This window comes from Manis pentadactyla, chromosome 5, assembly GCF_030020395.1.
Source record: "Manis pentadactyla isolate mManPen7 chromosome 5, mManPen7.hap1, whole genome shotgun sequence".
In the NCBI taxonomy this organism is placed as follows: Eukaryota; Metazoa; Chordata; class Mammalia; order Pholidota; family Manidae; genus Manis; species Manis pentadactyla.
Genome location: NC_080023.1, coordinates 62089099 through 62233277, shown reverse-complemented (window position 1 = coordinate 62233277; position 144179 = coordinate 62089099). Strand labels below are relative to the sequence as shown.

Below are 144179 nucleotides of genomic sequence, written 5' to 3'. Positions count from 1 at the left end.
TACCAAAACCAGGCAAAGACCCCACCAAAAAAAGAAAACTACAGACCAATATCCCTGATGAACTTAGACGCAAAAATACTCAACAAAATATTAGCAAACTGAATTCAAAAATACATCAAAAGGATCATACACCATGACCAACTGGGATTCATCCCAGGGATGCAAGGATGGTACAACATTCGAAAATCCATCAACATCATCCACCACATCAACAAAAAGAAGGACAAAAACCACATGATCATCTCCATAGATGTTGAAAAAGCATTTGACAAAATTCAACATCCATTCATGATAAAAACTCTCAGCAAAATGGGCATAGAGGGCAAGTACCTCAACATAATAAAGGCCATATGTGATAAACCCACAGCTAAACATCATACTGAACAGCGAGAAGCTGAAAGCTTTTCCTCTGAGATCGGGAACAAGACAGGGATGCCCACTCTCCCCACTGTTATTCAACAGAGTACTGGAGGTCCTAGCCACGGCAATCAGACAAAACAAAGAAATACAAGGAATCCAGATTGGTAAAGAAGAAGTCAAACTGTCACTATTTGCAGATGACATGATATTGCACCTAAAAAACCCTAAAGACTCCACTCCAAAACTACCAGAACTAATATCGGAATTCAGAAAAGTTGCAGGATACAAAATTAATACACAGAAATCTGTGGCTTTCCTATACACTAACAATGAACTAATAGAAAGAGAAATCAGGAAAACAATTCCATTCACAACAGCATCAAAAAAAAAATACCTAGGAATAAACCTAACCAAGGAAGTGAAACACCTATACCCTGAAAACTACAAGACACTCTTAAGAGAAATTAAAGAGGACATTAACAAATGGAAACTCATCCCATGCTCCTGGCTAGGAAGAATTAATATCGTCAAAATGGCCATCCTGTCCAAAGCAATATACAGATTCGTTGCAATCCCTATCAGATTACCAGCAGCATTCTTCCACAAACTGGAACAAATAGTTCAAAAATTCATATGGAACCACCAAAGACCCCGAATAGCCAAAGCAATCCTGAGAAGGAAGAATAAAGTGGGGGGGAACTCACTCCCCAACTTCAAGCTCTACTACAAAGCCACAGTAATCAAGACAATTTGGTACTGGCACAAGAACAGAGCAATAGACCAGTGGGACAGAATAGAGACTCCAAACATTAATCCAAACATATATGGCCAATTAATATACGATAAAGGAACCATGGACATACAATGGGGAAATGACAGTCTCTTCTACAGATGGTGCTGGCAAAACTGGACAGCTACATGTGAGAGAATGAAACTGGATCACTGTCTAACCCCATACACAAAAGTAAACTCCAAATGGATCAAAGACCTGAATGTATGTCATGAAACCATAAAACTCTTAGAAAAAAACATAGGCAAAAATCTCATGGACATAAACATGAGTGACTTCTGCATGAACATATCTCCTGGGCAAGGGAAACAGAAGCAAAAATGAACAAGTGGGATTATATCAAGCTAAAAAGCTTCTGTACAGCAAAGGACAACATCAATAGAACAAAAAGGTATCCTACAATATGGGAGAAGATATTCATAAATGACAGATCCAATAAAGGGTTGACATCCAAAATATATAAAGAGCTCACACACCTCAACAAACAAAAAGCAAATAATCCAATTAAAAAATGGGCAGAGGAGCTGAATAGACCATTCTCTAAAGAAGAAATTCAGATGGCCAACAGACACATGAAAAGATGCTCCACATCGCTAGTTATCAGAGAAAGGCAAATTAAAACCACAATGAGATATCACCTCACACCAATAAGGATCGCCATCATCAAAAAGAAAAACAACAACAAATGTTGGCGAGGTTGTGGAGAAAGGGGAACCCTCCTACACTGCTGGTGGGAATGTAAATTAGTTCAACCATTGTGGAAAGCAGTATGGAGGTTCCTCCAAATGCTCAAAATAGAAATACCATTTGACCCAGGAATTCCACTTCTAGGAATTTACCCTAAGAATGCAGCACTCCAGTTTGAAAAAGACAGATGCACTCCTATGTTTATCGCTGCACTGTTTACAATAGCCAAGATATGGAAGCAACCTAAATGTCCATCAGTAGATGAATGGATAAAGAAGATGTGGTACATATACACAATGGAATATTATTCAGCCATAAGAAGAAAACAAATCCTACCATTTGCAACAACATGGATGGAGCTAGAAGGTATTATGCTCAGTGAAATAAGCCAAGCGGAGAAGGACAAGTACCAAATGATTTCACTCATATGTGGAGTATAAAAACAAAGGAAAACTGAAGGAACAAAACAGCAGCAGAATCACAGAACCCAAGAATGGACTAACAGTTACCAAAGGGAAAGGGACTGGGGAGGATGGGTGGGAAGGGAGGGATAAGGGTGGTGAAAAAGAAAGGGGGCATTACAATGAGCATGTATAGTGGGGGGGGCACGGGGAGGGCTGTGCAACACAGAGAAGACAAGTACTGATTTTACAGCATCTTACTACGCTGATGGACAGTGACTGTGAAGGGGTATGTGGGGGGGGACTTGGTAAGGGGGGAGTGTAGTAAACATAACGTTCTTCATGTAATTGTAGATTAAGGATACCAAAATCTAAAAAAATTGATTAAGAGGGAAAAAAAAATGAAGACAAGAACATTCCTATCTTCTCACAGAAGTGATAAAATGAAAAATCACCTCTTACTGTAGTGATGAAATGAAAAATCATGACCCATAAAGTGAATAACTGTAAGATATTCTTGTTCATGCATTACCTTTACATATTAAAATGGATTCAAAAAATACTATTGAGGCATTCTCATTTTAAAACTGTATCTAGGACTTCGACTTGAGAATTAAGTTGACATTTTTATTTTGCAGGAGGTGAAAGATGAGAATCAAAGTTCCACTTCAAAAAATTCTTTGTATATGCAATGAAGTTCTGTTTTTCAAGAAACAGTTCATGTTTTGGAAAGTGAAACCTATTTCACTCTTATTGAAGAAAAGGGGCAGAGGGAAATTCCATAACTCGGAAGCCACAGTAGATACAAATAATACCTTTGATTCTGCAACATGGGACTTCCCCAAGGAAAAAAGAGCAGGCTTTGCTGAATCAGCTGTAATGTTATCCAATCAGAGTTAGAGAGGGAAAGTGGCTTTGCAAATAAATACTGCATCCTAGTACCACGTTTTCTGAGACACTTCTCAACTGCTTAGACTTTTTGAGCATACTGCAGAGGAACCTCCAGTGGCAGCACCATGAACCCAAGTACTCCTCTTATTTTCTGCCTTATCTTTCTGACTCTAAGTGGAACTCAAGGTAAGGAGCACAAAGAGATAATTTGTAAGGTCAGAAATAGGGCTGGGTATAAATTCTATAAATACAGGAACAGTGTATTTGCAACCACTGTTTTAGGCCTGCCTGTCAATGAAGCGTAAATGAATAGAGATTCCCTCTGCTTGCAGAGTGTAGTCAGAGAAGCAAATGGAATAAAAGAGAGGAGGAGGTGGATAGGAGCAGAAAAGGAAGGGAAAGAGGGAGGATAGACAGAAAATCTGAGGGAATGAGGAGAGGATGACACAGATCCCTCTTTAATTCAGCTTAATAAACCATACAAACTGGGCTCAAGGGTATGATCTTGAAATAAACAAGTTGCAAATCCATTCTCTCAGATAATCAACTAATCATTCAGAGCTGTGTTATAATGGTATCATTCCTTCTCAGACTGAGTAGCTTTGTGATGACATGGGGATACTACCATGTCACATTAAATGCCTAGCATTATCCCCACCCCATGCACCTGTCTCTTTTCCCACAGGAGTACCTCTCTCTAGAACAATGCGCTGTACCTGCATCATGATTAGTGATCGACCTGTTAATCCAAGGTCCTTAGAAAAACTTGAAATGATTCCTGCAAGTCAATCTTGTCCACATGTTGAAATCATGTAAGTAAAATCCCTCTGTCACCTCCTGGTTGTAATCATATATTAAATAAGTGATGATGATCAGAAAAGATCTGTAAAAGGTGTGAAGGGCTTGTGATGATTCTGAGACTTCTGTATGGCAAAGGAAACATCTAGAGTGAAACTTAAACATCTGACTTAAAAACTGTACATTTATCAGCCCAACATTGTTTTAATTATTTTCACTCCTATTTATTTCTATAGTGCCACAATGAAAAAGAAAGGGGAGAAAAGATGTCTGAACCCAGAGTCTAAGACCATCAAGAATTTAGTGAAAGCAATTAGCAAGGAAAGGTAAGTTTACAGTTCTTGCAGAAGAAGTGCTCTTTAAGAAATGTCAATCTTGAAAAGTTAGAAATATTTGCAGTTTGGGTTTTCCTGTGGGATCCTTGGCTCAAAAGGATGTTACCACCATGCCTTTCTCTGCCTCCATTATTTATATACTGAGATGTCATCTTGTATGGTATCAAAAGTTACTGACTACCTGTTCAGAAATGTCAATAAAGCACTTGAACCTTCAGGCAGAGCTATAACCATCTAAACAAAGCTACTTAATTTCCCCCGAGCATTTCCTGACCTTCAAAACAATTATTGTGCAGCAATAGGAAAGCTCACCGTCAACTTCATCTGAGGACTTGGGGTTATTTGCGATCTCCATGTATTTCAAAGAGAACCCAGAATGAAGTCAGAGTTGAAAGTGTCATACTTTTAAAGCCCCTTTCTCTTCTTACAGGTCTAAAAGATCTCAAACACAGAGAGAAGCGTAATCACTGCACTACTGATTAGGACGGACCAGAGAGAGGCTACCTCTGCCATCATTTCCCTACATGCAGTATACGTCAAGCCCTCATTGTCCCCGGATTGAAGTTCTCAAAGGTGACCAAGCACAGTCACCAAATCGGCTGCTACTCCTCCTGCAGGAAGTGTATGGCTCCTCCTCCTGAGCCGTCCCTGTAACTGTGCCACGGCACCATGCAATTAGCTATGCCCAGGGGCTATGGTCTGCGGGCATGTGCCAAGTCCTCGCCCTGCTCACCTCTCCTATTAAGAGATCTTTCCACCTCTGGGCTTAGCAGAGTTGTTAGAATCTCAAATAACTAAAAGGCATGCAATCAAAACAACAATACAATCTGCTTTTTTAAGAAAGGTATTTTACTCTGTGGGCCTCTACTTCCATCTTCCCAAGGGGCCCATATTTTTCCAGTGGTTGTATGTACATAACTCCAAATACATTTTAAAACGCTAGAAATGTCAGAAAATGTATGTGAAAACAGTACTATTTAATGAAAAATTTATACAAAGTAGGATTCTTAAATGTATATATTTCTTATTTTGTTGTCAGTGTTTTACAATAATGTGTGTAATTAAGTGCTGCATGCAAATGGGCAGTAAGAGAAAATTTTAAATTTACATATATGTTTTACATGTTACATAAGATAAATATGCTGAATGTTTTTCAAAATAAAAATAATGTGCTCTCTTGACAATATTAAGAAAGATTATTTAAATGTTTAGAGACCAAAAAGTAATAAAATAATTATAACTAATATGAAGTGTCCAGTGGGTCATTTAACTGGGACATTTGTTACAAAAAAAGCTGAGTGGAGAATCTATAGCCTGAAGAAAGTTGGGATGGGCAGAGAACATGCAAGTTTGGGAATCACCATATCCCTTCCAACTGTAGTCTCCTGGAAGGCCCACCATGAAAAAGTCCTTCAGGACTTTGTGGCAAAACTGAGCTTGTCTAAGCTTCAAACCCTTATAGCTAACTTTCATAAGAAATCTCCACCTGGATATTCCATAGGAACATGAACTCCAAAATAAATTAATCCTCCTCTCCCAAGAAATACAGGTCTATTTCTTGTCCTCTATTTTATGTCTTACTTTAATAACATCACCATCCACTCAGTTCCCCAAACCAGAAATTTGGGAGTAATTCTATATCCTTCTTCTCCCTCACCTCCCATATCACCTTCCACAGTCACAAGGAAGATACCTGTGATCCATTTAGTTGGCAAAGGCCAACTATATACCAGTAGGTATACAGAATATACAAAGAACTCCTATGAGTAAAAAAGGAAAAGACAAGGCAACTAGCTGAAAAATGGGAATCAGAAATGAGCAGGAATATCACAGAAAAAAAGCACAGGCCCTTAACATACAAAAAGAATGTTCAACTTCATTAGTAATCATGGACATGCACCCTCAAGTTATTATGGGATATCATTTCACACCACTAGACTGGCAAAAATTTTACACTGGATAATGCCAAGTGTCAGGAAGAATGTGGAGCAATGAATAATGCCCCTCCGCTGCTGGAAAATAGCTATGGCTACTTTGAAAATCAGTTTGGTATTATCTTCTAAAATTTAACATGCATACTAGATATCCTAGCAATTCTACTTATCTATTCTTGCACAGGACATATATGAAATAATACTATTGCAGTATTGTTTTAAGAGCAAAACTTTGGACACAATCTAAATGCCCATAAATAAAATGGATAAGTAAATTAGTATATGTTAATTCAGTGGAATATTATACAGCACTGGAAATATATGAAGTTTAACTATATACATCTCAAAACAAATTTTGCACAAAAGCAGCATGTCATAGGAAAGCCCATGCAGCGTGATTCCATTTATTATCGTTTTAAGACAAAGCAAACTTAACATTGTATTTAAGAATAAAGACATATATGATGAAAACAAAAAACAAAAAAGGAATGACTTCCCAAAAAACTGAGGATGGTGATTACTTCAGGAGGTGAAGAGGGAATGGAATCCCAGAGGGGCTTCTAGACTATGGTAACAAACTATTTCTGACCTTGGTAGTGGGTACATGAGAATTTGCTCTTTAATCTGTACCTACACATTTTAATTGTTTAAACAAATGCTCTATTTTTAAAAAAGCAAAACAAACTAGCACAGAAACAACTCCAGAGTACTACCAATTGTGAGAATATCAAGCAAATTCACAGAGTAAAATGGAAGAGTAAGAGAGCTAGCACTGGGAATGTAATGTGCAGTGACTACATGGTGACTATAGTTAATGACACCTTAGTATATATTTGAAACTTGCTTGGAGAGTAGATCTTAAAAGTTCTCATAAGAAAAAAACATTTGTAACTGTATGGTAACAGGTATTAACTAGACTTATTGTGGTGATCATTTCACAATATGTACAAATATCAAATCATGTTGTACACCTAAAATTAATAAAATGTTATATGTCAACTATACCTAAACAGGAAAAACTGGAAAAAATAAAAATAAAAATCCAGTGCAATAACCAAAACAAAAAGGAAAGAGAGAGAGAGGGAGGGAGGGGAGAGCACTATCACATTCTGGGACACAACAAAGGAATACAGCACCTGACCATCACTGTGGGAGTCTTAACTGGATCACAGCAAAACTGTGAAGTGCCCTCTCATGATTTTTCCTTCTGATTCTCAAAATCTATACAAAAGGTCACCTATGTTATTCTCAACTGTGAGTCAGCTAATTTTCAGGAAGATGTTAACCAACAGAGATTTAAATTTTGCTTTCTGTTCAGATTATAAAAATGACTATATTGTGAGTTTATAATTTACTATCAATAGCAGAGATAAAGATAAATACATTTGAAATGGGAAGCTCCATGGACTAATAAAAACCTCGATGTACAAAGAAAACAGAGAAAACCAGGGAAGCTTTTCCTGGGAAAGCGATGCCAATCTGTAATTTGAAAGATGCATATGTATCTGATAGGTAGTACAAGAAAATCGAATTAAGTAAAAAAAAAGAGCACATATGAAGACAGAGGTGTGAGACAACATGGTATGTTCAATCTGGAAGAATCTAAGTATAAAGTCAGAGGTATGGGTATTGTAGGAAATGATGCTGGAGAGAGAGGAATTAGATCATGAAAGCCTTTCAGTAGGTATTCCATCAACATCATTACAAATTTATAAGTTATACACATGTATACAACATACACAAAAAATTATGTTTAAGATTGCTTGACTGTGCTATAGTAACAAAGCCCCCAAAATATTAAAGACCTAACACCGTGATAGTTCATCTCTTGATCACACAAAGCCCCTGTAAGCTGACGAGGCCTCTGTGCTAACTCAGGAACATAGTGTCTCTCTCTTTCTCAATCAAGGGTTGCCATGACAGCAAAGAGAAGGACAGAAGCATCATATAGGATCTTAAATGCTGCAGTCACATTACCCTTAGTTAAGGAAGAAGTACTGCCTTACTTAATTGCAACAAGAGATAGGAAACTATAAGGGAAGGTGTACTTGTCTCTGCTGCACATAGAAAAAAATTTTACTGAGATTTTTTTTTAAGTATAATTCAAACCAGAAAACAAGGTTTATACAGAAATCTAGCTCAGAAAGAGAAGTTCAGTCAGATTATTTGTAAAATAGGTTTGTCTTCTTAGGAGAGTTAGATCAGAGGTGAAGAATTCCTTTTCTGGGTAGAAAGTTCTCTGTGTTCAATATAAATATAATGTGATGTACACAGTGAACAAATGGACACATCTGCTGTAGTATGGTCATGTTACAACCTCAAGGGGAGAACCTCTTTTTTTGGGAAAATATATGATCCACAATTATGAGTATGTTGTAACCTGAGCTAAGAACACTGTCCTACAAAGCAGGGAGAAGAGAAAATGGAAAAAATGATTGCAATTTTCTCTCTTAACCTTCCTTGTTGGACCATACTTGGTTAATTTGCTATCCCATATCTAGAGCTTGATAATTGACTAACACCGTTCTTCCTCCATTCAGGGGATGGCTAAGAATCTCAACAGGGCAGTAAAAATATAATAACTACTCTGATTATTCTGAACAAGTCATTAAAGCCTGCCTAGGCCTCAAAGTAGAAACATCAATCTTTCAGAGATGTTGCTAAGAAAAATAACTGTCAAGAGTTAAATACTATCTCTAGGTAATAGGATTATAAATAACTTTATTTCTTTATGCTTTTATTTCCCAAAATTTCTACGAAGAATATGATTACTGTTTTTAATCAGAAGGAAAAAAACTTTAAGCAAGTGGAAGGCAATGTTCAAAGATACTAAATTGAAAGTGTTACTCTTAAAGGGCTAGGATTTATAATCTCAGTGACCTCCATGAAATTACTCATGTCTGAGAACTATCTGAGCTGAAATAAGAGTCACTTACATACCAGACTTCTTTCTCCATGCCAGGCTAAACTTACTGGCTTGTATTAAAAATTACTGGATACAATTCGGGTGGCCAGTTGTGTTTGTCATTATTATTCTCCCTGCTTACCTTCTTAGAGAAGGCTTTCCTCACCAATCTATTGAAAATAGCACTGTCCCTCTTGATCAGTTTACCCTCCTTTACAGCCTTTATCACTATCTGTAAATATATATATATATATATATATAAAATTTTCTCTTCTTACAAACTTCTATGAGAGCAGAGACTACACCTGTTGTATGCCACAAGAGTAGTAAGCACACAGTAATGCTCAATAAATACTTGTTGACTGAATGAATAAATTAGTTACTGACATTTGCCACAGCTAGAATCACTTGGAAACTGGTACTTCCTTCAAGGACAGGACAACTTTCCAAAGACCTTAAATAGTTCTTAAACCTTAGGAGAAAGCAAACTTGAAAATAAAGAGAATTTACTAGTTTTGAGAATCAGCAGAAGGGCACAGAAGGAATAGTAACCTTCTCCCATTACAATAGCCAGTACAGGTACTGGAAACTTTTTCACTAGTCTAGAAGAGCCCCAATGTGGGAAGAGAATTAAGATTTTTTTAAGCAGGGGCTTATATGACTTTCAAAACCAAATGTTTCAAAATGAGATTTAAAGTTTCATAGCAGCAACATCTGTTAAGAGGAGGGGAAATCCATACCCCCCTCCCACACACACAGGGTTTCATTCTGAAAGACCCTTCTTTCAAAACAAAAAATAACTTGTTTTATTTTCACTTGTAATAGCGACAAGCATGTTGTTTATATATTATGCAACATTTTCCCAGGACTCTCAAATCTAATTAAAGCCAGAAGAGCATGGCCATCTCATTTACTAGGCTCAGATGCAAGAGAGAAACTCCCTCAGCTAACTTTAGAATGGGGAAGGGGAGAAAAAAGAAAAAGTAGAAGTTGAAAAAAGTTCAACATCAGTTTGAGCTTAAAGAGAGTTAAAGAGTCTTTGCACATGCATGTATCTAGAGGTATTATGCTCAGTGAAATAAGCCAGGCAGAGAAAGGCAAATACCATATGATTTCACTTATTTGTGTAATATAAAAACAAAGCAAAACCTAAGGTTCAAAACATCAGTAGACTCATACACATTGAGAAGTGACTAGTGGTTATCATGGGGGAGGGGTTGGGGCAGGTAGGTGGGAAGGGTGAAGGGGATAAAAGGGCACAAAAATTCTCAATCATAATATAAGCTGGTCACTGGGATAGTAGCACAGGATGGAGAATATAGCCAATGATTCTGTAACATCTTCCTATGTTGACAGATAATAACTACACTAGTGGGGGTGAGGATTTAATACTATGGGTAACTGTTGAACAACTGAGCTGTATACTTGAAACCAATATAAGATTGTATATCAACTATACTTCAATTTAAAAAAAGAATCTTTGCAACGCCATCATTTCCAGAGCAGATTTTTATCCTGGGATGTATGGTTTTTAGGGCTCAACAACTTCTCTACAAATACAAGCAAAATGTATAAATGTACATATATCCATAGCTTTTACCAAATTCTCACAGAATTCTATAACCTCCAAATGGTTTAAAAACCATGAATCTGTTCTAATTCATCACAGACCTAGAAAAGACCATATCAGTTTGCAAGCATTCACTGCAGGCCATAGGGACACCTATACTATGTACCCCATGTCTGGGTAATATTACACGCAAATGTCACTGGAAATACTTGGGTAGTTTGGGGATTTAAGAAATCTGACTTCAAAGAACTCTAAAGACACTAGTAGTTCACATTTGCAAGGCAGTCCTAGAATTTCCAAGACTATCTGGACTACTTCATTAACCATAATAACATATTTTTTTAAACCTCTAGAACCACCGAGGCACAAACTTGCTCTATTGCTAGAAATTAAAGACCTCCTTTAAATTATTATATGAGATGAAAGGGAAAATTTTCTAGAATATTCTCTATTCAATCAAATTCAACTTAGTAAATATTTACTGCACACCTACTATCTTCAAGATCCAACGGGACAAACAAAGATAACCAAGACATTATGCCTGACCTCAAAATTATTATACTCAAGCTAAGGAAACAAAGCCCATATATAAACCAAATGTCAACAACAAAAGGTAGGAAATACTAATATTCAGATAAGTGATATTTATAAGTAATGCTGATCAAAAAGAAATATATTATGTTGATGGTGATTAATGTCTTAGATATAGTTAGTAGACATATAATGTGTCAAATCAGATGAGCATGCAAATATCACTAAAAGACCGTAGAGCTACAAACAAGGTACATTTTTTAGATAAAATTAAAGAATGCTTATATTCCTGCAATCATGAGAGTGAGATGAACAGAGATTGGTAAATGGAATAAAGGATAAAACTGAGACTACACCATGATTTGTCACTCTATATTGTGTAGGTTATAGGACTTCTCATCTTGTTAATGATGTTTTATTAAGAAAAATCCACACAGAAATGAACTTAACCATAGAAGAGGCAGAACAACAGATGGTCTAGCTAGCTTGCCTTGTAAATTGTTCTGAAGAGGAGTTTGGAGGCTTTTGTGCAACGAACAACACACTGAAATTGTTAAGAGTTTACTTGTGCATACATCAGTTCATTCAGGCAGCCCCAAATAAAAGTAGTTAGGAACACTCCACCAACGGGAGCTTGGGGAGTTTTTATAGAGACGTGGAAGTAAAAGAAGTTAATTATTTGACTGAGTACAGTTTAAGCAGCTGCCTTATTTGGGAAAGCCTACTTGGCTATTTATGATTGGTTGTTCTTAAGTTTCATTTTCTCAGATTCAAGTACACTGACTCTGGCTTAGGTTTAGTTTGCTTGCATAGGCCACTAAGGCATTAGAGCTGCTTCAGTCTAATGGCCTCCTTGTTTTATTATTTTAATAATCCATAAAGGAATCTTCAACTACAGTTATAAGGAATTATACTAATTATATACGCTAATGAATTTTAGGTCTTGCAGAGCAGTTATATTTCCTGATGACTGGTAATCAGTATAAAGAAATGAAATGTTTGTTGATGCTCATCATTACCCAGTAGGATTGCTAATGGAAGTGGATTAAAAGAGTCAACATTACAAATGCTAAAATAAGTGTAAGAGTCAATGAGGAAAGGGAGAGATGACCGATGGCTATATTATACACAAGGAAGGAAGAGTTGACAAAATGAAGCATAATTTGAAGTGATGGTTTGTTCAAAGTAATTAAAGTCTAAATGAAATTCTTATTGAGAAGTATGCACAAATTCAGCTGGGCCAGGAAGCACAAATCACAAAATTAGTACGTAGACATACACCATCTACATATACATATGTTTCTGTAAACAGCTAAACATATCACTGGGACTAAAACAATTATTTAGCTTGGAGAGAAAGAATGGATTGAAATAGAAAATACCAGAAACATTAAAATTTTAAGTAATAGGTAATCATATATTTAAGTATCCTTTATGTTTTTTGGAATATAAAAATAAAAACTAATTAAATTGGAATTATATATGTATTTTGGAAAACAGAAGTATGAGAAAGATAACGTCATGCCTATACTAGCTAAATCACAAAATGAAAATTTATAATCAAAGTAACAACAAATGAATTATCACAACTGAACATGAATAACCACAAAGCCTAATGAACAAATACCACAATACCAGAGGAGAAAAGGAAGAAAGAACATATCCACAATAGCAGACAACATAACATGACTTGGAAATGTTGAAGCACAATTTTCAAGTGGGAGCACTACCATAATTTCTCCCAGAAGTACACTGAGTCTTGAAGTGAGTGAAAACGTAGTTTGAAATGCACATTTATTTTGTAGTTTGAAAAATAAAACAGTAACTATTATTTTTGTAATGAATACTATGAAAAATAAAATTTATACAAGCCTCTTGGCTGATGGGAATTCACAGTAGAATGAAAATATTTTTTACTAAGCCTTTTTATTAATGCTAAATATTAATATTTGCTTGCTACAAACATAATAGATACCTTTTGTTTCAAGGGAAGTATATGTTTTACTTTAAAATCAAGTTTGATTTCTGTGGTGCTACAGTACAGTACAAAAGGGGCTCTTAGTGCCAAAAGCTAAGTAAAGGAAGAAGAGGAGGAAAAGAAAAGGAGAGGAAGGATACAGGGAGAAGGAGATGGAGGAGAAAGGAGGAGCTGCTGCTGCCTAGGCTATACTCCCGGAGAGAAAGGGAACAGAGGAGGCTTCAGGGGCCACGTAACAGCCTGGGCTATACTGCTGGAGAAAGTGGCCACATGGAGGAAGTCTGTGATGCCATTTTGGATGTCCAGCCCAGTCAAGTCCTCAGATGACTCCAGCCCAGCCATTAAATCTTACTACAGCTGGGGAAAAATCACTATTTAACAAACTTTGGTGGGAGAGTAAGATATTAATTTGGAGATCAAATGACTTAAATTCACACATTATGCAATATTAGTTAATCAACTATGTTTGAAACAATCAACTATAATAATCCACATATCACAAAACTAAACAGACGTCAGTATTATATAAAATGAAAACTTCCAAACAATCAAAAGCTAAAAATTAAGATAAAAGAAGGCAGTGAGTTTAATGATATTAAATTAGGTGAGGATGTAGGGTCAGTGAATTCACTTGGTGGAAGCATAAATGGTACAACTTCTTAAGTTGAAAGCATATGCACACTATGAACAAGCACTTCCACTCCTTGTGACACACAGCACAGATGTGCATAAATGTGTGCACCAAAAGCTATGCACAAGAACATTCATAACAGCAATATTCATTTTAGGCCAAAATGGGAAACAATCAAAATGTCCATCAACAGAGTAAGTCATACAACAGAATACTTCAAAGCAATTAAAGTGAACAAATCACTCCTCCATACATGACTCACAAATACAATATTTAGTTAAAAGAATGAGACACTAAATAGGACATGCTATATATATATGACATTATATAGCTCAAAAACAAGGCAAATTAATCTTTGATTCAAGTTTCCTTTGGGGAAGAAGGAAAGGGTGTGTCATGCCACTGATACTTGGTGAAAATTCACTAAGCCATACTGGTGCACTTTTCTATACATACACATATTTTTCCCTTATATATCGGTTGTATTAGCGAGGACAGTCACAACAAAATATGGCAAACTGAGTGACTTAAATAACAGAAATTAATTTTCTCACAATCCTGGAGACTAGAAGACCAAGATCAAGGAGTAGGCAGGCTTGGTTTGCTCTGAGACCTCTCTGGCTTCTCTCTGGGTCTTCACTTTATCTTCTCTGTACACGTCTATGTCCTGATCTCTTCTTGAGAACACCAGTGGTAATGGACCAGGGCCCACCCTCATGTTCTCATTTTAACTTAATTGCCTCTTTCAAGACCCTGTCTCTAAGCAGTCACATTCTGAGGTACTGGAAGTTAGAACTTCAACATGTGAATTTGGGGGACACATAATTCAGCCAATAACATGTTTATACTTCAATAAAATTTATTTAAGAAATGAAGGAAACAAATTATAGGAAAAGCAGATATTTTAACTAACAATGAATTAGAGTTTCCTATTCAAAATATGCAAGTTGATTTACATGTAAAAGTCAATAATTCTAATAAGTGATCTTGTAAAGGCAGAAGATGCAGATATTAAGCCAACACAAACTAAAAGGTCAATAAGTAAGGAAATGAAATAAACACTAATCTCAGATGCCAGGTTTCACAAATTATATAAACAAAAGTAAATACAAATTACAGTAGGATTAGGAAGGTAGTATCTACATACTGATGAGGGCATTACAAAATTACTCTTTCTGGCAAGTAATCTGTCAAATGTTACAAAAGACACAAAAATGAACTTTTGTCTCTTTACTTCCAAAGGAGGAAAATATCCAAAAAGTGTAAAATCTTTGAAAAAGTAGTAAGAGCATTTGTTGTATTACTATAAAAGCACAAACAACTCCAATGCCCAGCCCTCAGAGGAGCGACAGACTACAAATATAAAGAACCATTTTTTAAATACATAAACTATGTAGATACAAGGAAATGTTTACATCAAATAAGATTAATTTTAAGCTGTTCTGTTATAAAGGTCAGATATAGAGATAGGTGTACATGTGTGTATGTGTTTGTGAATCTCATGTCATTCCCTTTATTAAATCCTTCAATGTCTTCTCATCACAGAGATGTAAAGGCCCTTCATCCTCTGGTTCCTGCTACATTTCTAGCTTCATTTCTCTCCACTCCCCTATTATCATTCTACCCCTTATCCGTGACAAAATTCTTGCGGTTAACAAAATTTGGCATACTTTCTCTTGCCTCCTGCTGAAAATGCCTCTCAATCCCACCTTCTTCTGCTAACAAAATCCAAGCAACCATCCCTTCCAGACTTCACTCAGACGCATTTGAGCCCATCAGCCAGAGCTGTGACCTTCTCTGTGCCTCCAATGATTGTGCACTGTCCTTTATCATACACTTCTTCTATAGTTAACTGCTAACTTTCATGTAGCTTTCCTCCACTGAACTGTGACCTCTCTGAGGGCAGAGATTACTGTTTGTATGGGTGTTGAGTCCAGGATCATCATCATAAAGGCTTGATGAATGAAATAAATGAATAATAAACAGTAAAGGAAAGGTTTTAAGAACATGGGGTTTTTTTTCTTATAAAGTTGTTTAGATAACCAATTTTAATGTAAATCACTGTAAGTAAATATGGATTTTTAAACAAAAATATTTTCTCTCTTTTCAGAATAATTTTTCTTAGAGATAATTTCCTTCTTAATGACTAGTTACATGTCATCAGACTATAAGCTGACTTGTCAAAAGTCACAGAGAAAAAAATGTTGTGTTACTGCCAGCATTTAGCCACAGCTGTCCTTTTTAATGGTGTCCGGACTTACCCCCTCAGGATAGTTTATTCACAGATTTAATCCAGTCCTTAAGCTTTTCATAAAAAAATATAAACCAGGAGGCTGGATGTTAAGATCAGTAATGGAAGAACTGTGCCTTCTGCTTTGTTACCTGAGATGCAAACAGGACATAAAACCCCACAACTACCATTTGCTTGCAGATAGCTTACAGTACTATAATATTTTGGAATGAAGAATGACTCCTTGCATGAGTAGAAAGGAGGAAAAAAGAAAATCAGAATGCTCAGTAGGGACTTCTGAGACTTTCAAGAAATAAATGCTTTTCAAGTCAGCATCCTTCAATACTAGCGATAGCTGCTGAGGAGAGAGGGAAAGTCCACACTCCGCCACATTCAAACAGGCTGGGGGTTTCACTATGAGAGAAAACTTCCCCTTTCACAAGTGAAAAGGAAGACTCTTATTTTCACTGTGACACAGTCATGCTGTGCACATAATTAAGCAGATCACACTGGCTCCATAACCAAAAAGATGGAAGAGGAAGGCGGGGGAGCACAGGGGAAAACAGAATCCTGCTCTGCAAGGCTCTCAGGGTTACATCAGCATTTGGTTCCTTGAGGAACTGGAACTGGAATTTTTTGAAGCAAAACAGGTTATAAACTCTGTCCTGGGAGTTATCTGTTGATTTCAACATTGCTGATAATCCTTGGCTCCTTTCCCAGGATTGTGAGAAATGCCTATGATAGCCTCTCACCAGGTTTCTGTTTCTCCTAAAAGCCCTGTCCAGCCATAAACACCACTTTGTGGGATTTTCTCTGTCCTTCTGCCCAGTCATAAGTTTTTTTTCTCACAGTTTTCAAGAAAACTTCCAAACGGAGGACTGGAAACAGGAGCCTGCACAGGCCTAGGTGGGAGAGCAGCGGCCCCTGCCTTAACCTCTACAATCCCAACCTGCCCTGAGGTGCTTCACACACGCAGCTGGGCTTACGAGGAGCCCTCCCCTGTGCTCGTTACCAGAGAAAATCAGACCCGTCTGGATAATGACTACGATCCACCTTCAGTGCCTCCTAACCGACCCCCCACACCTCCTTTCTCTCGTCCAAAAGGCCTTGGTGCATGGACCACAGCCCATGGTCAAAGGATGCTCCTAGGCCTCGCCTCCTGGCCTCCGCCCTGGTGACCAGGCCCTTCGGAGGCCACTGTTCTCTCCGGCCTCAACCCAAGCCTTGCGTGGAAACTGCAGACCCGGCCTCCCCCAAAGGCGGCCTCTGGGTCAGGAGTCTGGGACACGGATAGGGTCCCGAGAAGAGAGACCCCAAGAGGCACAACCACTACCCTACCTCAGTACGGTTCTCCAGCGGGATCGCGCAGGCAGCTTGGGCGCCCGGCAGCGGCACGAAATGCGGCTGGAGTCTCTCCACTGAAAGTTCTGGAAGCTGGCTGGCCGGGCATGCGCAGTGCTGGCACCTCAGCCCTCAAGGAGGTCGCCTGGTCGACCCCTGGTGGAGCCACGCAGCGCTTCGCCAGGGCAGCGCTCAACGGGGCTGGGGCCTTCCCTTACTCCCTCCCTCCACGCATGCATTTACTGAACACCTACTGTGCGCAGATCTGGACCCTCACAAGCCTTTAAAATGTTCACCATGACATTGCAGATAAACCTAACACTGCAAGGAGAGCATATAGTGGGAGATCTGACCATGTCTGGGGATCAGGGAAATCTTCCCAGGGGAAATGCCAAACTGGATATTTAAGCTGGGTAAGATTACAAGACAGTGGGTATGAGATGGAGCTGGCACAGCATTCCAGGAAGAGAAACAGCATGAATAAAAACAGTGCGATGGGAAAGAGCACTGTGCGTTTGAGGAACTGAAAAACAGTGTTAGGGCAGAGAATGCCAGAAGAAGCTGGAAAGATGAGAAAGGACAGGCAATGCTGGGCCTTAGACTGTATCCTCAAAATTTTCCATCTAGCTAAGAGCCAGAAAGAATGGGCACTAGTTTTATGGTGCTTTGCAGTTGACAATGTATTGTTGCCACTATTTTAACAACCTGTGAAATCTGTAAGTTTTCTCAGCTGAGGGAACTGAGGCTTGCAGAAGTATTTTGCACGCGATCATTAAGTAGCAAAGCTGGGACCTGAACCCAAGTCACCACAAGTTTTCTTCAAAAAGAATTCTGTAATGTTGTATTTAGCATTAATAATTTATCTAGAAACCAGTCCAAAATGGGCACCATGCAACAGAAAATGCTCACCTTTTCTGCACGCATTCTCATTTGGGTGGGCGTTGGAGGAGACTACCCTCAAAGGGACAAAAATTGGTTCTTGGGAGGGGCTAAAAAACATCTTCAATATTACAATGATTAGTGGCCCACCAAAGTCCAACCCAACCCAACAAAATCTTACTTCTCAATACTTAATTCTTCTCTTTAGGAAGAAATTTATCTCAGGAGCAGCAGTAACAATACAGAAAGGTTGAACATTGTTCTACAGTAATGGAGCCTCCAAATTTTAGTGAATCAACTAGAATAAAGATCCCATTTCTTAACTTCTCTGTAGCTAGGTGTGGGATATGAGTAAGTTCTGACCTGTGGTAAGTGATGGAAAGTGATCAGTGCAAATTGCAGGATGGGTGTAAAATTAGGGAATTGTCCTTTTTTCTCTCTTCCCTTCATTCTGTATTTGGAAAGTAGACATGGTGCCAGGCCCCCCTGGGCCATATACAGGAGGGCAGCTACCTAGACATGGTGATAAAACAACAAGATAGGAGGAACCTGGGAGACCTCATGGAGAAGAAACACCATACAAGCCCTAACCCACCTGCCTCTCTCAGGGAGAAATACACTTGTATCTTACTTAACCTCTATTAATTTGGGTCTCCATTACATGCAACCAATCCCTTACTCTTTTTTTATTTTATTATTGTGGTAAAAAGCACATAACATCAAATTCACAATCTTAACCATTTCTAAATGTACAGTCAATAGTATTAAGTATATTCACAGTGTTGTACAACAGATCTCTAGAACTTTTTCATCTTGCAGCACTGAAACTCTATACCCAGTAAAGACTAATTTCACCTCACCCTTTCCTCCAGGAGTACCTTTCAACTTGCTGTTTCTAAGATTTGATTTAAGATGCTTCATTTGAATATTTGTCCTTCTGTGACTGGCTTATTTCAATGTAATATCCTCAAGGTTCATCCATGTTGTAGCATGTGACAAAAGTTGGTTCTGTTGTACAATGTGAATATACTTAATACTATTGACTGTACATTTAGAAATGGTTAAGATTGTAAATTTGATGCTATGTGCTTTTTACCATCTTCTTTTTTAAGACTACATAGTATTCTACTGTATGTAGATACTACATTTTCTGTGTCCATTTATCTGTCAATGGACATTTGGCTTGCTTTACCTCTTAGCTACTGTGAATAATGCTATGATGAACATGAGAGTGCAAAACCTCTTCAAGATCCTACTTTGAATTCTTTTGGATATATTCCCAGAGATGGGACTGCTAGATCATATGATATGATAATTCTTTTTTTAATTTTTGGAGGAAAATCCATATTGTTTTCCATAATGGCTGCATCATTTTCCATTACCACCAGCAATGCACAAGGGTTCCAACTTCTCCACATCCTCACCAACAATTGTTATTTTCTGTTTAGTGGCATCCTGATGGGTATGAGGTGATATTGTAGTTTTGATTTGCATTTGCCTAATGATTAGGCATCTTTTCATGGGTTTATTGGCTGTATACCTTCTTTAGAGAAATGTCTATTTAGGTCTTTGCCCATTTTTTAATCAGATTATTTGGGTTTTGTTTTGTTTTGTTGCTGTTGTGTTGTAGAAGTTTCTTACATATTTTGGATATTAACTCCTTATCAGATATATGATTTGCAACTATTTTCTCCCATTCCATAATTTGCTTTTTCACTCTGTGGGTTGCTCTTTGATGCATAAAAGTTTTCAATTTGATGTACTCCCATTTGTCTATTTTCAGCTGATCCTTTATATTAGTCTAACCATTAAAAAATATAATCTATAGCAGTGATGACATAAAAAACAGAATGGGCTTACCACAGTCAAAAACTATCTCATCCCTGAAGAAATTAAGCTGCTTTCCAATTTATTTTGATTTTTTAACATTGTTGGGTAGGCAATATAAGAAAGATAAATGTAGCCATATATTATAAAGAAGGATATTCTATAAGTAGTAAGGACATTTTAAATTTTATGTGGACTTTAATATTTCCCATCTGGAAACCACATCTCCAGCCCTTGTTGTATGATCATATTATATTCATATACAGTACATAACCTGTTCTTCTCTCAGAAGAGTAGCAATAAGTGTGCTGAAAAGGCTGCTAGTGTTGCTGGTTTCACATCCCTTACTATAAACCACCCATTTATGTGAAATGGAAATAAAACATGCAGAAAGAAATTCCCTTGGATCTGAGAGTAGGGTTTCCCCCAGCACAATTAAGTCTGTGGTCAGTTTAGCTTATCAGCTAACACCAGCCAATCAGAGTTTAGGGGGGAAATGGATTTCCTAAATAAATACAATTCCTAAGAGCATGTTCTCTAAAGAATCTCAAGCTTGAAATCCAATACATGAGTTAACTCAGTAGAACCATTCCACCACCATGAAGAAAAGTGGTATTCCTCTCCTTTTGGGTGTCATCTTCCTGACTCTGATTGGAGTTCAAGGTAAGGGGTTCTGAGTTATATTAAGTTATTAAAGTCAGAGATGTGAATTGCTATAAAAGCCTCCTCATTTGTCCAATAAAGGTGATTGTTTTGCATGCAGCAGAAAGTGATGTGAGTCATTCATAAAAGCTTCTTGATGATGTAGGCAGTTATCCGAACTTCCTATCTTGGACCTGCCAAATAAAACAGAAGTCTTCTCAGTCTGGGTGTATGAATTCCTGGCATATAATAAGTATTCAATAAATGCTTATTGAACTGGGTGATAATGAGATGACAGAGTCGGTCACCTAAATTATTTTGTCACCCTGATTTCATTCTAAGTATGTCTGTGGTTAACCAATTAAGGATCCAGTCATCAGAGAGGCTGTCCCAGGCCTGTTTACTAACTACCTTTGTAACCTTGGGGAAATTAATGAACTTTTCTAGACTTCAGTTTTCCTCAACTACAAGATGGGAATTTTATAGTCAAACTTTTTCTACCGACCACACAATGCATATAGTAAGCACTAAGTAAATATATGTTGAATGAATTAAATAATTAAGGAATGAAGACAGTGTACTTTAAACAGTTTTCAGAAGTTTAAAGCACTACTGAAAAGCAAGCAAGTGGGGAGGCTGAGGATGGTTGTGATGATTGGTTATTATAAGCAGAGCTTTCTATCCAATCCAACAACTCCCTTCCACTAGGATCAGATAATAAATGGCTTTGGGAGTAGTTTACGAAACTGCAGTCCATATAACACACATAAATTAGGTATCTAGGTGTCAGGCCTGCCTCGGGCATTTATTAAATTTTGTGAAAATCTCTTTTCCTAAGGTTGTTAAGATATGGTGATTAAGAGCAATGGACTCAGAGAGACCTGAGCTGAAATCCTGTACTGGCTCTCTAAAAGCTGAATGGATGACTTTGTTCTTTACATGTACATAACTTCCCTGAACCTGAGCTTTTTTATAAAATGGAGATAAAACCTACTTCAGAAATTTGTCATAATAATTAACAGACACTCAGTAAATGATAGTGATAATCATGACTAAGTCAAATATGTCATTTTGATGGACCACCTAAATTGAGACATTTCCCTAAACCAACGTGTTGTATCCTTTTTCTTTCCCTTAGGAGCCCTAATAAGGAGGAACAGACGGTGTTTCTGCATCAACACCAGCCAAGGGATGATCCACTTAAAATCCTTGAAGGAACTTAAACAATTTGCCCCAAGCCCTTCTTGTGAGAAAACTGAAATCATGTAAGTAAAAACTCATCTAACTTGCATGCACCATACTGGCAAGAAAATTAAATTTAGCATAAATATTACCCTTGGAATACTTGGCCATACAGACACTTAAAATTCAGATGGTTGCTCCTCCATAAATCTGGTCTACTTTCTTTTCTTCTGAAAAAACAAGGAACTTCTGGTAGAGATTAGGAGCAAGGATGCTATGTCTCTAATACATGTTCATTGTAGAAAATGATTAATGCAGATAAACCAAAAGAAGAAAATAAAAATCCTTTCTAATCCTTCCACTGCTGACAAAAACTTGGCATTTGTCTTCCAAATCTCTCATTCACTTTATGTGTGCATATATAGATACAAAATATATATACACATATTTATATACATTATATATGTATATATACAAAAATAAAATCATCCACTACATACTGTTTTGTAATCTGCCTTTTCATTAACATTGTACCATGAACATTTCCATGTGTCAGTAAATCTTCTGTTATGTCATTTTTTCTAATAAAGTCATTTTTAATGGCCAAATTGTATTCCTTCATATGAATGCATCATAATCTATATGACCAATGGATAAGTATAAGTTATTTCCAAATTTTTGCTATTGAAATCAAACTGTTATTGTGACAATACTGTCTCTTTAATTCTTTCCCATTAATAATACCTTTCTAAATTAGAATTATTAGGTTAAAGGATATGCATATTTTAAGCCTTTTGTAACCTAAATTGAGGATTATATATAGAATGACTACTCGGATTCTCAGATTATAGAGAGAAATTTAAAAAAAATTTTTTAATTATTCATGGAGAGTCTGCTGTAAGTATTTTAAAAAGTTCAACCACTCTGTTAATCTTGTCTTCAGAAAACATTTTATTATATTTTAGGCAGTTTCATTAGAAATTTAGCAAAATTCATGCTGATTTTCACTGTTCCTGCAAAAAAAAAGTAGGTTTGTTGACAAGGTTTCTATTTTGCTTCTGTGCTTATACAGAAATAGCTATTTCCAGCACAACAGAACCATTATTATCTTTAGCTATAAGTTTCTTCCATTGCATATGCCTGGTGGATGTTTTAAAATTCACTATTATGTGCTATCCTAGAGATTTATCTAAGTCCCCTCACTCCCTTGGAAAATGAGAAGGCGGGAAAAAGCCTGGAAGTCTCAGATGCTTATTGTTGAGGGCACAGAAACATTCTAATTGGGGAAATGAATTGTGGGGGTAAAGTGAAATATTTAAATTATTAAAAATTAAAAGAAAAATCTTGTTGCTATTTCCTTGGCAGTGCTACAATGAAGAATGGGATTCAAACATGTCTAAACCCAGATTCAGCAGATGTGAAAAAATTGATTAAAGAATGGGAGAAACAGGTTGGTGTAAAGGAGAAACAAAATTTTCTTTCTTTTAGAAATTGATTTTGAACGACAAAGAATCTATGTAATTCCTTTCAGGATACATTCTTCATTCATATGACTATGCTCCTATTTTGTTCCTAGAATGGTGTCATCACCTTGAGGTATAATTGTATTCCTGCCTATAATATCACCTGTCTGTCTCCCCCACTACAATATGTGTTCCATGAGGGTAGGGAGTTGTTTTTCTCATTCAGTATGATAAATATATATTTCATTGAATAGTGGATACTGAGGATAGAAGAGTAATAAGACATGGTTCTTTCTGGCTGTAGCAAATATATGAACAATTAGAGTACAATATGAGAAATATAAAGATTTGTACAAGAACCTTGCAGATTATAAAGAACTAGTAATTAATTGCTAGAGATGGGAGCAGGGAGCAAGTGTGAAGGAAGACTTTCCTATCAGGTGACACTTGATCTGGGTCTTGAAGAACAAGTGGCTCACCAGGAGGAGGGCAGCATGGAAAGAAGCGGCACCACAAGAGAGTTGGTGGTGGTCAGGCAGCCTTAGGTAACGTGGCTGAAATTTTTGTGGACAAAATGAAGGTGCTGAGGTAGAAAAGTAGACCAGGACAAAGCAGGAGTAATCCTCTGTGACCTGCTAAGAAGTTAAGTTTGAAGAGGGCCACAGAATACATAGCTGGAAGCTTGGTGTCTGCAGTCTGACGGACTAATGGTTAAGCCACATCCTAGCCATGCGACTCCAGGTAAGTCGCCCTCTCCAAGCCTCAGTCTCCTCATATGTGAAAAGTAGATGGTAATGGTACCAACCTCGGTAGGTTGTAGAGGGGCAGGTGGGTCATAAGCAAGGTTGGAGTGAGGGTAGGAAGAGGCCAGGAGAACTGACAAAAGAAGAACAGTTGGAGTTGGGGAAGAGAGAACCACAGGCAGCCCCTTGGAGAGGGAAGCATCTTTAAACTGAACAGTTTTGCAGATAAAGAAAGACCACAGCCTCAAGAGTCCAACTACAATATAAGGAAGGAAAAACGGTAAGGTAAAAAAACTTTACCCTTTTTTTTCCTCTCCTCACAGGTCAGCCAAAAGAAAAAGCAGAGGAAATGGAAAAAATCTCAAAAAAACAGGAAGGTTCTGAAGGTTAAAAAAGCTCGACATCCTCACCAGAAGAAGACTGCATAAATGACTACTTTACTAACAAGTATTTTGTGTTTAAAAGATTCTTCTTAATTATACTGAAATAATTCCAAAAAGGGATGGCATCTTAATACATAAGCTTATTCATTTGATAGAAAATTTAAAGCATTATTGTGAAATTGTAATTAAGGCTAGAAAGTTGCTTTTAAAATCCAAATGTTGAGAATTGTTAGAGGCTATAGTTTGTCTTTGCTCTTCCACCTCCAACCAACTGAATTTCATCATGCTTAAGATCATGATCTCAGTAACCTCACAGCCACATCCCAAACACAGCAGCTGCATGGGAGAGCAGCCCGAGGCTTCCCAGGCAGGCCACACGGCAGCATCCAGAGAGCATTCCTAGGTGCCTATCAGCAAGCCACAGCCTGTCAACATGCTGATAAGCCAGGCAGCTTGGAATCGAGCTGGACCTCACCAAGCTGCCATGGGTGTCAGCATCTGTGTTTGAATTAGCCAACAGCCTCGCATACAGCGATTCTGAGAGACCCATGCTGGTTGTCTCCAGGGACTACCACTGGTGAACACTAGCCCTTGGCTTTCAGAACCTTCTCTCTGGCTTTTGAGGCTGTGTGACCCCATCTTGTCTGCCCAGGCTGACCACTTTATTTCTTACTGTTCCCCTTTGCTTCAGTTAAGCCGGTTCCTCACCATCCCATCGAATTCAGTGCCTGCCTCCTCTGCTATCCAGGTCATGCTATTGCTCACCTGGGTCTACACCTTTCTCAGTCTTTCCCCAGCATCCCACAGGAATGCCTTCTTCTCCCCACTTATCCTCACTCAGTTCAGGCCAAGGCTCACTTTTCTCCTGCCTCTAAAAAAAAACCTTCAGGACACTTGGATCATCTTAAAACTCCTGTTTCACTTGTGTTCCGTACAACACGGGTGAGCATTTAATTATTTTCTAAGTATTTTTTTCATGTTTATTTTCTCTTCACCTAGATTATCACTCCTTGAGAGCAGAGGCTACAGTTTATTTTCCTCAATTTGCCTTCATGCCTAAAATACTGTGGACCTAGGTTTTGAATAATTTCTTAATTGCAATTGCAGGTAAGAGGGCAACCAAACCATCTCCTCCAAGCCAGAGCTAGCTGCTTATTGGCAGCTGAGTATTGTCTAGCCCCTGGTAGCTCTTACTTGGTATCTTCAGACCTCAGTCCCTGCAGGGACCGGGGCTGATGCAACATCCTTGTCTTACTATGACATGACGTTAACTTGGCCTTTCCAACAAATAGGAAGGAAATGTTTAAAACACTGTGGATATTCTGAACTGTTATCATAAAGTATACAAGACACCTAGCATCACAGAATCCAAAAGGGAAGGAGCTTTAGAGATCAACCAGTGCTAAGCTTCCCTGACCCAATACAAAACTTTCTTCAGTACCATTCCTGACGAGCCTTAGTTTTCTATGATCTGACAAGAAAGCCACCAAAATCTGTTTTTAGACTCATTTTAGGTAAATAGGCAGCTCCTTGTCTGTTTGTAAAGTATTGTGATTATCCATTACCAAACCAGGCCTCATGATGAAGAAAGGGTATTAAGATACCAAGAGATAGGCAGCAAATCATTGTAGTAGAGGTATGCTTGGTGCCTAGTGATCCTCTGCAGGTGTGTAGGGGAGGATGTCCTTGGCCTGAGTTTAAACTTACACATTCTTTCCCAGATTTTGTCACTTCTTACACTGCACCCCAGTGGTGAGCCCACCCAAACAGCATCTTATCCAATCATGAAGCTCTTTAGCTCCTTACACGTAACTCCCCTGAAAAATCTAAATGTTCCATCATTGGAGAGTCTGTGACCCAGTTACCAGTCATGTCACAGGTAAAGTGGACAGTGCATAACAACCAAAGACCACATGTTTTGACTCAGTAGTGATGACATATATATGTTTATATACATATACAGGATAATCATTGATCACTGATATACACACATGTACTCTCTAAGCAAGTAATTAAGTTCAAAGCAGTACTGGCATATATACTTTGTACTTTGAAAGTTTCTTTGTTAAAAGACAGTGGTTTCAATAAATGGACCATTGCAGAAAACAAATCTTGATGTTTTGATATCTTAAACATGCACCTTAACTGTATGCTTAACAGAAATTCCTACATGTCCTTATTCATTTGCTTTTATCTCAGGGTGTAATTGAAATAAAGATATGGAAGCCCTTTAAAGGGCTTTTTGGGGACATAAGACATGACAATAATACCTTATGACAACCAGTGACTTATAAGAATTATGTGGGATACAATTTATTTTCTAATGCTGAAAGGTAATGTTATACACCTAGGAAACCAAAAACATCCTCTTTTTGTATCTTGAAAGTATGTATGTTTAGATATTATAAAGCCTCAAGCAGTCACAGAGGAGACCTAAACATAGGATACGTTATTTAAGAGTCCAGGAAAATTGGGCTGGAGGGATTATGCAGTGTAGAGTCTCTAAGTTAAGGATGAGAGTGGACGGAGAATATCAACCTTGTACATCTGAGGTACACTTGAGAGGCCAGACAGGTGTGATATTTGGGCAGGGCGCAGCTGCTGACGGTGGACATGACTACCCAAAAGGACCTTAAACTGAGAGACAGCAGGGTGCTGCAGAAAGAGATAAGACTCTGTATTCTGAGATATCTGGAGTAGGATCAGAAGCCCACCGCTTGTAAACTGTGTGGCCTTAGGATAGTACTCAATCTTTCCTGTGTACCAGTTTCCTCATTCAGGACTGTTGTGAGGAACAGGCCCAGCATAGATCTTGGTGCATAGAAAGTACTCAGAGTCAGTCCCAACCTTCCCTGACCACTTTACAAAAGGTATTCCGCACCTCATACACAAAGAGATGTTTCCAGGACTGAAAAAGTGAAACCAAAAGCCTGTCTGACCAGTTCTTTTACCTACATTTTTATACTCATAATCCAAGCCATCATTGTCGCTTTTCTAGACTACTTAATGGCCTCTTATTTTCCCTGCTGCCTTTTTTAGTCAGCTTTTCTCTTGCTTCCTTAACATTCATGACAGCCAGAATGATCCTTTTTCAAAGTATAACTCACAGAATGCTACTACCATGCTTAAAATCCTGTAATTTAGAATTAAGTCAAACAGACCAGAGCCTTCCAAGCCCACCATGAGTTGGGCTCCACCTGCTTCTCTAACCATGCTCCCTCCACCCTCTGCCTCAGTTACTGAGCCTCAGCTCCCCTTCATTCTGTCTCTTGAGCACACTGTGTTCGTTTCCTTCTCAGGGCCTTTGCATATGCTGTTCTGTTCTCTATTGTGCTGTTTGTGTAGCATCAACTAGATTAAGCTGGGAACTCCACTTGCCAGAATCCTCCTCCCTGTGTGGCTCTAGGTTAGAGCTAGCTAAAGAGGTACTTGTGTGAGATTTGGAGGGCAGACCTGAGGAATGGCCATCACTCTGGATTAGATATGATGACAGACACAGGGGCATCTGGAGGATCCCAGTTTGCCCTTGCTTTCCTCCATGATCACCTCATCTTCATGACGGCTCACTTTGTGACCAACAATGGTCCCAGGCCTTCCATCAGGTACTTGGAAGTAGACCCACAGAGGCAACAGTTACAAAGACTCAACAGCTTCCCACAGGCATCTAACAGACTCAATTTGACTGCCAGACAGGCTTGGTTTCTTGGATTTTCTCACACGCTCTAATGTGTCTAACTGTAATTAACAGTGCTTCTGTAGGACTGGTCAGTGAATTTTCTCCAATCCCTGCAGTATCCTTCCAGACTTTTACTTCCTGAGATCCTCCCTCAACTGTGTAAGATGATTCCTGTAGTAACTGTTGGTGTTAAAGTAAACTGGTGCAACTGTTGTGGAAAGCAACTCAAGAAACTAAAAATAGAAATGCCATTTGACCCAGTAATTTCACTATAGGAATTTACCAGAAGAAAACAAAATCCCTGATTCAAAAAGACATATGCACCCCTATATTTATCACTGCACTATTTGCAATAGCTATGATATGGAAGCAACCTAAGTGGACATCAATAGATGGATGGGTAAAGAAGAGGTGGTACATATACACAATGGAATATTATTCAGTCATAAAAAGAAAAATCCTCCCATTTGCAACAGCATGGATAGATCTAGAGGGTATTATGCTCAATGAAATAAGCCAGATGGAAAAAGACAAATACCATATGATTTCACTTATTTGTGGAGTATAAAAACAAAGCAAAACAGAAGGAACAAAATAGCAGTAAACTCATAGACACCAAGAAGGGACTAGTGGTTACCAAAGGGGAGGGTTTGAGAGGGGATGGAGGGCGAAAGGGAAGAGGCATAATAATTTGCAATCACAATATAAGTTGGTCACAGAGATGGTAGTACAGCATGAAGAATTAGTTAATGATTCTGTAACATCTTACTATGTTGATAGAGGGGATAAGGATTTCATAATCTGGGTAACTGTTGAACCACTGTGTTGTATATTTGAAATCAACATAAGATTGTATATCAACGATACTTTAATAAAATACACACATATATATATAGTGTATCGGGGAGAGATGATTCCTGTAGTGAATCTTGTGTTCCCATAATGTTCAGAGTGGCTCTGCTTCCCTAACTGGCATATCCGTGCCTGAAGCAACTTCTTTGCATGGCTGGTCCTGCCTGATCCTGAGTTTCAGCTTCGATGTCTCTTCACAGACTGTCTTCCCCTTATCACTCTTAGTGAAATAGCCATCCTCACCCCAGACACTCTGCGTTGTAGTGCTTCCCAAAGTGGGGTGTGTGCACCCTATGGGATGGATTAAATGAGAGTATTTGTAACAAATTCTTGTTTAAAGAAATAAGAAAGAACTGAAGATTTACTATAAATCTGAGCCCAGCAATTGATCCTGGCAGCTTTACTCAATGCACACATTGGGTGGTGATTTGTCTCATGCTGATCTCCTGCCAGAAGAGTGAGACTTCCACCAGCCCTCCCTCAGCCAGTCCCCTCCTGCATGCTGCAGCCATGGATTGCCACTTCTGTGGGCACAGTCCTCTTTAGCTGACTCTAAACTAGAACCTGGATTATGAGACTAATAAGATAGAGTGCTAACTAAGCCAGCCTTGACAAAATGAGCAAATGCCTCTACAGAGTCCTACTGAGAAATTCATATAGAAGATAGTACTAATAATGCAAACATAAACTAACAAAAAAATAAAGCATACACACAGGGGAGGTCTGTCCTAGTTTTCAGCTAAAAAGGCTGCATGATTTTAAAAATATGATGACTATAGTCTCTTTCATTCTCTCTTATCACAATCAGAAAAATCAATGAAACTTCATCACAATGTGAAATTATCTTTTTAAAACATTTATGTAGTTATTGCCTGTCCCCCACCTCACCACAAATATTAAGTTTCTTGACTGCAGAAAACTTTGTCCTCTTCCCCACTGCATCTTAGCACTGCCTAGATGAGAAGAGCAGTACCTAGCACTTAACAAGCATTTAAAATATGTATTTTTCAGTTGGTTGACATATGCTTCATCCTAAATTTTCTTCCAGGCCTTTTCCAAGTCAATCTCAACTATTACCACAGTCAACTGAACTTGCCATGCTCATTTATGCTCTTGTTTATCTGCTCTCCTTAAACCACCTCCCTGCCCCAATCTATCTGCCTTCCACTTACACATGACTTAAGTCTTGATCTTCCATGACTCCATCCCAGAATACTCCCAGTCACACTGAAATTTTCCCCCGTGACTGCCCTGTCACAAAGTGACTTCATAAAGAATTGTTCTCTGAGTAAAAATTAAAAATTTTTTGATATGCCAGAAAGCAGTTTGTATCTGCATAAAGTTTAAATATTAGAGAAATTGGTAAAGAAGTCAAGATGAATATTTAATCCATAAACTACTTTTGAATTTTAATGCCAGTGACCTCTTCATCGGTTAATTGGAAGAAAACTATTTGACGTTTCCTTATGCCTCCTGGTAAATGGAAAGTTGCTTTCTTATTAGAAAGAAAGATAAAGAGATTGCAATCACAGGGGGTTTATAATAGTGTCACTTTCTTTTTCAGCCTGTATAGAGAAAAGATGACATTAAGTGAGAAGAAAAAACAAGGAACCTTCCTTACTAATAAGGAGTGAATTTGTTCCTAGATAGTCACGGGCCAAGAGATCAGTTGGCATATTTTGATACCAAGTTGGTTTAAAGTTCCCAGGAGAGTTTTCCACTGTACATTTTAAAGAAGTAAGTAAATCACAAATGAGCAATCAAATCTAAGTCTGTGAATAAGATTTTGAACTGGGCCAAATTAATAAAAGATTAGAGGGAAGGATGTCAAATCATACATACTTTTTGCTTTCTTTAAATGTTTGCTATCCAAATACAAAAATCTCATCCTCTAAATATAGTATTTCATTATACTATTTCAAGTTGATTGTTTTCCTAAACAATTTTTGCTTTAAAAATTCTGCACCTCTAGGGATGGAGGCCTTGGCTCTGCCTTCTGTATAGAGTACAGGACCAGGTAGGCCCAGCCACCCATTGGCTTTCTTTCACCATCAGAGTAAACAATCTGACCTTCCTCCTAAAGGAGGAACTTAAGTATCAAAATTTGTAAGTGTGACTGGACAAATGTTAAACCATATAACACAGGAAAAGAGTTTTGTTACTTAAAAAGAGAAATGTCAGCAATCACTTCTACAATATTAAAAGCAGCAGAATTTACCTCAAGGCAGATAGACATCTCTCATTTGGAGCCTTTGATTAGGGCCAGACTGGCATACGAGGTTCTATGGAATGGAAGTTAAAGCAAAAGTGAACTACATTTCTCTGAATAAGAAGGAAACAGGAATTATCCCTGGCAGCTAAGGAGAGTGCTGGGATTCCAGAACAGCAAAAAGAAAGGCAGTAGAGGGAGACGGGAGGACAGATTGTAAAAATGACAGCGGGCTGGAGTAAAGATAAAGAAGACCAATGAGAAATTCCCTGTTGTGGGATGACCAGTTTTAAAACACTGCTGTGTAACTTTCAGTTTTAAATGCAAGCCTGGACAACTGGAGAATCTCACCTTCAGGCAGAGGAATGGAGCAATGTGGGAAATCCCTCAACTTTGCTTGGTAATGCATTTGATAGGAAATAAAGAAAGAATGAAACTTTATCTTTTTGAGTCTTCTAATTTCCATCAACTTGTTATCAAAATAAGCTAAGACCAGAGACGTGCCTCCTCACATTTTGGCAGTCTTAAAGTAGTTCCCTTCGGCGGTTTATTTTAAAATTTAAATGTATTTAAGGACGTGCAGGGAGCATCATTGTAAAATGTGGCCTAGTCATCAGATACCCATCAAACAAAAACTACGGTGTGCTGGACAAAACACCGGCAGGGGTAATGTCTGGGGAGAAACCTTAAAGATCACAGTCTCTCCTGCTACGGGACTGTTACTCAGAAAGGCCAGGGGACTTGGCAAGGCTACTCAGTCAGTGGAGTTGATAAATTTGTCCAAAGTCAGACCCAATAGTTTTCACTGTTCTCAAGAAGGAAAAGATAGATGGAAATGTGGGCAAAACTCATAATAAAGCTGGAGGGTGGAAATAAAGAACAATGAAAGAGTAAATTAGCCTTGAAAAGAACTTTCTTGTAATTTGTATGCAGTCATTTTGTCAAATGGTGTGATTTTCTGCTTTAGAGGAAGAGAATGAGCTCCCTCCAGTGGCTACTCTCACAGTTTTTGAAAACTGTATTTAATTAGAAAAGCACTAATATATAAGCCTGGCTTTTCTGAAATGTAGTCAATATCATTGGTTTCTAATGAGAAAGGCAATAACTATAAGTCACATGTTAGTCATTTACTGATTTTGAGGTAAATTCTGCCTGCCTGTAGACATCTAAGTTATTTTAATTTCTTACTTTAATACATCACACAATTGAAGAATCGGAAGAGACTAGAGATTGCCCATTCATTCATTCAACAAATATTAACTGATTACCTACTATGTGCCATGCATTGCTCCAAGTGTGCACAAAAGGCAGTGAATAAAATAAAGCCTTCATTAAACTCAAATTCTGGTGCAGAAACACAGACAATAAACAGTTAAGCTAGTAAATACATACTATACCAGAGGCTTATAGGGGTGATGGAAAAAAATAAAGCAGAAGGGAATGTGGGGTGGGGAGCAGCATGGGAGGTCAAGGAACCTCCCTCCTAAAATGTCACTGGAGCCAAGAACTGATGAAAGAGAGGGAGCAAAACTTGTGTGGTGCTCAGCAGATGGGAAGCCCTGAGGCTTGACACACTTAAGACAGCTAGGAGGCCCTTTTGCTTGGGGAAGGGTGGGCAAAGGGGAGTGTGACAGGAGAGAAGCCCAGGGAGTCAGACTAAATGTGGTATTCCATGTCACTGAGGGCCTTTGGCTTTAAATCTGAGAAGGGAACCTGATTAATAATTCAAGGATCCGTCTGACCTCCACAACAAGAAAACACACCATATGGGGCAAGGGAAGAAGCAGAGAAACTACTTAAAGGCCAACTACCAAATATGTTTCCCGAAGGCGGGAAAGGCCAACTGTATTCAATGCTGCAGATATAATAAAGAATGAACTTATGCTTATCATGAACTACATTGCATTAGCAACATCAAGGTGATTGGTGATCTTCATAAAGACAGTTTTAGTGGAAGGGTGGAAGCAAAAGACTGATTAGCAGTTTCTTTAAAAAGTTCAATATAAAGCTATCATATGATCCAGCCCACTCCTAGGCATATACCAAGAGACCTGACAACATATGCCCACATAAAGGCTTGAATGTGAATATTGATAGCCCTAAACTGGAAACAACCGAAATATTCAACAGCTAGTAAACTGATACACAAATTGCAGTATACCCATATGATGTAATACTATTGAAGAATAAAACGGATGAACTATTGACATACATAACAATATGGATGAATTTAGAAATAATTATGCTAACTGAAAGAAGCCTGACACAGAAGAATAGGTACTGTATGATTCTGTTTGTATACAATTTCTGCAAATGCAAACCTATCTATGATGACAGAAAGCCGATGTGCATTTGAGGATAGTGGAGCAAAAGGGAATCGGGGATAACAGATATCATTATTGTCTTGATTGTGATCATGTTTTCATGGGTGCATACATGGGTGTATGCTTTATGATCAGTTTTTTGTACATTAATTATATCTTAAAGCCATAAAATAAGTATAAAAAAGGATGGAATCTCATGTGGAAACAGAGGTATTCACTTTAAATAAGCTCAGGAATGTTTCATCTTATTTTGATGTGTATTCAAAATACATTAACAGCACATCAAACCCATCATTCCCAGGTAGTACTGCTTGGTTAAGGCTAAATGAATAATGAAAGTATTTTTAGTATCAAGTTAAATAAAAATTTCAGTTGATCATTACATGGATTTTACCTCCATATGGCAACATAATAAGGCCACTAGGTTGGCATGAGAATTGGCTTTCCTCAACACTCTCATTTTACAAAGAAGTGTTTTCTGAGGAATGCCACAAAGTTCTCTTAAATAAACTCTGATGGAGATTACTACCTGTCCCAACTGAGTTATTGTTTCTTTATCCTCTATGTATCCCTCCATATTAAAACCCCACACATCCCTTAAGACCTATCTCAAATACATCTGTCTTAATGAAACTTTCCCTTATTCCTCAAAATAAACATGACCTCCCCTTACTTTATTGAAAGGTTCATTGCACCCAGCTTAAGGACACCTATACGTGTATCCATCTCACTAAGTTCTGACCAAGAAGATATATGCAGAAGTATCATACTGTTCGGAACTTTTGTAGGGCTAATTCAGCTGAGGGGTGTGCCCCTTTGCCTTTCTCCACCTTCTTCCCTCCTACTATTTGTAATAGAGACTTAATGGCTCAAGATGTGCTCACGCTGCTGTCTGGACTATCATACCCCTCCAAAAAGTGGCTCCCCAAATAAGTAAAAAGACTACTTCTTATGCAGTTATAATTTAAAATAGCCCTCTAGTCTAGGCCCCTTTAATAAAGAAAATTTTAATCCACTGAATCCAGATATGATAGCCCATTTTATAATTATAATAGGATCTCTTTTGCAAAGGTCTAAAGGAGATTTCTTCTCTAGAACAATCACTTTGATTAAAGATTATTTGGGCATCAGAAAAAGATGAGAAGTTCCTTTGCCACTTCAAGACTAAATACAGAAATACGGAGTTTTCTTGGTGTTGATCTGGTTAATACACATTAAATACATGTATATTATATTGCACAAAATATAGCCATTATTTATCATTTTAAAAATACATATTCAGTTAGCCACTCTCAGCTTTAATTTTCTCATCTATCAAAAAGAGAAAATAATCCTGCCTTCAAGGTAGGGTGTCAGTGGGTAAAATGAACTGACCCATGTGCCCTCAGATTAGCATGTAAAGCCTTGCCTGATTAGGACTACATAAACTTGCCTGATTTGTTTCCCTCAGCTCCTTCCCTGAGGCACACTCCCCTCTCAACCTTTAGTTATACCAAACTTCTGGCCATCTCTTAGATCCACCACACTTTTTCAAGCCTATGTACTTTTACACAGGCTATTTTCTTTATGCAGAATGCTTTTCTTTCCCTCCTCCTAAAAAAAGTCATCTTTCAGAATTTCAGTCAAGTAGTACCATAATTGAAACATTGATTCTTCTAGGCTAGGTTGCCCCTCTGTTGCTTCCACCGCTCTATTGTAAGAACACTTTTATTCATTTTAAATGTATTTGTCTATTTGTCTCCCTTATTAGTCTGTGAGTTTCCTGATGGTACTGGTTGAGTTCGTCCTCCATCCTTGTCCCGGCTGCAACAAAGAATTGAAAGGCAAGAACACAATAGCGAACAAGGAAGGAGTAGGCCAGAGTCAAGGCAAACAAAGGCCTTGATCTGCTATGTGGGAGGCTTATATATAGCATTCTGGTTAGGAGGCACCTTTTTGACTGACAAAGTGGGGTTATTTGTTTTACAGGTGTTATATATAGTCATCCTGCTCAGTGAGCCTATCCTTTCCCCATGCTGAGGTGGGATTTGGGCAGTTCTTAGTTCCTTCCTTTGGATCTGGTTGGGGAGGAAGTTATCTCCCTGCGAAGCCTTTGCTGTCTCCACATTGGACCCCTGACCTGGGCAGAGTTTGGGCAGCTTTTTCTTTAAGGCTTATCTCCCCTTTTCCAGCTGCTCATATCTACCTTTCTACCTAACATTCCTAACACTAAGAGCAAATGCCCATGCCTTATTTATTTTTGTATTCCTAGAACTTACCCCAGCATCTGACATGTAGATTGTGAATAAAAGCTTGTGATGTGGCCTGAGTGATACTCACAAGTCACATTGTGGTGACTTAAGATAAATTTTCATAGTGCCTAAGTTTATAATTTTGACAAGAATTATATTAAATATTTAAAAATATTTTTAAATGCTTTTTTTCTCACTAATGCAACCTACCCAAAATTTTTAAAAATTAAATCCACAAAAAGGTTTTTAAAAGAAAATTTATTGCTTGCATTTACTTCTTAATAATTTCACACATATCTGATTCAATGATTAGTTAATAGAATAGTCATTCTCCAGTGCTGCTGAAAAGCTAATTGTGGTTTGTACAGAGGTCTTGATTTTCTTTGTGTTCAGATGTGATTACAGAATTGTTTCAGTTTTTGGCTTTTCCAGTCGCTGTCACAAATGACCTGGACTCAAGTTGGTGCTCTGTGAAACTGCTTATGTGAAGCAGGAAAATACTACCACTGCCCATCTATTAATGCCAGACCAGCCAGCTGTCAAGCTACTTTTTTTCTTTCTCACCTAGTTACAATCAAGATTGCCTTTATTGAAATCTCACCTTCCTCACCAGCTATGAACTTGGGCAGGCAATTTGTCCGAGCCTGTTTCCTCACCTGTAAAGTGGAGATGACTATAGTACCTACTTTGGAGGGCTGCTCTGAGGATTAAATGAGTTAATACACTGTGAAGTGCTTGCTACAGTGCGTGGCACAGGGTGAGTGATCCAAGTGCACTTTTGTGTTAACAACACCCTATCTCATTCATTCACTGCGTATTTATTTTTGCACACTGTGAAATTGTAGAAATGTATTCTCTTTGAATTACCAGGGTCTGAATTTAAAACTGGCTAAAGAATACTTACAAAGGTTATAAACAATAGTTGAATTTTAAATACAAATTTCCATTTTTAAACCAATCAACATTTTCACATTTTATCCAGTCCACTCTCTTTTTCCTCGTCTGGTTCTCGTGGAGTTGAAACAACCAAACACAAAACAAAATCAGGTATTCAAAATCATACAGAAAAAACGAATTTACGCCCCGCATTGCTCTTTTCTCCCTTTTCTAAAATAGGACAGTGTTACCTATTCTCCACGGGCTTTTTTAGCTTCTATTTTAAACTGTGGGATTAAAAAATCTGCTTCCTAGAGGTATCGGGATGATGAAATAAACTCAAGTATGTGAGGAAAATCTTTGCACTTCAATTATCAGAAACGATAGGTATAGTAGCGATTGGACGACAAAAAAAAATCTCGCCGAAACCACTACAGAGCATTTCGGCGGTGGGAGTAAATTTGACACTCTGAGGCCACCGTATGTAGCTTTTTAAAGAGCCAAGATGGCGCCCGCTGCCCAGCTTCCCATGTGCTCTTTCCGGTTTTATGTGGAAGCACAATTTCCAGCCGCTGCTGAGACGTTTGGCCGGTGCCAGCGGTGTGGGTTCTCTTAAAACCGCCCGCCGCGGCGCCAGTCAGCAGCCAGCATGTCTAGCAGAAACAATAACAAGCTGCCCAGCAACCTGCCGCAGCTACAGAATCTTATCAAGCGGGACCCACCGGCCTACATCGAGGAGGTGGGATTGCGACGCGGCGATGCTAGAGGCGGGGGCGCGACTGGTTGAGACACTGGCAGGGGAAGGCGTGGAGTGGGGATCCTGCTCGCCGCGTGTTCTGTTAGGCCCAGGGGTCCCTCGGGAGGAGAGAAGGGGCTGAGAAAGGGACATGCCTCAAGGTTCGTTTCCCACCTTTGAAAATCTGCCAAAAATCTTTGGCTGTTCTGTCTGCTCTGTAGACCCCGCTGCCAAGGAAAGACCCTTAAAGACCTTATTTTTCATTTTGCCTTAGGGTTTATTTCCCGATCTCACAAAGGTGGAGAGAGACAAATAGCCCACCTCCAACCTCCAACTTTCATACAGATTTCTCAGCCCTTTCTTTTCGGAAACCTCTAACTTCAATTCGTCGGTAACACCTGATGAAAATCATTCGTTAGAATGCTTTTGACAGACGTCTGTTTCCGAGAGTCCGCGCTCAGTGACCAGGGCTGTGTTGGGAAGGGGGTGGGGGTGGGGAGGGTGGACGGACACAAAAGCTTAGCTGAGTATATCTAGGTAAACCAGGATTCAGTCCCATCGGAAGCTGGCATGACCTCCATGTCAGAATTTGCTTCGGGAAAAGGTGAGGTTGAAAATTTAGGTCCAGTTTGTGAGAGATTTTGTGTACTGACATACAAATTGTGAACATTACGGGTGTGTAAACCCACAAGTGACAAAATGAAAGTGGTGATTTTGATATGCTAATCTGCCATTTTCTTAAGACACTCATTTGACAGGAATTAAACAGGTATCACTACTAGGCATTTGCTGCAATTACTTGTTTGTGCTTCTCCCTCACTAATTATGATTTGTTCAATGGCTAACACAACTGTTTCTGTTTTGATTGCCATTTTCATTCCCCTCCACCCCCAAATTTTTACATAGAAATATTTATGTGAATCCTTCTTAACAAACAGTGGTCTCTGGTTTAGGGCACCAGGAGAGAGAGCCTTTCCGAGGATCAAGGCAGTGGTAATAAAGAGGAACAAGAACAAGAAATTAAGTAATATAGGCAAAACAAACCTTTGAGTTGTGTAAAGCCCTGTACAACCATTAACAAAGTAATAGTTGAGAGTCCATATAATACTGTATTTAAAAGATTGGTTTCAAAAGTAACTACAAGTTCTGGTCCCACTGCTGGCTAATTGTGTAACCAGGGGGTTAATCACTGAGCTTGAGTGTGTGTTTTGCCATATAAGTAGGAGATAATACCTAACTCAGAGGATTGCTCTTTCACTTAAATACTTAATACAAATTCACACATATGTACCTACTGTGTGTCAATATAATTCTGAGGCCTGGGGATAACAATGATAAATGAGGCAGATGCGAGCCTTTGTCTCTTTCGTGTGAGCAATGGTAGACATGTAATGATAAGGACTGTCAGGAAAGTGAAAGCGGATAGAAAGGCATTAGAATTGGATGCTTTTGGTTTGGATCCCGTGAACAGGGAAGGCTTCTCTGCTATGATATGGAGCAAGGTAGATCAAGAGTATGTAGACAGAGGGAATAAGAAGTGCAGAAGCTCTTTTTGGAGAAGTAGAGAGGCAGCCAGTGTGGCTAAAGGGTAGTGAGCACAGAATAGGGCATAGAAAATGATGTGGGAAGTGCAGGCAGAAGTCAGACCCCACATGGCCTTTTAGGCCATGGTAAGGAGTTAAGATTTTACTCTTAGTGCATTGGAAAGCCTTTGAAGAGTTTTAACCAGAGGTGCGACATGATCTGATTTATGTTTTTACAGATTTACTCTGAAGGCTGCACGTCGAATGGATTGTAGAGAAGCAAGACAGGAAGCACAGTTACTAACACAATAACTGTCAGAACAGTTTAGGCAAGAAGTGGTGGTGCCACTGGAATTATCAGTAAAGTAGGAGAGAGGTGGAGAAATTGGGACTAACCCTACATGGAGAAAGAGCTAGTAGGACTTCCTGGTGAAGTGGATGTGGGGGATAAGGAGAAAAGAAGGAATGAGGGCTGACTCGTTTTTTTTTTTATTTCTGCATCTAAGTAGGTGATAGTGACATTTACTGAGTTTGACAAATACTGAATACCTGCCATGCTAGGAACTGGGACTATAGTAAGTGAACTGTATGGATAACAATCCTTTCTCATTAAATTGCATTCTAGTAGGTGGAGACATACAATAACAAGTAATACAGAGTTAAGTGATAGTAAATACTGTGGGAAAAAAATTATGAGGGAACAATGTATTTAAATAAATTGCAATTCAGTAGATAATCCTGGATTTAATTAATTCAGATGTAATTTTCAAACTTGATTTACTCTTTGGATTGCATTCTGATAATGTTAAAACTTTTAAGTCATTAACACATATTTCAGCTTTCCTATGTAGAAGTCTCTTGGGGGAAAAATCAAAGAACTTGAGATCATGGTCTACATTTCAGAGAATGTTTTACTGCTTGATTACATGTCTTGGTTTCACATTTAAGACCAATTTGTAAGAAGTAAATTGTGTGGATTCAATATAAATGAATGCAGAAACATCATGTTGAGGTAAATAGAGACTTCAAACTAAAAAACAAAACAAATCAAAACACAACTAGTTGCCCAGCTCTACAAAACTTAAAAAATAAATCAACTTTTAGACCAGTTAACTTTGGCATCTGAATACAAAGTGTTGATCAGTATTACCTAGTAGATGACTATTAAGGGATATGCAGCATTTTCAAACTCACTGTGTGTCCTTTATATGCATGTTGGATCGCTGAGTTGTGTAGCAACTGTCCTCTCTTCAGCAGGACTTTTTTTCCTGTGATTGTCAGTCTCTACATTATCAAGTCTCCCAGAACTCAAGATTTCTGGCTGAGTATGCCTGCATTTTTATTTGTGTTTTTCCAGAGACAGATCATCATATCCTCAATTTTTCAAGCATCTTGAAAAGACAAGAAAACCTGTGAAACAGGAAGCTGATGCTTAATCTGAAGGGTGCTCAGAGCAACATCTGTTTACTTCAAATTATTCATGTATGCAGCCTTTCTGATAGATGCATAGACAAGACAGTCCTGCTGTAGTATTTCCCTGCTACAATTCTTCCAGGCATATTACACATGCCCCAGCATCTTTACTCAGTACATCCTCATTGTAGATTATTCTTGGCTTTGTAAACACATCACAGGATGCAAATACATTTCATCTGAGGGTACACATTTTGAGCATGTGGCACTTAAATCCTGCAAATGCATGTGGCAAGAGGTGAGCTGGTAAGGACCAGATCACCATGCCCAGCCCACCCAGGACCCGCTGGTGCGCTGGCCTGTCTCTGCCGCTGTGGTCCTTGTGGCTGCTGTGCACCGAGTCCTGAGAGCCGTAGGGGCCGCTGGTGGTGTTAGGGATGCTGAAGGAGGACTGAGCTGTACAGGCCAATGCTGGGGTCTCCACAACTCCACCAAGGAAGTGACCGTGCGAAGTGCCCAGGCCACCCAGGCCTAACTCTTTTTAAAAGGTTTGTATTTTACTCAGAGTGAGATGGAACCTTTACAGGGTTTTGAGCAGAGAAGAACATGAACTACCTTGTATGAGAACAGGATTACGCTGGCTGTGTAGTTTTGAGAATACACTGTATATAGAAGGGCAGTGGTAGAAACACCATTTAGGAGACTGTTGGAATTATCCACAGCAAGAAGTGATGATGGCCTGGACCGCAGTGATAACAGTGATGAGAAGTGATTAGATTCTAAATCTGGTAGGTAAAGTCCTGGGGAACCCCAGCATTTAGAGGCTAATCAGTTGCTGAGTAACCAAATGGACTGAGCAAGCAGCCAGTGAAGTAGGAGGGAAACCAGTTAATGTCCTAGAAGCCAAGTACAGAAGGTGTTCCCCAAGGGAGGGAGAGACCAAGCAGGCCAGGCTCTGGTGAGGTTAAGATGAACACTGAAAACTGACTGAAACTTAGCAAGTTGGATGCCATTGGCTACCCTGCTGTGAGCAGTTTGAGTAAAGGAGTGGGTGCAAAAATCAGTTGGGTTTTAAAGCAGTTGGGTATGATTCCATTATATGACATGTCCAAAATCGGTGAATCCGTAGACACAGAAAGAAGGTTAGTGGTTGCCAGGGGCTGGAGTGGGGGAAATAGGGAGTGACTACAAAAGGATAGGTGTGTGGTGACGATTTGTGCTGAACTTAGATAATGGTAATGGGTGCATGACTTTATGAATGTACTCAGATCACTGAATTGTACAATTTGAAAGGTAACTTTATGGTATGTGAGTTATATCTTACTTTAAAAATTCTTTTGAAAAAAGGGGCAACAAGAATGGACAACTCTGTAAAGGAATTTTTTTGAAAAGAAGAGAAAGAAATAGAGTTGTAAGCTGGAAATGTAATGGAGTCAAGAAAGGGTTTCTTTTAAGGATGGTGGAAATAGCAGCAAGTCTTCTATACTGATAGGGCAGAAACTGTTGAGGCAGAGAATGGGAGAGGACACTGCTTGAACAAAGACATAGATTGAGTGGGGTATCGGAGTTGGACTGACCTTAGGTTGTGGCTTGATAATTTATTCTTAGAAGTAGGAGGGAAGGCAAATGTATGGGCTCAGATGAAACTAGGTGGCTAAATGGGATGTTAATGTGTGGAAACTGTCCTCGGCTGCTTATATCTCACAATGAAATCGGAGACAAGGCCATCAGCTGAGAGTGAGGATAGGGGAGAAAGTGTGTGAGGTTTGAGGACAGAAGACAAAGTATGAAATGTTTGGTTTTCTAGGAAAGGGGCAAGTGAATGGACTAGGGAAGTGTAGTGTGGTTGCCAGAGCACACTGAAGAGCCTCTTGGAGGTTTGTGGTGATGAATTTGAAATGATTTGGAGAAGGAAAGCGCAGGGTGGGCATTTGCCAGATGAGGACAATCATGATGAAAGGGATGAGTTGACGTTGGTGTATGGAAGTGATTATAATAATTGAAACTGGATGAGAAGTGGAGTTGGGGAGGGGATTTGGTGAGGTACAGTGCAAAGGTAGTAGGCTCAATGAACTGTGGATTTTGGTGAAATTGAAGGATTATTGGAGTTGGGATATTATAAAAGAGATGGAAATCTTATGAAGGAGTTGTAGTTACTGGGGGTGGCAGTACTTAGGGTGTGACCCTGGGAATGAGGACCACGGTGGAGTGAGAGTTCAGGATGATTACAGGAGAAGATATCAAGGAATTGAAGGTCCAGAGTACTGGACAGACCATCTATGTGGATATGAAATCACCAAGAATTATGACAGGAGTTGTGTTAAACAGTGATAAGATGATGCACAGAGAGTCGAATTGTTCAGGAAATGTGGGGAATGACCACAGATGGTAGAGGACTGCAGTAAGGAGGGGTGTTGGATCTCCAGATATAAGATTCAAAGCTGGCAGTGGGGACAGTTAATTAAGGAGGAGAAAAGGGTACTTACCTGGAAGGATGTCAGTGCTCTGAAAGTAGACTGAGGAACAAAGGTGACATCTGCTGGCTCAGAAATGTTGGAGGGAAAAAAGCCTTGTAGCAGGATGTCATGACAGAGCAGGGTTTCAATACGGCATCAGAATAATGGGGCAACTTTAAAAGATACAATGCCCTGGCTCCACCCAAGAGTTCTGGATTCCACTGGTAGCCCTGGGAGTCCTGGGCATTTGAACTGACTGATGAACATAAAGGGCATAATAAAGTTAGTCCTGCTCATCTCAAGGTAGAGTGGTGGCTGGACCATGGGTAGGGTGGAGGAAGAAGAGAGCTAAGGATCTCACGAGGAGCACACTGAGTGAGTTCTGGGCCCTCTCCTGGCTCCTGTCAGTGGTGAGGTGGAGTCAGAGAGATAGGGTCTTACCTGCATCAAGTAGGGGCTGCAGGTCTTCCTCTTGACTCCCACCCCTAGAGAAAGCTGGAGACCTAGGAGTTTTGTCAGAGGAAATCAGGGGTTATGTTGTTGACCATGCTAAGTTTAAGATGTCTCATAGACATCTCAACAGAGATGTCAGACAGGCAACAGGATATATGAATCTGGAGTTCACTGAACCGTTAGGGCTGCTAGTATGAAGAAACATTCCTTCCCATGGTGTGCATCTGTCTCTCTCTCTTCCACACAAACACACAATGTAAAGCTGTGGTGTAGGGATGGAGAGTAGATGTAGGGCATGGAACTGAGGCCTGGTGAGTTCCAATATTAGATTGTTGGACTGTTGTTATGACTAAACATAATTAAATGAGATAATGTACATAATGAACTTGGTGCACAGCAAGTGCTGAATAAGTGGAAGCTATTAATATTTCTGTGAGTCTGTTGCTTTTGTCTCTTAACACATCCTATATAGAACTCCAGGATAAAATCTTAATCATTATTTAAAAGAAGAGGGGACTTTTGACTGGAGAGCTCTGTGTCCTTGAGATGTAATTTACAGTTTGTGTACTTGAGGTATATTAAATAAATTTATAATTCATAAATGTAAGAATTTATCATTTTCTGACCCAGTGTGTTTTTCTGCTAATATGAATGCTGTATATACACAGACTATGTAGTAGGGGTAATTTGGATAGCACGTGACAGACTTGGGCCAGAAGTGTAGATTTTCAGAACTCATTTTGGAGAATGCAGACAAGGAAAGGCATTTCAGCATACTTTTGCCACATCTTCTCCATGCCACTATCAAAGACTTCTACTAAGTAATTTTTCTTTCTGTACTGAGAAAGTCACATAATAGAAGGTAACCCATTTCAATTTTGTTTTTCTACAGTTTCTACAGCAGTATAATCACTACAAATCCAATGTGGAGATTTTCAAATTACAACCAAATAAACCCAGCAAAGAACTGGCAGAACTGGTGATGTTCATGGCACAGGTAAGAAGATAATATCTGAGTAAAACAAAGACCAGTTGTTTCACACAGTTTGCAGAATATTTTCCCAGTAATACTCAACCTTATTCCTTCTGGGCATGGAAGATTAATTTTAAAAGAGGTTTTTAAAAATTTTCCCATTTTGCAAATTTTATTTTCTCCCTATGTTGAATTAGAGTACTTCAAATTCATCATAAAAGCAGACTCTAAAAATCTTGTCACACATTTTTCACTAAGACTAGAGGAAATATGAAAGGGGTCAGAGAAATTAGCATGTAGAAGAGAAAGAGATGATTCGGGACCATCTACCTCTATGAAACAGCCTTTTACTCTCCTTTTGCCGAACATCCTAAATATGTGCATATGAATTACAGGAGAAAAAGAAAAACTTCAGAAGATCCTTTGCTTTGTTACAGATTGGTCACTGCTATCCAGAACATTTAAGTAACTTTCCTCAAGAGCTGAAAGATCTTCTCTCCTACAATCACACTGTCTTGGATCCAGATCTTCGAATGGTAGGACCAGTTTTTGGATTGATAACTTGTGCTGTGTTCATGTGTGTTTGTAACATGTGTATAAATGAGAACAGCCTGTTGGCCAAACATCTTCTTAAAATGTAAATCAGAATTTGTCACCTCTTCCATAAAATCCTTCTCATTTATATTTAGAATAAACTCAGACTTATTAACATGGCCTCTCAGTCCCTACCTGATCAACTTTCTGCCTGTTTTGACCTCATGTTTCTGTTACACTCCCCTCTCTTATCTTCCTGGTATTTCAGCAGGCTAACCCTGCCAAGATACTCTTTTCCCTCTTTTGAGTAGGTGATCCCTTCTAGTTACTCAAATCTCATATGCATGAAGAATCCTAATTACAACTTACAGTTTTTTGTTTGGTTGGTTTTTTTTGAGCCTGTTATCAATCGGCCAAATGCCCTATCCCATTACATTTTTTTTTATTAAAGTATCATTGATAGACAATCTTATATTGGTTTCAGTTATACGACACAGTGGTTCAACAGTTACCCATATTATTTAATCCTTAACCCCCTATACTCACATAGTGCAGTCACTATCTAACAACATAGTAAGATGTTACAGGATCATTAACTGTATTCTTCATGCTGTACTACCATCCCCATGACCAACTTATATTGTGATTGCAAATTATTGTGCCCCTTTACAACTTAGAGTTTTGTAATTTTTTATATTTAAAATTTTTAAGAGTTTATTTGAGCAAAAGTCAATTCAAATCAAGTAGTGCCAGATCAGAAGTGGTTAGGAGCACTCCTATCATGCTTAATTTGAGCATTTAAACATTGTCATTTTAGTGGTTGACATTGGGTCCTGGCTGAGATCCCCTTTACCAGGCCAGTGTCCCCATTCCCCAACCTGTGGTGAATTTTGGCTGCTAATGGCCCCAATTGCCCCTTTCTCTAGACCATTGTCTCTACCTACATGAGAGCACTAGCACCTGGGAGGTTGTCCTGCTAGCCCACAGATTGTACCTGACTAACCCAGAGGTACAAAAGGCCAGCACCCTGCCTCAAGGCGAATCCAACTTTGTGTTGCAGTTGGAGCTGCAGGCCTTCTCTGGGATTAGAGTAAAGCTGATCTTCAGCCAAGGACACACCCTTGGCTTAGCTTCGCTTTTCTCTGCCTTACTCATCTTCTAGAGCAGAGCACCCACTGGCAAATCACTGTGATGAATTGGGCTCTACGTCTAGGGAACCCAGTCTAAGACATTTTCCAATTTCATGTATCTACTTTTCAAACACCTTTACAGCAGGTAGTCATAACACAACTGTTATGATCACAACATATTAATTTCTTTTACCAAAACTTGTAAAAATGCTAAGTCCATAGATCCAACTTTGTTATTCTTACATTTTCTCAGGCTTTCTGTCATTCTACCATTTTTATACTTCTCCAGGATTTTATTAATTTGATTAGGCCCAAAAGAAAAATAAACCCTTTCTTACTGCTTTTTTTTTGTTCCAAGACTTAAAATCAACTGTTCACCAAGGATTTCTTGTTCAGTCTATAGCATTAGAAGCAGAATTTGGGTGATGAGGGTACTCACGAAGTCAGTGGTAAGCAAGAGGGCTACAGCTGCTGTTGGGCCATCTTTGGTACTCACAGTACTTCCTAAGAATGCCTTGTAAGGCCACAAATTGAGATTGATTATTCCAGTTCAGTGTGTGGTATTCTTGTTACCCCACCTTTCCTATCTTTGTGGATTCAGTGTTCACGGGTTTTGTTCTATCTTGACACATATTCACCTATGTAAGGTGGCCCCCCTCAGTCACAATGTATCAGTTATATTATTCTGTTTTACTTTCTTGGCAGTAAAACACTTATTATCTGAGGTATACCTGTATACTTGCAAGGTCTATCCCCTCTTCTGCTCCTTTCCGGTATAAGGTCCCTGAGGGCAGAGTGTTTCTTTTGATACCTATACTAATGCCTAGTTAGGAGAAGACATTTCTGTTTGGGGATATACGTGCTCCATTTTTTCATCTTAGCTTTATCGTTATCTTATTACATGTTTCTTTTCCTTCCTGAGACATTTTGCAAAGCTTTGATCTTACTGAGAAATAAGAATCTCATCAATCCATCAAGTTTACTAGAACTCTTCTTTGAACTTCTACGTTGCCATGATAAGCTTCTGCGAAAGGTAAAGAGCAAAATTGCTTTTTTTCCCCTCTGTATCTCATTCTTCCTTTCAGTGACATAAAACTTGGAGAGTGAATTCTTGATGCTTCTCATTATTGGATACAGTTAAGAATAATTTTAAGAGGGAAAAAAAACATTGTGTGCATGCAGTATGATGGTAATACTTAATGTATATTGAATCTTTTCTTTTTGCTGGACACCATTTTCAGGTCTTTTTATGTATTTGTTTTTCTCACAGAATGAGATAGTTTTTTATTAGTTTTTAATTATTACCATTATTGTTATTATTTTTCAAATGAAAAGGCTGAGGCAGAGTGATCAAGTAATGTGCTCTGAATCATGTATTTTTGGAGTGGTGGGCAAGAATATAAACCCAGGCTCCAGATCCCAAGCCCCTTTCCACTGCACTGTACTGACTAGCTAAATCAGAGCGTGGACACTCATAGCTATAACTGCCCCTGTCCTACCCCCAAATAAACTTTTTTTGTTACTAATATTTCCCTATGACTTTTTATTTGCTTACTTAAATAACACGAGAAGCTGAAAGTTTATGAAAGAAATACAAGAAAGGAAAACTAAGCTTACATTTGTTAATTAAAAAAGGTTTTTCCAAAGTATTAAGAGACTGCCATTTAATTTTAGCACTTGTACTTCTTGGTTTAACTTGTGGGATAAAAGTTGTCCACGGGAACATATTTGGACACCAATGATATTTGTATTCCCATAATTGTCTTATATGCCCTTAGGGGTTCAGTAAAGGAAACAGCTTTCCTTTTTTTCTTTAACTAACAGTTTTTTTTTAGATACAATTCCATACAATTCACCCACTTAAGTATATAATCAGTGGTTTTTAGTATATTCAGTTTGCAATCATCACCACAATTTTAGAACATTTTTATCCTTCTCAAAAGAAAACCCCTTTCCATCCCACCATCTCTCCCAGTCCTAGGCAACCACCAGTCTACCTTTGGTCTCTAGATTTGCCTACTCTGGATATTTCATATAAATGGAGTCATACTGGCTTCTTTCACTTAGAATAATGCTTTTAGGGTTTATCCAGATTGTAGCATGTATCAATACTTTATTCCTTTTGTTGCCAAATAGCATTTCATATAAACAAATACTACACTTTGTTTATCCATTCATCAGTTAATGGACATTGAGTTGTCTCCACTTTTTGGCTCTTACGAATACTGCTGCTGTGAATATTTGTGTGAACATTGGTGTGGAAATATGTTTCCATTTTTCTTGAGCATATAAGCAGGAGTGGGATTAGTAGGTCCTACCTCCATGTTTAACCTTCTCAGGGCAGCTTTCCTTTTGCACTTTAGCTGCTGCTTTTTGTTTGGTTTGGTTTAGTTTGATTTTGGTTTTGTTTGTTGTGATAGAATGAAAAGTAGGGAAAATTAAATCCTCTGGTACATCTGTACCTTCCTCCAAATTGAGCAAGGTTAGAAATGTTGGGTAATATGTCTGTGTTTTTGCTTCTTTTCCTCAGACTTTATACACGCATATTGTGACTGATATCAAGAATATAAATGCAAAACACAAGAACAATAAAGTGAATATAGTAAGTACCCTTCTGTTTTCTGTGTTTGCAGGATTGTATCATCAGTGTAGTAAGGCTTCTTTCACCTCTTTTACTTCAGGTATTGCAGAATTTCATGTACACCATGTTGAGAGACAGCAATGCAACTGCAGCCAAGATATCATTGGATGTGATGATTGAACTCTACAGAAGAAACATCTGGTAATATATGTGTGCCTCTTGAGAAATAGACTCTTTTATACATTTGTAATTTGTAATTACTACACAGCACACATGCAAGTATTTCTCTGGATCTTGAGCTCTTTAATATACCTCTGTCATAGATTAAGTTGGCAGTAAAAACACAGAGATGATCCAGATAACTAATAACAACATTGGCTATCATTTCTTGAACACCTACACTTTATATTACCTTGTTCAACCTTCAGAACAATGTAATGCAGCTTTTCTAGGATTATCTCCGTTTTATAGATAATAATACTGAAGTTCACTGAGTTTAAGTTCAGTAGCTAGTAAAGGGCAGAGCTGAAATTCAAACCCATATCTAACTGACTCTGAAGTCTCTGCTTTCCTACTGTACCACTCTGAAGATTTTCAAGTCATTTTATCCTTTGTATGTTAAATAATCATGTTTCATAAACTTTGGTTTGTTGATGTAATATTTTCAACTGTCTTTTCCTTATTCACTAACTTTAAAATTTTAGAAGTAATATTAATCGCAACAAAATTTTGGAAAGTTAAAAAATTTTTTAAATCATTAGTCCTAGCATCCAGAGATGATCACTGTTAATAGCTTATGGTAATTCCTCCTATCTTTTCTTTAATGTGAATTTTTAAATATGATTGGAATTTTGCTATAGTCATAGTTTTTTACTCTTTTTTGTTTCACTTATCTTGAGTAGATTCCTGTGTCCTTAAAAATTATTCAAAAAGTCCATTTTATTGGCTATGTAATTTTCTGATGTAAGACGGGGGTAAAATTTAATTAAAAGTTCACCTGTGGTTGACTATTTAGCAACCCATGACTCTAAATATTACTCCTATACATTCTAACAAGTCAGAAACATTTATTATATTGCTTATTTTTTGTCATTCATTGTCTGTGCTATGAGATATGGTAGAAGGAAAAATTTTAAACACTCATTTCCCTTCCTCCAGGAATGATGCCAAAACTGTCAATGTGATCACAACTGCATGTTTCTCTAAGGTCACCAAGGTGAGTGCCTATAGGGCCATGTGAATAGTCTGTCCAGATAGAAGGGTAAGGAGATCGGCGTGCGAGGAAGAGGTAGTGTATAGACGTGTGGTTCACGTTTAATAATGCTCTTTTTGTGCTTAGGCCACATCCCTGGTTCATCTGTGCTTTTAGAGGAATCAAAAAAAATATCATGAGTTTTAAAAATGCTTTTTATTAAACAATAGCCTTAGCATTCATTTTATGTTTTCCCCTATAATTCTTGATTTGTTCTTTTATTGGGATCAGGCACAGCTGAAAGAAATTTAAGGCTTATTTGACTTTCTGTTGGAAGGGCTGTTCTGTCACTTTCTTGTGCGGGATGTAGAAATTCTTGACAGTGTACTTGACGAATAACAGCTATGTAGAGCCTGGCTATTTTTTTTTATTAAGGTATTATTAATAAACACTCTTTTTTTTTTTTTTTTTTTTTTAATAATTATTTTTTATTGAAGGGTAGTTGACACACAGTATTACATTACATGAGTTTCAAGTGTACAACACAGTGGTAGAACATTTATATACATAATTCTAGGTTCCAGCTATCACCCTACCAGGCTGTTACAATATCTTGACTATATTCCTTATGCTATACATTACATCCCGGTTACTAATTTATTTTACCATTGGAAGTCTGTCCTTTTTTTTTTTTTTTTTTTTTTTTTTTTGTGAGGGCATCTCTCATATTTATTGATCAAATGGTTGTTAACGACAATAAAATTCTGTATAGGGGAGTCAATGCTCAATGCACAATCATTATTCCACCCCAAGCCTAATTTTTGTCAGTCTCCAATCTTCTGAGGCATAACAAACAAGTTTTTACATGGAGAACAAATTCTTACATAATGAATAAGTTACATAGTGAACAGTACAAGGGCAGTCATCACAGAAACTTTCGGTTTTGCTCATGCATTATGAACTCTAAACAGTCAGTTCAAATATGAATACTCATTTGGTTTTTATACTTGATTTATATGTGGATACCACATTTCTCTCTTTATTATTATTATTTTTAATAAAATGCTGAAGTGGTAGGTAGATACAAGATAAAGGTAGAAAACATAGTTTAGTGTTGTAAGAGAGCACATGTAGATGATCAGGTGTGTGCCTGTAGACTATGTGTTAATCCAAGCTAGACAAGGGCAATAAAACATCCACGTATGCAGAAGATTTCTCTCAGAACGGGGGGGTGAGGTTCTAAGCCTCACCTCTGTTGATCCCCAATTTCTCACCTGATGGCCCCCCTGCGACTGTGCCTGTCTTAGGTTGTTCCTCCCTTGAGGAATCTTACCCGTCTCTGGCTAACCAGTCATCTTCCGGGGCCATACAGGGAAATGTGAAGTTGGTAAGTGAGAGAGAAGCCTTATTGTTTGAAAAAGTTAGCTTTTTACTTCTTTGCATATTTATGCCCTGTGGCTTCTATGCCCAGCATTTGTCTTGAGGTATCTTTACCACTTGGAAGAATTATGATACTCGGTAAATTTGATATGAGGCACGAATTCTATTTAAGGGTTGTAATTAGGAAGGAAGAAGAAAAGCTATAGAAGTAGCAGGCGGAAGAAAACATGGGAAGATTGATTATTTCTTTGATATATCTTCTTGTAGAGTAACTTCAGCATGTATAGGTTTTAAGCTACTACTTAAATTGCACACACACATTAACATAATAGGAGTATAGTTACATAACCAAAGCATATCTGTAATTACCAGCCATCTGCAGTGAAACCAAGAAAACCAGTTAGGCACCTTAGGCATTTGTGAAAACTTATCTATGATATGGTGGATATTGTCCAACTGAACTTGAACAGTCTGAGAGAAATCAGACAAATTAAAACAACCCATTCCTGGGGACTGTTCACATGCCATATGTTCTTTTAACAATAAATAGTTTGTAGTTGTAAGACTTTGGAGCGCTACAATTTGCACTTCTCCAAATTCTTGGTTGAGTTCCAACAGTATAGATCCAGTCCAATTTTGTTGTTTTACTGTATGCACAGGCCAGCTTAGATATCTCCTTCCTCATTCCCATGGCAGGTCTAGGAACTGGTGGGATGAGTGCATCTACAGCTGTAGCAGTGCGTGGATCTTTGTTGGGGTTTTTTGATGATCATCTTCTGGCATGAGTCTTCCAGAGGGTGCAGATGTTGGAAGTTCTTTTTCATATCGTATCTTAGTTCATTTTCGGGGTAGCCCAATTAGGCTTTGATCCTCTGTATAAACACAAACAGACCCTTTGCCTACACTTTTATATGCCCTTTATACCCTTGTGTAGAACTCGTTGGAGGTTACCACACAGGAACTGCCCTTTTTTTTTTTTTTTTTTTTTTTTTTGCTATCACTAATCTACACTTACATGATGAATATTATGTTTACTAGGCTCTCCCCTATACCAGGTCTCCCCTATAAACCCCTTTACAGTCACTGTCCATCAGCATAGCAAAATGTTGTAGAATCACTACTTGCCTTCTCTGTGTTGTACAGCCCTCCCTTTTCTCCTACCCCCCCATGCATGTTAATCTTAATACCCCCCTACTTCTCCCCCCCTTATCCCTCCCTACCCACCCATCCTCCCCAGTCCCTTTCCCTTTGGTACCTGTTAGTCCATTCTTGAGTTCTGTGATTCTGCTGCTGTTTTGTTCCTTCAGTTTTTCCTTTGTTCTTATATTCCACAGATAAGTGAAATCATTTGGTATTTCTCTTTCTCCGCTTGGCTTGTTTCACTGAGCATAATACCCTCCAGCTCCATCCATGTTGCTGCAAATGATTGGATTTGCCCTTTTCTTATAGCTGAGTAGTATTCCATTGTGTATATGTACCACATCTTCTTTATCCATTCATCTATTGATGGACATTTAGGTTGCTTCCAATTCTTGGCTATTGTAAATAGTGCTGCAATAAACATAGGGGTGCATCTGTCTTTCTCATACTTGATTGCTGCATTCTTAGGGTAAATTCCTAGGAGTGGAATTCCTGGGTCAAATGGTAAGTCTGTTTTGAGCATTTTGATGTACCTCCATACTGCTTTCCACAATGGTTGAACTAACTTACATTCCCACCAGCAGTGTAGGAGGGTTCCCCTTTCTCCACAGCCTCGCCAAAAATATGGAACGCTTCACGAATTTGCGTGTCATCCTTGCGCAGGGGCCATGCTAATCTTCTCTGTATCGTTCCAATTTTAGTATATGTGCTGCCGAAGCAAGCACTTAATAAACACTCTTATGAAGTTTTCACATGAAAAACAATGTGGTTACTACATTCACCCATAATATCGAGTCCCACCCCCCATACCCCATTGCAGTCACTGTCCATCAGTGTAGTAAGATGCCACAAGTCGCTATTTCCCTCTCTGTGCTACACTGTCTTCCCCGTGACCCACTACACCATGTGTACCAATCATAATACCCCTCAATCCCCTTCTCCCTCCTCCCCACCTGCCTTCCCCCACCCCTCCCCTTTGGTAACCTTCTTGGAGTCTGTGAATCTGCTGCTGTTTTGTTCATTCAGTTTTGCTTCATTGTTATACTCCACAAACGAGGGAAATAATTTGGTACTTGTCTTTCTCAGCCTGAGACTGGCTATTTTTATTTAAAGTTTTTTTTCTAGTTAACATATTTTTTCAGACAAATAATATTATAAAAACATGTTTTGATTAAGAAAAATGAGCCAAAATCCCACCACTCTTTGTTTTTTTATCTTCATATCCTACTTTGTACACATATATAAAATGTAGACCAAAGTATTTATTCTTTGTTGTAAGCTGGAATGAGTAATTGTCTTTGTCCTGATTGGTCTTTAGATATTAGTTGCTGCTTTAACATTCTTCCTTGGGAAAGATGAAGAAGAGAAACAGGACAGCGACTCAGAATCTGAGGTTAGTTTAACCATAGGTAGCTTTGAACTTCACAATTTGTCAGATTGCATTATTGCTCTCAATCCACATTCGAAAATCCATGACTGCCAGGTTAGATAGAAACTTGTGTTACCCTCATCCCTTATTGAGTTCTGCCATGCTGAGGTTTTATTCTATTTAAGATATGTCACTTACATTTAGGAAGATTGGTTAAGTAACTAATAAAACATATTTATTCAGCCTTGTTCTTCATTCTGAAGTTAAATCTTTATCTCAGTATATAAACTTAGACTGAAAATTGTTGCCAACATATTTTTGAGATAGAGTGTCAACATCGTGGAAGTTTAATATGGGGGAAGGCAGAGGAGTAAATCATGACATCTTTAAAAGGAAAAACTAAGATTTATGATACCATGAAATTTTCTTTATAAAAAATATTTTTTATTAAAACTGAAAAGGAGAAAGTCTAAAAACAAAATTCCCTTCCCATTTAACATTTTAGAACAAAAATACTGGAATATGTAATAACATTTTTAAATTTGTTAGTTACTTTGTTAAATAACCTGTAAACAATATATTCCCATTGTAAAAAATTTCAAATGCTACAAATAAAGTTTTCTTGACACTGTCTTACCTCCACTTCTCAGTTCCTTCTTCACAGATAACCATTTCATTTTCCATGCACTTATTTATGGATGTGTATACATTTTGTTTTGTGTGTGTAGTAGGTTTTTAAAATGCAAGTAAATAATATATGTATTATTCTGCAACCTGCTTTCCTTGTGTTGATACATACTAGTGTCCCAATGCATTTAGATCTTCTGTTACTACATACAGATCTACCTCATTCTTTTAGCCTCCATGTAATTCAGAATATGAATTACTATAGGTTAATCATTTCCCTGTTGATAAATACATTTCCAGTTACTTATTTCAAATAAAAACAAAGTTGTAATCAAAATATAAAAACAAAAATCATTGCTGCTTGAAAAATCTCTATACGTGCCTGCTTATGCACCTGGGCAGATATCTTTTATTAAATTTTGAAAGCCATGCTCATTTTTAATAGCTATGTGTAAAGAGTGTAAGTACAAAGAAGTGGCTGAAAGAATTGCTATTTTCTTCTATGCAGATTTTCCTTGTTACAGTTTTACAAAGTGGTTTTCTTCCTCAGGATGAAGGACCAACAGCAAGAGACCTGCTAGTGCAGTATGCCACAGGAAAGAAGAGCTCCAAACACAGGAAGAAGTTGGAAAAGGCTATGAAAGTGCTCAAGGTGAGACTTGTACCTGGGAAATGAGGTAGGAATCGTTAAAATGCAGAATGCATGGTTTTTCAGCAAAAGCTTTTAAGAATTTGAAATAAGGAAATTTTTGAGAGACTTTTTAAACTTAGAAATGTGTGATTGTAAGTGAAAAGCACTAAATTTTTAGATGAATAAATGTTTTCACCTCCAGCAAAATCTGTGACTTGAATAAATTATTTTGGTTTAATATACTTTTCACTTATTCTAATCAAGATGGCCTGTATTAAGGTATCTTTGCTACCCATGTCTTCACAGATGAAGTACATTTTATGTTTTGTAATGACTATTCTGAAAATCATTCATTTGGCCCTTGTATAATTTTAATGTTTGTATTTCCAAATTCCTTAAAAGACTCATAGGTGCTAATAGTTGGAACATTGCTGAGGTTTAATCTTCAAAAATGAAAACCACCTTTAGTTCTTGTAGTTGAAAGAAAGATTTTTTGAACAAAGATTTTATATATATATATATATATTGCGGTGGACTTGACAACAGCCTTCAGCACAGTAGCACATTTAATCCCAAGGGCCTCATCACTGTAATCAGAACATAAATGTTTTTCCTCTCCCTTTTCTTTCAGAAACAAAAGAAAAAGAAAAAGCCAGAAGTGTTTAACTTTTCAGCTATTCACTTGATTCATGATCCCCAAGGTACCATCATTATGACTTCCCGTGTTCCTCATTGGCCTTATCTCTGCCCACTTAGTTTCTAGCTTCAAGGTTGCCAGGGATTATAACATCCCTGGAGCTTAATAGACAACCAATCAATATTTAGTTGTTACTAGTTGGTTGTAGCCTAGAGAATTATGCTCAAAATCTGTAATTCCCAGTCCACAGGAAAATAAGAAAAATGTAGAAGAACAGAACTCCCCTCAGTTCATGTCTTTAATAACACAAGAGTGGTAGGACCTTATAGTTGGCTAACGGAAAAATTGGCAGTCTTCTGTTGGTCCTTTTTTATTTTAATTGGTCTGTGGAACCAAAAGTTTGGGAAACTGTTCTAGAACACCAGTTAAACTAGAGTGCACATAGGAATCACGTAGGGAATGTATTAAAATATACTGGTACTTGGGTCCCGTTATCCCCAGAGACTCTGATAGTTGGTGTAGCTGGGCATTGAGTCTTGGGAATCTGTAAGACTTACCTTTGGGCACTGCTAAAGGTATATTCACCTGTGCAAAGTCTGTTCACCTTTCATGCTGTTTTTGCTGTCCTGGATCAGCAGAGTGATTTCAGGCACAGTTGTACCAGAGTCACCGATCTAACCACTGCCTTTCTCAACCCCTGTTAGCTAATGCATACAGGCTATGCCCCCACAGGATGCTTCTCTGATACTCTCCTTTTCAGATTTTGCAGAAAAACTACTAAAGCAGCTAGAGAGCTCAAAGGAGAGGTTCGAAGTGAAGATGATGTTTATGAACTTCATCTCCAGATTGGTGGGAATCCATGAGGTTTGAATTAAATTAATTCTTCTCTTTGTGACTATTGTAAGTAAAATTATTCTTGGTGAAAGGAAAGCCTGGAAGGTAGAGCAATGGCTTGATTTTATCCCCCAAAACCATTTAAACCCATACAATTTACAGAAGACTAAAATTTTGACTCTGAAAACAGCTATTTTTATCACTTTGTTTTCTTATCAATAACTGTAGATGTTAAATTACACGTATATTCAGTTTTGGACAGACTAGTTTGTGTTCTGTTTTTCTGCTTTCTTTTTTATTCTGCTTTGTTTCATATATATATTTTAATGGGCCAACATAACCTGCGTATTTTTATTGACCGTTACTACATTGTGCAGTTTGTTTATCCCTTCATAGCTTTCCTGACTGGTCCACTCCAGTAGGAAAGTTTTGTGTTTGCAGAGCTGAATTCTCTGATCGTTTATTTTACACTGAATTAGATTATAAGAGCTCATTGATAGTGTAATGTATATATATATTGTATACACCATGGAAACTTCACACATACTCTTAGACTAAGTACCATGGTAAAATAGGAGAGATTCCCAAAAATCCAGGCCCTAAAGAAATGACCAGTGGGGTTGTTCCTGTCATTTTGCTCTTGTGATTAGTGTGGTTCTGAACATCATTGAATGTGCTGCTTTCTTCAAAAAGTTTTTTTAAATAAAAAAGTAAAAGAAGAAAAGTAAAACAGTCTTCTGTATTGAAAATCAAACAGTATAGACAAATACCAAGTTAAATGAAAGTGCATATGAGTGAAAACACTCATTCTCTGTGTCAAAGAAAAACTTAGCATTTTAGTGAATAAATGACTTTTTCTCTATGGTCTGCAGTCCTAAAGCAGGATTATCACATGCTTGTGCAATGATTTCAACCTGAATTTGAGCTTGCTAGGAAAGAAAAAGTGATTTGTAATTTAAACATGGTTTGCTGGAAATGATACTGGAGTTTTACAGCTGTCTACAATTGAACACCCATCTTTTTATTGAACCCACATCCTCCCTGTTACTTCTCTGGCTCTGGTTTTGCTCTGTGGCTAAAATGGAAAAAATTAATTTATTCTCACATGATGAAACTTTGCAAAAGACCTGTCTTTCTCCAAAGTTTCTCTTCTTGGTTTTGTTCTGTGACTAAAATGGAAAAAATTAATTTATTCTTACATGAGAAAACTTTGAAAAAGACCTGTCTTTCTCCAAAGTTTCTCTTCTTGAAATTAGAGATTACATTTGCTTTAATAACTGGATGCTTGTCGCCTTTATTTAGGTAGATTCCAGAATGTTACTGTTTTCTCTAAAATACAGAGCTCAGAGTAATTCCTCTAGTGTGGTTGGACTGGTGTCCAATAATAAAACCAGAACTGTGGGGATTTTGGTGATCAAATTAGGCTAGGTCCTATTCAGATTTGAGTTACTATTATATGCCTTGCATTGGAGCCTTAATATCAATGCAGTTTCTTCCTGTAATCCTCTTTTCTTTGAAGACTAAAAAATTAGTTCTGCAGCCTCACCAATTTTACAAGCAGAAGAATGTTGTGTTTTGGCTGCCTTTTCACCCATGGTGTATCATGCATACACTTTCCTATTCCTCGATACAGTGAAGATAGCAGCATGCCTTCCTTTCCTTGGCTATTCCAGCACATTGGATGAGCCTGGGGTGTGAATGCTTGCTGAGGAGAAACAAAAGTAAGAAATGATTCTCAGTTATTTGAGCTGGTGATATGATTACACAGAAATGAAATGCTACGGCTTCAATTACATAAATATTAAAGTTAATGTATTCTTCTTTCCACAGCTTTTCCTCTTCAACTTCTATCCCTTTGTGCAAAGGTTTCTGCAGCCCCACCAAAGAGGTAAGCCTCCCACTTGCCATGTTCCCCTGGTGGCCTTGGGGCTAGAATAACCAGTCTATTGTTCCTGAATTATCAAAGATGAGTTGGGAGTGAAATGTGTTCTGTTTCAGAGAAGGGGAGAGAAAACCTTATGACTTCTTTCTAGAATCTGCTGTGGGTTAATTGTTAAGCTCATCAACATTAAGAAGCAGTTATTTGGGGGGAAGGAAAAAAATCGGTTTCTCAAAGCAAGTTCTTTCAGAAATACCACAAATACTCATGTGGAAAATTCTAAAATAGAACTTTGACCGTATCTGTACTTTCTAATATATACCAGGATTTTATTTTGCTGCTCTTAAGAATATTCTTAGTTAAAAATAACATAAAAGTAGGAAAGAAGAGGTGGTTGTTCGCTTTCGAACTTGAACCAAAGTAGGAAGGAAATGAACATTTATTGGTCATCTGACATAAGCCAAGCACTGTGCTAAGTGCTGTATATACATCGTCTCATCTAATCCTCACTTCAGTCTTGTGAGTTGAAGAAAGAAAAAAAAGACTACGGTCACTCAGCAAATAAACAGCAAATTAGGATTCCCCTCACTTCTTTCTTTTGTCAGAGACCTTGTCTTTACATACACTGCCCCTCTGAAGGGAGTAGTGCAATTTGTATTCATTCGTTTATTTAATCCATAGTGATTTCTAGGCTGGACACAGTGATATGTTTATTCCAGTGTTCCATAAACAGAATTCCATAAAGCAGTGTCCTTACCTTCATAGAGCTTCTATCTGGAGGGAGATCCAGAGAGTGCTGTACATAGTGTGTCCAGGTGAGGAGGAATGACAGGCAGTGCTGGGGCAGGCTCTGTCACAGATTACATATGGTCAGGAAGGACATAGGGCTAAGGCAGCATTTGAGCAGGGACCTGAAGGAAGTGAGGGAGTGAGCCATGCCCTTGCCTGGGGTTTGGGTGTGCCACATGGGATAAGCAGCGGTGGCACAAAGGCCAGGATGTGCTGCCATGTTTGCTAGAGTCCTGAGAGGCAGAGCAATACACTGACTATGACCTTTTTGATGTCCTACAATTTTAGAAGTAACAAAGATCCTTCTGTTTGCTGCACAAGCATCACATCACCTAGTACCCCCAGAGGTGAGAGCTCTTAAATCTTCTGTCTGGATCTAATGTGTGCATAGCAGTGCCACTAATAAGTATGTCATGGTGGCTTTCCCCACAGGGATTACTGTCCACCCCACATAATTTTTTTTAAGTGAGTAAAAGAGTCAGTAACTCTTAAGGAGATAATACATAGAAGTTTCATTATAGAAACAAAAAAATTTACTATAGGAAGTAAAGTTTGCTTTAGAAAAGTTGAGAATTCTGATTTTGTTTAATTATCAAATTTTATAATGGGAAAGTCAAGAATATTAGTAAATTTATGGTGATTATTTTTCGAAGCTGTTTATTCCTTTCTTTGCATAAAACAGCATTGGATTATCCTGGGTAAGAGCAGTTTTTAAAAATCTATATTAGCAAATAATATTAAAGGAGAGCAAATTTAATGAAAGGATAGCCAGGAAGAAGACTGAAATCCAAAGTGGAGTATTGTTACCAGTCTTTCCCAGTCTTGATTCCTTGAAAAGTCTATTGTCCCATTATCCTCAGGGTTTGTGTAAGTACAGACATTTTACCAGCACTCATCTCTTCTTCTGCTCCCTATTCAGATCATTCAGTCATTGCTCATGACTGTGGCCAACAATTTTGTTACCGACAAGAACTCTGGGGAAGTCATGACCGTAGGGTATGTAGAAGGTGGCTGGAGGCAGTGGGTATGTTTTTAATGTACCAGGTTTGCTTTACATTACCAAGGTGTATGCCGTCAGCTGGCAAAATCACCTCTAGAAAGGCAATTTAAAGTATACTTTAGTCTTCTCAGTTTGATTTTTTAAATTTTATTGATCAGAATTTTGAGGAGGGAGCCAGAGAAAAGATACTGTCCTTTTAATCAACATTTTGGTTTTTCAGTAGCTTTACTCTTTGAAATAAATGATTGGTTGGCAATCTAAGTGATTTTCTCCTGCCTCCTACCCTGAATTCATATGTCTTCTGGAACAAATGATTTGTTACTGAATCCCGAGGCACTTCAGTGGCCCTTTTGATTCAAAACCACTTAATGAGAGTGAGCACTGGTTGAAGGATTATCTGATCTTTCCTGATAACTAAGTCATGTGCAGAACAGCTGCTTTTTGTCTCCCTTAGACATACTGCTGGGATAACAGCCCTAAACACCTTTAACTTTTCTTACTTGACACAGTCCCTTCGCTCCTTAAAATTGGCAGGTAAATGCTGCCGTGATTTATTTTACAAAAAGACATTATTCCTTATTCCACTACTAGAGGAAATGGCGGTAAACTGGAATAAAAGCCCACCCTCACATTCTCTACTGTGCTGCAATTTTATTAGAGACCTAAGCTCTGTAAAACCCAACCTATCTCCCTTCTCATTTAGCCTTTTGAGGAAACCTGAGGTTGATCCACATGAAAATTGCTGTTTGGGTTTTTTTAAATGTATTTTTTCCTTTTCTAGAATCAATGCTATAAAGGAGATAACAGCTCGATGTCCTCTGGCCATGAGTGAAGAACTTCTCCAAGACCTGGCTCGGTATAAAACACACAAAGATAAGAGTAAGTTGTGTGTTAATTCTCAGTAGACCAAAGAAGATAGAGTGACTCATTTTTTATCTCAGGAGACTCCTTGCTCCAGAGTTTCTAATTAAAGGTGATATTTTACAGATGTGATGATGTCTGCTAAAACATTGATTCAGCTCTTCCGAACACTAAATCCTCAGATGTTGCAGAAGAAATTCCGGGTAGGTGAAATATGTATATGTTGCTCTAAAGGTTATAATCTCAGAAGGTGAGAGTAATTTTGTACAGTTTGAGTTTTAGTATTGTGATGCTTCCATTATGAGTATTAGTGATACATATAGTTTAATTCTTTAGGCCCAGATACAATTGATTGAATACAACTGCCTTAAATATTTTGTAGTTGGCACATGCTCTTTGATGGTAACTGAGTCTTACAAACCTATCAAGCTGTTTCATCTTGAAAGCTTTTGACATCGTTAACAGATTGGAATCCCAAAGATCAGTCAGTAGCTGATGCCAGTATTGAACAGGCAATGCCCAGCTTGGTACCACCTCTTTGGAGTTATGAGGGAAGAGAGATGTGTGTACGTAACAGAAAGAGAGATGATGATCTTTATACTTAAGAATTGGAGCGGTTTTTCTCTAGTAACTGCCAGTTTACTGATCCAGATCAGGAGAGAGCAAAAAAAGAGTGGGCAGAGTTCTGGCCGGGGGATTTACTTTGACCAAGGCAAAAGTGAATTGTTTTTGTCATTTGATTACCTCTATTTTTTGTGATTCTCCCTTCTAAATTCATAATCTTAGAGAATTCTTTTCTTGAATAATTGCTTTATAATTTAATGCTTACTAAAAATAATTTTCTTTCCTTTAGGGTAAGCCTACAGAGGCCTCCATAGAAACAAGAGTGCAAGAATATGGAGAATTGGATGCTAAAGATTACATTCCAGGAGCAGAAATTCTGGAAGTTAAAAAAGAAGAGAATGCTGCAGAAGATGAAGGTTCATCTTTTATTTCAGCATTATTCTTGACAAAATCACTCCTATACTGTACTGACCTTGAAATTTTATGCTATTTGAACATTTATTCAGAAGATGTTTATTGAGCAGTGACTGCATGCCAAGTACTGTTATAAGCATTAGGGATCAAATGGGCATGGCTTCTGCTCTTAGAGAACTTACAATTACAGTGCAGGAGATGTCTTTTCATGTCCTCAGGGTGGCTGTCCCTTAGCAAGAGCATGCTGGGCACTTGGGAAAGATAATGATTTCTGATTTGATTCTCACAAAAAATGATGAGGATTAGTCCTTAGCAATCCTCCAAGACTCTCCTTACTGAAGGAGAATGCTTGTTGAACTTGTTGAAGAGTGCTTGAGGAACTCTACTCTGATTTCCAGGGCTAGCCTTTATTACGTTGCTAGAGTCCTGTCTTCCTATTTGTTCATTCACTATTTCAACAAAGCTTTCTTAAGCATTAGCTATAAGCTTGTCACTGTCAGTGCAAAGGTGAATGATATGGTTCCTGCCTTGAGTGCCTTTCATAAACAGCTGAGCAGTAATGTTAATAGGTTTTATGGTTGGAGTGGGGCACAAAGACAGAAGAAAGGTCAGGTTCACCTCAGAGGTTCAAAAAGTCCTCAAGCTGGCGACCCATGAGCTGTATCTTTAGTAACAGGTGAGGAATGGTAGAATAGAGGAGACTTTTCAGGCAAACTGTGAGCTAAGTCCCAAAGGATTTAGAAAACTTACAAGGTGGAATATAGCAAGATACCAGACTAGAGATACAGTTGGGGCCCTATCATGAGTGGTTGTATATATGCCATACCAAAGGGCTGGCACACCATCCTATAGGACATGGGGGACCACTGAAAAATTGCAGGTATCTGTGATTTTGAAAGCTTACTGTGATGGCTCTGTTAAGAACTCTTAATGCCTCTTTACTGAGGTATCTACAAGGTTCTTTGACATCTAAGATCTACTTTGGTTTTCTTAATGATTATTTCTAAGTAGTTTTTAAAACTTGTATAAATATGCTTAGATGAGTTAGTCAGGTACTTGCTTTGAGACTAAGGTAAATGTCCAAGTGCAGTTTTGATGGACACAGTTTGGTGAAAAGACAAGATGTTCATGATTTTGCTGTAGGCAGCATTTCTAGCAGTGTGGCCTGGGGTAGGTTACTTAACTGCTAGGGCCTGTGCCTCTTCTGTTGAGTTGTGAGAGTTAGAGAAAGTGATTGTAAGGTTTTAGCTCATGGTGATACTCAGTCAGTGCTTATTCTCTATTCCATAAATTAATTAAATTGATGTGGTCTATTTAACAATAAACTCGATTCTTGGTCAGTAGAGCATCTGTTTGAGTTGAATTACCTTACTTTTCTTTTGCGTGTGTTTCTCAGTCAGTGCTTATTCTCTATTCCATAAATTAATTAAATTGATGTGGTCTATTTAACAATAAACTCGATTCTTGGTCAGTAGAGCATCTGTTTGAGTTGAATTACCTTACTTTTCTTTTGCGTGTGTTTCTCAACCACGAATACTCAACAACAAGGTGATAGTACTCAGAGTGTGTTCTTTTTTCACATAGATGGCTGGGAAAGTACCAGTCTGAGTGAGGAGACGGATACCGATGGTGAGTGGGTTGACATGCACCATTCTTCCGATGAAGAACAGCAAGAAATCGTAAGTCCTAACTAATATTTCCTTCTACAAGTGCATCGCTCTGAAATTTATTAAAACTTTATTTATTCTGGGCCTTGCTGGGGGATAAAGCTCTTACTTTCACCAGTAGCCATTTAAGCTTTTGTGCTTTCAAGTCCAAGAAGCTGAACACCATGCCCATGGAGGAGCGGAAAGCCAAAGCTGCAGCCGTCAGCACTAGCCGAGTTTTAACTCAGGAAGACTTCCAGAAAATCCGCATAGCCCAAATGAGGAAAGAACTAGATGCTGCCCCTGGGAAAGCTCAAAAGAGAAAGTATATTGAAATAGACAGTGATGAGCCCAGGTAAAATGGCACATCCACATGGCCAGCAGTCAGTTCACATGGAAACAGGTGGTAGGGACAGTAACTCCACCCTTGTTTCACAGTGTATTTTCTCCTTCACCCCAGGGGTGAGCTACTTTCTCTTCGGGACATTGAGCACCTCCATAAAAAACCAAAGTCTGACAAGGAGACAAGACTGGCAACCGCAATGGTGAGTGAGGCATTCCCTAGTTCTTTAAATGGAAAGCAAATAAAATGAAACGTGATCCAGAACTTGTATAGCCACAGAACAGCAATACTTCTGATGTTTTCATTAAGTATAATTAACATAGACAAAATACACAGATAGGTGTTCAGTAGATGAGTCTTAACAACTAGGTAGCCATGTAACCATCATCCAAAACAAGATGTAGAGCAAAACAGGATCCAAAATAGAAGGGCACTATTACCTGTTCTGGTATCAGGGAGAGACAGTACATTTATCGGAGCTGTGAGAACAGCAGGGGAATGTTGACAGTCACTAATGAAAAGGCTCTGGCAAGTTCTGTGGCTGTTCATGGCCGCACATTTCCAGCATTTCCAATTGCCTGCGTTTCCAGCTTCATCTGTTTAGGAGCCATCCTGTCTTGGCCCCACTTCACCCCCTGCATTCCATTTGTACTGAAACCTGCTTAGATAAGTTTAAAAACCCATGTTGTTTCTTCTCCACACTCTTGCATATGCTGTCCCTCCTTGCTGAAATGCTCTGCCCTTCCCCGCGTTTTCCCCACAGTGAAAGCCTTTATCCTGCCAAACACAGCTCATGGGTCTCCCTTTCCAGGAAGCTCCTCTGACCTCACCGGGCTCAATTAATTATTGCTTCTTCCACTGAGCGTCCCTTACCCTCTAAGAGTATAACAATATATACATGGTCACTTCTCCCTTGGACTGAGTCGCTGGGGAGCAAGGACTCCCTCCCGTGTTGGGTCCTGGGCACCCAGTGGAGCACCTGGCACAGAAGAGACACATATATTGATGAGGTAACTCATGATCTGTTTTTTGTGTGTGCTGATAGGCTGGAAAGACTGACAGAAAAGAATTTGTGAGGAAGAAAACCAAATTGAATCCATTTTCCAGTTCCACAAATAAAGAGAAGAAAAAACAGAAGAACTTCATGATGATGCGGTACAGCCATAATGTCCGGTCAAAAAATAAGCGTTCCTTCCGAGAAAAGCAGGTGAGCTCAACTTGAAGCTTGTCTGGCTAGAAGAGTCTTATCGTTCTAAGACCTCTTTACGTTTGAGATAGAGTTGTGCCTTTTAAGACCTTGTATTCTATGTGTTTTAGGATTAATGGGGAGCATTACTGGAGAGCATGGAGAGATGGAAAGTGGCTAGGGCTTATAAATTGCTAAACCTGTTGTGGTGATTTAGCTCTGTGACCAAAGCAGAGTCCATTTTTCTCCTCCATAAATTAAGGAGTGTAAGCTAGATAATCTCTAATTCCTATGCTAAAATTCTCTGACATTCCTATGCTAAATTTCATTCCTAAATGTCATTCCTATGCTAAAATTCTCTGACATTGCTTCTGTGAACTGTAATATAAAAAATAACTGAATAACCATTTTTGAATGCTGATTATATACCTGGAACTTTCTTAGAAATCAATAATTATGTGTGATAGTATCTCAGAAATAGTGTCAGGACAACAGTGAAAACTAAACAGTTCTGCTGTTGGCATAATCTTTCCCATGTGTGCCCTTTTGCTAAAGGCTTTTATGGTTATAGATACACATTTTATCTGTAATGGGATTTCATTTTACCCATTTTCAGTCTTTGATAGGTAGTCCTGTGCTGCTCAGTTGACTGGCTTATTTCAGTAATTCATGGTAGTAAAACCAGTTCACATTTGCCTGTCTTCCTCTACTGGGAGAATACCGAGTATTCTATGTATTCTGAAGACTTAGGAAATCAGGCCAAGGGTAAAGTAGTCCCCCATCCTGAGCCAGCGTCCTAAATTGCTAGCCAAGGACAAGCCTGCCAGTCCTGCATGGTACGGCCAGTTCTCTAGGGCAAGGCTCTGTTTCTGTGGGAACCAAGTCAGGATCAGCTGAATTAAGGTACCATCTACCTGTCTGTTTAATATTTCTAGTTCTAAACTGTGTCCAACAACATTATGTACATAATAAAATGGCCACATTTTGAATAGAGGTTGTCGAAATTGAGGTGAAAGGAAAGTGCCATTTAATAAGATTTGAAATACCCTGGATTTTTCCATTCAATTTAAATTCATAGTTGAATTGATTTAGTCCATTAGTTTATCCTTCACCAGCCCTTTATAGGATCTCAGAGTTGAGAAAATATCTGTTCTTGCTTCGCTATATGTTTTTATGACCATGCAACATTTTCCCTGAGGTTGTTCCCCCACTGCCTACTTCCTCTTTTTTTAGCATGCTTTTTTGGCATAATAGAGAAGCCTTGCTTCTTTCTTGTCAGCATCTCTAGAGTCATAAACCTTCTCTCTCAAAGATTAAAGAATTTTTTATTAAGAGTATAAATTAGGAGTTTATTGGACAAATGCACTTGTTGGCTCAAGAATGTGTTTTCCTTGTTCTCCACTTTCCTTGCTGTTTGGAAGCTGAAATTAATAAGAATTTCTCTTTATGTTTCCTTGCCCTGTCTTTTCTTCCAGGTCTCTCCATTATAAAACTTTCTTCTAGGTGTCTGATTTTCTCTTACTCTGTCTTCTTCATTCTAGACCAGCACTAGCCTACAGAAAGATAATACAAACCACATATATAATTTTAAAATAAAAAAGTAAAAAAAGAGGTGAAATTAATTTTACGAATATATTTTATTTTATCCAGTGTATCTAAAATAGTAGTATCATTTCAACATGTAACCACTATAAAACTTACTAATGACATATTTTACATTCTCGTTTTTGAACTAATTGAAATCTAGTTGTATTTTATACTCGTAGTACATTTCAGTTTGGACTAGTCATGTATCAAATGCCCAACAGCCACATGTACCTAGTAGCTTCTATATTGGACAGTGCAACTTTAGAACATCCTAAAACTGATCTGTGGCACCAAAATAGAAAAACCCAGTTCAGCCTACCTCCTATGTGTTTACTATTGACACAGAACACTTTTGACACTTTTGGTCACCAAATGTGTGTTTTTTTCTTTCATACCAAGCAATTCTCTGCAACACCAGCTGGGTGTCCTACAAACTCAATCCTGACGCTGCCTTTCTGGAGATAGTATCAGAACCCACAGGTTAAGGGCTCAGTCCCATTTGACTGTCCCCACTATGCACACACTTCAGATGCCAGTCGCAAGCCCAGGTTATCACCTGTGCTTTTGACCAACCAGCTATAGATGGGAAGTTCAATGACCCCCTGCCCTTCTTGGGTTTGATTAATTTGCTAGAGCAGCTTACAGGACTCAGGGAAATACTTACATTTACCAGTTTATTAAAGGATATGGTAGGGGATACAGAGGAACAGCCAGATGAAGAAGTACATTGGGCAGGGTCTGGGAGGGTCCTGAGCACAGAAGCTTCTGTTCCTGTGGTTGGAGTGTGTCACCCACCAGTGTGGATGTGTTCACTACTGGGAAGCTCTCCAGACCGCACACTACTGAGATTTTATGGAGGCTTCCTCATGTAGACATGATCAGTTATTAACTCCATTTCCAGTCCCTCTCCCCACTCTGGAGAAGGACAGGGGAGCTGAAAATTCCAAGCTTGTCATCATGGCTCGGTCTTTCTGATGACGAGCCCCCAACTAGGAGCCCACCCAGAATTGGCTCATCAGAACAAAAGATGTTTCTAGTTCTCTTATCACTGTATTTATAAGGAATTTGTAGCCCTGTGTCAGGGATGGGATCAAAGACAAATATTTAAAAAAAGAGATGCTCCTATCACTTTGGAAATTACCAGGGTTTTAGCAGCTCTGTGCCAGGAACCAGAGGTAGACCAATATATATATTCTGTTATCTCACACACCCCAAGTGCCATGTGGAAAGGGAGCAACACATCTCACACTCCTTCTACACCTCTGTGATATTTTACAGTCTTAAATAAAAGGGTCTTACATGACTTGAAAGTTTATATGCAATCTTACTGTGAATTTTTAGAATATATTTACAGAATATATAAAGAGGTGTGAGACAGAGAAAAGTAAGGTAAAGCACATGACAGAGAAAGAGAGGATCTTGCAGTGAAGCCTTTAACAGGTAAAGAAAGAGGGAAAATGTGCCTGATCCTTATGTTCAAATGGTAGCATTTGAAGGGGAAGAAAACTGAGATGTGTGTGAGAGTAGCCTATGCTTTGTTATGAAGTTTAATGCACAGAATTAAATCTATGTAACCCTGGGTTGTAACATTATTAACTAACATACAGTTTTTATCATGTAACTTGACTATTCTAAAGTTTTCCGTTTTTTAGCCCATTTAATCAGTATAAACAATATGAACAGGTACTGTGATTAAACCTATTTTACACATGAGTCTGAGAAATACCTCCTCAACCATGCAAATTATATTAAAATGAACTTGTTAATTTTTTTCTACCTTAAGTATCCCCAGTTATCCTGCCTGTTACAAAGACATGCCAGGATCTAGATAGGAACTAAAGGCAAGAAGTCAGTTACTGAAAATGATAACATCCAAAAATTTTGAACTTTTAGATGTAGAGCCAGGCAACTTCCATTCAAAAAATGCTTTAATAAAACAAAAAAGATACACATATATCTTGTTAAAATTCAGAAGCTGGCAATCTTAAGCTTCTGGAGGTCAGAGTGGTCCTTGGGAATTAATGGACTAGGATCCCTCACACACTTAAGATGTGTACACTGTCTTTGGTTATCTTTTTTTTTTTAATTTGGGTTTATTCTCGATGACCTTTTGTTTATCATTCTGCTCATTTTCTTTTAGGAAATATAAAACTTCCTAAGGCCTTTCATGAGTTCACTTTGAACATTGGTCCTCTGGTCTTTTTTCCCAGATCTTAAATATTCCATCTTTAAATATAGGAACTCAACTCCTGTGGTTAGAAGACTAGAGGGGGTTAAAGCCTGGAACCAGTTGAATTAGAAAATATAATTCACTGTTTCAATTTCATTTTGCATGTATCCAACATAAAATAATGAAACAAGTTACAAATTAGCCCATATTAATTAAATATTTTTGTCTTAAGCCACAATTGTTAGGGTTTCTGAGTTAATTTCTTAATATTTGAGCTATTACAACAGATAATTGTTAACATTTACTTACTGTAATTTTTCTTAGTTCATTTACTGCATTAAATAAACCTGTTTGAAAATCTGCAAATACAGAACATTTTTCTGTGTTCCAAATTGTATGTTATAGAGTTGTGTTAAATCTGCACAAATGCTGAGTGCCATTTAAAATCTTTAAATGGCCCATATATGCCATATTTGGTAGGATATATATGATCTTGGCAATGGTGATTATGAAGAAAAATCTATTTTCCTCTTGGCTTAATTAAGACAATGTGCATACCCACACAACTAAAATATTTAGAACTGTATAAACCAGAGAGGCGCTATGGATTATCCCTAGAGACAGATGGTGCTGCAGTTTCTGTGTTCTGTAGCTCCTCCTGGTTTGAGCTGTTGTCCCATGAGGTGGGAACAGCTGTCAAGGGCTTTGCTTATTTTCCTGGAAGTGAGAAGGCCCCAGCCTGGACACAGAATTGGTCTGTATGGAGTATTTCACCATTTGTAGTTTTTCAAGATGATTTACTGACTTAGTGATTCCGTTTTGATACACTTCCATATAACCAAATTAGTATAAGGGAGTACTCCAGAGTTACCATGTTTGTTTTTTTTTTAAGAAAAGAAAATACCATGATATTTTTGTCTTATGTTCCAGCTAGCACTACGAGACGCCCTTTTGAAAAAGAAAAAAAGATTGAAGTAACCTCCAAGCAAGTTTTCCATTCCAAGAAGGATGATAAATGTGTCATTATTTTGAAAATTAGTAAATCAAGAATGTTTACATTAAAAAGTCCCAAAGGACTGTATTGTGAAAAACACAGTAAACTTGGTAGCAGTTTGTTTTTATTTTGGAGATAGGTAATGGTGGGAATGTTTGAAATGTAAACAGTGTGATGTAGTCGTTTTCACATTCATACAAAAAGAAATACTGTTCAGTGCCTACTAATTGTCACTGTAGATGTAAAAGTGAAAGAGCCATAATCCCTCACTCAAGACATTCACAGCCTATTTGGGGCAGGGTGGAGGCAGATGTGTAAGTATGTATTTACAGTGCAGTGTAAATAGTTCTCCAGCAGAGGTAGGTCCATATTTCTATGGGGTCCCAGAAGCCTTACAAACTAACTTTGCAGGGGATAGGATTTACATATTCTCTTAAAATAAAACAGGACAATGTTACAAGAGTAAGAAGTTCTTACTTGTAAATAGGCTTACCTGCTGAAAACAGGTCCCTGCTGTATAGATTTTGGGTAGACACTTTACCTTTTTAGTCCACCCAAAGGATTTAAATATTTTTTTGAATGCCAAGTACAAGCTTTTGATTAAGATCTCACTTTTTAAATTGCCTTAAGTATGACTAGTAATCTTGGGATGTCTTTTTAGGTCATCAGTTAGGCTGCCAACTCCTCTACAGAAGAAGAAGAAATCAGATTAGCTTCCTCAGCCTTCCTTCACGCTGTAATATTTTCAGCCCACTGTTTGCTTTGTATCAATAAAAGGTTTTTAATGTCAAATAGGTATCTTGTGTGTGTGGAGTGGCTGTGTTCATCTCCCTTCCCTAGTCATGTTGAATAGATTTCATGGGACACAAGAATCTCTCTGAAAGTCATTCCATTTGGAAATAGTTTGGTGCCTTTTGCCTCCAATTTCTTAGGTATTGTGGTAGATGAGCAAATTGCTCTATGTTACTTTAGAGTAAAAGGTAATTTTCTACCCCCTCAGAAAGTAGCTTCTAAAACCACTTTTCTGACTCCCTTTCCAGTATCTTTGTTCACTATCTAAGTTCAACTCCTGTTTTGAGTGAAACTTTATAACTTTCCCCAAGATGTTGCAAATCACTGGGGATTAACTGTGAAAAGCTTGAAGTTTAATAATAATTGAGCTGCACTGGCCTTGTTGGCTTCTGAATCAGACCCAGCAACTTCAATGTTTGACTGGAAGTCCTATGCAAATTTGAACGTTTCAGACCTGAAATTGCTCAGTTTTCTTTTTACATGTTTGAGCTGTGTGTCTCATGTGCCTTGGACCATAGATAGGTAAGTAACATTCAAAATGGCACAGCAACTTTGGTCCACAACTTTGCTGCATGGATTGTGCTGGTGCCAGGAAGTTTCATTCTTCCCCTAGACTCTCGCACCCCACTTAGAGGTGAAGAGGCCAAAGTCCATTCTGTGTTTTGATTTCTGTTCTACTGTGGCTTCACTCTGCTCTAAACTGAGGTTTATATGCAAGATAGAAAAATATCTGGCTTAAAAAGTACAGTCTTAACTCTGTTTTATTACTTTAATACCATGGTATCTTGTTTCTGTCTGATCCCTTTTAATATTGTGTAAGTTTTCTCTTGAAAATATTTTCTGTTTACTATGAATTTGAAGATCAGATCCTCACAAGGTTGGATGTTGCCAGCAAAGGCAGAGTGACCTTTCAGGGTGACTTTTACCTTGAAGAAGTTGACAGGGTCTGAGTTTCAGCTTTTCAGGCTCAAATTTTTGTCAACACTGAGAATGGATCCATTTCAGTGATGAACTCACATTGTCCAAGCTCATGATACATAGAAAGTGATGTATAAATTGAGAATACTGATCTATCATGTATAGGATCTTAGCAAGTTCCACTAGAAAACAAGCTCCACAAAAGGCAGAGAGTCTGTCCTCTGCTGTCCCCAGTGCTTGTTCAGCGTCCAGTAGGTAGGTACTCAGTGAATACTTGGGTACATGATTTAATCCCTCGGTTTGCTCTCAATGTAATACCTCATTGTTGTGAGAATTTGTCACAAAGTAAGCATTCAGTAAATTTCTCATCAAAGATTAGGTAGATGCCTATTAAGTTTTTATTTTTTGCTTAATTTACTTGGGATGAAACAACACACTTGTCACAAGTATTTATTTTACTCTTCATCCATTTGGGGAGAAACTAATTTGAAATACAAAACTGTATATTGAATGTTTCCTGTGGACCATGCACACTTCGAACTATTTTAAGTAAACACATGTTTAAAACTGTTCTACCAAGTGGTAATACAGTTCTTTATGTACATTTTCTACCTTTTTAGCACTTAATAATATCGTGTCTGGATGTACCACTGTTTATCCACTCACCTATTAAAGGACATCTTGGTGGCTTTCAAGTTTGGCATTTATGAATAAAGCTGCTGCAAACCATGTGCAGGTTTTTGTGTGGACATAAGTTTTAACTCCTTTGTGTAAGTAATGATAATACCAAGAGATAATACAGTTTTGCCAAGTGACATTGTTTCATTGTATAGAAATAAAACTGAAAATTAACTATTGATTATATTTTTTGAGAATATATTTTATGAGATTTTAAAAATAGTATCATATAGGGCAATTTCACTGCCCTAAAAACACTCTGCTCTGCCTGTTCATCCCTTTTCCCCCAACCCCTTCAGCCACTGATCTTTTTACTAGAGTTCTAGGATGTCATAGAGTTGGAAACATAACAGCGTATAGCCTTTTCAGATTGGCTTCTTCCACTTAGTAATACACATTTACCTTTATTCACTTCTTTGTAGCACTAAATAGTATTCCATTGTCTAGATGTACCACACACCAATTGAAGGACATCTTGGTTGCTTCCAAGGCTTGGCAATTATGAATGATGCTGTTATAAACATGCAAAATTTTCTGTGTACATAGTTTTTAACTGCTTTGGGTAAGTACCAAGGAGAATGATTGCTGAACCATATGGTAAGAGTGTGTTTACTTTTTTAAGAAACTGCCAAACTGTCTTCCAAAGTGGCTGTATAATTTTGCTAGATCCTTTTTAACAGTCCTCTACTCTCTCCTCACATTTTTCTATAAGCAAGAAGCTATGGGACAACTTCGACATTTTGACTAGAACTATAGCTAGATTACTCAGCTCTTTAGATACATTTTCTATCGACCACATTACTTACTACAGGTGACAATGTTGTTAAATGTTTTGCCGCTTCATAACAAAAAACTTCCGTCCAGTTTCTAACATTTTTCCTCACTTCCCTTGAAGCAACTACTGTTAGTCTCCTAAAGGGCCATCAGACCTCTGATAGTCTCCTCAAGGAACTTCAGGGTTTCACTAGCACTCTGCCCAAAGCCTTTCCAGCTTCCATCTACTACCCAGTTCCAGAGCCACACCCACAGTTTTAGGTAGTTGTTAGGTAAGCACTCCATTAGTGTTACTAATATCTGTATTAGTTACCTATTGCTACGTAATAAATTGACACAAAATTTAGTGATGTAAAGCAATAAACATTATTTCATAGTTTCTGGGGGTCAGGAATTTGGGGGTGGCATATGGCTTTTTGAATCAGGGATCTTATTTTCTTCGGGTAAATCAGTGAATCTTAATCACGTTTTAAAAATTGTTTTACAAATCTTGTATTTGTTTTTAATTTTAATCCAATACCAGTCTTGAAGTCACTTTTTTTTAACTCGGCGAATCTGCTCTTTCCTGATTCTCAGTGCACCTATGGCTTAAACAGACAACTGCTGTTCCGCTTTGCGAATGAGGAAAGTGAAGACCAGGATCTTGACTTAGATTTTACGCAAAGACTAGGAAGAAGCAGGAACAGAGGCTTGAAACTTTAGCCCAATAACTTGCCGGCCATAAAAATGGGAAAAATCTTGGGGAGGGAGACGCCCCCCCAAAAAAAAGAAATTTCCAAGTTTCCTCTACACATTTACTCCGTTTTACCCACAGACGATCATGCTAATCATGAAGAGCGTCCCATCTTTATTACTAAGTCAGGTGAATTTCCTCAGACAAGTTTCCTGTCTCCCAGACACTGGGAACACAAAAGGAGGTGAGGACGCTTCAGGTTAATGACTGTGAGGATGGAGTCCGGACACCGGCAGCCTGGCTTCGGAGGCGAGCACAGAGCCTCCCCAGCGACGTGACCTCGGTCGAGCTACTCAACCTCTCCGGGCCTCACGATCCCCGTCGGGAAACCGGGGATGAGTTAGCAAGACCTGTCTTTTGCCTTGTTTTGATGACTAAATGAGAGAGTTCAAATGAGTTGGCACGTGAATATTTATTTTTTTCTTAACTGAAAAGTGGCAGTGTTGATCAGAGAAAACTATTTCCCCTTATAAAATACAGATAAACCTCTGAAGAATTTTAATATGAGCAAATGAGACGAAGAGGGATGGGTCCCTCGCTAGCACAGCAGGAGTCTCCTGCGCTAAGAAAAATTATTTTCTCAAACCTCTCCAAGCCGCAGTTCCCATTCTCTCGCCTACACGGGCCAGAGGCGCCGGGCGTGGGCGTGAGAGCTCGGCGGGACTCCGGGCGGCAGTCAGCGAGGGAGGTGCGGGGGCGCCGGTCTCGCTGTTCCGGGTCCCGTGAGCCGGGCGGCCCAGGCGGCGCGCGGGCTCCGCCTCCAGCCCTCCCGGCACCGCCCCGGCCCCTCCTCCTCCTCCGGGCGTCCCCGGGCTCCGGCAACGGTCCCGACTGTGGCGCGCGAGCCCCCGCCATGCAAGCCGTGGGCCTGGCTTCGCGCCCGGCGCTGCCGCTGATGCTGCTCCTTGCTGGGGCTGGATTGTCAGCCGCCGCCGAACCCCGAGCCCCGCCGCTCTTCAACCTGAGCCTAGACGCGGCCCCCGAGCTGCGCTGGCTGCCGGTGCTGCGGCACTTCGACGAGGACTACTTGCGCGCCGCGTTTGCGCAAATCCTCAGGTGAGCGCGGGCGCGGGGTGCGATCTGCGGAGAAAGCCCCCGCGGCTGGGGCTGCAGTGCGGGAAAGCTCAGACGCGCGCTGGGCTGTCTGTCACCCGATTCGCTTTGCCTGTCCCCTCTCTGCGACAGCCTTGCCCTCTACCCAACCCCCCTCACCCCTGGCCTCCGGGGCGGGCAGGGGCGGCGGGGACAGAACTGGCATTTGCTGCTGCTCCAGGCAGTGTCGGGGTTGGGGGTGATCCGGCGCGGCTGGTTTGACTTTCAGGTTCGGTGTCAACAGTGGCACGCCAGTCTTCCCGCCGTTCTGGGTCAGGGTGGCGCGCCTGGTGGCAGCCCGGTCGCTCAGCTACTGAGCAGGGGGACGCAGCGCATGCCCTTGGTGCAGGCCTCGCGGGCCCCGCAAGCTCGGCCTTTGGGGACCACGCTCGCTCGCCCTGCCTCCCTCCAAGTTTTCTTTTTCCCTCCTGGACGCTGCGGATTGGGTGATGTGGGGCCAGAGCTGTCAGCTCTCGGGAAGGAAGGCACCTAGCACTCACCCGTGAGGATGGGAGCTTTAGGACCCACCCACCCCTCTCTCCCCATACACACACACTCTGCCTTTCAAACTCTGAGCAGGCCAAACACCCTCGTGGCTCTTCGTTTCTAGGGATACGGTCCCCAAATGGATCCACGCGTTGATCCGAAAGGCAGTCGGGGAGCTGGAGCGCTTCCTGCCCCAGCCCTTCGCCGACGAGATTCGCGGCGTGTGCGACGCCCTCAACTTCAACCCGGCGGACTGCCTGCTCCTCAACCTGGCCTACGAGTCCACCGCGTGAGTGCCCCGGGTCGGTGCGGATTGACGTATGACTTGCCAAGGACTCCTTACACATCTGAGTGGGAGGAGACATATTTTCAGTGAGATAAAAACAGGGTGGTGACTGGGCTGCCCAGAAACCTCCAGTGCTTCCTTTTTGCTTCTCTGGGTAAATCTGAGCAGAAGATCGTGGACTTTCAAGGAGGAAAGCAGCTTCTCTGACCTCAACACTGAACTTTTCCTCTACCTGAAGCCCGCTTTTTCCTTTACTAATTCAGGTAGCATCCCACTTTGGAAACTGTGCTCAACATACACTTTTCCAGGAAGTTTTTGGAACGAATTCTCTCTTGTCTGGACCCTCTAGTTAACTCAGTCTACTGCAGGGGTGATCCCAGCACCTGTTTGCCCCCTGCAGTGATCCCTCCGTGGCTGTCATGGTAGTGATCCTGACCACTCTTTCAGAGGCTGTTCCCTCCAGGGCTGGGGCACAGGGAACACTGCTATGGCTAACAGAGCTAGCCAGTGTTAAGTACACAAAATAGTTCTGATAAAATGGCGTGCAGAAGTGAGAGCCGCATGGAGTGTATGGATAGTCTCTGGCAAGGAACTGGAAGCCTTGTGGCTTTCTTGGTTCAGTAACAGGTCCTGAAATTAAGACAGGTTTGACTCAGTTTCTGCCTCGAAGCTTTACTGTTTTGCCACCAGACCAGCCTTATCCAGTAACACCTTATAGATACTTGGAACTCAGGATGCCAAAAGATGATGAAAAAAAATGTATTGGAATGATGAAACCTTACCGCCGCCCACATCTTCCCAGAACACCCAGGCAGAGTAGGTTAAGAAGCACTGTCACTGCCTTCCTCTTTGGGAAAAGGGAAGACACAAATAAGACAAACTTGTTAAAGTGAAGTGCTTTTCAATTGAACCAAATTGATTTTGCCATTCCTCATCTCCTGCCCACATATTTTTCCTATTCTGACATGTGGCTTTCTCAGTGAAAAAAATCAGTAACCATTTTTCACTTCCACATGCTTTTCTTGGAGTCACTGTGTTCAAGCAGATTCAAGCAAAAGTTCTACTAAACATTCTACCTTTTGGATGTGATATTAAGGTATATATTGATTTGCCTGAAAACAAAATGCACCTCAGACTCCACTAGCATGAACAAAGGAAGTGTTCTCTTTGCTTTTCTTATGTGAAGTTTTTTGAATCAGAATAAGACTAGCTACCCTTTATTAAGCCTACTGGACACCAGGCAGTGGACACCTGTTGTGATGTAGAGAGGAAGCCTCAAAAGGGACAATTTGCTGAAAGTCAGGTGGATGGTGAAAGGACAGAGCTGCTGCTAGAAGCGCATGTGTCTGCAGCGGTCTGCACTCTTAGAGCAGAGCCCAGCTCCCCGTTGGTCACTGAGGCTCGTGGCTGCCTCATTCTAAATCATTTGGGCGTGATATGGAAGTAGTGTTGTCTTGCCAATTTTGGAAAGTCATCTTTGAGGGAGATTCTACACACTTTGCTTTAGCCACTTTCAATGTTTTATCAGTCCCCTCCTTGACATTAAATCTGAAGCCTTGAAAAAAAGTTAAAATCTGACCAAGCTTCTTTTTTTAAACCAGCAAAAAGATTAAGTAGCATTTGTTTTCTCCTAGTTCCAAAAGTAATAAGTGATCATTATAGAGAAACAATAAATACAAAGAAAATTAACCACAATACCATTACTCAGAAGTGACCATAAATTCTTCAGGACATTTCCTCTCAGTTTTGTTTGTGTGGATATATGGATCTTCCCCCCAAAGTACTGGACATGCTGTATATGTAAATACTTTTCCACATAACATTACATAGCCTCATAGAAAATGGACACTTAGAGATCATAATAAGCTTCTTCCTCTTTTCCTCAAAACACTTCTTCTCTGGCTGGGAGTTCCTGTGCAATTCTCTTTTGTTAGCTGTGCAGGGAGCTATGGGGGGACAGGAAATGTGCCAAGCCCCTAAACAGTTGTCCATTTTTCCCAAGGAGGACAAAATGAAACATTTGTGGAACAGAATGGGTTACAAGTGACATGGTACTTGCTCTGAGAAATTCATAGAAGAGAGAAGTAAGCTTGAGCTAGCTTTGAATGGTGTGATAAATAGACTACTTACTGACAGGAAGAGGAAGAAACAAAGTTCAGAGGTCCAGCTGAGCCCAGAGAGGGATTTTAGATTTAGGATGAAATTCTCTTTTGGTATGTTTTCGATGCCATGTGTGTTGAGGGGAAAGGTCAGGTGACACTGAAAGAACACAGATGGATTGTGTCCAGTTGTGCTTTTCATCTTGAAATGTGAATATATATTCTTGTATAAGGTTTATATAGTGTATGTATTTATTATAAGGAAGAAAAACAGTTTTACTTTCAGGACTTATTTTTTAAAAGAAAAACTCATTTTCCTTTTTCATATTTTTATCTTCCATTCATACTGGAGTTTTCCTTTTTCTTAGATTCTGCACCAGTATTGTGGCTCAAGACTCCAGAGGCCACATTTACCATGGCCGGAATCTGGATTACCCTTTTGGATATTTCTTACGCAACTTGACCGTTGATGTGCAGTTCTTAAAGAATGGGCAGGTATAGTCTGTACAGCATAAGATTCAGAAATCAGAGAAACTTGCAAACCCCAACAGCAATAATTATAATGGCCTGCTGCTTAAGTGTGCTAGCAGTTTAAGATACAGAAAACATCAAGTTCCTGGAAAAACAAAACCACAAGAGAGGCTTATATCAATTATGCTTATAGAAAGAGGGGTTATCTATTATTATCGAGCATCTACTTGACAAGGTCAAGCGCTTTTCCTTAGGAAAGTCTCTATGGGAGTATGAGCAATTGTCTACTTGTTCTATTGAATCAGCTTTTTTCTCTGCTTTTCCATGTTCAGGCTGCTTGTGGAATATAGGGAGGGGCTGTGGACACCCAGCTTTGGGGCGTGACAGTCCTGGGTTTCGATTCTGCTTCTGTCACTTGCTTTGAGAACATGGGAGGTTCCTTAAACCCATTTTGCAGACTGCAGCTCAGATTGGTTAATAATTACTTTATGAAGATAGTTATAAAGGTTAAATGAAGTAATCTAGGCAAAGCATGTGGCAGATGCTTGATAAATAGTGGCTAAATAATAAATGGCCCTTCACTTTATATGCACAATTGACCATACCACCTTCATGTGTGATTTTTAAAAATTATACTTAGATCATTTAATTTCATCATAGTCCTTTTAAAAGTATAATCTAATATGTACTATTGTCACGTTTCTGTGTTACTGTTTAGAGAGACAGCATTAATAAATGTTCACTGGGTACACAAGGCATGTTATTGCCATTAAACAGTGCAGAGCGTGTAAAAGCCAGATTTTGGCTTTGGAGGACATTGTTTAAGGACACGGACTATGTTTTGTTCTTTGCATTTTAGGGACTGAGTCACAAATGCTAAAACTTATTTACTAAATACTCATTTGTCATCTACTTTTACAAACTAAACCTTTTTCTCATATAAAATTCAACCCATACAGAAATATTTAAAGGGAAACTTTCTCATTTTACTATTTCATTCCTTTACTTCACTACTCTTAACAATTTGATTTATAGCTTCTGAAGAATTACTTCAGAAATGGTTTTAAGTGGTAACAATGACAGACTGTACATATATAATAAATTCCTAAAGGGAATCTGCTAAAATGTTAGCAGTTGTTGCTGAATGATGGGATAATAATTTATTTATTTACTATTTTATACTTTTCTCCATTATCTACAATGAACAAAAATTCTTATAAAATATCTTTATAAAAGAAAAAGTCTTACAAATAGACAAAAGAAATGAGTGCAATATAAATAGTTGCTTCCTTTGTTTCTGTTTACCCTAGAGCTCCCAGGAGAAGTAGCCTGCTGGCGGAGCTTTGCTCTCAGGGCTCACGTTATTATTACCAAATCTAACAGTTTACACTTGACTATTGTCTTTCTGCTGAGTGCTTATGGTCAATAAATTGTTCTGCTAAATTAAGATCAAGTTATCCACAAAATAATTTATCTCTTATTTTTACCCGGGGTTCATAATTTCTAAAGTATTTTCATATTTGGTACCACATCTGATCCTCACAGCAGCCCTGTGAGACAGGCACAAAGCAACATGCCCACTTTCATTCTCCAGATGAGGGGCCAGGCCTCACAGAGACTGACTTGCCCCAGGTCACACGGGGTGAGAGTGGCAGGGGGTGTCCAGAAGCAAAGTCCAGAAGGTCTTTGGCCTCCTAATAATTTTCCTCTCCCCAACTCAGCCATAGACTAATTTAGAGTCTCCTGCAGCAGCCAAAAATTTGTTCATGTTAGTTGACCTGACAAAGACAATTGGAAAGCACAGACATTTAGAAATAAAGATAGTTTTTCAGAGCTGCAAGATGAAGTAGCTTATAAATTGTATCTTACAATTATTTACAATTATATATCATAAAATATGTTGGAAACTGTAATGTGATCTTGATTTTCATTATTTTTTTTTTAAAATAATTATTTTTTATTGAAGGGTAGTTGACGCACAGTATTACATTACATTAGTTTCAAGTGTACAACACAGTGGTAGAACATTTATATACATAATTCTAGGTTCCAGCTATCACCCTACCAGGCTGTTACAATATCTTGACTATATTCCTTATGCTATACATTACATCCCGGTTACTTATTTATTTTACCATTGGAAGTCTGTCCTTTTTTTTTTTTTTTTTTTTTTTTGTGAGGGCATCTCTCATATTTATTGATCAAATGGTTGCTAACGACAACAAAATTCTGTATAGGGGAGTCAATGCTCAATGCACAATCATTAATCCACCCCAAGCCTAATTTTCGTCAGTCTCCAATCTTCTGAGGCATAACAAACAAGTTCTTACATGTAGAACAAATTCTTACATAATGAATAAGTTTCATAGTGAACATTACAAGGGCAGTCATCACAGAAACTTTCGGTTTTGCTCATGCATTATGAACTCTAAACAGTCAGTTCAAATATGAATACTCATTTGGTTTTTATACTTGATTTATATGTGGATACCACATTTCTCTCTTTATTATTATTATTTTTAATAAAATGCTGAAGTGGTAGGCAGATACAAGATAAAGGTAGAAAACATAGTTTAGTGTTGTAAGAGAGCAAATGTAGATGATCAGGTGTGTGCCTGTAGACTATATGTTAATCCAAGCCAGACCAGGGCAACAAAACATCCACGTATGCAGAAGATTTCTCTCAGAACAGGGGGGGTGAGGTTCTAAGCCTCACCTCTGTTGATCCCCAATTTCTCACCTGATGGCCCCCCTGCGACTGTGCCTGTCTTAGGTTGTTCCTCCCTTGAGGAATCTTACCCGTCTCTGGCTAACCAGTCATCTTCCGGGGCCATACAGGGAAATGTGAAGTTGGTAAGTGAGAGGGAAGCCTTATTGTTTGAAAAGGTTAGCTTTTTACTTCTTTGCCTATTTATGCCCTGTGGCTTCTATGCCCAGCATTTGTCTTGAGGTATCTTTACCCCTTGGAGGAGTTATGATACTCGGTAAATTTGATATGAGGCACGAATTCTATTTAAGGGTTGTAATTAGGAAGGAAGAAGAAAAGCTATAGAAGTAGCAGACGGAAGAAAACATGGGAAGATTGATTATTTCTTTGACATATCTTCTTGTAGAGTAACTTCAGCATGTATAGGTTTTAAACTACTAATTAAATTGCGCACACACATTAACATAATAGGAGTATAGTTACATAACCAAAGCATATCTGTAATTACCAGCCATCTCCAGTGAAACCAAGAAAACCATTAAGGCACCTTAGGCATTTGTGAAAACTTATCTATGATATGGTGGATATTGTCCAACTGAACTTGAACAGTCTGAGAGAAATCAGACACATTAAAACAACCCATTCCTGGGGACTGTTCACATGCCATATGTTCTTTTAACAGTAAATAGTCTGTAGTTGTAAGAGTTTGGAGCGCTACAATTTGCACTTCTCCAAATTCTTGGTTGAGTTCCAACAGTATAGATCCAGTCAAATTTGTTTTACTGTATGCACAGGCCAGCTTAGATATCTCCTTCCTCATTCCCATGGCAAGTCCAGGAACTGGTGGGATGAGTGCATCTACAGCTGTAGCAGTGCGTGGATCTTTGTTGGGGTTTTTTGATGATCATCTTCTGGCATGAGTCTTCCAGAGAGTGCAGATGTTGGAAGTTCTTTTTCATATCGTATCTTATTTCATTTTCGGGGTAGCTCAATTAGGCTTTGATCCTCTGTATAAACACAAACAGACCCTTTGCCTACACTTTTATATGCCCTTTATACCCTTGTGTAGAACTCGTTGGAGGTTACCACACAGGAACTGCCCTTTTTTTTTTTTTTTTTTTTGCTTTGTTTTTGGTATCACTAATCTACACTTACATGACGAATATTATGTTTACTAGGCTCTCCCCTATACCAGGTCTCCCCTATAAACCCCTTTACAGTCACTGTCCATCAGCATAGCAAAATGTTGTAGAATCACTACTTGCCTTCTCTGTATTGTACAGCCCTCCCTTTTCTCCTACCCCCCCATGTATGTTAATCTTAATACCCCCCTACTTCTCCCCCCCTTATCCCTCCCTACCCACCCATCCTCCCCAGTCCCTTTCCCTTTGGTACCTGTTAGTCCATTCTTGAGTTCTGTGATTCTGCTGCTGTTTTGTTCCTTCAGTTTTTCCTTTGTTCTTATATTCCACAGATAAGTGAAATCATTTGGTATTTCTCTTTCTCCGCTTGGCTTGTTTCACTGAGCATAATACCCTCCAGCTCCATCCATGTTGCTGCAAATGATTGGATTTGCCCTTTTCTTATGGCTGAGTAGTATTCCATTGTGTATATGTACCACATCTTCTTTATCCATTCATCTATTGATGGACATTTAGGTTGCTTCCAATTCTTGGCTATTGTAAATAGTGCTGCAATAAACATAGGGGTGCATCTGTCTTTCTCAAACTTGATTGCTGCGTTCTTAGGGTAAATTCCTAGGAGTGCAATTCCTGGGTCAAATGGTAAGTCTGTTTTGAGCATTTTGATATACCTCCATACTGCTTTCCACAATGGTTGAACTAGTTTACATTCCCACCAGCAGTGTAGGAGGGTTCCCCTTTCTCCACAGCCTCGCCAACATTTGTTGTTGTTTGTCTTTTGGATGGCAGCCATCCTTACTGGTGTGAGGTGATACCTCATTGTAGTTTTAATTTGCATTTCTCTGATAATTAGCGATGTGGAGCATCTTTTCATGTGTCTGTTGGCCATCTGTATTTCTTTTTTGGAGAACTGTCTGTTCAGTTCCTCTGCCCATTTTTTAATTGGGTTATTTGTTTTTTGTTTGTTGAGGCGTGTGAGCTCCTTATATATTCTGGACGTCAAGCCTTTATCGGATGTGTCATTTTCAAATATATTCTCCCATACTGTAGGGATCCTTCTTGTTCTATTGATGGTGTCTTTTGCTGTACAGAAGCTTTTCAGCTTAATATAGTCCCACTTACTCATTTTTGCTGTTGTTTTCCTTGCCCGGGGAGATATGTTCAAGAAGAGGTCACTCATGTTTATGTCTAAGAGGTTTTTGCCTATGTTTTCTTCCAAGAGTTTAATGGTTTCATGGCTTACATTCAGGTCTTTGATCCATTTTGAGTTTACTTTTGTATATGGGGTTAGACAATGGTCCAGTTTCATTCTCCTACATGTAGCTGTCCAGTTTTGCCAGCACCACCTGTTGAAGAGACTGTCATTTCGCCATTGTATGTCCATGGCTCCTTTATCAAATATTAATTGACCATATATGTCTGGGTTAATGTCTGGATTCTCTAGTCTGTTCCATTGGTCTGTGGCTCTGCTCTTGTGCCAGTACCAAATTGTCTTGATTACTATGGCTTTATAGTAGAGCTTGAAGTTGGGGAGTGAGATCCCCCCTACTTTATTCTTCTTTCTCAGGATTGCTTTGGCTATTCGGGGTCTTTGGTGTTTCCATATGAATTTTTGAATTATTTGTTCCAGTTCATTGAAGAATGTTGCTGGTAGTTTCATAGGGATTGCATCAAATCTGTATATTGCTTTGGGCAGGATGGCCATTTTGACGATATTAATTCTTCCTAGCCACGAGCATGGGATGAGTTTCCATCTGTTAGTGTCCCCTTTAATTTCTCTTAAGAGTGACTTGTAGTTTTCAGAGTATAAGTCTTTCACTTCTTTGGTTAGGTTTATTCCTAGGTATTTTATTTTTTTTGATGCAATTGTGAATGGAGTTGTTTTCCTGATTTCTCTTTCTGTTGGTTCATTGTTAGTATACAGGAAAGCCACAGATTTCTGTGTGTTGATTTTGTATCCTGCAACTTTGCCGTATTCCGATATCAGTTCTAGTAGTTTTGGGGTGGAGTCTTTAGGGTTTTTTATGTACAGTATCATGTCATCTGCAAATAGTGACAGTTTAACTTCTTCTTTACCAATCTGGATTCCTTGTATTTCTTTGTTTTGTCTGATTGCCGTGGCTAGGACCTCCAGTACTATGTTAAATAACAGTGGAGAGAGTGGGCATCCCTGTCTAGTTCCCGATCTCAGCGGAAATGCTTTCAGCTTCTCACTGTTCAATATAATGTTGGCTGTGGGTTTATCATAGATGGCCTTTATTATGTTGAGGTACTTGCCCTCTATTCCCATTTTGCTGAGAGTTTTTAACATGAATGGATGTTGAACTTTGTCAAATGCTTTTTCAGCATCTATGGAGATGATCATGTGGTGTTTGTCTTTCTTTTTGTTGATGTGGTGGATGATGTTGATGGACTTTCGAATGTTGTACCATCCTTGCATCCCTGGGATGAATCCCACTTGGTCATGGTGTATGATCCTTTTGATGTATTTTTGAATTCGGTTTGCTAATATTTTGTTGAGTATTTTTGCATCTACGTTCATCAGGGATATTGGTCTGTAGTTTTCTTTTTTGGTGGGGTCTTTGCCTGGTTTTGGTATTAGGGTGATGTTAGCTTCATAGAATGAGTTTGGGAGTATCCCCTCCTCCTCTATTTTTTGGAAAACTCTAAGGAGAATGGGTATTATGTCTTCCCTGTATGTCTGATAAAATTCCGAGGTAAATCCATCTGGCCCGGGGGTTTTGTTCTTTGGTAGTTTTTTGATTACCGCTTCAATTTCGTTGCTGGTAATTGGTCTGTTTAGATTTTCTGTTTCTTCCTGGGTCAATCTTGGAAGGTTATATTTTTCTAGGAAGTTGTCCATTTCTCCTAGGTTTCCCAGCTTGTTAGCATATAGGTTTTCATAGTATTCTCCAATAATTCTTTGCATTTCCGTGGGGTCCGTTGTGATTTTTCCTTTCTCGTTTCTGATACTGTTGATTTGTGTTGACTCTCTTTTCTTCTTAATAAGTCTGGCTAGAGGCTTATCTATTTTGTTTATTTTCTCGAAGAACCAGCTCTTGGTTTCATTGATTTTTGCTATTGTTTTATTCTTCTCAATTTTATTTATTTCTTCTCTGATCTTTATTATGTCCCTCCTTCTGCTGACCTTAGGCCTCATCTGTTCTTCTTTTTCCAATTTCGATAATTGTGACATTAGACCATTCATTTGGGATTGCTCTTCCTTTTTTAAATATGCTTGGATTGCTATATACTTTCCTCTTAAGACTGCTTTTGCTGTGTCCCACAGAAGTTGGGGCTTAGTGTTGTTGTTGTCATTTGTTTCCATATATTGCTGGATCTCCATTTTGATTTGGTCATTGATCCATTGATTATTTAGGAGCGTGTTGTTAAGCCTCCATGTGTTTGTGAGCCTCTTTGCTTTCTTTGTACAGTTTATTTCTAGTTTTATGCCTTTGTGGTCTGAAAAGTTGGTTGGTAGGATTTCAATCTTTTGGAATTTTCTGAGGCTCTTTTTGTGGCCTAGTATGTGGTCTATTCTGGAGAATGTTCCATGTGCACTTGAGAAGAATGTATATCCCGCTGCTTTTGGATGTAGAGTTCTATAGATGTCTATTAGGTCCATCTGCTCTACTGTGTTGTTCAGTGCTTCCATGTCCTTACTTATTTTCTGCCCAGTGGATCTATCCTTTGGGTTGAGTGGTGTGTTGAAGTCTCCTAGAATGAATGCATTGCAGTCTATATCCCCCTTTAGTTCTGTTAGTATTTTTTTCACATATGCTGTTGCTCCTGTGTTGGGTGCATATATATTTAGAATGGTTATATCCTCTTGTTTGACTGAGCCCTTTATCATTATGTAGTGTCCTTCTTTATCTCTTGTTACTTTCTTTGTTTTGAAGTCTATTTTGTCTGATATTAGTACTGCAACCCCTGCTTTCTTCTCACTGTTGTTTGCTTGAAATATGTTTTTCCATCCCTTGACTTTTAGTCTGTACATGTCTTTGGGTTTGAGGTGAGTTTCTTGTAAGCAGCATATAGATGGGTCTTGCTTTTTTATCCATTCTGTTACTCTGTGTCTTTTGATTGGTGCATTCAACCCATTAACATTTAGGGTGACTATTGAAAGATATGTACTTATTGCCATTGCAGGCTTTCAATTCGTGGTTACCAAAGGTTCAAGGTTAGCCTCTTTAGTATCTTACTGCCTAACTTAGCTCGCTTATTGAGCTGTTATATACACTGTCTGGAGATTCTTTTCTTCTCTCCCTTCTTATTCCTCCTCCTCGATTCTTCATATGTTGGGTGTTTTGTGCTGTGCTCTTTCTAGGAGTGCTCCCATCTAGAGCAGTCCCTGTAAGATGTTCTGTAGAGGTGGTTTGTGGGAAGCAAATTCCCTCAGCTTTTGTTTGTCTGGGAATTGTTTAATCCCACCATCATATTTGAATGATAGTCGTGCTGGATACAGTATCCTTGGTTCAAGGCCCTTCTGTTTCATTGTATTAAATATATCATGCCATTCTCTTCTGGCCTGTAGGGTTTCTGTTGAGAAATCTGACGTTAGCCTGATGGGTTTCCCTTTATAGGTGACCTTTTTCTCTCTAGCTGCCTTTAACACTCTTTCCTTGTCCTTGATCTTTGCCATTTTAATTATTATGTGTCTTGGTGTTGCCCTTCTTGGATCCTTTCTGTTGGGGGTTCTGTGTATTTCCGTGGTCTATTCGATTACTTCCTCCCCCAGTGTGGGGAAGTTTTCAGCAATTATTTCTTCTAAGATACTTTCCATCTCTTTTCCTCTCTCTTCTTCTTCTGGGACCCCTATAATACGGATATTGTTCCTTTTGGATTGGTCACACAGTTCTCTTAATATTGTTTCATTCCTGGAGATCCTTTTGTCTCTCTCTATGTCAGCTTCTATGCGTTCCTGTTCTCTGATTTCAATTCCATCAATGGCCTCTTGCATCCTATCCATTCTGCTTATAAACCCTTCCAGAGTTTGTTTCATTTCTGCGATCTCCTTTCTGGCATCTGTGATCTCCTTCCGGACTTCATCCCATTTCTCTTGCGTATTTCTCTGCATCTCTGTCAGCATGTTTATGATTCTTATTTTGAATTCTTTTTCAGGGAGACTGGTTAGGTCTGTCTCCTTCTCTGGTGTTGTCTCTGTGATCTTTGTCTGCCTGTAGCTTTGCCTTTTCATGGTGATAGGAATAGTCTGCAGAACTGGGACGAGTGATGGCTGGAAGGACTTCCTTTCTTGTTGGTTTGTGGCCCTCCTCTCCTGGGAGAACAGCGGCCTCTAGTGGCTTGTGCTGCGCAGCTGCGCGCAGACAGGGTTTCTGCTTCCTGCCCAGCTGCTATGGAGTTAATCTCCGCTGTTGCTGTGGGCGTGGCCTGGCTCGGGCAGCTACTCCAAAATGGTGGAGTTGCGTTGGAGCAGGAGCGGCTGGGAGGCTATTTATCTCCGTAAGGGGCCTCCCTGCTCCCTGCAGCCCAGGGGTTAGGGTGCCCAGAGATCCCGGATTCCCTACCTCTGGATTAAGTGACCCGCCCTGCCCCTTTAACACTTCCAAAAAGCACCCGCCAAAACAAAACAACGCCCACCAAAAAAAAAAAAAGAAAAAAAAATTTTTTTTAATTAAAAAAAAAAAAAAAAAGGTGGTCGTTCGTTTTTCTTTATTCTGCAGTGCCAGCCTCAGGCCTCTGCTCACCGGTCTTTCTGCCCTGTTTCCCTAGTATTGGGGTCCCTATTCCTTTAAGACTTCCAAAAAGCGCTCGCCAAAACAAAACAGCAAAAAAGCAAGAAAAAAATGGTCGCGCGCTTTTCTTATGCCCTCTGTCGCCCAGCCTCCAGTGCCTGCTCACTGTTCTTGCTGCCCTGTTTTCCTAGTATCGAGGGCTCTGCACTCTGGCCCGGATGGCTGGGGCTGGGTGTTCGGCAGTCCTGGGCTCCGTCTCCCTCCCGCTCTGCCTGCTCTTCTCCCGCCGGGAGCTGGGGGGAGGGGCGCTCGGCTCCCGCGGGGCCGGGGCTTGTATCTTACCCCCTTCGCGAGGCGCTGGGTTCTCTCAGGTGCGGATGTGGTCTGGATATTGTCCTGTGTCCTCTGGTCTTTATTCTAGGAAGGGTTGTCTTTGTTATATTTTCATAGATATATGTTGTTTTGGGAGGAGATTTCCGCTGCTCTACTCACGCCGCCATCTTCTGCCCCTCCCGATTTTCATTATTTTAACTTGCCCAACCCTTCAAGAGTGACATTATTGAGGGTCAGTGCATCATGTGAAATAACCATATGGTCACTTTTTTTCCTGTGTGATTACACTTTATGCAGGCTATAGTAACGAGGTAATATCAGACCCATTCTACTGCCATGAATGGAAATGGGGAGAAATCATGGAAGCCCCTCTGTGAAGATAGAGTAAAAAGTCATTTATAAAATTAAGACCACTGCATTTTCCCTTGTTATTTAACCACCTTAAGTTATTTTTACAACCAGGTGAGGTAGAAATATGTAATTGAATGAAAAAGGTTACTACTGACTTAAAATTCAGTGTTTTAACCTAGGCCTGTTTATTTCTCAAAAATATAAAGACGGTAGTTAACTTTTATTGAGCAGTCTGAACTAGGTACTATTCTAAGTGCCTCTTTGAAAAATGACATCTGATATCTAAATAACTAATAGAGTTTGGTTTTTCTCCTCAGGCTACTGGAGTGGTATCTTGTGTTCAGACCTCATTGCCTTGATTTAAATTGGGCGTGATCCTGCTAACTCATGGGGTAATCATGAGGATTGAATGAGGGTTACTTCCCAAATAAGTTTGAAAATACTTAATATTTAAACATTGCCACTGATAAACAGTCACACTGGATTTGTGGCATACATTCATTACAGAAAGAATGAAGTTTCAGTTACAGGTTAGTGAAAATAAAGATGTACTTTTTTTTCCCATTAAAAACCATGAATCCACTGAATTCTACTCATGGATCCTCTCAAGGGGGGTTAAACCTCATATAAGATTATTTTAGATTTTTTATTTTTTTATGTTGGAACTTGTAAGAAAAAAAATCCATGAAATTGTGGGGCAAAAGAAGTGATTTCAATGTATATTTGGTTGAAACAGTCAAATGATACCTTTATCTCTTGATTTCAGGTTGCATTCACAGGAACCACTTTCGTTGGCTATGTAGGATTATGGACTGGTCAGAGTCCACACAAATTTACAGTTTCGGGCGATGAACGAGGTAATTAAAATGAACTACCAAGCATTTTTAGCCATATCCCTGTTCAGTTTTATCCAAGTACTTCATTCACTCACCTGACAGATATACAAAAGAGCCCATGGCAGGGTCGTTAAGTGGGGGCAGGCGGGCAGCATGCACGAGAGCAGTGAGAGGCATTTAGGCCTTAAAAAGTGCTACAGAGCCATCTTACTATGTTGATGGTCAGTGACTGTGAATGGGGATGTGGGGGGGACGGTGAAGAGGGGAGCCTAGTAAACATAGTGTCCTTCATGTAATTGTAGATTAATGATACCAAAATTAAAAATTAAAAAAAAAAAGTGCTACAGAGCAAGTAAAACAGGAAGGCATAATAGAGCAGGAAGGAGGGGATGGGCACTGAGAACAGGGAGCGCATCAGGGAAGGCCTGACTCAGGTGATTCAGGAGCCTTGCCTACAGAACTGGAGCAGACCATTCCTGGCGGATTCCAGAAACAAAAGTCAGTAGGGTGGTTACATTATGAAAAAGGAGGCAGTAACATTAGAGGTGGGGCGGAAGGCTGAGGCCATGGTGAGTGTCAGAATGTGGAATTGGCTCTGAAGTGTAAGGGAAGCCCTAGGAAGATTTTAGGCCGGGAGTAAACAGATCTGATTTCTATTGCTAACTATTACTCTGGCTGCTCTGTAGAGATGTACTGTGTTGGGTTAAGATAGAAGCCGAGGACTGTTAGGAAGCTTGGCAATAATCTAGAGAACATATGATGGCATTATACAGGCAACATCAGTAAAAGACTTCACAGTTTGCTGTGCACTTTCTCATGCATGTTCTCATTAGACCCTCACGACAGTCCTGTCAGATAGGCGGGAATGCTGTTATAAACCCCATTCATAGCGGAGGAGGAAACTGAGGCATTGAGATGAAATGACAGCTAATTGGTGAGAGAGGTGGTTCTCTGACTGATCTCCTAGGTCCTGGCCCAATTGCTCTATTTGTTTGTTATACAACCCCACTGCCATGCCCCAAATCTCAGAGGACATCATTCAGTTCCAGAATATGTGGGAAAGCTAGAAATAAACAAACTCTTGTCTCTCTGTCCTCAGAATTTGCAGCTGAGTAGAGAAGAAAGGCACATCAACTTTAAGGTGTCTAACGTTTACTGTTGATCATCTGAAATTGATGATCTGACAAATCCCTGACATTGGCTTCATGTTGGTGGTGTTGCCTGTGATTAGGTTTATTCTTATCTTTTTATATAAGTCTTTCCAGGAATATGCTGGTTGAGTATATATCAGTGTCCTTAGTAGTCAGTTCTTTATCCTCATGTATTCCTTAGAGATTTTCTCAAATGTCAGCTCTAAGTGCAACTGGTTCCCAATCAGTGGTACTCAAACCACAGCACAACAGTTACTAAGGGATTACAAAGAATGTCTGTAAATATGGGTATATTTATTAATAAGATGGGCCTTGTTTCCATCATTTTGTGACTCAAATTGTTTAACAAATTGATTGGTAGAACCTAAAAGATAAGCAGTTTAAAAGTAATTGAGTTATTCCGTAACATACACACTGACCCTTGAATAATATGGGTTATAATAAATACAGTTAACCCTCAAACAACATGGGTCTGGACTGCACACGTCCACATCTACATGTATTATTTTCAATAAATACTGTGGAAAATGTTTTGAAGATTTACATCAATTAAAAAAAACATTTTCCTTTCTGTAGCTTACTTTATGATAAGAATACAGTATGCAGTACATATAACATACAAAATATATGTCAACTGACCATTTATGTTACCAGTAGGGCTTCCAATTAACAGTAGTGTATTAGTAGTTAAGTTTTAGGGGAATCAAAAGTTATATGTGAATTTCTGACTACGCAGAGGTCAGCGCCCCAGCCCCCTTACTGTTCTAGGGCCCACTGCACTGTCAAATTGCCTTTTAAAAACTTTTATAGCCTATTTTAATGAAAACTAGTTATATGTTAGTCTGCTAAGATTGAGTTAAACTGCCTGAATCATAAAGTAACATCTCTTGGTTAATAGAGGTCAATATTCAGTTATGTTCCTGGACATCATGGAGAATGCCAGCAGGGCCTCCAAGCCCCCAGGAAAGGATCAGGGTCTGAGGACTAGCTAATGCCATAGAGCATGTGGAGCTTAACAAACCACCTGGCAGTTATCACCTCCGACTCTGGAGCCAGCCTGCCTGAGATTGTATCTTGGTGCCATCACTGGCTAGTTGGGTCACCAGGGCCAACATGCCTACCTGTTTGTGCTCCAGTTTCCTCATCTGGGAAGTAGGGATGGTGACAGCTGCCTTGAGGTTCACATGAGTTCATGCGTGGGAAGCCCTCAGAGCAGTGCTGGGCACAGAGAAAGGGTCCTGGAAGCATTTGTTATTGTCCCATCTCCACGCCTGACCTCCCAGCCTCAGATTGGAGGGCCCACCACCTTCTCAGCATCCTACTTGGATGTCCACTGGGGACCTGGAGCTTCCCATGCCTAAACCAATCTCTTGCTTTTTGCTTTTCCCCTGTTCTTGCCCTCACTCTGCCTCCACCCAAATCTGTTCCTCTCCCAGTTTTCTGTGTCTCAGGAACTGGCCCTTGTGCTCCACTGACTACACCAGAAGAATTCTTTGACCCCTCCCTGCTTGTATCTTGTCAGCTGCTACTATCCTAACTGGATGTGCCTGTCGCTTTCTGCCTACACTGCTGCTCTAGCTGCCTGTCTGGTCTCCCTGCGCTCAGCCTCCTGTAATTGTCTCGGCCCAGCAGCCAGCATGCTCAGGTTGTCCCCTGTTGAAAACCTAAGGTGACTTACCATTTCACTTATAACAAACCCAAGGTCCTACCTCTGCCCTCAAAACTTTGCCACGACCTCCTGTGCCTCATTTTATGCCTGTTTCCTCCATCCCTCCATCTGCATCTCATGAGCATGCTGTCTTTTCCCACCCTCTGCCAAACTTGTCCCTACCTTAGGGCCCTGACGCCGTGCCTTCTGCCCGGAAAACTCTGTCCACCTTAGCACAAATGTCTACAACTCAGAGAGGCTGTCTTCATGCTCCTCTCAAAAGAAATCTCCCCTCTTCAGTCATGATTATATTATTCTGTCTTTATTTTCTTTATTATAGTTATAAAGATCTTGCTTGTTTGATGGTAGTAGTTTCTTCTGTTTGCTGTTAAATTCTAAGCATCTGGACCAAGTCAAGGTATGGCACTTTGCAGATGCTTATTTTTTATATGAAAATTTTTTTTGGAAATAAACCCCTGACAGAGATTTTTAGAGATGTTAAAAGTAATTTGTGGGAGTTATTGTAAATTTATATTCTTTTAAAAGTGTGAGCCTAAATCAAACTGAAAGTTCTGTAAGATACATATTCTCTACAGTCTTTGTAATACTTACTAAACCACTTCTCTTGATAGCTACGCAATTTTGTTTTGCCTGGGTTAGTTGAAAGAATGATTTCCTTTAAAATAATTATCATTGTTTCCAAGCACAAAAGATTATATGTATATGTGTGAACATGGTTTTATGGTTACCATGAAATTTGGGCTTCATCTTTGAAAACTGGATGCTAGTAAAATCCTCTTCCACCAACCTTTCTCCACCATCAGTTTGTACTAAGCAAAAAAAACAAGATTTTAGGAATTTTGAAAAGTGGTACTTGGACAGCAGTTTGTGCATATACTTATTGTTCCTTCTTCCTTCTTCAACTCGGCAGAGAAAGGCTGGTGGTGGGAGAATGTGATCGCTGCCCTTTTCCAGAGACACTCTCTGGTCAGCTGGCTTATCCGCACTGTGAGTATGTTTACTGTTAAGCCCACCTCACCCTAACTTCATCTTCTAAATTGTGTGTCATGTTGTGATGCTCTGTGTCATTTAACAAGTGTTTTTAATGTAAGAAACTCTTGAAAGACTAAGCATCTAAAGGTTTGCAAAATGCATATCAATCTTTGTGATAATAAGTATCAAAGATAAACAGCTGGACACTAGTTAAAATGGTAGTCATAATCATAAAAGACTACATATTATAAATTTCTAGTTATAACATAAGTAAGTCACTGGGGATGTACTATACAGCATGGTGACTATAGTTGGCAATATTTTAGTGCATATTTGAAAGCTGCTAAGCGAGTATATCTTAATAGTTCCCATCACAAGAAAGAAGATTTTATAATGAGGTATGGCAATGGATATTAACTAGACTTATTGTGGTGATCATTTCACAATATATATAAATATCAAAGCATTACATTGTATGCCTGAGACTAATATAATGTTACATGTCAATTATAATTCAAAACAAATAAATACAATGGTAGGGACAGATTTTAATCAGTAGTGTACTATTACAGTAGAGAAAAGTATGCAACGTGAACTGAAATCAGGTTTTAATTTGTACAGAGATGACTGGATGTTTTAAAGGGAGAATAAGGGACTAGGGTGGGATGAGCAGGGGCTCAACAGGGTCAGAGAAACGAAATTACAAAAGCAGGAAGGAAGTTGTCTATGTGAAACCTATGTAGGACTTGTAAGTGGCACTTACCAAAATTAGCCTCCTACTATCCTGCAGAGACTGGGACAAAGGGGTGCTGTCTTCAGGTACCTGCTGGAACAAACAGTAAATTCTTTTGGCAGCCTAGAGTTTTCTCAGTCAGGCACTGGAAGGGGGGCTGGTGTCATTTTAGGGATGTTAGAAACTATGTTAGTATTTGTTCAAATCTTTATAGGCCAGCTTTCAGAAGAGGGCTCTGAGGAACCTGGCTAGAGTTTGGTCAAGGAGAGAATCTTTGTCATAGGGTAGAGTTTTTCACAATAACTAATGGAGATAAGATGCCTTTCTACAGATACAGTTTCCCACAATAAATGATCGAGGTAAGAGATGAGCATATGCTTTTCTACAGATATAGATGTGCCCTCCTTTTAAAATTTCCATTTGCAAATATCCAGATTTGCAAAACAAAGGCATTAGAAGGTAGCTCTGCACGCAACAAAAGGGAAGTCTGCTTTTCATGATCTATAAGACAGACAGCAGAGTTCCAGGCCACATATAAATTGTGTAATTAGACCACAGTGAGCTCATTTTCAAGGACACAGCTCTGGCACAAGAATCTGGCCCTGCTGGGCTTTAGCCTTTTTGGCCCCTCCTTACCTTGCTGTAAATGATCTCTGAACTTGCAATTCTCCTAAACATTTTTAATTTTAGATAGAATTTACATATAATGAAATGCACAGATCTTAAGGGTTTAGTTCAATGTGTGTGGCAATTGCACACACTTATTCATCCATCTATATAACCACCAGCAAAACAAGATTCAGAACATTTGCAAGTCCCTGGAAATTTCCCTCGTGCTCCTTTCCAGTCAATTCCGAACCTCCTCTGACACCCTACCTGCCCCAAGGAAACCATTCTTTGACCTCTATCACCACAAACAAGTTTTCCTGTTCTAGAATTTATAAAAATGGAATCATAGTGTACAGTCTCCTTTTCTTTTACTCAGCATGTTTTTCAAGTCCATCCATGTTGTTTGTATCACCAGCTCATTCCTTTTAATACTGAAGAATATTGAGTTGTATGAATATGCCCCAATTTACCCATTTTCCTGTTAATAGACATTAGGTTGTTTCCAGTTTGGGCTATTATGAATAAGCTTCTATGAAAATACCTGTCCAAGTCTTTTTGCAAAGATTTGCATCCATTTCAGTTGGGTAAAGTGCTGAAGAATGGAACTGCTTGGTCATAAGGTAGATGTATATTTAACTGAGGTATATTGCCATACAATTGATGTATTTAAAGTGCACAACTCACTGGTTTTTAGTATAGTCACAGAGTTGTATAATCATCACTACAATCAATTTTAGAACATTTTCATTCCCCTAAGAAGAAGCCCTGTGCCCATTAGCAGTCACCGCCCACTGCCTCCATTTCCAGAGATAAGCAGACAAGGTACCTGTCTGGCCCTGACTTTGCCGCCTGAATAAAGTAACTCTCCACTGCCTTTGGTGTTTCTGACTGATGTTCTTTTGCTTTGTTCTCACAGAATTCTGTTGGGGCAACGAGTTCTTTGATAGTAGGTGGGGGATGGCACAGGTGACATAACCAAAAAAGTCCCATCACTACCATTGCCTCATTTTATAATTTTGCTGAGTTCAGAGCAAACCCACTCATGCCTACATACCTTGCCCCTAAGAGCAGTATGTATAAGGCAGGGAACCGTCCACAAAGCCCTGCCGGGGGTTGATGGGTTGTAGTGCTGAATGATGGAGGCTTTGCTGACACTAATATTTCTTATTGTCCTTTTGTTTGGCCCTGTCCCCTCGCCCACCCTTGACACGGTGCCTCAGCAGCATTCAGGATGAGTGCACAGAAAATGTACTTTCCCAAAGCGGTGGAAGAGTGATTGTAGAGATGCAAATGGGAAGGGCAGGCATGCTACCACAGGATACTCTTGAGCAGAGCAGCCTGAGGAAGAAGCCCATAAGGAAACTGCAGATTTGGGGAGTGATCCCCTTCACTATCCATGCCACAGACCTTTGAAGTCTTCAGGAACCCCCAGGAGTACCTGAACACCAGTTGAATTCGCTGCTCTAAGGTAGCATGCTCTCAGCCATCTCCAAGCCTTTGCCAAACTTTGCATGGCACTAGAACCCTCTTCTCCACTCCCACTCCCAAACCCAAACCCAGCACTTTCACCTGTGTGACTTGTCTGCCCCTTTGGCCTCAGCCCATGCAGTTCCTCCCTGGGCTGCCTCACTGATGCCCTGGGTGAGAACGGCGCCCCTGCCTCGGCCTCCATCTTATCGCCTCCCGTGGTGATCCTCACTGCACTGTGTCACCTTGGACTTCCCTCTCATCCCTGACACTAGAACATGTCTGGGTCAGTTGTGTTTACTGCTCTGTCCCCACACCAGCCAGTGCCTAGCACATAGTAGGTATTCAAGAAAGACCTGTTGAAAAGATGAAGAAACATGGGGAGTCCTTTGCACAAGAGTGACCTGGTAGAGAGCATGCAGCCCATATCTGGTAAGCTGGACTTGGAACCTGCCAACCGTTCTTTTTTTGTGGGAAAAATCTGTTTTCCTGCTCTATTACCTCCCCAGTGAGGCTTTTTCCATCTCATGACCCCTGATTACAAGAGGGTGAGGTCAGAGCAGTTCAAGATTGTAGCCATGGCTAAGTACACCTGGAGAATGTGCTTTGGCCCATTTGCACATCACCTGGTGTGGAAACTGTCATGTATGACAATGCTAACGCAGCTTTGTCTTTTTGTTTAGACCCTGAGTGAGTCAGAGAACTTTGAAGCGGCTGTTTACCGATTGGCCAAGACTCCCCTTATTGCTGATGTTTATTACATTGTTGGCGGTACGTTCCCCCGGGAGGGGGTGGTCATCACGAGGAACAGAGATGGCCCAGTGGACATTTGGCCTCTAGATCCTTTAAATGGAGCGTGAGTAGAATTAAAGAGTCTGGTCATTTTGTATCAATAATCTTTTTTTTTTTTAATTGGTGAAACTAAAGGTTTTTTCTCATTGGTAAAATGAGAGGTATTTTTAATTTTTATGTACTTCTTTAGCTATGTCCCAGGTGACCTTGGATAAGATGATGCTGTACTGTGTTGTAGGTGGTTCCGAGTTGAGACAAATTATGACCACTGGAAGCCAGCGCCTGAGAGTGATGACCGAAGGTAGGCCACTGTACACGTCCTGGTTTGCAGTGTTTTCTTGTGGCCAGGAGGATGTGCACCTCCTGTTGCAGGAACTGAAGAGGACTACAGGTGCGGGCCCCTCCCAGAAAATGTACCTGGGCCCTCCCCAGCGCCTTGGCTGGATGGGAGCATGTACTGTGTGGAGAGCTTCTTGGCAGTTGGTGGGTATTGGCGCTGGGGAGTAAGGATGGCCATGGTCTCAGCTCAGGAGCCCCAGATCCCATCACCAGCTCTGCTAATGGCTCACTGGCTGGCCTCTTGGGCCTCTGTTCACTCATCTGCCAAAAGAAAAGAATAAGAGTCATGGTTTTCTATGCAAGACTTTTTTTAGAGGGAAAACATTTCTCCAAATTAATAAATAGACCAGTTGGGGCTTTCATTTTCCCTTCTACATTTGAAGATTCTAAATCATTGTATCCGTAAAGAACAAGTAGTTATATATTTCCCCTTGGCTTCACTGCCCATGTGATTGGTGGCAGTTATACTCTACAACTCTAAAACAATTCACCCCAGCTTTCTTGAGCAGATGTGACAACCAGCCCCACTGCTGAATTAATTCCACCATGATGGTCTGGGACTAGGCAGGAAACAGGGTTGGCAGCCAGAATCTGTTTTTGGGAAAAGGACGTAATGAGGCCAGACCCTGCACTGAGCATCCAGAGATGAGAACTGTGGGCTTCAGGGTTTCCTGAAGTGTCAAGTGACCTCTGTTGTCCTTCCAGAACACCTGCCATCAAAGCCCTTAATGCCACTGGCCAGGCGAACCTCAGCCTGGACGCACTCTTCCAGGTAACTTGTAACAGTGTCTAGTTTTAATTTTACTCAGGATGTTTGGTGTCTTTGTTAACAGTAATTTTTTTTTTAATTCTCTGAAATCAAGCAAATGTGGTAGATGAAAATGTGTGAATAAAATTTTACCTGGTTGACAACAGTTGTAAAAAAAAAAGCTAGATGACATTTTCTGAACTTATTTCTGTAGAGGTTACAGTACCCCTCTTTTCCTAAGTTTTTCTGCCTATTAAAAAAAGACAGAGCTGTAACATACAGTTATTGTTTAAAAAAGAAAGACAAAGGATCCAAAAGCCTGTAACTCTGGCAGCCAAGATACACTAGAGTGTTAAGTGGCTATTTCTTCCTATAGATATTCTACGTGTATTTCTTCTACCTTTTACTAGTCTTTGTAATATGATTTTTCCCTCTGCAGGTTTTGTCAGTGTTTCCGGTTTATAACAAGTAAGTGCTGCGTTAAGACAATCTGTCTGTCACTCGCATACTCTTCAGCTTGCGAGGGCTCCTGGGCTCCTACAGACGCCCCTCTGGGCACTGCGGGTACAGCAGGGAGCTACAGTCGGCTCTCAGGGGACAAGCACTTCACAGGGAGCTGGCAGGAGGCAGCACAGGGCAGATAAATATATCATAAGTCACATGAGAAATCCGTGGAGAAAAACAGAGTGATCCGGAAGGAGGAGGACAGGGACGTGCCTATCCTCGATCAGACGGGTAGCTGGGGACTGCCTTCACCAGCCACGAGCTCCTTAATGTCACTCTGCTAGAACTAAACTCTAGGCATCTTCGGCTTTCTTTTATCTTCCCCAGGAGTTTCTGCTACCCCCATGCCCATTCCACAGATAATGCAGTATCTAAGCTGATGTGTGTCCGTTAGCCTCACCATCACCCTGAGGGTGGCATCCTGTGAGCAATGGCTTCTCGGGCCTGCAGCCCAGGATTGTCCCCACATACTCTTCTGGGGTGCAGCCCCAGGCCAAGGGCTTCCTGCCACTGCCACAGGAAGCTCTTGGTGAAACTTGAGAGGCAGCCACAAAACTGTACAGGAAACTCTGAATGTCCACTGTCACCATCACAGCAAAGCTGAACAGGCCACCAGCCTGCTCTCCGTGTCCCCCAGGGCTGTGTGCCTGACGGCCTATGCACACCCTTGAGGAGGGCAGACACTGCTCTTGCTTGCTGAGGTAGGCTGAACCGACCAGAATGAAAGAGGAAGCACCTGCAGGTCAATGCAGACTTTTAGCGCTCTTTTACCTCAGTAAATTCCAAAACCCAGCACTTAGCACTTTCTCGTCATCCACACCACTGCGTTCTCCATGGCAAGAATATCAACATGGCACTCTTCAAGAAGTTGCCCGACACAGATATAAAGTGTAAAGTGATTTTTGGTTTCAAATATCCAGTTTTTGTCTTTGAAATGATCCTCTTTTACACAGACACAGACGTAGTTTTCCTGATAGCCTCTAGAATAACTTTTGTATGAGTGCTTTAAGATTCCTCAGGTATAATGACATTTTCAAAACAGACTTTATTCTTTTTAATTTGCACCATCATAGGAATATGTCTTCAACATAGCTCTTCAAAAGTTTCTTCTCTAAGTATGGCTTGATAAAAAGATTAACGTTAAAAATTCATTCTGTAAATAATATTCTAGCAGCCAAAAACAGAAACAGATTGGTCGGACAGTGTTTTACCACTCATAACAAATGATACCCACTGGTGAGCTAGTAAACTGGCTCTTTGGGATAGGGAGCAAAAAACAAACTAAAGATTTGTAGCATTTATTGACTCCCATGGTGTAAATACTCCAACCTGGCTTATTTCAAGCTTAAAGTTGGTCATAAAGTTCCTGCATATTTGACACTTGGCTCTCACCAGCCTATAGGAACCAACCAGCTCTAAGGCACCATTGACTCTAACCCTTCCCACAGGGCACAATTCTGCTCTCTTAATATTCATTTTAAAAATAGGTATTAAAACCTATTTTTGTGTTCTTATAGTTTTAAAAATAATTACATAGATGATGAAATATCTTTTAAAAATTAGTACTGTAATAAAGTAGTTATAATTATTTTAATAAAGCCATTTCCATGCACCTTATAATTTTAAGTTAGTGTACCATAGCCCATTGACTGTACTATACATAAGTTAAGCATTCTTCCTTAGTTTATCCTCTATTAAAACTCTTAAGCAAACATATTTCTATGCTTCTCACCCTGCTTTTGGATTATTTCCCTTGGCGGGATTCCCAGAAGTACAGTTACTGAGTTAAAGACTATGAATGTTTAAATGGCATCTGAAATGTTTTGTAGAAATAGAATTGTTAGAAATTATAAATAGTTTATTACCAAGTAACACTTTTCTCTACATTGTGTAACTGAAACCCCAAGAACTGCATTTAAATGATAATCACCACCTAGCCAGAGTTCCCACAGATCCTGACTCTCAGGCCCTTTGCAGGTAATGATCCCCAGCAGCTAAGGCTGTTCACCGTGTGTGCAGGTAATAGAAATGGCTGAATAGAAGCAGTTAGCTCTAGGCTGCCTCCTTATGCTGCACTAGACAAGTACACCCACCTGCAATAGAACTCCATCTTCTGCTGTGGCTGTAAGAAAAAATATTAAAACAGTGATGAAGAACAGAATCAGGACTAAATAGGCACCCGTGGCCCCTAGAAGCTCCACTATTCCTGTACGAGCTCTCAAGTGCTCGCAGTGCTGCCCGTGTGATTCAGCTGTGGACCCCAGGGCCACTAATTCTCCATATTCTTGAATAGCCCAGCTCCACATGCTTTGAGCATACGTCCCAGCTGGTGTCCAGGACAAGAGGTGTATGAAGGGAGTGAAGGGAAGAGACCCTAGTGTGTGTGAGCATGCGTGTGCATGTGCTCAAGTTGTTGAGGTCTCTAGCTACACAGTGAGTTGAAAAAATGCTGTTGTGCTTCTCATCCTTAGATCTGGGCAAATGGAGCCCCTGTCTTGATCCCTGAGCTGTAGAGGTCCCACTTGGGCTTTCCTCTCACCCTCTCTTCGTAGAAGAAATCCACTGGGCCAGGGGCATTTGCTCACCGAGTCTGACCCAGGTACCAGGACCCTGACGTTCTCAGCCTGAGTAGCGCCAAGCCCATTTTCAGGGCCTGTGTGATCCTCTTCCCTGGGCAGTGTTCTCTTGATAGTGGCGCGTGGCTGTGTGGGCATCCTGTGTCTGGTGGCTGGCCAAGGCAAGGCTGTTTTCTGGAGGATGTGCAGATGAAGACTAGATGTGAAGGCTGAGGTGTCCACATACATTCCGCTGTGGGGTAAGACAGAGCAAGGGCTGAGGGCAGAGGGCTGGCTCTTCCTCACTGCCACAGCATGAAATTCTGAGAAGTGTGAGAATTTTTAATTTGAACTTGACCTTCCACAGTGTTATCAAAATAGGACACTCTGTGTGATCACTTAAGTTCTCAAACTTAAATGTTCTGACATATGTAGGCCTTTATTTGTATTCTTGTCCTAGGTCCCAAGTGTTAGGGAAGGGCTTGGTATTTTTTTCCTCTTTGGAATATTAGGGAAAATCATGTGTATATAAAAATTCCTCTCATTTTGTTTTCAGCTACACAATTTATACTACAGTAATGAGTGCTGCCAACCCAGACAAGTACATAACGAGGATCCGAAACCTGGGTTGAAAGTAAGTAAGCAGAAGAGGAACTTTGCCCACGCTGTGAATGCCTTACTGGTGTGTTGTTTTGGGGGTCAGGGTGACGGTTTCCTTGCAGAAGACAGTACTGTCCTTAACATCTGTACACATGATATTTTCAGATGGGCATCTGGCATCTGACTGTCATTGTATCAGATTAATGTCACCATCAGGTATTTATTTTGAATTGTTTGAGAGCTAATTTTCTCATGCCCAGTGCCTTTGCCCCTGTTAAAACTTGCTCACAGGGCAGGTGTTTCCTCTTTATTTACATGGAGGAGGAAATATCTGGTAAGATCTTTGTGCCCTCAGAGTAATACTGAAGTGGCCCCAGAACTTTGCAACATAAGACAGATACTGAAGGCAAAGGACACTTTCAGAATTAATTATTTCAGACATTGGTAAGTCCAAAGGTGAAGGGAAGGACATGAGGAAAAAGCAGGCATTGTTTCTTCTGTCCCTGAGATCAGACCTTCTAGACATCCACCTACTGATAGCACACCTTTCCCTATTGCAAGGATTTTCTAGAATTCATAAACCTAGCCTGATGTTTTAGTCATTTACTTATCATGGGAATGTTAAAAATCAGTGTTTGACAAAATCTCTGATATGAAAAGATATAAACACTCCCATGTTTATCGCCTCATTATTTACAATAGCTAAGATATGGAATCAACCAAAGTGTCCATCAGTAGATGAATGGATAAAGAAGATGGGGTACATATATACACAACAGAATATCATTCAGCCATAAAAGAGAAATCCTGCCATTTGCAACAACATGGATGGACTTAGAGGGTATTATGCTAAGTGAAATAAGCCAGGATGAATGGATAAAGAGGATGTGGTACATATACACAATGGAATACTATTCAGCCATAAGAAAGAAACAAATCCTACCATTTGCACAACATGGATGGAGCTGGAGGATATAATGCTCAGTGAAATAAGCCAGGCGGAGAAAAACAAGTGCCAAACGATTTCCCTCATTTGTGGAGTATAACAAGGAAGCAAAACTGAAGGAACAAAGTAGCAGCAGACTCAGAGACTCCAAGAAGGGACTAGTGGTTACCAAAGGGGAGGGGTGTGGGAGGGTGGGTGGGGAGGGAGGGAGATGGGGATTGAGGGGTATTATGTTTAGTACACATGGTGTAGGGGGTCACGGGGAGAACAGTGCAGCACAGAGAAGGCAAACAGTGAATCTGTGGCATTTTACTACACTGATGGACAGTCACTGCATTGGGCTATGGGTGGGGACTTGATAATATGGGTAAATGTAGTAACCACATTGTTTTTTCATGTGAAACCTTTACAAGAGTGTGTATCAATAATACCTTAATTAAAAAATTTTTTAAAAAAGAAGCCAGGCAGAGAATGACAAATACCATATGATTTCACTCATTTGTGGAATCTAAAAACAAAACAAAACAGCAGTAGACTAACAGACACTGAGAAGTGACTGGTGGTTATAGGGTAGGGGTTGGGGTGGGTGGGTGAAGGGGATAGAGGCACAAAATCCCTATCATAATATAAATTAGTCACAGGGATGAGAGTACAACATCGAGAATATAGTCAGTAGTTCTGTAACATCTTTCTGCATTGACAGATATCAACATGTGTATAAAACTGTTGAATCCCTGTCATATAGTTGAAATCAGTATAGTATTGTATATCAACTATACTTAAAAAAAGTCAGTGTTTGAATTAAGTGCATGTATTTTTCTTTCTTCCCTTACAGATTATTTTTAAAAAATTAAACCTTGAAGAGCTGCACCTTAAAAAATAAAACAACGTGAAAGAATTGTATTATTTTGTGAACAATACAAGCTCCTTCATTAAATTTCTCAACCTTGTGAAGTGGGGGCAGGAGGTCACTTTGGAGCTTATTTTGGCAAAGTGGGTATTAGATGTCTTGCCTTCGCTTCCTTCTATGATTTGCCTTGACGCTGTCTAAGCTTCATCCTGGCTGGAACAACTAAAAGATAATTTTCTGAGGTCTTTATTCCCAGCTTCTCACAATAACATATAGCTGTGTTGTCAGACCTCAACTCACAAATGAGCTGGCAATGCCTCTTTATTCATTATGAAGTTTTTCTGGCAGAGTCTTGTAAAAAAAAAGATTCTTCTAAAAGAAATCGAGAAACTGTAGTTGAATAGAGCCTGTTGGAATATGTTTGTTAGTCTGACTTTTGATCATGTGTTTACATGTGATGTAATTCTCCTTTTTTATGTTTCTAATTTTAAAAAATGGATGGATCTCCTTTTTTGAAATAGCTACTTGCTTACTACTTTTTGAAAGCAATATGAAACCAAATTATTTCTGATTGTCATTAGTTAATAACATGTTGAAGGAGATGTTGGCAAGGAGAATAAGAACTTTTCCAATATATATAGTGTGGTGTTTTCCGTAAGTTTGTGCCCCGAAGTTGTGTGGTTCTGAGCAGCTCTCAGAATGTCCTGATAAACAGCTCTCATCAACGTGAAGTTATAAGTATCAGGACTGAAAGGAGTGCTCAGCTGCTTTGCCGAATTCTTTTTTTTTCACATCGTGTACGAAATAAAATTCTTTGAACATGAGGTCAGAAAAGGTTAAAAGCATGGAAAATGGACCTGATTGGATGTTCTTGTTTAATGTACCAGCACAACAAAGGAAAATGAAATGTCTAGAGGGAAATATTAGGCAGGTAGAAGTCATCCTTGCGCCACCATACTGCACACTCTCTTGCGGCCCCATTCATATTTCTTCTTGGACAATGTTGGGTCAACACTGTTAAATTTCTGTCATCGAGTGCATTTTTAAAAATCAAATATCAAGAATAGTTTACTCTTGTCAAACATGTTATAATGTGGTTGAGTCTGAAATTTTCTTCTCATTAGTTATATTCTATTCTTGTTTTCTTGAAAATACACCATGAAGCTTGGATGGAAATTTGCCTAATTTTAACTAGGCAAAGTGAAGCCACTGAGGGCCATCGAGCAGGCAAGTGATTTAAGTAATCTAAACCTCGGGTTGCTTTTAAGATCTTTGGGCCATGTAGTGTCACTACAAGGCCTCTAGATGTAAATTTCTTTTTATTTAGCCTGCTTGGGATTGGTTGTGCTCTCCAAAATTCAAATCTATTTCTTTTATTCAATTTTGGAAAATGCTCAGTTATCATCTCTCCAGGAAATGTTCCCCTACATTTTCGTGCATCTTTTCTCCTGAAATCCAAGTATGTGTGTTATACCTTCTTCCATCCTCGTTGGCTCTTAGCCCCTCTGGTATTTTAGGAGGGGGAAACAAGTGAAGAGGTGGACTTCTTCCACAATGTTCTATTCCAGGTAATTTCTTAGATTTTTTTTTTCAGTAAAATAAGGAACATTACTAAAATGGATTTATTCAGTTTTTAGTATCAAGCATATTTCTATTTTAGATGGTCTGGTACTTTTTTAATCTGCTTTGATCTTTTTTTGATAGCATCTTGTTCCTTGCTTTGATCTTTTGGTAAGCTTCTTAACCCATATATATGTATATGGCTTCACACACACACATACATACATATATATATTTGTATTCTGCCTCTAAATTCCATCAAGTCCTCGATGATGTCGAGTTTTTCTGACTGTTCCCCATGGACATTTCTGTGGTGTTTTATGATTTGGGGTTGTGTGCCTCTGGAATCCTGGGCAGTTGATGCTCGAGAGAGAGGGTATGTGTTCGTTAATTTCTCAGCCAGCTTATGGTTTCTTTATGCTAGCACTGGACTATCATAAATCTAAGCCTCAATTTGTATTGTGCAAGGGCAGGCCTGTGGTTACAATCCACAGAGAAGAGCCCTGCCCTCTGCACAGATAGACCTTTTCAGCTCTTTATCATGTATATTCAAGTTCTTGTCCCTTTATCCTCCACCTCTCAAGGCAATTGTCAAAGAACACAAGGTTCTAAGTTACTGGAACCAGCAGATGTCCTTAGAGCCACAATGGCTTCAGTGCCTGCTTATCTCCTAAATTTCCTCTTTATTCCCTCCTCTCCCTTTACTCCCTTTATTGTCTCCAACTTTACTTCCTTACCTGCAAGCTCAATTGAGTATTATGCACATAAGATGTTTATCATTTCTAGGAGGTATGTAGTAGGAATGCTTTTTAAGGATTATTTATCCCTTCGAAGTAACTAGAAATCAAAGAGCTGTATGTGAGATTTTAATTTTTTTAAGTTCATCCTGTACAGGTATGGAGAGTGCATTGGTGGGGGCAGATGATGGAAAAGTGAAAACTAGTTAGGGCTGAGATTAGAGTAGAACAGATGAAAAATTAAGATGGATTTCAAGATCTGGAAGTGACCTAAATGACCATCGGACAGAAGAATGGATAGAGAAAATGTGGTCTGTACATACAATGGAACGTTATTCAGCCTTTAAAAAGAAGGAAGTCCTGCAATCTGACAACAGGGATGAACCTCGAAGGCATCCTACTAAGTAAAATAAGCCAGTCCCAGAAGGACTTCTGAGGTTGATGGGGTTCAGGATATGCTGCTGCAAAATATGGCACCTTGGTGAATTGCAGAGTTTAAGGTGAAAGAGTTTGAGGAAACAGCAGAAGCAGGAAGGTCATTCTGACCTCCTTTCTCATCAACCTTCCCTGGAAGGGGTCCCAGACCCCTCAGGCAGAGGTGCCCTTCCTGCACTGGGAGGGCCCTTCCTGCACTGGGAGGGCCCTTCCTGTACTGGGAGGGCCCTTGCTGCACTGGGAGGGCAGGAGCATCCTTATCTTCAAAGACAAAGGAATACCACAAGGAATCCTGCACACAGGGCTTACTCAGTTTCCCCCCATTTGCTACCTTTCCCTCACTTTCCTTTGCCTGCAGTATTGCTCTGCAACTGTCCGCCCTCCAGCAGACCTGGCAGGACCTACTCTGGTCTGACTCTTTGGATCTTCATTTCCTTCCTTATGGTGGCTCCTTGTCACATTAATTTATTTTGAATTAATTGGGGTGCTTTTCTCCGGAAGCTCTGTCAGTTTAATTTTCAAGGGTCCTAAGAGGGTCAAGGAAAACTCTTTCCCCCCCTACAAGGTTTCTAGCAGAGATCCGCAGAAGTCAGAGGCTAGGGACAGGGGACATGGGAAGTTGCTATTCAACATGTATAAACTTTCAGTTACACAAAATGAGTTAAGTTCTAGAGACCTGCTGCTCCACATCATACCTATATATTATACTCGAGTGCAGTCAGCACAACTATATTTCATACTTAAAAATTTAAGAGGGCAGAGTTCAGTGTTCTTATCACAATAAAGTTTTTTAAAAAGCAAATATTTGAAGGATTCTTATGTGGAAAATGAACACAACTTGTTCTGTAGATACACATGGGGAGAAGCTAAGGACATGGTATAGTTAAAAGGATGCAAAGAGAAAGAAAACATATCCATGCTATAAAAATTTGATCTCCAAGAAAAAAAATTTCTGATATTCTACGATTTACAACATTTTTATACATGTTGATATCTTAATGAATTGTCTCCCAGTTGATTTAGAATTTTAAAAAGGACTGTTTACTTCTTTAGAACAAGGTATATAATTTTATGTTATTTAACTTCTCTTGGATTCACTTTCCTCATCTTACCACATAGTGTTGAGACAGGGACCATGAGCTTAGACAGAATAAGATGAGAGCCTCTGGAAAAAGCATGGCAAGATATTTACATTCTTAATGTAACTACATGCAAGGAAACCTCCTGTTAGGCACAAAGACACAAATGAGCAGGATGAAAAGGAGAAAGGGTTCCCCCAAAGATGACTCAGGGAGTTGACCAAATAGAACCAGAAAGCCAGGAATGACTCAAAGAGTTAATCAGATGAAGCCACAGGGTCCAAGAATGACTCAGGAAATGTCCAGGGTTCCCCCAGGTGAGAAACATCAGAGGCACAGTGTAGGTCCGGGAAAAGGAAATCCCGGGGCAAAATACCCCTAAAAAACAAAATCAGTCAAAGGGAGAAATAAAGTTTGAAAACCACTTATTGCTCACAAACTGCAGTCCCAGTCCGTCTTTCTTCTCTGCTCAAGCAACAACCACACCAGCCCTCCCCCTCACCTCTCAGGTACAGATAAGTCCTCTGTTGCCCAGGTAATCACCCACTGATATTGAGATGAACTTCTCCACTCCTGAGGAAGATGCAAATGTACTAAAGCCATACTTCTCTTCACCTCTGAACACCTGTTGATATGCAGATGTGTACCAAAGCCAGGTGAGATATTCTGAAAATGTTCCAATTTAACCCACACACAGTGACAGTAGAGCCTCTGTCCCCATTTCACCAATCAGAACTAGCCTAGAGAGCTGACAGCTGTCAATCAAGGACCTCTGCCCTGCCAAAAACCACATAAAAGAAGCCTCAGAATGAGCATCCATGCCTGCCTGTCTCATCTTAGACAGGCCCGCTCTGCTACTCTATGCAGTGCATTAAAACTTACTTTGCTTTCTTGACTTTGGTCTCTCATCTCACTTTCTCTGAACTTCCCTGTGACACCGAGCCAAGTCCTTTCCTTCCCAACACCCCTACCAAAACTCTGTGTTAAACATTAAGCTCTAGAGTCATTCTTCAGTGAGATCAGTCAATATTCCCCAGATAAAGAAGAGTAGCACATGTTTTTATTATGCTAATCATTTTTAATCATGTGTAAGATTCACTTTAGCATGCTAAAAGACCCAGGCCTATGTGCTGTCTTTCCTCCTTTAGACCTGATGAAATGATTTGCAAACTGAGCAACTAATTTAGCACACAGACCCAGCCATGAACAACATAGTAAAAGGCAAGATTGCACCTTAAAGACAAGATTGCATTTTAACACCCAGGAAGTTTAAGAAGTAAGATTCTTAACTTACTCTTTAGCAAACAATATCTCAGTGCACCTTGGGGGCTGGGCAGGCAGCCTTGTTTGATATGCTCCCAGACCAAGACGCTGGTATCTCAGGGAGAAATCATCAGAGCAGGAAGTTGCTTGTGTTAAGTTAATTCTAAATATTCAGGGCCACTTAACAAGTCCACACTCCTAAGCCTTTATCTGGTTCCCAAAAATACTCAACTGCCTATAAAACCTCTAGACAACGCACCACTATGGGCTCTCATGTCCCCTCCTTGCGTGAGCCAGGAGCTCTATTCTCTCACTGTATCTCCAAATAAAAGCCTCTCGCTGGCTCTCCTACTTCGGATGTTTGCTAAATTCATTCTTCAACTCCACAAACAAGAACCCTGGCTTCAGTATGATCTATTATTGTCAGCGTGGCCTAGCAAAAAACCTAAGTGTTAACTCCTTAACATGGTTTACCGAGTTTTAGAAAAGAAGAATGATTTTAACAATATGGGATAAGTTGTTCTGAAAGGTGCGTGATTGATAGGGTTAATTTTCCAGTATCACAACCTTACCTACACATTAGATAATTTGAATGGATTGCCTCTACTCATTTAAATTCACATCTGAGAAAATATTTCAGATGAATATTAGGTATCATTACTCAAGGCAAATAGAGGAACAGAGGCAGAACTATTGCCCATAAGGGACAAAGATAATTTAAGATAGGCATCTTCTCTTGGAAGGCTATTCCTTTCCTATCCAATTTGAGGTAATCAGGAAAAAAATTTTTTAAAGAATCCAAATATCATTGAAACTGTTCCTTGGTGAGACAGGGACTGTGGCCTTAGACAGAATAGGGTGAGGGCCTCTGGAAAAAGCAAGGCAGGATATTTACAGTCAGATCAATGTAACTACATGCAAGGAAACTCTCCTACCAAAACTCTGTGTTAAACATTAAGCTCTAGAGTCATTCTTCAGTTGGATCAGTTAATATTCCCCAGATAAAGTAGAGTAGCACATGTTTTCATTATGTTAATCATTTGTAATCATGTGTAAGATTCACCTTAGCATGCTAAAAGGCCCAGGCCTATGTGCTGTCTTTCCTCCTTCAGATCTGATGAAGTGATTTGCAAACTGGTCAACTAATTTGGCATGCAGACCCAGCTGTAGACAACATTGTAAAAGGCAAGAGGTTAAAGTTTTCTAAAAAATAGAAGAAGAGGGAATACTTCCAAACTTATTCGATGAAGCCAGCATCACTCTAATACCAAAACCAGATAAAGACCCCACCAAAAAAGAAAATTACAGACCGATATCCCTGATGAACATAGATGCAAAAATACTCAATAAAATATTAGCAAACCAAATTCGAAAATACATCTGAAAGGGTATCTCGCTGTGACCCTCCTTACCCAGAACAACTCAGGAGACACGGGCCAATGCAAGATATTTTATTATATGAAAGAGAGAGAAAGTGGCTGCCCCAGAGGGAGGTGGGGAGAGAGAGAGAGAGAGAGAGCAGGGAGAGAAGGGGGACAGACAGAGACAGAGAGAGGGCAGTGGTGCAGAGCGTTGTGCCTTTTATTGTGGCAGACCCACTAGGCCTGTTGCCTTGGGGGAGGGTCCAGATGTTTAGAGATAAGGTGGGGTAAGCCCATACAAGCCCCAGGCAAGCCCAGGCATAATTCTAACTGCCTTATGTGCTTGGGACCAAGGGGCAAATGGAGGATGAATTACTATTTTCTTATAACATCAAGAGAATCATACACCATGATCACATGGGATTCATCCCAGGGATGCAAGGATGGTACAACATTCGAAAATCCATCAACATCATCCACCACATCAACAAAAAGAAGGACAGAAACCACATGATCATCTCCATAGATACCGAAAAAGCATTCAACAAAATTCAACATCTATTCATGATAAAATCTCTCAACAAAATGGGTATACAGGGCAAGTACCACAACATAATAAAGGCCATATATGATAAACCCACAGCCAGCATCATACTTAACAGCAAGAAGCTGAAAGCTTTTCCTCTGAGATTGGAAACAAGACAGGGATGCCCTCTCTCCCCACTCTTATTCAATATAGTACTGGAGGTCCTAGCCACAGCAATCAGACAAAAAAAAAGAAATACAAGGCATCCAGATTGGTAAAGAAGAAGTCAAACTGTCCCTATTTGCAGATGACATGATATTGTACATAAAAAACCCTAAAGACTCCACTCCAAAACTGCTAGAACTGATATTGGAATATAGCAAAGTTGCAGGATACAAAATTAACACACAGAAATCTGTGGCTTTCCTATACACTAACAATGAGCTAATAGAAAGAGAAATCAGGAAAACAATTGCATTCACAGTTGCATCAAAAAGAATAAAATACCTAGGAATAAACCTAACCAATAAAGTGAAAGATCTATACCCTGAAAACTACAAGACACTCAAGAGAAATTAAGGACACTAACAAATGGAAACTCATCCCATGCTCTAGGATAGGAAGAATTAATATCGTCAAAATGGCCATCCTGCCTAAAGCAATCTACAGATTCAACACAATCCCTATCAAAATACCAACAACATTCTTCAACGAACTGAAACAAATAGTTTTAAAATTCATATGGAAACACAAAAGACCCCGAATAGCCACCACATTCCTGAGAAGGAAGAATAAAGCAGGGTGCATTGTGCTTCCCAATTTCAAGCTCTACTACAAAGCCACAGTAATCAAGACAAGTTGGTACTGGCACAAGAACAGAGCCACAGACCAGTGGAACAGAATAGAGACTCCAGATATTAACTCAAACATATGGTCAATTAATATATGATAAAGGAGCTATGGACATACAATGGGGAAATGACAGCCTCTTCAACAGCTGGTGTTGGCAAAACTGGACAGCTACATGTAAGAGAATGAAACTGGATCATTGTCTAACCCCATACACAAAAGTAAATTCAAAATGGATCAAAGACCTGAATGTAAGTCATGAAACCATAAAACTCTTAGAAAAAAACATAGGCACAAATCTCTTGGACATAAACATGAGCGACTTCTTCATGAACATATCTCCCTGGGCAAGGGAAACAAAAGCAGAAATGAACAAGTGGGACTGTATCAAGCTGAAAAGCTTCTGTACAGCAAAGGACACCACCAAGAGAACATATTCATAAATGACAGATCTGATAAAGGGTTGACATCCAAAATATATAAAGAGCTCACACACCTCAACAAACAAAAAACAAATAATCCAATAAAAAAATGGGCAGAGGAGCTGAACAGATAGTTCTCCAAAGAAGAAATTCAGATGGTCAACAGACACATGAAAAGATGCTCCACATCGCTAGTCATCAAAGAAATGCAAATTAAAACCACAATGAGATATCACCTCACACCAGTAAGGATGGCTACCATCCAAAAGACAAACAACAAATGTTGGTGAGGTTGTGGAGAAAGGGGAACTCTCCTACACTGCTGGTGGGAATGTAAACTAGTTCAACCATTGTGGAAAGCAGTATGGAGATTCCTCCAAAAGCTCAAAATAGAAATACCATTTGACCCAGGAATTCCACTTCTAGGAATTTACCCCAAGAATGCAGCAGCCCAGTTTGAAAAAGACAGATGCACCCCTATGTTTATTGCAGCACTATTTACAATAGCCAAGAACTGGAAGCAACCTAAGTGTCCATCAGTAGATGAATGGATAAAGAAGATGTGGTACATATACACAATGGAATATTATTCAGCCATAACAAGAAAACAAATCCTACCATTTGCAACAACATTGATGGAGCTAGAGGATATTATGCTCAGTGAAATAAGCCAGGCAGAGAAAGACAAGTATCAAATGATTTCACTTATCTGTGGAGTATAAGAACAAAGAAAAACTGAAGGAACAAAACAGCAGCAGAATCACAGAACCGAAGAATGGACTAACAGTTACCAAAGGGAAAGGGATTGGGGAGGATGGGTGGGAAGGGAGGGATAAGGAGGGGGGAATAGAAAGGGGGCCTTACGATTAGCATGTATAATGTGTGGGAGCAGCATGGGGAGGGCTGTGCAACACAGAGAAGACAAGTAGTGATTCTACAGCATCTTACTACACTGATGGACAGTGACTGTAATGGGGCATGTGGGGGGGACTTGGTCATGGGGGGAATCTAGTAAACATAATGTTCCTCATGTAATTGTAGATTAATGATATAAAAAAAACCTAATTTCAGATTTAAAAAAAGGCAAGAAGAATTGCACTTTAAAGATAAGATTGCATTTTAATACCCAGGAAGTTTAAGAAGTAAGATTCTTAACTTACTCTTTAGCAAACAGACAATTGGAGGCTGCCTTGGAGGCTCTCACCTCTGAGGCTGGGCAGGCGGCCTTGTTTGATATGCTCCCTGACCAAGACGTAGGCATCCCAGGGAGAAATCAAAGCAGAAAATTATTTATGTTAATTCCAAATATTCAGGGAACACTTAACAAGTCCACACCCCTAAGCCTTTTTACATGTTCCCCCAAATCCTCAACTGCCTATAAAACCCCTAGACAACACACCACTATGGGCTCTCTTGTCCCCCCACTGGAGTGAGCCAGGAGCTCCATCTGTCCTCTCACTGTATCTCTCAATAAACGTCTTCCTGGCTCTCCTACCTTGGGTGTTTGCTAAGTTCATTCTTCAACTCTGCAAACAAGAACCCCAGCATCATTGGTTTCTTTTATATTTGATTTTAAAAGCTTTGCAAACAATAAGTAAATACTAAGATTCTTTAAGTTAAAAACATCTCTGAAAGCATTAGGTGTAGATAACATCCAAATGAGTGTAAAGAAAACATTAAAAATATATAACGGAAAAAGGAAGAAATCTTTTACTAGACCCAATCTTCGAAACATTGGCAATTGAGAAAAAGGAAACTTGGCAATGTACACATGTATAAATACCCTTTTATTTTATTATTAAGAGTGATTGTCCAGACTAGATACCCAACTGAAACAACTAAAATGTTGAATAAAATGAAAACAAAGGGGTGTGAGGTTTGTCATAGAAATGGAAGTTTCGGAACAAAATACCAGAAAAAGGGTTTTTAAACAAAAAAATGTATTTAAGTGAGATGGCTTAGTCTACAGTGGTTGCATGACATGGAGCTGATTTCTAAAATATCCTGTTTTTTAAAAGTATACAATTAACATATACCTATTATAAAAATAAACCAAATGGCACTTAGTATAATCCTCTGCCTCTTCCCATTCATAGGTACCACTTTCCCCAGTGGCTCTCCCTAGAGACAACTGCTGTTTGTATTCAGGACTTTTTAATGCATGTTTTAAAGTACAGATTTTATTCAGGAATAGTGAGGCTAACAGGTCAAGAGATGATCGGCCTTGTAAAGGTGGTTTATCACAGCTCCCAAGAAGAGGGGTACACACCACGCGGCCACACAGGACCAAGAAAGAGACACCCAGAATGGCCACAGGCAGAGGGAGTCTGGGGACTGCAGGCAAGAGCCTTTCTGTGCTTTTTGAGGGAAGGAATGTGTGCTGACACAGGATAAACAGGCCAGATGGGCCTAGGATTGGCTAGTTTGAGTAATTTCTTCTTTTTTTAATTGAAATACATACAATAAAATGCACAAATCTTAGTGTACAGCTTGAATTTTGACATGTGTATACATATATATATATATGTATATACTCACATAACCACCGCCCTGATGAAGATACCACACATTCTCACTGAATTGTTTCCCACTTCATTTATTTCACCTGCCCTCTCCACCCTGAGTTTGAGTAACTTCATAGCTCCAGGGTACAGGCTCTGCCCCTAGTACTCTGACGCTGGCCCTGGGTGATCAGGGTGGGGCCTGTGGCCCTGAATGTTAAAGCTCCTAAAGGAGTAGGTGAGGGGTGTGGACTCTGGATTGGTTGGTTTGCTTGTGAAAGTCCAGCCCGTAGCCCTTTTCTATCTCTGTGAACCTGTGCTGTCTCTGGCCCTGGGGCAGACAGTCCCTCTTGGTTAGCAAGGTGTCAGGATGACAAAGTGTCAATACAAAAACTAGAAAATGTGGTTCATACAATATAATTTATTTTTAATTGAAGTTAGATTGTATTTTAGCAGGTTGCCTTTGTTACATAGCACAAATATAAGCATCTTTTCATGACAGAAGATATTTATCTACATTTTTTAAAAGACTACATAGTATTCACCTGTATGCATGTGCAATTTAATCATTCAACAATTTATGTACTTTTAAGTTGCTTATAATTTCTCATTATCATAAGCAATATAGTGATGAAAATCTTTATATATTTTCTGTGGATGGTAGTTCTACAAGATACTTAAAAGTGGAATTTCTGAACCAAAGGGTTTACATATTACAAATTTGTAATTTAGTAAGTTAAGTACATAAATGAATAAATTACAATTAAAATTTAATCTAGTTTAATTATAAAAGTGAAACAATTTACCTTCCTAGCAGTTGTGTATGGAGAGGCCCTTTTTCCCATACTCTCAGTAATACAGGGTTTCATCAGTATTTTAACTGAGACTGAATTTGTGGGAAAAAAACAACAACAAACAGAAAATGAGCTGATATAAAAATATTAATATCAGACATAAGAGAATTCAAGGCAAAAAGGATTTAAAAGGGCAGAGTGTTATTTTATCTTGATAAGTTACCCTTTACCAGGAAAATAAAACTCCATAAGACTTCATTATAATTATATAATTGCCAATGGAAATTTCATATGGCTTATTCTAGTATTCATTACACACTTACAAAACAGATAATGCAAAGATTCAGAAATACAAGGATAAATTGCTAAAATCTGCACTTATCATAGCAATCTTCAAAATATTTCTTACAAGATGAGACCAGGAAGAATAAATAAGGATAAAGGGAATTTGAATAACATAAGTAATAAGCTTAACCTACTAAATATATGTAAATAAACAGTATAAGTTTCCTTGGAAATTCCCACAGCATATTTAGTACCTACCAGCACACACATAAGCATGTTAGGTTAACTGAAAAAGTAAGCTGTCTGGGAACAATGATTAATATTTTAAGAAGTTAATAATTTAAGTTACATCCTAAGGAAAAAGTGTCCATAATAGTGATGCCAGGGTTCTTGTTCAAGAAGCCGAAGAATGAGTTTCACAAACACTCAAGGTAGGAGAGCAAGGTGCAGGCTTTTATTTAGAGATAAAGTGAAAGGACAGAGCTCCTGGCCACTGCCAGGAGGGGACAAGAGAGTCCGGGGTGGTGCGTTGTCTAGGGGGTTTATAGGCAGATGAGGATTTTCGACAACATGAAAAAAAGCTTAGGGGTGTGGACTTATTAAGTGGTCCTAGGATATTTAGAATTAACTTGATACAAGTAAGTTCCTGCTCTGATGATTTCTCCCTGAGATACCAGCATCTTGGTCTGGGGGCATATGAAACAAGGCCATCTACTCAGCCCCCAAGGTGGGCTGAGGCATTGTTTGCTAAAGAGTAAGTTAAGTGCAATCTTATCTTTAAGGTGGAATCCTTCTTGCCTTTTACTGTGTTATGGCTGGACTTGCATGCTAAATCAGTTTGCCCTGTTTGCAAAATCACTTCATCAGATCTGAAGGAGGAAAGACAGAACATAGGCCTGGGCCTTTTAGCATGTTAAAGTGAATCTTACACATGATTATAAATGATTAGCATATAATAAACATGTGCTACTCTTCTTTATCTGGGGTATATTAACTGATCTCACTGAAGAATGACTCTAGAGCTGAATGTTTAACACAGAGTTTTAGTAGGGGGTTTCCTTGCATGTAGTTACATTGCTCTGACTGCAAAGATCCTGCCTTGCTTTTTCTGGAGGCCGTCACCCTACTCTGACTACACCCAAGGTCCCTATCTCAGTAGGAGTGATAGGGAAAAATTTACAAGGACAGAAATTTAGGAGGACAGCAGTCTAGCCCCAGTGGCTCCCCTCTGTCTCCCCCTCCTCAACACAAACAACAAAAACACTCCCTTGATTTCCTGCTCTGCCAAGGACCGGTTCCCAAGGTTCACTCCCTAAACTCCCTCCCCCTTGCCTGCTCGCTTGCTGTGCATGCAGGAATGTTATAGATACAGAAGCAGAAAGATATATATTGCTCCCTTTGCCTTTTTTCGGGGCTCAGACTTTTGGGAGATTACTCTCCTCTGAGCCCACCAGTGTGAAATAAAGCCTCAACACTCTAAGACCTCCGAGTGCCGCTTGGTTTTTCTGTCAGTGATCCAGTCCAGGCTTTCCAGTATTTTTCGTAACAGGAGTAAACAAGAAAAGGCAAGAATTTTCCAGCAAGTTTTGAAAACAGAGAAAAGCTGGCCACAAGGAAGAACAGAAGTCTGCTGTGTGATTTCAGGGGGGACCACTCAAACTCTGGAGCTCCCAGGCCCCTCTGTCCTGTCAGCACTCTTCTATTTCTGGGTTAAGGAGCTCAGGCTTCTCAGAAGCGGCTTGAGAAACACAGCCTCCTAATCAGAGGACTTGGAACTCTGGATGGGGTGGGAGCAGCAGTGGGGCGGGGGTGTGAGGGAGCCACCCTGACCACACAGCCTCGGCCTTCAGCTCCTCCAGCAGACTTCACCTGGCTGAGATCTAGAGGGGCCCACTGCCGTGAGGTGGCGAAACCTGGGCACTTGGCCAGGACTGGATGGCATCATTGCCTTTCCGGGAGAAGGTAGGCCAGACTAGACCTGCATCTTATTTATCAGACTTGTAGGTCTGTGAGGAATAAGATCATCTGAAGACAGGATGGGGATCATGGCTGTGTGTTAGAGAGGTTTCTGCCTCCTTGTGTCTCAGAAAAAGGTAAGAGCTTTCTTTCTAGACTGAAGTGCAGAAATGGGTGAGACCACGAGGACAACAAAGGCATGTTTTCACACAGGAAATAAATACAAGTTTGGTTTGGGGACAGAAGTCAGAGAGAGGCCCTTTGTTATCAGCTCACTGAGGGAGGGCCTTTGCTGTGTGTGTTTCGAGGTTTCCAAGTCCAGGGTGACAAATCTCCCTTCCATTCATTGGGTTCACTTAGAGGGCAGATGAACAATTAGATTTAAACAAGAAGACAATATGACAAATGGATGATGCTAAGTCAAATCCTAGGACAGCAGTCTTCCTCCATGCAGGATACATGTCCTAGTTACCTGAGAAGATGGCTCACCTTGGGAACCACCAGGAGGAAAGGACTCATGACCGAAGGTGCCAATACAAGAATCTGAGGCTACATCAATCTCATTTTTCATGTTTGATCTTATGAATTTTCACTTTTATAGTTTTTCCCTTGAGAATTTAGTGCTCCTTTCTATTCATTTTTCTTAATGACCTCTAGAATGTTCTCAGTCGGTCTGTGATGATGTAACTTTCTTCTCTCAAAGCAGCCATATGCAATAACTGTTTAGTCAGAGCTGTTACGGACCCTCAAAGACCAGGTTCTTGGGTTTCAGTGCTACAGGAACGAACACTGAATTCAAAAGAAAGGAAGCAGGTGGAGTTTATTAGAGATAGCTCATACGCAAGGGAGCCAGCGAAAAAGAGGAAAGTCATGGACCTTGGGGCAGTTGTGCGTAGAGTTTATACAAGCAGTGTCAGAGGGTGAGGGGCTTGAGAGGAATGGGTTATTTCATGATGGTATCTACGTCGTCCAGTTTCTGGTGGCTCCATTTCATGGTCAGCAGATGTTGACTCATTGCCTTTCCCAAAACGTGGTCAGGGACCTCCTCCTTTGATGTTTCTGTAAGATAGGCCCATATGAAAGAATTCTGAAAAATTTCTTTCTCCTTCAAGGTGATGATTCTCCTTTTGAAAACAGACTGGTCATTAATCCTTGGGAGTGTTTTGTTTTGGCTTAAGATATGGTCTGTTGATTGTTGATCATATGGCCGTTAATAGCATACCATAAATTGTATTTTTGCAAAAGACATTCTAGGAATTTTAACTGTTAACCTTTAAATCTCAAGATGGAGGTTTAACTTAAAATGGAGTCCTTTTGCTCTTCCGTATGTGGGCCCACTTTCAGAGCCACTTTCTAATTTTTTATAAGTAAAAACTTTAAAAAATATAATTGATTTTTAATTATGAAAGTTATAACTATGTAAATTAAAAATGAAAGTCACGCAATCCCATTCTCCAATGGTAACCACTTTTAAGTTTGGTGTGCGTTCTTTGATTATACAGTTACCATTTTTTATATAGATGAGATCATATTAAGCATACTGTTGTAAAATTTGTTTTTTTTTCATGTAACAACATATCTTGGGGATATTTTCATACTGTTATATACAAACTTGCCTCATTCTTTGTCTTGGCTGAACACTATTGCATTGTTTTTAACATACCATGATGTATTCTGTTAATTCTGAACTGATAAATACTTAAGGTGCTCATTAGTTTGGAGGCAGAAACATTTTAAGAGATTTCTGAGAGTGTCATTTAAGAAAGGTCCTCATCAAAATCATCATGATTTTCATGACAGTGACAAACATTTGCAAGGTCCTTCTCATGTATCACCTCATTTCATCCTCATCACAACCCTAAAATAGAGTTACCACTAATCCACACACAGCAGAGAAACAGATGAGGCCACGGAGCCCCAAGGCAGGGGTCATCTGCATCCTTGCTGTCATAGTGACAGCTAGGTGCCCCCTCTTCTACATGATATATGAAAGCACATCCCTTTGTTCTCTGTGACCCAGAGTTAGTTCCAACTGATGTGCTGCCTGATGAAAGACTTCATTTCTTTCACCCCTAGAGGTTGTTTCAAATATTTTATTGGCCCATGATACTTACTATTTCCTCACTGTATAGCAGTGTCATATTTCTATCTCCAGTGTCTTTTCTATGGGGTGGATGACTGAAAAGCTTGTCTTATTCTGCCACCATTTCTGGATCTATAAGCTCATAAAAAACAAAGTGCCTGAAGGGCAAAAGAGGACTTATTTAATAATAACAATCTTTGATGTGGTATCCACCCCAATGGTTTATGCTTCTCTTCATCTGCTAGGGTTGTTATACAAAATACCATAGACTGGGTGGCATAAACAACAGACACTTTTTTCTGTATCTGAGACCGAGTAGTCCAGGATCAAGAGGCCAGCAGATTTGCTTCTCGGTGAGGGCCCTCTTCTTGGCTTGCAGATGCCTACCGTTTTTTCTCTGTGTCCTCACATGGTGCAGAGAAAGAGAGAGAATAATCCATCATGCGGCTCTACCCTCATGACCTCATCTACACCTGATTACCTCCCAAAGGCCCCATCTAGGGGAGCCAGGGCTTCAACACATGGATTTTGGGGGGACACATTCAGTTTATAACAATGCTGCATTGAGATAGTATGTCTTTTACTACTTCCTAAATTTGAGCCAGGGACATGTTTTTGTTTACTGATATTTTAAAATAAACATATCAGATTCAGTCCATCAACATATAATGAGGTTCTACTATCTACTGAGGGCATTAAAAATATATTATTTATTATTCTTGAAGAAACATAGATAAGAAAACTGAGTCAATGAGAAGTTAAGTGGCCAAGATCTAGTGAGAAGATCTCATGCACATCTGTGCAACCTACCAATTGTCAAAGTAAGTTGTCAGTGAGTCATTGGTGGACTCAGCCATTGCTGGCATCCCTTTCAGCTTTGAAACCGTGCAGGCAGCTAGGTTTCAGTGGAGTTGGTTTGCTCATGATGGCTTCTCACTTCACCCACACTCAGATCTGGTTATGCTACATCTCTTACATCTGGAATCATTTTGCACACAAAAAAGAGATTGTAGTCTTCTTTCTTTAACTATTTTTAAAAAGCTAACCAACATAAGCAAGGCAAGTCTTTCATTTGATTTGCAAAGGAAAAGAGAGCAACTCCTTGACAATCCCCAAGACAATAATCTTCAAAGATAGAGGAAGTAGAGCAGGGTAAAAGTGGGAGAGGGGAAACATACAGAGTGGAATCCATTCTCAACATTGTCAGTACATCTCACATTGCTTCCTGAAGAAGAGCTAGAAAAGGATTCATCTTTGCTGTGTAAAATAAATACGGCATATAGTTTATTCAGGGAATATTTACTGAATCCCTACTATGTGTCATGCACTGTGCTAAGTTCTGGAGATAAAGTGATGAATTTGCTCACACGGTCTTTGCTCTCAAGGAACCCACAGCCTAAAGGTAGAGAGACACAAAATGGGAAACTCTAATGTGGTATTGCAGTGAGGGAGATGTGATTAGGACATTCAGGAGCTCAGAGGAGGGGCATGTCAAACTGGCTTCTTTAAGGAAGGTGATCCCTAAAGTGAGCCTTAAGGAATGAGTAAAGTTAGCCAAGTCAAGAAGGGTGAGACAGGAAAAATATGCCAGGTAAGGTAAAAAATGCAAAGGTGATGGTGGTCAGAGTAGAGTTTGAAGAAAGGAGAGAAGAGAAATGAGTCTGGAGGAGTAGGCTTCTGAAAAGATGAGTCGTTTTTGTTTTGTGATACATGGAATTTGAGGCACCCCAGTGAAAATTTAGCAGAAGGCTGGGAATATGGGGCTGATGTTTAGGGGTGGTCTGGGATGGAAGTGTAGATTTGAGAGGTGGAAGTGATAGTTGAAAATGTGAGGGCTGATTAGATTTTCCTGGGAGTATGTACAGAGTGAGGAGAGCTGGCATTTGAAACTAGAATACAAATAAAAAGCGACATTTGAGGGGTAGACAGGGGGAAATGAACTCAAAAAGGAGAGAGAATATTCAGAGGTACAAGAAGATCCAAGGGAGTCTGGCACCAAGGAAGCCCAGGGAATAGGATTTTAATCAAGGTGTGACTTGGGGTGACAGGTGGCCTCACCATTCCAGCCGAGTAAGGACTGACAAGAGGAAAGGATTGGAGACATCCACATGGAAGGCAGGGGTCATTAGTGAGGATGCAAAAAGTAGTTTACAGTGAATTAAAGAGAAAATAACATAGTTTACTCTTGAGAGAAATCTACATGAGAAGAAAAGAGGAGTTGGCTTATAGCCAGAGAGATAAAGGAGGTAAAAAAATGATGGTGATGAAGAAGATGAATTGCTTCGAGATTATAAGAGGAGAGACTTCAGTATGTTTCCAGACTGAAAAGAAAAGCTAACAGAAGGGCTGAAAACATAGGAGAGATATGAGACGGCGAATGGAGGCGTTTTCAGGGGAGGGACACCTCATGCCCTGAGACTGGAGGGGTGGGGAGGGTGCTCTCACATGATAGTCTCATGTTTTTTATGATGGGGGAGACAAAGACTATGGATAATTTGGTCTACTTGAACTAATCATCTGCCTGCATCTCTCTATTTCAGATTCCCTCTTCTTTTGTCAGCAATTTACTCTCCCTTGGACCTGCCATCTGCATCCTGCAGAAACATCACACTTACACTATGGGAAGCGGCACCTCAACCCAACATCATTTTGCTTTCCAGAATGCAGAGAAAGGTATGTGTTTCCCACCTCCCCAAATAGCGTGTGGGTACCCCAAAACCTATTCTGCACAGGGAAGGTTTTCTCTGGATAGAAGCAGGAAACCATTATATTTTTACTAAGGCAACTCTTGAAAATCGGCTTCTCCTTTTGCTGTGACCACCACCAGAGTGCTCAGCTGAAAATCTTAGGACTTGGTGTTAAAATTTACTTATAACTCCCTTTTTCATGTGTTTAATTTTTGGTCTTGATTTTTAGAGAATTAAATTTTTTAATTTTGATTTAAATTTGTTTTATAATTTTGTAAAGCATTTATACAACTCCTGTCTCAGTTATCTAGTGCTAGATAATGAACTGTCCCAAAACTGAGTGACTTAAGACAACTCTTTCAGTCTGCTCATAATTTTGTGGGTCAGGAATTTGCAAAAGGCAAAAGGCCCAACTGGGTGGCTTGCCTAAGATCCTCAGGGCAGCTGGGGCTGGAGGATGAACTTATAAGACATTTCTTTACTCGGGTTCTCGTACCTTGGCTCCCCTTGGCCTCCCCTCTCCCCATGCAGTTGCCTTGTTCTTAATATGGAGCTTGCACAACCGTGTGTATTTGTGATGTGTACCCTCGGTTGTAGCCCAGACAAGGCAGGAACAAGAGGCACCAACATGTTGTTTTGTGCTGTTGGGAAGGGAGGATAGGGTACAGGGTCTTTAATGATCCTGCACCTCACAACACCCATATCAATTAAAGGTATCCCAAGCCCAGTAGGGGACTAGGAGGGAGAAAAAGAGGAGGAAATGGCCATTGCCTGCTCTCCCTGCCCTAAATATCCAAGCAGGACTGAGGACATAAGTATGTCTAGCTGGCCACACTTGCCTTAAAATGTTGAGGGAAGGTGTTCGTAAACAACATTTTCACAGAACCTTAATGGCCATGATATTCCCCAGTGTTGCATACACTCAGCAAACGTAAGAATCATGCGTGGAGCTTGTTAAGTCAGCAGATCCCTGGGTTCCCTGTAGGGACTGGGATACTGCATGTAGGTCGAGGGCGAGGTCCGGATAGCTGGGTGTTTCCCGTGAGTTCCTGAAGTCTGTAAGGCTTGCTCTGGGCATTCCGTTCACTGTTCTGAACATGGGTTTACAGAACTCAATCGGTGGGGAGTCAGTAGAATTATGTATTATTTGGTAAGTGCTTTGAAAAGAACTTACAGGATGACATTGTTTTCTCCTGAGAGATCAAATTCAGCTTTGCTTAAATTCCTCCCAGGTTCTTGTTTTTCCCACTCCAGCATCATTTTTCCTCTTAGGGAAATCAGCAAGAATCCTACTAGCTCTCTAAGGCAAGCTGAATCCAGTTAATGGATCCGTTTGCTGTTCCTGAGGCTGACCTGAGCAACCCTGCAGTTTCCTTTTTAATCCAGCTTTACCCACAGGTCCTCCATTCATCACCAGTGGCACCTTCAGGCCCAGGAGCTCAGTTAAGCCCATATTTAACTCAGATTTTCTTCAAAGCTAAACGCAAGAACAGCTTTCATGGAGTAGATAGCAAGGGCAGAACATAGGTGAAAAGGAAGGATCCAGGCATAGGGTCCCAGGGCAGTTTACTAGGGTCACTTTTGGGGTCTTGTGTGATTGGGGTCCTTAAGCAGTAAAGGGGAGGGGCCATCCTCCCTCCCGAATATCAGTGTTGTTTGGCCCCCTCCCGCCTCTTCCTCCTAGTAGCAGCTCCATGCTCGCTACGTCTTGAATCTTTTGGATGAAACCAGGAAACATCTGGTACAACTGCCTGACATCAATCATGTCTCCACCTGTTACAGTGAGGAGATCACAGTGTGTGGTAAGAGATGGCCAGAAACCGCTTATATGCTGGACACGAACAAAAATACTCTGCCCATGCTCGGGGAGGAGGAAAGGCGGGGCTGGAGGGAGATGTGATGGCAACTTGCTGAGAGCGTTCATGTATTCTCTCCATGTTTATTTGAAGCAGCGGTGGTGCAGTGAAGAACTGTGGGGCGAATGAGCCCAGCCTCTGCTTTATTTTCCCAAGCAATTCATATGTGACCTCAAACTCATGCTCTCCATTCAAAACAAAATCCCTTCAAAGCAGGCCCCAGTGCCTTATGAATTATTCCTTCCATCCACCTATATTTTCGTCCCAGAGAGAAATCCTGTTGATGATGAAAACATCCCCTTATGTTTTTCAGTGATGCTAAGCATCCACTATAGACAAGCGTGCTGTGCCTTATCTTAGGGGAGGCTGACCATAACACATCAGGGATTGGAAACTGGCCCTGAGGGCCACATGCAGCCTGTGGGTAGGACTTGTTTGCCCTGAAATGTTCTTAAATTGTTAAAATTAGTTTCCAATATTTGAAAATTGGAGGATTTCATATTAAAATCCAGATTTCCAGCTTCTCTTGAAAACTCTCGTAACAGTAGCCCATAAGTGAGTAGCTGGTTCCTACTTTAGATCAGGCAAAATCTCTCCCATTCTCATCTGCATTCACAGCCCCGCATTGTTCTGTTCCATCTTTGTTTCAGTAAAAATATTGGTTGTTTACTATTGATGCTAATTACACAGGAAAACATCGTGTTTTCTGCTTTCAATATTAACTATCGCTACAACAAAGGAAATTAATGTTTATCCCTCTCTTACATATGGAAAAATGAGTAGCCATAAATTTCTTAACTTTGTCAGATTTTTCTGGGTATTTTCCTTCTCAGGATAAAAATGAGGAACAATGGTAAGGACCAGTTGAAATTGATATCCTTTCTCTTGGTTAGGAGACTTACACAGTCAGCTTGATGACTTAATATTTATATTTTATAAGGTATGAATGTTCAGATTAAGACACTGTCTTACTCTGAGGCTTAATTTAGAAGTTCAAATACATTACAATATCTATTAAACAAATGCTTAAGTATTGCTTGGATTTTAAAAGTATTATTGTAAAATACTATTTGCTGCTATGCAACAAATACAAAATATAACAGCACTATATTATATTCTAGTATATTTTTGTAAACTGTTTAAAAAATAAAAAATTTAAGGTTAATAAAAAATTGTTTATCTCAAAGCAACTAAAAGCTCTCTTCATATCCATTTTTAGTTATAAATGTCAAGCATATAGCAACATATATGAATATCCTCTTAATGTACTATTACTGTCTACCTACATATATACTATGCTTCCCGAAGCATTTTCCCATGTATTGTCTTATTTAGTCCTGAGGAACCTATGGCAGCTATTGTTATTATCACTAGTTAAAGACAGTGTGGCTGGAACTAAAAGCCGGCCTTTGGATCACAAGTTCAGTGCCCTTCGTGCATATACCACACGGTGTGGCAAACACTCTGGCTTCATATAAAGCATTTGATGAGCATGTCATAACCTCATCCTTTCATGATGAACAGGAAAAGGAAATATAAGACCAGTAGCATATATTTCCATCTTTTACTGACATTTCATGTTGGGAGGAGAGCCAGAAAGCACAGAATTGGCATTAGATCTGATGAGACTGTCAAATGCACACTGGCTTTTACTGATTTCCTATTTCCTTCCTTCACTGCCTCTTCGTGGACTTGTCTTCTCTTTGGGAAGAATGTCCTCCCGTCACCAGAGAGAACCTATGTCTTCAACAGTGACTTCGTGGATCGAGGCAAGGACTCAGTAGAGATCCTGATGATTCTCTTTGCCTTCATGTTGGTTTACCCAAAAGAGTTCCATCTTAACCAAGGAAAGCATGAGGATCCTATGGTGAACCGACAGTACAAACCATGCTTGGGTGTTTGGTGTTGACCTGTGATTGCAAGAAGTTATTATGTCTGAGCTTCTTACTTGTTAGATGCCTTTTTAAGTAGTTTTCCAATTTTATAAAGTGGAATACACAACATGTAACATTTTAAAAGATATTTTACGAATCTACATATTATCTTACTATTCTAATAAAACCATTAAAATTTTTTTCCACTTATCTATACTCTTTATCATATAAACAATGAAGGTTTCCTATAGAAAAAATAATAAATACTGGTAAGGAAAAGGAATAAAATTAAAATTTTAATTTTACTTCTCTACCTAGAGATAGTTACACTTTGGTGATTATTTCTCAGTCTCTTTTCTATATATTTAAGTACATGTATATAGAACATGCATTTTTATAAAAATGCAATCATGCCATAACTATTGTCACTAAATTACTGGTTTTTGCCTCTAAATCTAGCTATGTCTTCACCAAGGAAGTGATGCTGAATATAAGGTGTGCTCCCTTTCAGAGCAAGTTTCTCTTGTTCAGGTATGTTGAGTTTATTATTGGCAACTTAATGATGTCATTTTTCATACACATGGCAGAGAGGACCTGTCTTCAACAGTGACTTCGTGGATCGAGGCAAGGATTCAGTAGAAACATTATCTTAATGCCATTTTTCAGACACATGGCTAGAAAATACTAAAAATACTGCAAGATGATTTCTGTTGGCTTCTGCTGGCCACTCTGGTTGATGAGAAAGCCCTGATTCTTCATGGTGGAGTGGCAGACATGACTGACCTGGAGCTTTTGGCTAAACTAGACAGGCACAAGGTATAGACCAAGTAATGAAAGAGTGAAAATTTCACCATAATGCCCAGTTTCACTGCCAACATAAAATAAATGTCAGCTTGCGTGCTGACCCCAAATGACTAATAAGGGCTGTTAAAAGAAACCACTATATGCCATTAAAAGGAGAAGGATCACTAACTGAGATTAGCCATGGGCATGACAGTGGGAGCGGCAGCCAGTGCCATCTCTTTGCCATCACTGATCTAAGCGATTCTAATCCCTACCCCTCAATCATCAGTCACCTGAAAAGCCTCTATTTCCCTAATAATTCAGTTAATCTTCAATTAAACTCATTGGGTTTACTTCAAGTAGGGGGGATGCTATTGCAGATAGAAAGTTGAAGAAATTAGACTCAACAACTTTGTTTTAAGGGCTTATTTGTGCAAGGAAAGTGCTAGAGTAGATACAAAGATAACTAGAGGTGGTGTCTAAAGGAACTTACAATAACCAGCAGGAGGAGAGGGAGAATGAGAGACAAAGCATACTCTAATAGTAATAAGTCTCTATTTCCTGTTCCATTGTGGAAGTAGAAATGTAGAAAGCAAAGATTCTATTTTCTTTTAATCATAGATGCTTACACTTGAATGGTATCTTATGGCTTCTCTACTCCAACTGCCCATCACACACAGGAATACCTACTACAGCATCCTTGACATTTGCCTGCACAGTTCCAAAGATAGAACTCATTACCACACATGCCAATCTACTCGAGCAACTCCAACTGATATAAAAATCTATGTTAGATGACACAGAAATGAAAGAGCGTGGCTTTAGAATCATACTGGGTTTGAATCTTGGAATATGCACTTCCTGGCTGTTATGGCAGCTTTGTTCCATTAGGTTGTTCAGGGACCAAGGCTTCTTATGTCTTGTATTCTGCCATCCTTATGATGTTACTTCCATGCCTGCATCTACATGGCCCAAGATGACTTGCCACCACATCTATGTTCCAAGCAATATGATAGAAGAAGGAAAGGAGGAAACATATTCCTGTCCTTCAAAGACACAGTGAAGAAGTTGCATACATCTGCTCTACCCTTTAGTTTAGAATGTAGCTCCATGAGTACACCTCACTGGAAGGGAGGCTGGAAATGCAGTCTTTCTGTTTGGCCATATACCTAGCACAAATTTGGGGGTTCCATTCCTTTGGCAGAAAAGGGGAAAACGGACTCAGAGGAATGGTACTCTCTGCTACACAGATATTGAAATGTGGAAGTATATCCTTTTTCCCCTGAGCAAATATGGTGAGTGGTTAACTTATGGCCTATAGAAATGGATAAAAATTCTGGTTCTGCTACTTAACAGTTATGAGACCTTAACAAGTTATTTAACTTATTGTAACCTCAGTTTCTAAATATATACAATAGGGCTATAAATAACTATATCACAGATGTTGTGAGGATTAAATGAAAATACATGTGCCTGTGCCTTCAAAAATTTGTACTCAATAAGTGGGAATAGTATTAACTACGTTTGGCTAAAGTGACAGAAAATTGCAAATAACAGTGGCTTAATGTTTCTTTCTTTCTTGTGTAAATAAAAACTGGAGGCAAGCAGTCCAGGCCTGGTATAATGACACCACAAAGTCATTAGAGACCCAGATACCTACTTTCTTATTGCTCTACCATGTTGCATCATGGCCCAACAAGACTACCTGTGCTCCAGCCATCATAACCACATTCTAGACAGCATAAATTTGAGAGTAGAAGAAAGACATGTTTCTTCTCTTTAAGGACATTCTGTTGTACACAAAATTTCTGTTCATATTTCTGTTCAGAACTTTGTCATAAGTCAAGACTTAGCCAAAAGGCAGTTTGGAAAGTGTAATCTTCATTCTAGGTGGTGCCTGTAAGAATCTGGGTTTCTATTACTAAGGAAGAAGAGTAGACAAATGTTGGGGTAGCAACACTGTGCCCTACTCTGCCCTTGTGGCTCCCCAGATTTCCATGCACTCCCTTCTTCCCGTGCACAGACCCATGGTCATCCCCTCCCCGAGGAAGTCTACATTCAGGTCTCATCCAGTTGAATCCAGCTCAAAGTCCAAGGTTTCTGTATTCAAGTCCTATCAACAGGTCAGGCTATGGCTCCTGGTGGTCTGGTGACTGAAAGGCAAGTCATGTGTCCCTGCACACCCAACCTGTGTCGGGAGGGAAGGATAACTCCTTGGCAGAGACAGAGGCGGGAAGGCCGTAACATTTTCAATAGCTCTCTCCCCAGATCCTCATTATAAAACCCGCCCCCTACCTCTGCATAATCTCAACCCTTTCACATTCTTGACAGAGAGGGAGGGGCCCAAGGCACCTAAAACCAGCTCTTTGTACTTTCTTTTTCAATTCCACATGTTGCCTGGCATCTCATTTATTTACTTATTTACAATTCCATCATTCCGTTCAGCTGCATCAATGTCTGGAAGAAGAGAGAGTAAATCACGATGCAGCAGGTTATCTCTCCTGGGAAAAATCACATTTAATACTGTAAACCCAGAAGCATGGACTTTGGGAAAGAATGCTAAAGAATAGTTTTTTTTTCTGTCACTGAGCAAAAAAACTGACTTCCCAATAGCTGGTTTGCAAAGCTCTAGGGAGTGGTTGGCACAGTGACTCGCAGAGTCCAGAGACCACTTGGGAGGGAAGCACAGAGAAGTATGGGCTAGAGACTCAGATACCTGGATTCAGATTTAATATCTATACCTGGTACAGATTTAGTATCTATACTAATTGATTGATTGGATGGAGGGTGGTGAGAGAGAGGAGCCCCAGCCAACTCTGAGGCTCAAAACCTCGGAAAGATAGTTGGTGAATTTAGCTTCATTCTCCTTGAGTTAGCAATCTGGGCTTCAGCATCAACTTAGAAATGAAATTTTACATGCGAGTGTCTCCTTTTGCAAAGTGTGACTCAGTGATAAAGCTGATATTTACAAATCAAATGCATTTTTTTCCTTAAAAGTACATTTGGGAGGTATTAAACATCGACAACCAAAATACACCCAATTATCTCATTTGAGTTGTGTAAGATAGACAATCAGTGTTTTCCTGAGTACTAACAATAGGGTAGAACCTGAATTGCTAGAAAAATTATTCAACCCTTCTTCAAATTCTAAAAATTCTGAAATTACTTTAGAAACTAAAATGTTCAATTGCACTTTCCCAGGGCCACAGCTAGAGCCTTGTAATAGCTATGAAAGACAATACTGTCAGTCCTGAGCCTTCTGCCTTCTTCTGGGGCAAATGCCCAGGGGCCTGGAGTGGTGGTGCTGAGGAGCACTGGCTGTGATCAGAGTTTCTACCAGAGCAGCTCTCTTTTTCTGTTTTGAGTGTGGAGCTTTCATGGAAGATTTGTTTTCAAGAAAGTGGGTATATAGTTATCAAACAGTATGCACATATGCATGCTCTCTTTGTGAGTAATAACAAATTCTGGAACCTCAGGGGTCCAAAATATAATTGTATGTTAAATACTGATTGCATGGATATTTATTCACACATTTTCATCTTCTTCGTCCTGTCTTCTTCCTCTCCTCTTCTCCCACTTCCTCTTTTCATAGGAATGACTCTGAATGTCTGTCTAGACTTTAGAAAGAAACCATCTCTCGGTCTCTCCAGGTCATAGATATACTGTGGAGTGGCTCCATGGCCCAGGAGGGCTGCAAGGCCAACACCGTTTGAGGACGGGCTGTTTCTTTGGGCCTAATGTGACAGAGCAGTTGTTACAGAAATACAACCTGCAATTCTTGATCTGCTCACACGAGTGCAAACCCGAAGGCTGTGAAGTCTGCCATGGCCGCAAGGTGGGTGACCCTCTGTGATGGCACGAGTGGCCCATGTTGCTCCTCTGGGGCCTGGATGTGCTCAGCCCTCGGTCTCATAATCAGCCGTGTCTTGTGTTTATTGTTCTCTTGCCCAGAGCAACTGGGTTCTTCACAGTCATTTATCTCTGACTTTTACAGCCCCTTTAAAACTCAAAATTTGATTGAGGCCATCACTCACCAATACCCTGAAGGGAAAGTAAGGGGCCACTATGGTCCGAGTCATGGATGGAAACACGGCCCACAGGTTTCCCAGCGTGTCTCTGTTCTCTGAGTCCCATTGCTTGCTGTGCCATCACGGGTTTCAGACAGCACCACCGGCTACCAGGATTTCTGCTCTGCCCAGGGCAGGGATTCAAGATTGTCTTCCAGGAGCTCTAATGTCCCTACTAATCTTTGGGCATCTTCACATTCTACACTGTTTGCCTAGCCTAATGCCACTAGGATGAGAATATTGCCAGGAAAATTAACCTGCAGGAAAATACCTGGCTCCACATGGGGAAAAATGTTTGAGATCAATGAATGTAAGAAATGTTTGGTTAAAAGGTTATACAGGTTTCTCTAATGCAGGACCTGAGAGAACCTTTACTTTCCTATATTTGTTGTAAATCTCCACGATGAGATATAATGTCTAGCATTTCCCAGTGTATTGACAAGGGAACCTTTTTCCCAGAGCATGTCAGGAGGCACAGCACTGTGTAGGAAAGTCTGCTTTGGGGTCTCACACCAGCTGTAATAACTGGTTTGCCTGCTGGCTGTGGTGGCCACCCCAGTGAGTGAGACCCAGCTGAACCAAATGAAGTGTTTCCTATGACTCCTGCTATTTTTAGTTGGGATAAAAATATGAAGAAAACACATTGCAGATGTCATATCAGAATTCAAGTTTTTATTACTTGAGTCACAACTCCTACCCTACAGCATTCATGACTTTAAAAAAAGATCCACAGGTGAGGTTAAGGAGGAAGAGCAGCCCCTCAAAATGGGCTGGGCCCTACAGGATTGAAGGGGAACTGTTCTTCTGTGAGCCTGAATGCCCGCCTCCCTCTGTTTGGATTTTGGTGTTAGCCATCTTTTCTGCTCCAGTTACTATGAAGTTGGCAGCAACAGAGAGGCCTGTGTCAGACTGGGGCCGGCCCTGACCCCCACATTGTGCAGTATCAAGCTGACAAGGCAACCCACATGCTAACCATGAGGCAAAGGCAAGACTTTTCAATGAATGATTTTCAGAGAAACAGAATTAGTGTTTTAGAATATTTGAAGTGTCAAATGCCATTATGTTTATCCAAATTGTAAGTTATAATTCAAAGTGCAGCTAGGTCAGCAGTAAGGTCTATAACAGACTCTGTGGCAGGGTCTCCTCCTCCATACACTCTGAGATCTCACCTACCCATCATTCTCGGAAGCAACAAATCTGCCTCCTGCAGAAATGACCCTCAGTGGGTGCGTGCTGGGTGAAGTCCTCTTACAGGCCACTAAACCTTTCCTGGGTCTCTCCTCTGTTTTCACTCATCTTTAAAGGGTTGGTGTCACCCCATAAGCCACAGCCACAGGTTCTTTTGCTTTCTGGAGATTTGGCAGATGGATTTCAGGGTTCACATGGGTCAGCAATGTTCTTTTCTTCCTGGGACGGAAGCATCTAATGTTACTTGCAGATGGGAGAACTGAGGTACAGTGCAGCCTCGTAACTTTACCACGAAGGTGGTCTTTCTCCTAAACTTCTGCTCTAGCCACTGTCCTACCCTGGAGAGGACAGCAGTGTTCCCCAAACAGGTCCTGTGTGTACACCACAGGGAGAAGTGTGGGAGCAATGGGGGGAAATAAGATATGGAGCTCTTCCCTCAAAAACTGAGCTCCAGGAAGCTTGAGACATTAAGAGAGAGGAGAAATGTAGTAAAACCCCATGACTACTTCCTCTATGCTAATGTACAAATGTTTGCTTCCATCTTCTGTCCCCGGATTAGCAGAGTAGAGGAGTTCGCTCTGAGAGCTTGGCGGGAAAAGCTGTTTGCTTTTTCCTCGGATCTTTTTGTTGAATTTAAGAAGCATGATGCAGACGAGACTGGTAAGACTGATCAAGTAGAATATACATAGAGGAAGGAAGCTGGCCACAATGTCACACTGTAGTTATCAAATAAATACATTGAACTAGTGACCAAAAGACATCTTTGACTTGTTCCTCCATTTTATTCAACAGGATGACCCAGTTATCTTTCTAAATTTTAAAGTCAAGGCTTTTAACAGACTCTGAACTTGGTAGATACAGATGGAGATGGTAAAAGGAATGGAGTGGAGGAAAGGGTAGCAAGGACAGAATTAGGCAAAAACAGCAGGTGGGGAGGTTTCAAGAATGTACCCAAAATTCGCCCAACATCAGTGATTTGGCTTCTTGTTAAGTGCATGCTTATTTGTTCTGTGCTCTCTTATGCAAGAAGAAATTTTGTCTTTGTTTAACTCAATGGAATGTCTAATTGACATTGACAACATACAGCTCTATTAAGAAATAGCAATATCTCTATATAAGTTGTACACATTAAATATGTATATTTTATTTGCCAAAAACAAAAGAAATAGCAGTAATAGTCATAATTCATAGCAAAAATCTTTCCAACTACACATTAACAACCAATGATGTATATGTATGTTTTATGATATTATTTACATTACTAGTGTGACTTCCAACACTGTTGCCAGATTTAGCAAATAAAACAGGATGCCTCATCAAATCCAATTATAAATATAGACTAACAACAAATACTTTTTAAATATAAATATATCCCATGCAATATTTGGGCTATACTTACAGTTTGTGGTCTGTCTGAATTCCAAGTGAACTGGGCATCCTGTATTTTTTCTGGCAACCATCTTTTCCAGCCAACTCTGCCATGACCGATCAAAGTAGTGACCATGCTCATTACTTCCACTGCCTACAGATAAGAAGGATGTTGGAATAAGAAGGTTTGTATTCTTGGGCAGAAAGCTAGCCTTGCAAGTGACAAGTCTACAAGTTAGCTCTTTCCCGCAGGTTTCATCTCCCTTGGCGACTGGGCAGCCATCGTGGAGCTTGTGTCGCACCTGAGACTGCTGAGGAGGATGCTGAAGCCGCAGCTGGCGAGCAGCTCAACAGTAACGTGCTGAAGTACAAGTCCTGGCTGGAGGACTCAGCCAGAGAACAACTGAGCCACACGGTAATGGTGTGAAAATGATGGATCAAGGTTTATTGTGGACTATGAAGCCCTTTGTGGAAAGAATTCTGAATCAGAAACAACCAAATATTGAGAACCCAAAAGAGCAGATGGATGAGAAAACAGAACAACAATTTATTGAGTTTCTATGTGTCAGACTTTGTGTTAAGTGATTTACGTATGTTGCCTCAGTTTATTCTCAAAACGACCCAAAAGGTAGGTATTAGCAGTACCATTATATCTACGGGGACACTGCTGAGAGAGGTTTAGTCAAGTAGCTGGGGTCACAGAGCTTCCAGCCTGTAGAACTAGGATTCAAACTGTCTATCTGACATCCTTGACACGGTTCTGCTTCCCCCATTAGAAAAATAAATTAATAATTTGGTAAATACTTAATGAATGTGTAATGTGTATGAGGTCTTGGGCTAGGTACCTTTCTTCAACAACTTTATTGCAATATAATTCACATCCCATACAATTCATCCATTTAAAGTACACAGTTCAATAGTTTTTACTTTATTCACAGATGAGTGCACCCATCACCACGGTGAGTCCAAGTTTTCATCACGCGCTAGGTTCCTCAAGACCCACTGGATTTTGGTAGGCTGAAGGGTGTAGGGAGAGAAGGATGGTAAAACCGCCTCAGATTTTTTTCAAGAGTGTCTTATTGTCACTAACAGTGGATTATGTGTTAAATATATGTTAGGACAAGCCTGAACATAGGATATAGAAGGAAAATGAGTTTTTTCTTGCAGAACACACAGTCAGGTTTCCTGGAAACACTGTATCAAAGCCGATCCAACCTGAAGACCGTTTTTAGGGTCATGGACAGCGATCATTCAGGTAAAGACACTCCACGTCCTACCACCTCTGACACGCAGCAAGTGTTTTATCTTCCATCCCTTAGTGTCTTCCATATTTTTTAGCTCTCTGTTCAAATACTTTAAAGCAAAGTAAGTAATGGCTGTGCTTATGAATGGCAGAAACTGAAAAACTACTTGAACAGTATGAGCTCAAATATAGAAGAGCTGTCTGTATAGAGGAAGGGTTCGGCAGAGAAGAATGAAGGCAAACTGAATGAGAACTTACAGGAAAAATAATTATTAGAAGATGTGAGATCCCTTATAGTTGTATCAAACATAGCCACAAAGTAATGAAGAGTACCTTAAACAGAAAAGCTTTGACAATGTCCCTCCCAAAGTATTTTGTAAAAAACATTTTGAAATAATTATAGATTCACAGGAAGTTACCAAAAAAAATGTGTAAGGAGGTCCTGTATACCCTTCCCCTCTTCCCCCAGTGGTTCAAAGACCCTTTTCAATGTTATTACTCTTTTTTGGGTTTTAGGTATAAGTCACATAACCATATAATTTACCCATTTAAAAAGCTCAGTTCATTGATTCTTAGTATATTCACAAGGTTGTGTAACCATCATCACCATCTAATTTTAGAACATTTTCGTCACCCTAAAAAGAAACCCGTGTCCATTAGCAGTCACTCTCCATCCAGCCCCTCTCTACCAGACCCTGACAACCATTAACCTGCTTTCTGTGTCTTGCTTTGTCTATTTCGGACATTTCATATAAATGGAATCATGGTCTTTGGTGTCTGGCTTCTTTCACTTAGCATAATGTTTTCAAAGTTCATCCATGTTTGTAGCCTGTATCTATTCTTTATCCTTTTAATAGCAGGATAATATTCCTTTGTATGGATATACCACTTTTTTTGTCCATCTGGATTTCTACTTTTTGTCTATTATGAATACTGCTTCTATGAACATTCATGTGAACATGTTTTCAGTTCTCTTGGATATATACCCAGAACTGCAATTGCTGGATCACATGGTAAAACTATGTTTTACTTTTTGAGGAACTGCCAACTGTTTTCCACAGTGGCCGTACCTTTTTGCTTTCCTACCTTTGATTTCATTTTCTCCAAATCCTCACCAACACTTGTTATTTTCCTTTTTTGTTTTAATAGCTGTCCTACTGGGTGTGAAGTACTTCATCATTGTGTTGAATTGCATTTCCTTAATAACCAATGATGTTGACTTCTTTTCATATGCTTATCGGACACTGTCTATCTTCTTTGGAGAAATGTCTATTCAAATCCTTTTCCCATCTTTTAATTGGGCTGTTTGTCCTTTTACTATTGAATTTTAAGAGTTCTTTATATATTCTACATACTATACCATTATCAGACATATAATTTGCAAATATTTTCTCTGGTTTTGTGGGTTGTCTTTTCACTTTCTTGGTAGAGTCCTTTGATGTATAAAAGTTTTTAATTTTAAAAAAGTCCAATTTATCTTTTTTCTTCTGTTGTTTATGTTTTTGGTGTCATATCTAAGAAACTTACATAATCCAAGGTCCCAAAGTTTTACCCTTATGTTTTCTTCTGTTTTATAGTTTCAACTATATTAAACAGGTCTTTGATCCATTTTAAATTTATTTTTGTTCATTCTGCAAAGTGGGGATTTAACTTAATTCTTTTACATGTGGATATCCAGTTGTTCCCTACCACCTGTTGAAAAAACTACTCTTTCCCCATTGAGTGATCTTAGAACCCTTTTAAAAACTCAATTGACTATAAATGTATGGGTCCAAAAGCTTTAAAAAATCAGAATAAATTAGTACATGTTTAGGACGATTTAACACAGGGTTGCTCAGCAGTGGCACCACTGACATTTTGACCAGAATAATTCTCTGTTTGGGGGTCCATCCTGTGCACTCTAGGACATTTAGCAGCATCCCTACTCTTTACCTACTAGATGTCAATAACACCTCACCCCTATCCTGATTAGGACAGTCAAAAATGTCTCCATACATTGCCAATTAACCCGAGAGGAAGGAGAACAAAATTGCTCCCAGTAAAGAACTACTGGTGATCCAGTGGTTTTATGCCTTGCATTTGAAAGTTTAAACTAGATATAAGGCCTTGGGTATCTTTGTCTTCTTAACAGTAGAGAGCAGGTGTCCTTGCAAGAATGTTAGAGGAAACGAACTTTGAAAATGACACTGATTCACTAAAGTAACTTCCTCCCTCTGGGAAGGGTTCGTTTCTCTGGATGAGTTCGGGCAGACCTGGAAACTGTTCAACTCTCACATGAACACTGACGTCACAGATGACTGCATCTGTAACCTTGTCCGGAGCATTAACTTCAACAAGGATGGCCACATCGACATCAATGAGTTCCCAGACACCTTCCACCTCGTGGAGCAGCCCTGCTCAGGGGGCGATGCCTCCCATTGCCCACAAGCCACAAACACTAATGAGAGTGGCCGCAGCAGGCCAGGAGCACACTACAAACAGCCTGGTCTCTGCCGCGCAGAGGTGCCTCGCAAGCAATACTGAGCTTGCTGCTGGAACAGCTCCCTTATTCTCCATCGATCTGTGAACTTTATGCTGGGAATTCACCTACCAATAGGCATGGAAATCACCTATTTGGGGGTGGAGGAGGGGTCCGTGTGTGTGTGTGTGTGTGTGTGTGTGTGTGTGTTTAAATGTATAGGTGTCCCAGCTCCATCTCAGAATTTTTATAAGGTAGGACCCAAGTGTAAGTATTTTTTAATTCTGAAGTCTATTCCAGTTAAGAACCATTGATAATTTAGTCCCCTCATTGTTTCATTTTACATCTTTTATTATTTTTAAAGTGTCTTACTGGTAAAGGAAAGTTATGAAAACTTGTGCAATCCCATGACCCAAATAAAGGGATTCTCTTCATTGTTTACATTTTCTTATTGTAACTATAGTGTTTATACAAGTTAATATTCTTTTTTGAATTCACTTCTAGTTACAAATACTTTCCTATGTTGCTACATAGTCTTCATGATTATTAGTTTAATGTCTGCATAATTTTCTTTCAAATGGATGCACTATAGTTGTCTGCTTTCCAATTGCTAACATGTATTGTTTCTAATTTTTCATTATTATAAATGACACTGTGGTTAATAACTTTATACATATAGTTCCTTTTACAAAAATCTTTTGAATTATACATTTTCTTGGGATAAAATCCCAGGAATGGGATTACTTTGTCAAAGGTATTGTATCATTCTATAAAAAATTCTATCAGGAATTGGTTCACATGATTATGGGGGCTGAGAGGTCCTAAGACCTGCATTCAGCAGGCTGGAGACTCAGGAGATCTGATGGTGTGGTTCCATCCCAAGTCCAAAACCTAAGAACCAGGGAGCCAACGGGAGTGAATTCATCTTTCCTCTGTCTGACATACCTTGTGCAAATAGCTCAAACTCAACACATAAAAGTGCTTGCTGTTTTCATGACACCCCCCACTTGATTGTGATTAAAGGTAAACATTCTGAGGCTTCAAGGAATAACTCAGAAAAACACACACAAAAAAAACTCGGGGACAATGAGTTAAAGCTCTTGTCTAGAGGGATGTATTACAGGGAGCAGCCCATGAAGACCATCTCTCTCCAGCCAAAGGCAAGGATGGGGCTCAGAAAGGCCAAAGCCGCAGCTCCACCAGGTACAGTGAGGGGTCAGTTTCCACAGCTCCTTAGCTTGTCAGTTCAGGATTGTTTGGTGGTAGCGGAGCTTGGTGGGTTGATGCTGAACCCTGAGCTCTTTTCTTGTGTCTAGATAGCACAGCCAAAATTCCCATCAGGCTGTTCTACTCATTTTAAGCAGTTTTCTGGGAAGCAGCTGCTCTGGTCCTACTCCAGGGGTCCTCATCATCTGCTGCCTCACGCCCTTCAGGCTCAGGGTCCTGCAGGGGGCAAGTCCTGTGCACACACTGGCTCTGAGAAAATTTCCTTTGTCAGTTAGCATAGTGAGTACAAGGGGATGGCTTCAAGAGAGGTTAAATTTAAAAGAAATCTTAAAATTGTACCAGGTAAGAAATAGCAAAATCAGGCCTCTTATCCAGTGAGTTAGCCTTACCTGCTGATTAAAATCATCTGGGGAGATTTCAAACATGGGATGCCTGTGGCCCGACTCCAGACTAAGTTAAATCAACATCTCTCAATGCACGGCCTTACTATCTGCATGTTTTAATGCTCCCCAGGTGATTCTGATGTGCAGCCAGGATTGAGTACTGCTCATATAATTGGTTTCCCCTGCAACCAGTGAAGGGTGATTATTTTGTAAGACTTTCATTGCTATTTGCACTGGTATAACTGTAAATATGCGAGGCCAATTGAGAAACCTAATCTTCTTAGGTTAAGATGAGAGAACTGCCAAATACACCCAAATAGTATTAACTGAGTCAAGAAAGCCTGATGTACAGGTTAAACATATGTACTTCTCCCCTTCAATGTTTGATGGTCATCTTAAAACTTAACATTTCCAAAATAAGCTCCTTATTTATATTCCCCCAAAATCTGTTCCTCTTGTGATCATTACTATCTGATTAACTGTCAGTTTCATTCCATTAGTCTTCTTACGCAACAGAACAACTTGACTTCTTTTTCTTGTTTCCCACATCAGATCCACAAGCAAATAGTTCTGACTCTGCTTTTGAAACACATGCAGAATTTAACTCCTTTTTACTCCTATTTGCTACCTCCCTGGTCTAAGCCATACTATTTCTCACCACTTCCTCATTTACCTACATTGCAGCGATTCTCAGTTTTTGATCATAGGTCCCTTTTACATTGCTAAAAATTATTGAAGATCCCAAAGAGCTTCTGCTTACGTGGCTATATCTACTGATATTACTGTGTTAGAAACTGAAACTAAGAAATATTTAAGATCCTTATTAATAATTAAAAAGACCATGTAACTACTGTATGTTAACATATTTCTAAGCTTTTTATTTTGAAATAGACTCACAACAAATTGAAAAATAATGCAGTGAGATTTCATCACCCAGCTTCTCCCAGTGATGACATCTTACTTAACTAAATCAAAATCAAGAAACTGATAACAACCCATTTTAAAGAAAATTAACTATATATCCCCAAACAAAAAAATTAGTGAGAAGAGTGACCTTGTGTTACATATTTGCAAATGTATTTAATGTCTGGTTTAGTAGAAGACAGCTGGATTTTCATGTCTGCTTCTGCAGTAAATCTACTATGAGTTTTGTTAGCTGAAGTATATTAAAAAATTCAGCCTCATACAGCTATATAGTTGAAAAAGGATAGAGTGTTTTAATAGCCTTTTCAGATAATTGTGGATATACTTCTTGGATATTACATCAAAATTTGACAATTGGTACTTCTTAAAGGTTGATAGAAGTGGGAGTATCTTCCAGAGGGTTTCAGCTCCAAGCAAGTTCACTATGAATTCAGTGATACCAAGAAATGAGAATGGAATGTTCTTGGAGTAAAAGGATTTATACCTGGCTTTATTCTCCCAGTGGTAGGTCAAGCACTAGAATCACGTCTGCATCCAGCAGTCTGCAGGTCTGTAATCCACCTCTGTCTCTGCCTCCACCCAGAGCACTGGGCAGAGCAACTTATATAGTGACTCAGTCAGTAATAGCTTATTACCTATGGGTGTGGAAGCAGTAGCCCAGCAGTCAATTACATCATCAAGTAGTTTAGGGTCAGGTGAGGATCCTGGCCATAGGAACTTCCATTTTCTCCACTGGCGGATTTGAAACCATATCAATAAACATTTCATGCTGTCAATACTATACAGTCAAAAACTAGCAGGAACACACCTATAACTGAAAGAAGTTAGGTTTGCTAAATCTTCCAGCCCAGCTATTGGCTGCCCCATCTGATGACACACAGAACAAAAGTCATCAGCTGAGCCCAGCTAACCCACAGATTCATGAATTATAAGAAATGGTAATTGTTGTTTTAAGCCACTAACTTTTGCAAGATTGGTTACCAAGCAATAAATAACCCAAAACATTAATAAGCCAAGGAATTAAAGTCTAGGTGTGTTAATAAAAATCAAAGGATTTCAGGAAGGGTTCTTACTTCCCAAAAACATTGTTTTCTAGAAATATACTAATAATCATGAAAGTCTTTTTCTGTTTTGGGAATTTTGGCATGTCTTCAAGTTGTAAATAAGTATTTTGGGGTTTTGTTATTGTTTAAACAATTACTAATGCTGTTGGACATAGAATTTATATGCAGGTATAATTAGGTTCCATGAATCTCTAACAATCATTGTTCTATTTTTTTAATGCTTATTTCTGTAGAACCCTGTCTTGCCAATGGGATTCAGCCCTGGGCAAGTTAGCTATGGATTCAATGTGACCAAAGAAACTGACAGCAAAATGTTCTCTGGGATGAAAGGGTTTATTACCTGGCTTGTTCTCTCAGCGGTAGGTTGAGTATTAGCATCTCTGCCTCTGCCCAGAGCCCTGGCCTGAGCTCTCTATATAGCACAATAATAGCTTATTGCCTAAAGGTGTGGAAGTGGTAGCCTAGCAACAGGCCAGTTACATCATCAGGTAGTTTAAGTTCAGTGAGGATCCTGGCCATAGGAACCCCAACTTCCCCACACTCCACCCCTCCAGGATTCTTGCCTTACAATCTACATGATTTCAATCTTCCGCAGTGGTCCCTGTGCGAGAAACCTGGAGCACTGTAACCAGATTCCACAATAGCAACAGAGGATAACAACAACTTAGAGATAATAAAAATTAAGATACAGCAAGATTTTGATATAGGTAACAAAAATTATAATAATCCTCAAGCCAGAGGAAGTTCCCAATCCACAAAGACTTTAGGGGTGATAAGACACATGTTTTAATGACACCAATATAGGCAAATCTTGTCCATCAGGTAGGATGCATGCAATAGAGTGGTCCTGTGATAGGACTGTAGCAGGAAGGGGGTCCCTTCTGTGTCTAGTATACAATACTTTTACTCCTTTCTCCATGGGGGTTACTGAAGAGTCTATATATAGTGCTACTGGAGGTATATGCATAGGCCATAATGATAAAACAAAACTCCCAGGTAAGATGCTCCTACCTTCTGGCCATTCAAGATATACTACTGTAACCTTTGGGGGCCATGCTGCTGTTATTCCAGGAATACACAGGAGGCCAGCTTCCAGGCCTTGTCCCCAAGGTGCTAGGAGAGCCAGCCATCATTGGTCCATGTGTTGAAAGGTCCAAGGCTATGTCCACTCAATGGAGTCTCCGGGGTTCAGTGCAGTTGATGCTGGCAGCAAGATGTTATTCTGGTGGCCAAACCTTGGCTTCAGTGATTCTTCCTTGGTTTGTACTTGCAACTGTATAGGGGAGGCAGCCATATGTGTTAACATGTCTACGGGGCTCCAGGCTCCTTTTTGGGGTCTCTCATTCAAACGCCACAGCACGGTCCATAAGCAGACTGACCATCCTTACAGACTATTGGAACCTACCTTTAGTCTGGATTTTAACAAGCCATTGTGCCTCTCTATCATGCCTACTGTGGTAGGATTGTATAGCATATGAAACTTCCATTTGATTCCCAGCTGTGACACCCATTCTTGCAGTGTTTGTCCAGTAAAACGGGTGCCCTGCTCACTCTCAATTATCTGTGGTCAGCCATAGGCAGCAAAGAGATGCTCCAGGCCTCTTTTGGTCACCTGCTGGTCTGCACAATGGGCAGGAAAAACAACCAGAAGACAAGTAGCTGTGTCCACACAAGTCATCACATACTGATATCCTTCTGACACAGGTAGAGGTCCAATATAGTCTATCTGCCACCTGATGAGGGGTATAGGCCCCCTCAGCTATTGTCCCATGCTGTTGTGGAACTTGGTGTAAGTCCCTTTTGGAGAACATGACACATTCCTGCTGGGCTCTACTAACTTCTTCGAAGGTCAAAGGCAAGCGCCACCGAAGGGCTACAGCCCACATTGTCTTTTGCCCCGCATGCAACAAAAGCTGATGTAGCCATTGGGCTACATCAGAGGCAGGCTTTCCTTCTAACCAACGTATCTGGGTCAATTTATCTGCTTCATCATTTCCTGGGGATGCCAGTGGCAAATGACCTGTCACATGGTATACTGTAATTATTTTAGTCTGACCACAGGCGCATAAGTCTTGCCACAATTCTTGCTCCCAAAGGGGTCAGTGACCAACCAGCCAGTTGGCACGGTACCAGGTTGGTAGCCACAGGGTCAAGCCCCTATAGACAGCCCAGCTGTCAGTGCAGACAACTACAGGGGAGGGCTCCTGGCTGATCACAAGCCACACAGCCCACAACTCTGCCCATTGGCTGCTCTTCTCACCATCTCCCATCCATATTGTCTCAGTCTTAGGATGGAAAGCTGTGGTCCTCCATTTCGGGGGCTGCCCACAGCTGGAGCCATCTGTGGACCATGCATCTTCAGCTATAGGGTCTCTTTCCTCCTGATAGGACTCTCTGCTACTAATGGTTCAAAAGCAAGTTCTTCCTGTTTTTCACTAGTATATGTCACCGGCCCCAATAAGCATTGGAGTTCTTCACTCAAGGGGTTACTAGAGAGGGCACTACGCTGCTGTAGGTAAGCACCCCACTTGGCCAGTGTGGGCGTTTGTGCCACACCACTCCTTGGCTTTTGGATCCAGTCTCGTACCCACCCCAACATGGGATAGGTGGATATTACCTTTATCGGGGCCATCCCAGTGATGGGTTCTGTAGCCAGCAAGGCATGATACACAGCAGCCAGTTGTTTTTCTATCAAAGTGTATCATACCTCTGCCCCTTTCCAGAGTTGTGACCAGAGTTCAATAGGCTGGCGAGCTCATTCAAGCCACTGCCAGAGACCCCAGCCATAGCTGTCTTCAGTCACATGAACATCCAGCTCCCAGGGCCTTGATGGGTCTATCACACTCAAGGCACTAAAGCCTGTTTTGCTGTAGTAAAGGCAGATGCACATGTCTCATCCCAGTCCCACCTGATGCCCTTTCATATTGGTATAAGGGCTTCAGAATCTGTGCCTAGTGCAGGATAAACACTCTCCAGTAGCCCAAAAGACCCCAAAACTCCTCCAGCAATGCTACAGTTGTAGGAGTTAGAAAGGCCTGGACTTTATCTATAACTGCTTCTGATATAACTTTGGTCTTATCTGACCAGGCGACTCCCAAGAATTTGACAAACCAGGTTTCTTAACCTTGGTGCTGTTTCACAGCCCATCCTTTCTCCTGTAAATGTTGCAGCAGTCTAGGTGCTGCACCTTCTAGATCTGAAAGAGAATTGGACGTGAGCATGTCATCATCAATATAATGGTACAGCTGCACCATTGGTGGTTTCTCCCATGTAGCCAAGTACTGGGCTACAAGTCTATGACAGATGGTAGGGCTGTGGAGGTGTCCCTGTGCAAGGACAATGAAACTCCATTGCCCTCCTTCCCATGTGAAGACAAACTGTTCCTGACTTTCCTGCTCAATGTCAATGGAAAAGAAGGCATTAGCAAGATCTACCACATAATGGTATGTTCCTAGTTCATGGCTGAGGGTATTCATCAAGCCTGCAATAGAGGGGACAGCAGCATGCATAGGGGGTATGACTTTATTCAGTTCTCTGTAATCCACAGTCATACGCCAGGAGCCATCTGGCTTTTTTACTGGCCACACTGGGGAATTGAAAGGACTATGGGTGGGCTTTATAATACCCACCATTTCCAGCTCCTGGAGAATTTCTCCAATCTCTTTATGCCCTCCAGGCAATTTGTATTGTTTGGTATTAGTCACCCACTGAGGCACAGGCAAAGCTATGGGAAGGTGCCTCACATGTCCCCTCAGAACTGCCTTCACCACACGTACTCTCAGTCTGAACTCACCTGCAGTGGTCTGCGACCATAGACTCTGCAGGATATCAATCCCCAAAATATACTCAGGGATAGGAGAAATATACACAGTATACTCCTTTAGGGGTAGATGCCCTATTTCCAAAGGGATTTGGGCTTGTTTCACTCTGATAGCCTTACCCCTGTATGCATCTATGATAGTGGAGGTCCTCGGGAATGGCTCAGGGTTACCATAAATCAGTGAACATTCAGCCCGTATGTCCACCAGAGCCAGGACACATTACAATGTTCACTGGGGACCAATGGATAGCTATTTCAACATGTGGCCTCCAGTCCCCACCTGGTCCCTCAGGGCAGATCCTTGACCTTCCCCTCAATCAAACCATGTTCCCCAATCACCTTCCTG

The 144179-nt window shown here is 39.9% G+C and overlaps 5 protein-coding genes and 1 non-coding gene across 15 annotated transcripts; 5 read left to right on the top strand and 1 right to left on the bottom strand.

Moving 5' to 3' along the window:
• The first annotated feature begins 3168 nt into the window (after nucleotides 1-3168).
• Nucleotides 3169-5506, top strand: CXCL10 (C-X-C motif chemokine ligand 10). Its single transcript, XM_036927550.2, has 4 exons — nucleotides 3169-3315; nucleotides 3815-3941; nucleotides 4164-4253; nucleotides 4693-5506. The coding sequence occupies exons 1-4, from the start codon at nucleotides 3255-3257 to the stop codon at nucleotides 4724-4726; spliced, it is 312 nt and encodes a 103-aa protein (XP_036783445.1). The 5' UTR covers nucleotides 3169-3254; the 3' UTR covers nucleotides 4727-5506.
• Nucleotides 5507-20628: 15122 nt separating this feature from the next.
• On the top strand, nucleotides 20629-24617 carry CXCL9 (C-X-C motif chemokine ligand 9). Its single transcript, XM_036927548.2, has 4 exons — nucleotides 20629-20751; nucleotides 21869-21995; nucleotides 23278-23362; nucleotides 24442-24617. The coding sequence occupies exons 1-4, from the start codon at nucleotides 20688-20690 to the stop codon at nucleotides 24544-24546; spliced, it is 381 nt and encodes a 126-aa protein (XP_036783443.1). The 5' UTR covers nucleotides 20629-20687; the 3' UTR covers nucleotides 24547-24617.
• A 12548-nt stretch (nucleotides 24618-37165) lies between these two features.
• On the top strand, nucleotides 37166-70509 carry SDAD1 (SDA1 domain containing 1). 2 transcript variants are annotated; one of them, XM_036927524.2, is made up of 22 exons: nucleotides 37166-37408; nucleotides 44143-44247; nucleotides 44661-44759; nucleotides 46810-46920; nucleotides 48418-48489; nucleotides 48569-48669; nucleotides 49627-49684; nucleotides 53499-53573; nucleotides 54727-54828; nucleotides 55439-55508; nucleotides 56205-56308; nucleotides 58109-58166; nucleotides 59235-59293; nucleotides 59866-59942; nucleotides 60728-60825; nucleotides 60934-61010; nucleotides 61661-61787; nucleotides 63370-63464; nucleotides 63599-63786; nucleotides 63892-63976; nucleotides 64820-64981; nucleotides 69648-70509. In XM_036927524.2, exons 1-22 carry the CDS (start codon nucleotides 37319-37321, stop codon nucleotides 69693-69695), a joined length of 2061 nt encoding a protein of 686 aa, XP_036783419.1. In that variant the 5' UTR covers nucleotides 37166-37318; the 3' UTR covers nucleotides 69696-70509. The 2 variants fall into 2 exon arrangements, with proteins under 2 accessions (XP_036783419.1, XP_036783418.1); XM_036927523.2 differs by having other exon boundaries at nucleotides 44619-44759.
• Nucleotides 52799-52905, bottom strand: LOC130684010 (U6 spliceosomal RNA). The gene has a single exon (XR_008998094.1). It is a non-coding gene; the product is annotated as a U6 spliceosomal RNA (small nuclear RNA).
• Nucleotides 70510-74103: 3594 nt separating the features above from the next.
• NAAA (N-acylethanolamine acid amidase) lies at nucleotides 74104-103093 on the top strand. Of its 9 annotated transcripts, XR_008997759.1 has the most exons (13): nucleotides 74108-74662; nucleotides 75309-75473; nucleotides 77938-78064; nucleotides 89036-89126; nucleotides 92836-92912; nucleotides 96390-96562; nucleotides 96737-96799; nucleotides 97543-97609; nucleotides 98025-98053; nucleotides 100561-100688; nucleotides 100768-100904; nucleotides 101201-101278; nucleotides 103026-103093. XR_008997759.1 is itself a non-coding variant. In XM_036927528.2 (11 exons), exons 1-10 carry the CDS (start codon nucleotides 74118-74120, stop codon nucleotides 101274-101276), a joined length of 1413 nt encoding a protein of 470 aa, XP_036783423.2. In that variant the 5' UTR covers nucleotides 74110-74117; the 3' UTR covers nucleotides 101277-101278; nucleotides 101947-102637. The 9 variants fall into 9 exon arrangements, 3 of the variants coding, with proteins under 3 accessions (XP_057358306.1, XP_036783423.2, XP_036783420.2); XR_008997761.1 differs by lacking the exon at nucleotides 97543-97609 and having other exon boundaries at nucleotides 74105-74662; XR_008997758.1 differs by having other exon boundaries at nucleotides 100561-100904.
• Nucleotides 103094-121439: 18346 nt separating this feature from the next.
• PPEF2 (protein phosphatase with EF-hand domain 2) lies at nucleotides 121440-136536 on the top strand. The gene is given in 17 exon segments (XM_057503247.1): nucleotides 121440-121564; nucleotides 122564-122619; nucleotides 123266-123380; nucleotides 124328-124374; nucleotides 125146-125312; nucleotides 125768-125790; nucleotides 125793-125803; nucleotides 125975-126124; nucleotides 129742-129805; nucleotides 129808-129940; nucleotides 131010-131080; nucleotides 131083-131141; nucleotides 131898-132006; nucleotides 132967-133062; nucleotides 133065-133129; nucleotides 133882-133969; nucleotides 136179-136536. Coding segments are annotated over 17 exon segments (1611 nt in total). The 5' UTR covers nucleotides 121440-121509; the 3' UTR covers nucleotides 136481-136536.
• Nucleotides 136537-144179: the final 7643 nt, after the last annotated feature.

Coding starts and splice junctions, on each gene's coding strand:
- SDAD1 (XM_036927523.2), top strand. CDS start 37,319: ATGTCTAGCAGAAACAATAACAAGCTGCCCAGCAACCTGCCGCAGCTA. Junction 59,294..59,865: donor ATCACCTAGTACCCCCAGAG/GTGAGAGCTCTT, acceptor CTCCCTATTCAG/ATCATTCAGTCATTGCTCAT. Junction 63,977..64,819: donor CAAGACTGGCAACCGCAATG/GTGAGTGAGGCA, acceptor GTGTGCTGATAG/GCTGGAAAGACTGACAGAAA.
- CXCL10 (XM_036927550.2), top strand. CDS start 3,255: ATGAACCCAAGTACTCCTCTTATTTTCTGCCTTATCTTTCTGACTCTA. Junction 3,316..3,814: donor GACTCTAAGTGGAACTCAAG/GTAAGGAGCACA, acceptor CTTTTCCCACAG/GAGTACCTCTCTCTAGAACA. Junction 3,942..4,163: donor TGTCCACATGTTGAAATCAT/GTAAGTAAAATC, acceptor TTATTTCTATAG/TGCCACAATGAAAAAGAAAG.
- NAAA (XM_036927525.2), top strand. CDS start 74,118: ATGAGACGAAGAGGGATGGGTCCCTCGCTAGCACAGCAGGAGTCTCCT. Junction 78,065..89,035: donor AGTTCTTAAAGAATGGGCAG/GTATAGTCTGTA, acceptor TCTTGATTTCAG/GTTGCATTCACAGGAACCAC. Junction 96,563..96,736: donor CTAGATCCTTTAAATGGAGC/GTGAGTAGAATT, acceptor ACTGTGTTGTAG/GTGGTTCCGAGTTGAGACAA.
- CXCL9 (XM_036927548.2), top strand. CDS start 20,688: ATGAAGAAAAGTGGTATTCCTCTCCTTTTGGGTGTCATCTTCCTGACT. Junction 20,752..21,868: donor GACTCTGATTGGAGTTCAAG/GTAAGGGGTTCT, acceptor TCTTTCCCTTAG/GAGCCCTAATAAGGAGGAAC. Junction 23,363..24,441: donor TTAAAGAATGGGAGAAACAG/GTTGGTGTAAAG, acceptor CTCTCCTCACAG/GTCAGCCAAAAGAAAAAGCA.